Here is a 122,803-nt window from a genome sequence, read left to right as displayed (position 1 = left end):
CCACCTGCCGCCCTTAACACTACTCACTAGATGAACTGATAGGGGGCGCTGTGTGAAAGCCACCATGCCTCCATCTTGGCACCCCCCTACCATTGTAATAAATATAAAAATACAAAATGTAAATTAAAACAATTTACTTAAAGTATTATTTTTGGAGATTACTAATGTCACTGTCCCCACTACAACAACAATAAATACTTAAATACATGTAATTTGGTCGTTGAAATATTTAATTTAAATAATGTAGAATTTCATGCTCCTACTGGGGAGTGTCAATATGGCCAACTGGTGGCTTCAAAACCTCTCAATTGCAGATACATGGCATCAGCAATCCAGGGTTTATATACATCATTGGTCATTACAAAGATATTACCTACAGATAGACCCCCTAGTCTATTTTGTTCATACACACTGCCCCCTGGTGGTAATGATGATGATAAACAGTCATGCCCACTGACACAGATCACAGACACAAGTCTGCTTGGTTTAGTTTTAAGTTACACTATACATACAAAAGGATGTGGACACCCGTCCAAATGAGTGGATTTGGCTATTTCAGCCACACCCGTTGCTGACAGGTGTATAAAATCAAGCACACAGCCAAGCAATCTCTATAGACAAACATTGGCAGTGGAATGGCCTTACTGAAGAGCTCAGTGACTTTCATTGTGGCACTGCGAAGTTGTAAGCAACACAAGCTAAGCTCACAGAACAGGACCACAGAGTGCTGAAGTGTGCATCGCATAAAAATCATCTGTCCCCAGTTGCAACACTTACTACTGAGTTCCAAACTGCCTCTGGAACTGCCACAAGAACTGTTAGTCAGGAGCTTCATGTAATGGGTTTCCATGGCCGAGCAGGCTCACACAAGTCTAAGATCACCATGCGCAATGTCAAGTGTTGGCTGGAGTGGTGTAAAGCTCACCTCCATTGGACTCTGGAGCAGTGGAAAAGCGTTCTCTGGAGTGATGAATCTAGGTGCCAGGAGAACGCTACCTGCCCCAATGCACTGTGGAAACTGTAAAGTTTGGTGGAGGAGGAATAATGGTCTGGGGCTGTTATCCATGTTTTCGGGCTATGCCCCTTTGTTCCAGTGAAGGGAAATCTTAACGCTAGAGCATACAATGACATTCTAGACAATTCTGCGCTTCCAACTTTGTGGCAACAGTTTGGTGAGGCCCTTTCTTGTTTCAGCATGACAATGCCCCCGTGCAGAAAGTGAGGTCCATACAGAAATGGTTTGTCGAGATTGGTGTGGAAGAACTTGATTTGCCTGCACATAGCCCTGACCTCCACCACATCGTACACCTTTTGGATGAATTGGAACGCCAACTGTGAGATAGGCATAATCGCCCAACATCAGTGACTGACCTCACTAATGCTCTTGTGGCTGAATGGAAGCATGTCCCCACAGCAAGGCTGCCATTTAAGCAAAAGGGGGGAATGAGATGGTCAACAAGCAGATGTCCACATACTTTTGGTCATGTAGTGTATGTTATTAAAAACATCTGCTGCTTGGTCAGACAGACAACCGAAACACACACAGAGAGGTTGGGCAGAGATTCTCAATGATATGATACCCATTATCAAAGACTCTCAGAGTATGTGTGTCCTCATGGATTTGATATGGTGATACCCAATATCAAATATGTGGTTTTAGTTGGTTAAGAATGTGACCATAAGGAGGTGTTGGAGCTGGTTGCCCACCCACCTTCTAAAGAACTACTAGTCTTCCCTAATGGCGCACAACCCACACACATAAGTGCACAAACACACCCATACAGGTAACTGCCAGAACAAAATAAACACTTGAGTAAATGAGGGATACAAAGTATATTGAAAGCATATGCTTCCACACAGGTTTGGTTCCTGAGTTATTGAAGCTATTAACATCCCATCATGCTTAGGGTCTCATATAAAAATGCCCAGTTGCCCACTGTTTTGACTACCATGGCTAGAAGAAGAGATCTCAGTGACTTTGAAAGAGGGTTCTCAAAGGAGCATCGAGGTGTTAAAGGATGTGTCTCAGTCACCAGATGTCAACCCAACTGAACACTTATGGGAGATTCTGGCGCAGTGCCCGAGACAGCCTTTTTCATCACCATCAACAAAAAAACAAATGATGGAATTTCTCATGTAGGAAATGTGTTGCCTCCCTCCAATAGAGTTCAAAACACGTGTAGAATCTTTTCCAAGGTACATTGAAGCTTTTGGGGCTCATGGTGGCCTTAATAGGACACTTTACATTTGGGACACTGCTACTCCCTGTATTAATATTAAGCATATTAGATCCAAGGACACCTGCCTTCTAACTGGTCCTCAGCGTGTCAGACTAGCCATCCTCCCCTCCTCTCCTCCATGTATATCAGACTAGCCATCCTCCCCTCCTGTCCTCCATGTATGTAAGACTATCCATCCTCCCCTACCCTCCTCTCCTCCATGTATGTCAGACTAGCCATCCTCCCCTCCTGTCCTCCATGTATGTAAGACTATCCATCCTCCCCTACCCTCCTCTCCTCCATGTATATCAGACTAGCCATCCTCCCCTCCTGTCCTCCCTGTATGTCAGACTAGCCATCCTCCCCTCCTGTCCTCCCTGTATGTGAGACTAGCCATCCTCCCCTCCTGTCCTCCATGTATGTCAGACAAGCTATCCTCCCCTCCTGTCCTCCGTGTATGTCAGACTAGCCATCCTCCCCTCCTGTCCTCCATGTATGTCAGACAAGCCATCCTCCCTCCTGTCCTCCATGTATGTCAGACAAGCCATCCTTCCCTCCTGTTCTCCATGTATATCAGACTAGCTATCCTCCCTTCCTGTCCTCCATGTATGTCAGACAAGCCATCCTCCCATCCTGTCCTCCATGTATGTCAGACTAGCTATGCTCCCCTCCTGTACTCCATGTATGTCAGACTAGCCATCCTCCCCTGTCCTCCGTGTATGTCAGACTAGCCATCCTCCCCTCCTGTCCTCCATGTATGTCAGACTAGCCATCCTCCCCTCCTGTCCTCCGTGTATGTCACACTAGCCATCCTCCCCTCCTGTCCTCCATGTATGTCAGACTACCTATCCTCCCCTCCTGTCCTCCATGTATGTCAGACTAGCCATCCTCCCCTCCTGTCCTCCATGTATGTCAGACTAGCTATGCTCCCCTCCTGTCCTCCATGTATGTCAGACTAGCCATCCTCCCCTCCTGTCCTCCATGTATGTCAGACTAGCCATCCTCCCCTCCTGTCCTCCATGTATGTCAGACTAGCCGTCCTTCCCTCCTGTCCTCCCTCTATGTCAGACTAGCCATCCTCCCCTCCTCTCCTCCATGTACGTCAGACTAGCCATCCTCCCCTCCTCTCCTCCATGTATGTCAGACTAGCCAACCTCCTCTCCTGTCTTCCCTGTATGTCAGAGTAGACATCCTCCCCTCATGTCCTCCCTGTATGTCAGACTAGCGATCCTACCCTCCTCTCTTCCATGTATGTCAGACTAGCCATCCTCCCCTCCTTTCCTCATTGTATGTCATACTAGCCATCCTCCCCTTCTCTCTTCCCTGTATGTCAGACTAGCCTTCTGCCCCTCCTCTCCCCCTGTCTGTCAGACTAGCCATCGTCCCCTCCTCTCCTCCATGTATGTCAGACTAGCCATCCCCACCTCCTGTCCTCCCTGTTTGTCAGACTGGCCATCCTACCATCCTGTTCTCCCTGTATGTCAGACCAGCCATCCTCCCCTACCCTCCTCTCCTCCATGTATGTCAGACTAGCCATCCTCCCCTCCTGTCCTCCCTGTATGTCAGACTAGCCATCCTCCCCTCCTGTACTCCATGTACGTCACACTAGCCATCCTCCTCTCCTGTCCTCCCTCTATGTCAGACTAGCCATCCCCCCCGCCTCTCCTCCATTTAGGTGTTAGCTGGATGAACAGGAAGAATCAGCCCCCATCTCAGAGGGAGGTGAACGAGGAGTCACACTCTTTTCACACCTTCTCTCTTTCTCTCTCAGTCTGAGACACACACACACACACACACATGTACAGTCTCTCTAGCTGGTCTCTCAAACGTTTGCATTCTCCCTCTCAGCTCAACCGTAGCGCCCACCAGACGAGAAAGAGGGGAAGCTCCTTATCTCTTCTTCTTCTTCTCTTTCCCTCCCTCTCTTGATCATCTGTCTTTCTCCCTCTCTGGGAGACTCCATCGTATCACACTAATCAGTGGATCTAAGATATGAAGATATGAACTTAAATAGTTTTGCTCATTTGGTTTTCCTAGGGGGTTTCACAGACTCCTCTCTGAAAAGTAGAGATTAACCTCTGTCTAGACATATTTTATCTAAATAAAACATCATATTTTAACCCAGTGGCAAGGGCAAGGTCATGAGCACGGGTTCAACAGGATGCCAAGGTAAAAAAATAGATGAATGAATATGATCTGTATAAAGCCTCGGCCTTCCACACTCCAACTGTAAAAAGCCCATTAGTGATTTAGAAGGAAACAAACACTCCTCTCCTACTTTGTAGTCTTCCTTCCTTTCCAACCTGCACACTTATTCACTGGCACAGATAATTTCATAACAGGCTCGGGGAGGCGTTCGTTTGTGTGTATACATCAAAGCCCTGCACACGCACACAGAGGAACACGCCCAAAATAAAAGGAGCGCAAGAAAACAAACACAAGTCTTTGTTCTGGTGGTGGTGTCCCGTCTCGGCCCTGATTAGAGAAGAAGGAAAAGAGCGAGAGAGAGAGCGAGAGAGAGAGAGAGAGAGAGAGAGAGAGAGAGAGAGAGAGAGAGAGAGAGAGAGAGAGAGAGAGAGAGAGAGAGAGAGAGAGAGAGAGAGAGAGAGAGAGAGAGAGAGAGAGAGAGAGAGAGAGAGAGAGAGAGAGAGAGAGAGAGAGAGAGAGAGAGAGAGAGAGAGAGAGAGAGAGAGAGAGAGAGAGAGAGAGAGAGAGAGAGAGAGAGAGAGAGAGAGAGAGAGAGAGAGGGAGGGGAGGGGAGGAGGAAGGCTCAGATCTTCCGAACTCTTGCTATGATGTTCCGATCTCAGCTCCCCCGTCACAAACGCTCCGGAAGCAGAAATTATTTTAGAAGGGTTCAGAATACCGAAAGAACCGGAAAGTGTCCATTGTCGTACCCTCGGATCGCTGGGAAGTGGCCCTGTGGTGGGGTTATGGACGGTGGCACGACATGGCTAATAGCTGATTACAACCTGCAGCATGCTCTTGTTACGTGCCTTTGAAAAAGACAGTGCATCTTTCACTGAATGTGGGTTTGAAATTAAACATTGAAGATTTGCAATGAGCACCATGGAATAATGCATCTATCTAGTAGTGCATTCAAACTGGCTTTTTAACAGGTCTGTCTGAGTTCATCATTTGAAGTGAGATGCCTTTTTTGAGCTGTCAAAATGTCTCACTTCTAACCTTTAACCCAATCACCCCTTCCTGCTCCCCTACAGCCCAGAACTAGCTGCCAGGATACCAGACAGCATGCTCTGAGTAAACTTAACCCAGTGGCAAGGGCAGTGTCATGAGCACGGGTTCAACAGGATGCCAAGCTGCAAAAATAGATGCATGAAAATAATCAATATAAATCCTGTCAGTAGTGTCACTCTGATTCCACAGCAAGGGAAGGCAGGATTCAACAAATTGAGTGAGAGCTGCGTCTACTTTTTCTGATTCATGTGATTTTGGGCTGCACCTCCAATCCCAATGTTTGAAGAGCTGTCCAGTGTCCACTCCCCTCCTAAATCTCAACAGAAACATATCTTACATCATAACACTGCTACAAATGCTTTGCTTGTAACTGCTACCACCACTTCCATCACTATGCATTTCAATATGACATCACATTTAGCCTGGTTTGAATTGATGTATGGATGTGAAAAAATAGTTGTATGTTTGTGTGGTGTGTGAGATTGTATCTGACTGTTGTAAATCACACACAGGTGTGTTCCCTTCCTGCTTCCCATGACTGCCTCCCAGCTAACCTTCCGGCCACATACCCCCTCTCTTTCTCCCCCCCTCCCCTGTAACACTCTCTCTAACTCTCTTCCCCTCTAACTCTCTCTCCCTCCCCCGCTAATTCTCTCTCTCCCTGTTTCAATCCCTCTCTCTCTAACTCTCTCTCTCAATTCAATTCAATTCAATTCAAAGGGCTTTATTTGCATGGGAAGTATATGTTAACATTGCCAAAGCAAGTTAAATAGATAATAAACAAAAGTGAACTAAACAATATAAAATTAACAGTAAAAATTAAACTCAAGAAGGTTCCAAAGGAATAGAGACATTTCAACGGTCATATTATGTATATATACAGTGTTGTAACAATGTGCAAATAGTTAAAGTACAAAAGGGAAAAAATATACATAAATATGGGTTGCAGGTTGCCCTTTTCTTGTGGCAACAGGTCACAAATATTGCTGCTGTGAAGGCACAATGTAGTATTTCTCCCAATAGATATGGGAGTTGATCAAAATTGGATTTGTTTTCTAATTCTTTGTGGATCTGTATAATCTGAGAAAAATATGTGTCTCTAATATGGTCATACATTTGGCAGGAGGTTAGGAAGTGCAGCTCAGTTTCCACCTCATTTTGTGGGCAGTGTGCACATAGCCTCTCTTCTCTTGAGAGCCAGGTCTGCCTACGGCGGCCTTTCTCAATAGCAATTTTGGGTCAGTCACAGTGGTCAGGTATTCTGCCACTGTGTACTCTCTGTTTAAGACCAAATAGCAATCTAGTTTGCACTGTTTTTTTCTTAATTCTTTCCAATGTGTCAAGTAATTATCTTTTTGTTTTCTCATGATTTGGTTGGGTCTAATTGTGTTGCTGTCCTGGGGCTCTGTGGGGTCCAGCTTGCTTAGGGGACTCTTCTCCAGGTTCATCTCTCTGTGATGGCTTTGTTATGGAAGGTTTGGGAATCACTTCCTTTTAGGTGGATGTAGAATTTAATGGCTCTTTTCTGGATTTTGATAATTAGGTATCGGCCTAATTCTGCTCTGCGTGCATTATTTGGTATTTTACATTATAAACTACAGAGTCTCAATTTGGTGTTTGTCCCATTTTGTGAATTCTTGGTTGGTGAGTGGACCCCAGACCTCACAACCATAAAGGGCAATGGGTATGTATATATTTTTGTGTGCTCTAGGTCAACGGTGTCTAGATGGAATTTATATTTGTGGTCCTGGCAATTGGACCTTTTTTGAAACACCACTATTTTTGTCTTATGAGATTTAATGTCAGGGCCCAGGTCTGACAGATTCTCGAACTCTGTCTTTCTAATTCTCCCCCCCCCCCCCCCCCCCCTCTCATGTGGTACCTGTAGCTAGCATACGGTATTATGACAATAATACACAATATGTACAGTACCAGTCAAAAGTTTTGTGAAGACATCAAAACTATGAAATAACACTTTCGGAATTATGTAGTAACCAAACAATGTTAAACAAATCTAAATGTATTTTATATTTTAGATTCTTCATAAAGATAAACCCTGGAATAAATAGGTGAGTCCAATCTTTTGACTGGTACTGTATATGGTATAACAACAAGACAACATGTCAGCATAATATCACACTACTGTATGTTTTCATTCAGCACCTTGTGTCTGTCATATGTCATCTATCTCCCCATATGTTATTGTAAACGCCATTCATACAGAGCATACTCAGGGTTAAAGCATACTCAGGGTAATGCTACAGACACATTACAGATAGGGTTAAACTAGATTAATTACTCCCTGTGTTAATATAGGTTCATCATTCCCTGGGTTAATATAGGTTCCAAAGACAACTGCCTCCTTGCTCTTCAGCATTTCAAATGGTGTGTGTGAGTGGCGGTGGCTGCAGACATCTGGCCAGACAGAGGACCCTCTGTTCCCTATGTGTTTTCCTTGGGAGCTCAAGGCTGAAACCTTGGTCTACCACCTATCTCTCATCATGTTTGAGATGAGAGCCATTTAAATCATCAAGGTCTATGTCTGTTGGCTGTACAGCACTATAGGTTATATACTTTCACTTTCTCTATATACTGTAGTACCTTAAGACAGGGATATTATCAATATTATGACAGTGTTGTGTACACATTATGACTGGAAATGGGATATCAAAAGATAGTAGCAGTTTTTTCAGCTTGCATCCTCCTACATCTCCTACAGTCTCTAGTCTAGTGGAGGTAAATCTCTCTCACAATCCTGTCAACATGGTACTTTCCCGGTATTTACTACAACAATGTGTGTGGTACTTTTTGGAATTAAAATAGGTGAGTACCTAGCAAATGGTTGTGCTTGTTTACAGAAAGCATTTGTGTTTTTCTATAATAGCCTGAGAGAAACTAGAATATCAGTTGAGACTATATCAGCTGAGTCTACATCAGCGGAGACTGTATCAGCTGAGAGTATATCAGCAGAGACTACATCAGCGGAGACTACATCAGAGGAGACTAAATTAGCAGAGACTATATCAGTGTAGAGTATATCAGATGAGACTATTTTAGCGGATACTATTTTAGCGGAGACTATTTTTGCGTAGACTTTATCAGCAGATACTATATCAGCGGAGAAAATTTCAGCTGAGACCGTATCAGCTGAAACTATATCAGCAGAGACTATATCAGTGGAGACTTCATCAGCGGAGACAATATCAGTGGAGACTGTATCAGCTGAGACTATATCAGCAGAGACTATATCAGCGGAGACTACATCAGCAGAGACAATATCAGCTGAGACTATATCAACAGAGACCATATCAGCGGAAACTGTATCAGAGGAGTCAATATCAGCGGACACTATATCAACTGATACTATATCAGCTGAGACTATATCAGCTGAGACTATATCAACTGAGACTATATCAGTGGTGACTTTATCAGCTGAGTCTACATCAGCGGAGACTGTATCAGCTGAAAGTATATCAGCAGAGACTACATCAGCGGAGACTACATTAGCAGAGACTATATCAGTGTAGAGTATATCAGATGAGACTATTTTAGCGGATACTATTTTAGCGGAGACTATTTTTGCGTAGACTTTATCAGCAGATACTATATCAGCGGAGAAAATTTCAGCTGAGACCGTATCAGCTGAAACTATATCAGCAGAGACTATATCAGCGGAGACTACATCAGCGGAGACAATATCAGCTTAGACTATATCAACAGAGACTATATCAGCGGAGATTGTATCAGCAGAGACAATATCAGCGGAGACTATATCAGCAGAGACTATATCAGCAGAGACTATATCAGCGGAGACTTCATCAGCGGAGACAATATCAGCGGAGAAAATATCAGCGGAGACTGTATCAGCTGAGATTATATCAGCAGAGAATATATCAGCGGAGACTATATCTTCAGAGACAATATCAGCTGAGACTATATCAACTGAGACTATATCAGCGGAGACTACATCAGCGGAGACAATATCAGCGGACACTATATCAACTGAGACTATATCAGCGGAGACTACATCAGCGGAGACAATATCAGTGGAGACTGTATCAGCTGAGACTATATCAGCAGAGACTATGAAAGCTGAGACTATGAAAGCTGAGACTATATCAGCGGGAGCCTATATCAGCGGTGACTTTATCAGCTGAGTCTACATCAGTGGACACTATATTAGCTGAGACAATGTCAGCTGAGACTATATCAGCAGAGACTATATCAGTGGAGACTTCACCAGCGGAGACTTCATCAGCGGAGACAATATCAGTGGAGACTGTATCAGCTGAGACTATATCAGCAGAGACTATGAAAGCTGAGACTATGAAAGCTGAGACTATATCAGCGGGAGCCTATATCAGCGGTGACTTTATCAGCTGAGTCTACATCAGTGGACACTATATTAGCTGAGACAATGTCAGCTGAGACTATATCAGCAGAGACTATATCAGTGGAGACTTCATCAGCGGAGACTTCATCAGCGGAGACAATATCAGTGGAGACTGTATCAGCTGAGACTATATCAGCAGAGACTATATCAGCGGAGACTACATCAGCAGAGACAATATCAGCTGAGACTATATCAACAGAGACCATATCAGCGGAAACTGTATCAGAGGAGTCAATATCAGCGGACACTATATCAACTGAGACTATATCAGCTGAGACTATATCAGCTGAGACTATATCAGCGGAGACTATATCAGTGGTGACTTTATCAGCTGAGTCTACATCAGCGGAGACTGTATCAGCTGAGAGTATATCAGCAGAGACTACATCAGCGGAGACTACATTAGCAGAGACTATATCAGTGTAGAGTATATCAAATGAGACTATTTTAGCGGATACTATTTTAGCGGAGACTATTTTTGCGTAGACTTTATCAGCAGAGACTATATCAGCGGAGACTTCATCAGCGGAGACAATATCAGCGGAGAAAATATCAGCGGAGACTGTATAAGCTGAGACTATATCAGCAGAGACTATATCAGCGGAGACTACATCTTAAGAGACAATATCAGCTGAGACTATATCAACAGAGACTATATCAGCGGAGACTGTATCAGCGGAGACAATATCAGCAGAGACTATATCAGCGGAGACAATATCAGCTGAGACTATATCAACAGAGACTACATCAGCGGAGACTACATCAGTGGAGACAATATCAGCTGAGACTATATCAACAGAGACTATATCAGCGGAGACTGTATCAGCGGAGACAATATCAGCAGAGACTACATCAGCGGAGACTATATCAGCGGAGACCGTATCAGCTGAGACTATATCAGCAGAGACTATATCAGCGGAGACTACATCAGCGGAGACAATATCAGCTTAGACTATATCAACAGAGACTATATCAGCGGAGACTGTATCAGCGGAGACAATATCAGCGGACACTATATCAACTGAGACTATATCAGCGGAGACTACATCAGCGGAGACTTTATCAGCGGAGACAATATCAGCGGAGACTATATAAGCGGAGACTATATCAGCAGAAACTATGAAAGCTGAGACTAAATCAGCGGGAGCCTATATCAGCGGTGACTTTATCAGCTGAGTCTACATCAGTGGACACTATATTACCTGAGACAATGTCAGCTGAGACTATATCAGCAGAGACTATATCAGTGGAGACTTAATCAGCAGAGACTTCTTCAGCGGAGACAATATCAGTGGAGACTGTATCAGCTGAGACTATATTTAGCAGAGACTATATCAGCGGAGACTACATCAGCAGAGACAATATCAGCTGAGACTATATCAACAGAGACCATATCAGCGGAAACTGTATCAGAGGAGTCAATATCAGCGGACACTATATCAACTGAGACTATATCAGCGGAGACTATATCAGTGGTGACTTTATCAGCTGAGTCTACATCAGCGGAGACTGTATCAGCTGAGAGTATATCAGCAGAGACTACATCAGCGGAGACTACATTAGCAGAGACTATATCAGTGTAGAGTATATCAGATGAGACTATTTTAGCGGATACTATTTTAGCGGAGACTATTTTTGCGTAGACTTTATCAGCAGATACTATATCAGCGAAGAAAATTTCAGCTGAGACCGTATCAGCTGAGACTATATCAGCAGAGACTATATCAGCGGAGACTGTATCAGCGGAGACAATATCAGCGGACACTATATCAACTGAGACTATATCAGCGGAGACTACATCAGCGGAGACTTTATCAGCGGAGACAATATCAGCGGAGACTATATAAGCGGAGACTATATCAGCAGAAACTATGAAAGCTGAGACTAAATCAGCGGGAGCCTATATCAGCGGTGACTTTATCAGCTGAGTCTACATCAGTGGACACTATATTACCTGAGACAATGTCAGCTGAGACTATATCAGCAGAGACTATATCAGTGGAGACTTAATCAGCAGAGACTTCTTCAGCGGAGACAATATCAGTGGAGACTGTATCAGCTGAGACTATATTTAGCAGAGACTATATCAGCGGAGACTACATCAGCAGAGACAATATCAGCTGAGACTATATCAACAGAGACCATATCAGCGGAAACTGTATCAGAGGAGTCAATATCAGCGGACACTATATCAACTGAGACTATATCAGCTGAGACTATATCAACTGAGACTATATCAGCGGAGACTATATCAGTGGTGACTTTATCAGCTGAGTCTACATCAGCGGAGACTGTATCAGCTGAGAGTATATCAGCAGAGACTACATCAGCGGAGACTACATTAGCAGAGACTATATCAGTGTAGAGTATATCAGATGAGACTATTTTAGCGGATACTATTTTAGCGGAGACTATTTTTGCGTAGACTTTATCAGCAGATACTATATCAGCGAAGAAAATTTCAGCTGAGACCGTATCAGCTGAGACTATATCAGCAGAGACTATATCAGCAGAGACTATATCAGCGGAGACTACATCAGCGGAGACAATATCAGCTTAGACTATATCAACAGAGACTATATCAGCGGAGACTGTATCAGCAGAGACAATATCAGCAGAGACTATATCAGCGGAGACTACATCTTCAGAGACAATATCAGCTGCGACTATATCAACAGAGACTATATCAGCGGAGACTGTATCAGCGGAGACAATATCAGAGGACACTATATCAACAGAGACTATATCAGCGGAGACTATACAGTGCCTTGCGAAAGTATTCGGCCCCCTTGAACTTTGCGACCTTTTGCCACATTTCAGGCTTCAAACATAAAGATATAAAACTGTATTTTTTTGTGACGAATCAACAACAAGTGGGACACAATCATGAAGTGGAACGACATTTATTGGATATTTCTAACTTTTTTAACAAATCAAAAACTGAAAAATTGGCAGTGCAAAATTATTCAGCCCCCTTAAGTTAATACTTTGTAGCGCCACCTTTTGCTGCGATTACAGCTGTAAGTCGCTTGGGGTATGTCTCTATCAGTTTTGCACATCGAGAGACTGACATTTTTTCCCATTCCTCCTTGCAAAACAGCTCGAGCTCAGTGAGGTTGGATGGAGAGCATTTGTGAACAGCAGTTTTCAGTTCTTTCCACAGATTCTCGATTGGATTCAGGTCTGGACTTTGACTTGGCCATTCTAACACCTGGATATGTTTATTTTTGAACCATTCCATTGTAGATTTTGCTTTATGTTTTGGATCATTGTCTTGTTGGAAGACAAATCTCCGTCCCAGTCTCAGGTCTTTTGCAGACTCCATCAGGTTTTCTTCCAGAATGGTCCTGTATTTGGCTCCATCCATCTTCCCATCAATTTTAACCATCTTCCCTGTCCCTGCTGAAGAAAAGCAGGCCCAAACCATGATGCTGCCACCACCATGTTTGACAGTGGGCATGGTGTGTTCAGGGTGATGAGCTGTGTTGCTTTTACATCAAACATAACGTTTTGCATTGTTGCCAAAAAGTTCAATTTTGGTTTCATCTGACCAGAGCACCTTCTTCCACATGTTTGGTGTGTCTCCCAGGTGGCTTGTGGCAAACTTTAAACAACACTTTTTATGGATATCTTTAAGAAATGGCTTTCTTCTTGCCACTCTTCCATAAAGGCCAGATTTGTGCAATATACGACTGATTGTTGTCCTATGGACAGAGTCTCCCACCTCAGCTGTAGATCTCTGCAGTTCATCCAGAGTGATCATGGGCCTCTTGGCTGCATCTCTGATCAGTCTTCTCCTTGTATGAGCTGAAAGTTTAGAGGGACGGCCAGGTCTTGGTGGATTTGCAGTGGTCTGATACTCCTTCCATTTCAATATTATCGCTTGCACAGTGCTCCTTGGGATGTTTAAAGCTTGGGAAATCTTTTTGTATCCAAATCCGGCTTTAAACTTCTTCACAACAGTATCTCGGACCTGCCTGGTGTGTTCCTTGTTCTTCATGATGCTCTCTGCGCTTTTAACGGACCTCTGAGACTATCACAGTGCAGGTGCATTTATACGGAGACTTGATTACACACAGGTGGATTGTATTTATCATCATTAGTCATTTAGGTCAACATTGGATCATTCAGAGATCCTCACTGAACTTCTGGAGAGAGTTTGCTGCACTGAAAGTAAAGGGGCTGAATAATTTTGCACGCCCAATTCTTCAGTTTTTGATTTGTTAAAAAAGTTTGAAATATCCAATAAATGTCGTTCCACTTCATGATTGTGTCCCACTTGTTGTTGATTCTTCACAAAAAAATACAGTTTTATATCTTTATGTTTGAAGCCTGAAATGTGGCAAAAGGTCGCAAAGTTCAAGGGGGCCGAATACTTTCGCAAGGCACTGTATCAGTGGTGACTTTATCAGCTGAGTCTACATCAGCGGAGACTGTATCAGCTGAGAGTGTATCAGCAGAGACTACATCAGCGGAGACTACATCAGTGGAGACAATATCAGCTGAGACTATATCAACAGAGACTATATCAGCGGAGACTGTATCAGCGGAGACAATATCAGCAGAGACTATATCAGCGGAGACCATATCAGCGGAGACTATATCAGCTGAGACTATATCAGCAGAGACTATATCAGCGGAGACTATATCAGCTGAGACTATATCAGCGGAGACAATATCAACTGAGACAATTTCAGCGGAGACTATATCAACTGAGACTATATCAGCCGAGACTATGTCAGCCAAGACTATAAAAGAGGAGACTATATCAGCTGAGACTATATCAACTGAGACTATATCAGTCGAGACTATATCAACTGAGACTATATCAGCCGAGATTATATCAGCTGACTATGTCAAATGAGATATGCTTTGAGAATATAATTCCTATCCGAGATACACAGTGCTGGGGTGTTGTATGTCACTCATACAACACCCCAGCACTGTGTATCTCGGATAGTTATGGAAAAAAAAATACATGGGGCCCTTTGTGGATAGAGTACGGTACACACACACACACACACACACACACACACACACACACACACACACACACACACACACACACACACACACACACACACACACACACACACACACACACACACACACACACACAAACACACACACACACACACATTTCATGATGCTATAGGGAAATAGATGATGTCTAAGGGGAAGTTCACCTGTGTCTGCTTCCCTATCTCTCCTCGGTCACAGACTGCCCTCATCTATCTGTCAGACCAGAGGTGTTGACACACAACATGTTCCCTGTATCTGGGAACAACCTATACCTCCCTCCTCCTGTTCACCAACACCATCCTATCTACCACGTCCATCCCTCCTACCCCAACGTGAGGCCAGAGTCCTCCTGGGAACCAAGCACCCACCAGCTAATCAGATTGTTGACATATATAGAGATACACTCGCAATGAAAATATTTTCCTTCTCTGAACACTGACATTGGCCTACATGCTCTTTCTCCCCTTTGGAAGAGCTTCTGTGTGTGTGTGTGTGTGTGTGTGTGTGTGTGTGTGTGTGTGTGTGTGTGTGTGTGTGTGTGTGTGTGTGTGCTGACATGTCCACTAAATGTCTCCCACTGGCATTCCTTGCCTCTTTCTCACTGTGAGGGGGGTTGACAAGGAAAGGGGGGTCAGACTGAGGGTAGACGGTCATTTTAGGGTATTAGTTAGACTTGGGGGTTGGTAATGGGATAGGGGACATCTAAGCATGCAATGTGTGGTGTCAATAGAGGCTAGCATAAGGGCCTTGTTGGTCAATCCAGTGAGACAGAAGGTCAATACGTCGGAAATAGATAGATAGTAGGGAACCAATTTGTAAAAGAGTAGACGAGAACAGGACTCACTCACAAATTCCTGTCACAACGGCAGGAACATAGTGCAGCAACAAAGGCTCTCCGCTTCTGTTGGTCTCTGTCCCCACTGTTCTCCACAACACCATGTCTTGGAGCCTGCCCACTGGAGTCCAATGGATAGCTGTTCTTGGGATGGGGGATGGAGTAAAAGGAATGGTTCTGGGAGCAATACAAACCACAATGTGGTGTGCTGGGGTAAAGTGAGGGGACTGGAGGTGATGGTAGCTATGATTCTTGGCTGAAGACCTAAAAGGCTAGGTCACTTCCTCAAACCCCCTTATACTGCCCCGACGCTACCCCATCGGATCCCAGTGAAAACAATCACTCATCTGGGACCCCCGAGGACCCCAGTGGACATATACATATGTGGAACTGCCTGATTATTTTTACCCGACACAAGAAGGACCCCTCTGATAATAAACGGTGTGTGTGGGGTGATGACAGATCTCGTTAACCCTTTTATTAACGAGAGGATCACTGGAACGGAGAGACAGGGGTGGTGGGGTGTGATGTGAACGTGTACATAGACGGCTCCCCAAGGTTTTCCCCAGACCTTTAAAAACATAATGGAGATCGCACACACAGCATAGACCACCATCCTTTCACTTAAATCCAAGACGGATTGACTTCCAAGATACAGGTATAGTCCTCAATTAAAAGCTTTTAATTAATCAATTCTGTCACGCCTTGATCTGTTTCACCTGTCCTTGTGATTGTCTCCACCCCTCCAGGTGTTGCTTATTTTCCCCGGTGTATTTATCCCTGTGTTTCCTGTCTCTCTGTGCAAGTTCGTCTTGTGTGTTTCCAAGTCAACCAGTGGTTTTCCCGTTCTCCTGCTTTTTGCATTCTCCTTTTTCTTGTCCTCCTGGTTTTGACCCTTGCTTGTTTCTGGACTTTGTACACCTGCCTGACCATTCTGCCTGCCTTGACCACGAGCCTGTCTGCCACTCTGCAACTCCTGGACTCTGATCTGGTTTTGACCTTTTTGCCTGTCCACGACCATTCTCTTGCCTACCCCTTTGGATTAATAAACATTGCAAGACTCAAACCATCTGCCTCCTGTGTCTGCATTTGCTTCATCCCTGTGCCTTCCTGTACCATCGTCTCAATCCTGCTGAGAGGAACTACAATGTTGGCCACCGAGAACAACTGGCGGTGAAGATGGCATTGGAGGAGTGGAGGCACTGGCTGGAAGGAGCAGAACAGCCATTCCTGGTCTGGACCGACCATAAAAACTTGGAATATCTCCGTTCAGCCAAGCGCCTCAACTCAAGGCAGTCCCGGTGGGCCCTCCTGTTTACCAGATTGAACTTGACCATTTCCTACCATCCTGGGTCTAAAACTGTGAAGCCTGATGCTCTCTCCCGCCTATACAGTTCCTATGCCACACCCTCGACCTCTGAAACCATTCTCCCTACCTCATGCCTTGGTGTCACTGTGGATTGGGGTATTGAGAAACTGGTTCGTGAGGCGCAACGCTCCCAACCTAGACCTGATGGGGGTCCGCCTCACCGGCTGTTTGTCCCTAACCCAGTCCGGTCCCGGGTCCTGGAATGGGCTCATTCCTCCAGGCTGACCTGTCATCCAGGGTCCCGTCGTACACTAGCCTTCCTTCGACAACGTTTCTGGTGGCCCACAATGGTCCCTGACGTCTCTGGCTTCGTCACTGCATGCACTGTGTGCTCAAAACAAGACTCTGCGGCAAGATCCTTCTGGCCTCCTGCAGCCACTACCGGTTTCTCATCATCCCTTGTCTCATATCTCTGGACTTTGTCACTGGACTCCCTCCGTCTGATGGCAACACTGTCATTCTAACGGTAGTCGACCAGTTCTCCAAGTCCGCCCATTTCATCCCCCTCCCCAAGCTACCTTCTGCCAAGGAGACGGCCCAGCTTATGGTGCAGCATGTCTTCCGGATCCATGGACTCCAAGTTGACATGGTCTCCGATCGGGGTCCTCAGTTCTGGAAGGCATTCTGCAGCCTTATTGGGTCATCGGCCAGCCTGTCATCCGGATTCCATCCCCAAACTAATGGTCATTCGGAGCGAGCGAACCAAGACCTGGAGACCACCTTAAGGTGCCTTGTCTCAACCAACCCCACTCCCTAGAGCCGTCAACTGGTCTGGGTGGAGTATGCCTGAAACATTCTTCCCAGTTCTGCCACGGGACTCACCCCATGGAGCACTCGAAAGGGGAATCAGCCTCCACTCTTCCCTAAACAACAGCAGGAGGTCAAGGTACCCTCGGCCCAGATGTTTGTCCACCGCTGTCGCCGTACCTGGAGAAGAGCCAGGGCGGTTATTCTCAAGACCAACTCCAGGTATCGTCGACAAGCGGACCGTCGCCGGACCCCAGATCCCCGCTACCGCATTGAGCAGAGGGTATGGCTTTACATTCAGGATCTTCCCCTTCTGGTAGAGTCCTGCAAGCTGTCTCCCCGGTTCATTGGTCCTTTTCACATCTCCAGAGTCCTGAGTTTCACTGCTGTCCATCTTGTATTACCACGTACCCTCCGTATTCACCCTACCTTCCATGTGTCAAGGATTAAGCCTGTGTCTCACTGTCCTTTGACTTCTGTCTCCAGGCCCATCCCTCCCCCCGGGTTATCGGTGGCCAGCCAGCGTATACAGTGAGACGCCTCCTGAAGGTTCGACCACGGGGCAGGTGTTTCCAGTACCTGGTTGACCGGGAGGGTTATGGCCCGGAGGAGAGGTGCTGGGTTCCTGCTAAAGACCAGCTATCTTGGACCCAGCCCTCATTGCCGATTTCCACCGCCGACACCCCGGTCAGCCAGGTATGCGCCCAGGTAGGACGCCAGGTGGCATCCCTAGGGGAGGGGTGCTGTCACGCCTTGATCTGTTTCACCTGTCCTTGTGATTGTCTCCACCCCTCCAGGTGTCACTTATTTTCCCAAGTGTATTTATCCCTGTGTTTCCTGTCTCTCTGTGCCAGTTCATATTGTATGTTTCCAAGTCAACCAGCGGTTTTCCCGTTCTCCTGCTTTTTGCATTCTACTTTTTCTAGTCCTCCCGGTTTTGACTCTTGCCTGTTTCTGGACTCTGTACTGCCTGACCATTCTGCCTGCCTTGACCACGAGCCTGTCTGCCACTCCGTACCTCCTGGACTCTGATCTGGTTTTGACATTTTTGCCTGTCCATGACCGTTCTCTTGCCTACCCCTTTGGATTAATAAACATTGTAAGACTCCTGTGTCTGCATTTGGGTCTCTCCTTGTGCCTTGATGAATTCACAAGTCATTAGATATTTATATATTACGGTATATGACCATGGATTGTAGTATGTGTTGAATGCAATGTGGGGAATACTAAACCCCCTGAACAACACTGGACAGGGTCATAAGGGACCAAACCACAGCATCTAGGAACCAGAGCCTTACGGGCGGACTAAAGTCTACCTACTATTACCTTGCCAGCTACATCAACACTACGGCCTAGTCAGATGTTGACCACAGACAGATGTTTGGCTCCTGAAGATAGCCAATAATAATCGACTCAGAGAATGACAGACAGAAATGTACTGTGGACCATCTAACAGTCTTGACTGAGACACAGTGAGACAGGCCCATACCAACTCTGCCAGCTGCCACCCTGTTGACCACAAGAACAACCTAACTCAGAGCAGGTGAACAAGTGTACCCTCTATAGAAGAGCTGATAGGCCACAGCACTATGACATTCACTGAAAACCAGAAAGACAGATGGAAGAGAAACATAAGATGATGGACAGAAAGAAAGTGAGAAAGAAAGTGATGAATAAAATGAAAAGACAGTGGATAATACGAAAGGGTTTAGGAAAAGTAGAGGAAATCAAAGAAAATGAAGAAAAAGGGAATTAGAGAGCAAAGGGGAAAGAAATGTCCAGTGCAGTTGACATCCCAGGAATTCCATTGGTAGTTGGCCTGTGGCCAGCGTTCTAATGAGTGTCCAGTAGGAAATGGACTGATTCCCTCTCCCGAGCTTCAAACCAACTTCCTGTGGAGTCCCCACTCCTTTGAAGGGGGCACGTAGAGGGGTAGTGTGCCACTAGGTCGCCAAGGTGACGGGACGGCCCGGCAACAAAAACAGGAAGTAGGGGTAAGGCGGCGGCGCTCTGATTGGACTACTCCCCACCTCGCTTGTGTGAGTGCCCTCAGATAAGAGGCTGAGTGGTGATGCATTCCCCGCCCCTTACCTCTGTATAATTTGTCATATGTGTTAATGGGACTGGCACTTAAAACAAACATGAGGATTATCAAATTGTGATTTATATGTACTAAGCCAAGCAGACACAGACAGACAGACAGACACACACACACACACACACACACACACACACACACACACACACACACACACACACACACACACACACACACACACACACTGTACCATGTATGTAGGATCAATACACCCTTTAGGCTTATCCATCTCTCTCTCCCTCTCTCACACCCACACCAACACAAGGGCAGGGCATGGTAACTCCCTCCCCTATATCTCTCTCTTTATCTTTCTCTTTCTCTCCCTCAGGCTTGTCTGTCCTTGAGCTCCATATCAGACAAAACACTGACCCTCCTTCACTGAAAGCCAGTTGTCTGAAAAGCTTAAGGTTCTACCAACTTAACCAACCTGGGGAATACAATCTATGTGTACGTGGCGCACATACATGGTAAGGTACAATTGTGTGCTTGTGTGTGTGTGTGTGTGCTTGTGTGTGTGTGCGAGTGCCCTCATCTGAGCCCCCAACACCTGAGAGAGAGATGTGGGGTCTGAGAGTTTGTCACAACTCTAGGGGCTGCTCTCACATGTACCCAGACAAAGACCCCAACACCTGCAGGTGTAGAGGTCAGGGGTTAGGGAGGGAGAGAAGGGGGATCACTGCGGGCCTGTCTTTTAGTATGAGCAGAGAAGAACATGACTGGGTGTGTGTATGTGTGTCCATGTGTTCATGTACCTGTGAGTGTGTGTGTAGATATGTGTATGTGTAACATGCACAAGTAAAGAGGGATAGGAATAGGATGTGTGTGTAACATGCATGAGTAGAGAGGGATATGAATAGGATATGTTTGCGTGCAGGTTTGTGTGTGTGTCTCTCTCCACGTCAGTGCCTCTCCATACAGCACAGGTGTGCAGTGGGGCTATTGTGATCCGTCGGTATCGCCCCCCACTTCTACCTGTCAGCTACCTGGTCTTTGAAGTCTGCAAAGCCTTTCACACTCCCTGTGTGTGTGTGTGTGTGTGTGTGTGTGTGTGTGTGTGTGTGAAGCTTTGAGCCGTTGGAATGCTGACACACACACACACACAAAGGGATGGAGGGGGAGCGACAGTGGGAGAGAGGAAAGAAATAACAAGAGAACAGGAGGAGAGTGAAGTATATGAAAACACTTGTTCTATATCAAAGACATAAGCTCCCAACTCTACACCACCATATCCTACAATGTGATGTGAATTTCACTTAAGACAAACAAAAAACTCTATGTATCGCATCACTTAACTTGCATTGAAATTGTACTTGTAGGGAAAATTAATTTGATATGTATTTTATTTTTTATTTTTTACATGGCACAACTATACCCGTTCTCTCTACCCTCTATCAACCTCCCTAAACATCTCTGGTGATATGAAGTTTGGCTTACTTGGGTAATCTAGTCTCTCTTTCTTTCAGCTATTTTCTTAGGCACTGTAAATATGCAGTAAAAACAAATATATCTCCCCACTCTCTCTCCCTCTACTCTCCTCCTTCTCTCCACCCTCCCTTCCTCTCTACCTCTGTCCCTGTCAATATATACTAGTTAGTTCTGTCTGGATGTCTCTGGTATCATGTATTAGTTAGTTCTGTCTGGATGTCTCTGGTATCATGTATTAGTTAGTTCTGTCTGGATGTCTCTGGTATCATGTATTAGTTAGTTCTGTCTGGATGTCTCTGGTATCATGTATTAGTTAGTTCTGTCTGGATGTCTCTGGTATCATGTATTAGTTAGTTCTGTCTGGATGTCTCTGGTATCATGTATTAGTTAGTTCTGTCTGGATGTCTCTGGTATCATGTATTAGTTACTGCTGTTTGGATGGCTGTGGTGTTTTCTCAGGCAGGCTGGGTGATGGCTACTGTCAACTCAGATGAAGACAGATGACAGGCCTGTGATCACACAAACACACCCTTACCAAGTGTGTGTGTCTCTCTGTGTGTGTGTGTGTGTGTGTGTGTGTGTGTGTGTGTGTGTCTGTGTAACCATAATTTTACTGGTTATAATCTATGTGACCAGACATGCACATATTTTTAACATCTGTTTGCTTGGAACAATGAAAAAGATAGATAGAGGGAAGGGTGGTGTCTAGGTGCATTCAGGTTCCTTTTTGTATTTGACCGTTGCACTTTAAAGGTTGGTTTTACAGTTCACGTTAATTAATGCAGAGATGTGTGTGTGCTGGTGTGTGCATGTGTGTGTTGAGCCCATGTCTGTGTATCCCAGGTGTGTTATGGTGCTTATATCCCAGGCAGATCCTGGGGAATGGTAAGAATTTCTCCCAGCCGGTCCGGTCACAGTTCCCCGGCCCAAGCCCCACTCTCACTCTACACCCCTGCCCTTACACCACTGACAGACAACCCGCAAAGAGCAGACACCTGGCCTATCTCTCTGACACACACACACACACATTCGCATGCACTCGATCACATGCACAAAATCAAAGAAAACAATCTGACAAGCATGCACACACAGGCTTATAAACGCACTCACATACACACATTCATGAACACACATGCTAACAAATGCACTCACATACACACAATCATGTACACACAAAGACACACACACACAAAGACTCAAGGCACTCTCATACACAGATGCATACTATAACTTGCACATACACACACACTGACACAGAGACACACACCCAGTCACCCCTTGGGAGCTGCGAGGAAACCCAGGGATCAGCAGAAACACTCTAGAGAAATAAGAGAAGTGAAGAGAGACCAGATGGAAGATAGAACTCAACACCAGTCATCAGAGAGAGAGAGAGAGAGATGAGGAAGGAGGGAGAGAGAGAGAAATAAAGAGAGAGGGAGAAATATAGGGAGAGGGAGAAAGGGAGAGTGAAATAGAGAAGAGAGCGAGAGAGAGAAGTGAGAGAGAGAGGGAGAAGAGAGAGACACGGTGAGAGGGGGTGAGAATTGAGAAAAAGAGAGAGCAAGCGAAGAAAGGAATACGAAAGTGAAAAAAGAAAGATGTGTGAGTGAAGGAACCAGCCCATTATGTCTTGTTTATGGAGGCTAAAAGGTTAAGGTTGTCTTCTGTCTGTCTGAGTGTCAGCGAAGGTGAGGCCAACCTGTCAATCAGCCGTTAACACCACCTGAGTGCTCTTTCAACCCTCACTTCCTCTCCTCACCACTCCCTGTCAATCACACCAAGCCTCACAGACACCACACTCACTGTGTGTTTTTGGTTTGACTATCCTTGTCGGGACCAGAAAAAATAAAATAAGTGGCGACATTTAGCCGGTCCCCACATGGAAAAATGAAATTTTAAGGCAAGTGATTAGGTTTAGGGTTAGAATTAGGGGTTATCTTCAGGAGTTAGGGTTAGGTTTAGGGTTTGGCGTTAAGGATAGGGTTAGGTTAAGGGTTATGGAAAATAGGATTTTGAATGGGAATCAATTGTTTAGTCTCCATAGGATAGTAAAACAAATGTCACTGTCTCTCTGTGTGTGTGTGTGTGTGTGTGTGTGTGTGTGTGTGTGTGTGTGTGTGTGTGTGTGTGTGTGTGTGTGTGTGTGTGTGTGTGTGTGTGTGTGTGTGTGTGTGTGTGTGCGTGCGTGCGTGTGCGTGCATGTGTGTGTCAGTGTGAGACCCTTAAATAAGATGTGCATCTAAATTGTTTGTGGAATATTTATTTCATTCATATTTTTGAAGTTTAACAATCGTCTCCACTTGAGTGATAAAAAGCATTGTCTCCTCAATAGACCAACTTAAGGAGCGACAATAATTTAGCTAGAAGAGAATCCCCCACCTCTCTCCCTTCCCCCTTCCTCCATCCCAAACACCCCAGGGCATGACCCGCTCTGTCTCTTTTTCTACACCTCTCCAGCCAAGACAAACACAAGGTGTGATACATTCACATTCTCCTCCAACCCCTCACCTGGCCTAGTGTCAGCACATATAGGGCTGAGGGAGGGGGGGCTGCACCACCATGGCAAAGCTGACTGCAGCAACAACCAGGGGCGGACTAGGACAAGAATTCAGCCCTGGCATTTTATCCACACCAGCCCACATCACTGCGCAAACATTTATTTGGGGATTTACTGTAACTGTAGCAATTCTGATATTTTGCATCGCAATATGCAATGTTTGAGTGATCCATATTATGCTGTAAATGTGCTGTGATTGGTTGAAATTGCGAGGCCTTTTTTATGCACTGAGTTCATGGGTCCGTTTTAAGTGATAATATTGGAATGATTACACTTTTTATGTAGAAATTGGTGGAATTTTCAAGCCCTTGCATAATATGCAAGGAATTTATGTTTTTTCTTTAAAAAGTTTGTGATCATGTGTTCTCCCTGAATCAATGCCTACCCTAAGTGTTAATTACTAGCTCAGAGCTCCAGACTAACATGTCACTAGTGCCACTAACTTTTATACAACTTGAACTTTTATCCAAGAAATAAGTATATTTTAAATAACACGTCGAAGCAGGAATGCATGACTCAAGATATTTTGTGCATCCTAATCCAGTTACTGTCATGAATGTTGGTTTGACAATTAGACTATAGTTGCTATATATTTACAGTCAAAATCTGACAAAATAGCACTAAATAATATCATGGGCTAATTAATTTGGGGTTCAGCACCTGAGGAAGTGTAGACACAAAACACCTTAACTAGATCGCTAACTCTAAATATAATAACCTCGGCTAATAGCCATGTGTTCATCCAGCAGTAAATGTAAGGTCCTTAAAAAACTGCAGTTGTAGGCTACTACCCATTACCAGGGGTGGGCAATTCCAATCCTCAAGGGCCTGATTGGTGTCACAGTTTTGCCCCAGCTAACACACCAATAACTAATCATCTCCAATAATCAGCTAATCATAATTTTCAGTTTAGAATGCATTTTGATTAAATCAGCTGTGTTTGCTAGGGATGGGGAAAAAGTATGACACCAATCAGGCCCTGGAGGACTGGAGTTGCCCACCCCTGCATTTGACCTATAGGCCTATGTCCTCTCAATGGCCTGTGTGCACTTTAAAGCCATATCAAATATCTTGGTTGCAAAATAGTTGCTATTGAGCTGAATATTGAATGTAACTACAGAAAGCTGAGGCCCTTCTCTCTTCGTCAAGGACAAGGGAACGAAATTTCCAAAGCTGTGTTTTTCCCGCAATTACATTTTGAAATGTTATACGATCAGAACACATTTTTCTTTTGAGCGCATGGGGGGAGAGGAGAGGGGCTCGCTCATTACAGCAGCAGGCCCCAGAGAAACAGGCACAGGGTCATGGCACACACTTCCATTACAGGAATCATAAGAATACTTTATTACCAAATCATGGTTTTAGCCACCCAAATATGTTACGTTTTGGGTGAGGTGACAACGTAGAATGTGCTCTTTCTACATTTATAGGCACCCTTTCTGTTTTATACGATCTTGATCTTGGCTGTCTATATCTAACTGATGAAAGAGTTGGAGCAGGTCTCTTTGCTGATGCCGCATGACCTCAAATCAGCCTGTCAGAAAACCGGGCCGGACTATCTTGGCAGGTTGGCCGGCCGTTTCCCACTGATCAGCCAAAGGATCATTATATATCAGTATAACAGAAACATTTCACAAAAATATAAAATTATCTTTAAAAACTATTAACAGGCCCATGGGCCCCTGGCCATGTCACCTTTTTTATTTATTTGTAATTTTATAAATAAAAAATATTCTTCTGTATGTCAATTTTGACCAACCCACCCAACTAAAAAATGGACCAGGCCATCTGGCATTTGCCAGAATTGCCAGATGTCCAATCCGCCCGTGGCAACACCCATACCTTCATATGAAACCAGTTCAGTTTTGTTATATGTTACTTCTAAGCTGTTAGTGAGGGATACAGACAAATGACATTATTGCTATAAAAGTGCAAAGTAAGATAATACAAAGGATCACCATAGCATGGAGCAATAAAAGACAGCAGGATAAAATGAAAGAAACAACAGAGAGAGAAAGCCACCCTAAGTGCATGTATCCACACAGCTGTAGTGTCTCTGTCACTGTTGATCTCTGTTTCACTGAGAATTCCACTGTGGGCCTCTAATAGGCTGGAGAGGCCCCTGACTGCACACAGTGACATGCTATTGGTTCCCCAGGGGCCACGGACCTCCCCCACACACAGACAGACAGCACACACACACTGGCCCTGTCACAGTCAAAATCAAATCAAATCAAATTGTATTGGTCACATATACATGGTTAGCAGATGTTATTGCGAGTGTAGCGAAATACTTGTGCATCTAGTTCTGACAGTGCACCAATATCAACAAGTAATCTGACAATTCCACACCAACTACCTAATACACACAAATCTAAGTAAAGGGATGGGATAAGAATATGTACATAAATATATGGATGACCAATGACCGAGTGGAATAGGCAAGATGCAATAGATGATATATACAGTATATACATATGAGATGAGTAATGCAAAATATGTAAACATCATTATTAAAGTGACATTAATAAAGCGACTAGTGATCCATTTGTTAGAGTGGCCAATGATTTGGCCAAAAGTCTGTATGCATGCAGCAGCCTCTCTGTGCTACTAATGGCTGTTTAACAGTCCGATGGCCTTGAGATAGTTTCTATTTTTCAGTCTCTCGGACCCAGCATTGATGCACCTCTACTGACCTCGCCTTCTGGATGGTAAGCGGGGTGAACAGGCAGTGGCTCGCCTGGTTGCTGTCCTTGATGTTCTTTTTGGCCTTCCTGTGACATTGGGTGCTGTTAGTGTCCTGGAGGGCAGGTAGTTTGCTCCCGGTGATGCGTTGTGCAGACCGCACCACCCTCTGGAGAGCCCTGCGGTTGTGGGCGGTGCTGTTGCCGTACCAGGTGGTGATACAGCCCAACAGGATGCTCTCAATTGTGCATATGTAAATATTTGTGAGGGTTTTAGGTTATAAGCCAAATTTGCTCAGCCTCCTGAAGTTGAAGATGCACTGTTGCGCCTTCTTCACCACACTGTCTGTGTGGGTGGACCATTTCAGTTTGTCTGTGATGTGTATGCCGAGGAACTTAAAACTTTCCACCTTCTCCACTGCTGTCCCGTCGATGTGGATACGGGGGGGAGTGAAAGGCTGTTTTCCTGACACCACACTCTGAGTGGCCTCACCTCCTCCCTATAGGCTGTCTCGTCATTGTTGGTGATCAAGCATACTATTGTGTCGTCTGCAAACTTGATGATCGAGTTGGAGGCGTGCATGGCCACACAGTCATGGGTGAACAGGGAGTAAAGGAGGGGGCTGAGCACGTACCCTTGTGGGGCCCCAGAGTTGAGGATCATTGAGGAGGAGATGATGTTTCCTACCTTCACCACCTGAGGACGGCCCATTAGGAAGTCCAGGACCCAATCGCACAGGACGTGGTTGAGACCCTCAAGCTTAATGACTTCTCCCCATCCTAGCTACTGTTGTATCAATATGTTTTGACCCTGACAGTTTACAATCCAGGGTTATTCCAAGCAGTTTAGTCACCTCAACATGCTCAATTTCCACATTATTCATTAAAAGTTTTAGTTGAGGTTTAGGTTTTAGTGAATGATTTGTCCCAAATACAATGCTCTTAGTTTTTGAAATATTAGGGACTACCTTATTCCTTGCCACCCATTCTGAATCTAACTGCAGTACTGTGTTATTCAATGTTGCAGTCATTTCAGTAGTAGCTGATGTGTATAGTGTTGAGTCATCAACATACAGACACACTGGCTTTACTTAAAGCCAATGGCATGCCTTTAGTAAAGATTGAAAAAGGTAATGGTCCTAGACAACTGCCTTGGGGAATTCCTGATTCTACCTGGATTATGTTGGATAGGCTTCCATTAAAGAACACCCTCTGTGTTATGTTAGACAGGTAACTCTTTATCCACAATATAGCAGGGGGTGTAAAGCCATAACACAAGTTGCCAGCAGCAGACTATGATCGATAATGTCAAAAGCAGCACTGAAGTCTAACAAAACAACCCCCACAATATTTGTATCATCAATTTCTCTCAGCCAATCATTAGTCATTTGTGTAAGTGCTGTGTTTGTTGAATGTCCTTCTCTATAAGCATGCTGAAAGTTTGCTGTCAATTTGTTTACTGAAAAAAAGCATTGTATCTGGTCAAACACAATTTCTTCCAAAAGTCTACTAAGGGTTGGTAACAGGCTGATTGATCGGCTATTTGAGCCAGTAAAGGGGTCTTTACTATTCTTAGGTAGCGGAATTACTTTTGCTTCCCTCCAAGCCTGAGAGCACATACATTCTAGTAGGCTTAAATTGAAAATATGGCAAATAGGAGTGGCAATATCGTCCACTATTATCCTCAGTAATTTTCCATCCAGATTGTCAGACCCGGTGGATTGTCATTGTTGATAGACAACAATATTTTTTTCACCTCTTCCACATTAACTTTACAGAATTTAAAATTACAGTGCTTGTCTTTCATTATTTGATCAGTTATACTTGGATGTGCAGTGTCAGCATTTGTTGCTGGCATGTCAAGCCTAAATATGCTAATCTTGCCAATGAAAAAATCATTAAAGTAGTTGGAAATATCAGTTGGTTTTGTGATGAATGAGCCATCTGATTCAATGAATGAGGGTGTTAGAGCCAAATAGTTAATTTGTATTTCTATACAACAACCTGAGCATTATTAGTTTAATTATTTACTGCACACAATAGCCTTCATGTATTGCACTTATAAGGTACTAGAATTAGAGGAATTATGAGGAACATTTTAGTTTTCCCATTTTTTATATTAGAAAGTCTGTAAGTTTTATATGCTTGAACGAAGAAGCATCCTTTATCACGTTTCAGGTAAGACCCAAATGCAGACTGTGTTGAAGTAACAATGTGTATTACAGCAACAGGGGCAGGCAAACAACAGGTCAAGGCAGGCAGGAGTAGATAATCCAGAGTAGTGGTGCAAAGGTACAGGACGGCAGGCAGGCACAGGTTAGGCAGAGGTTGGTAATCCAGAGTTGCGGGGCAACAGTACAGGACGTCAGGTTCAGGGCGGGCAGAAAATGTCAAAACTGGGAAAAAGAGGAAGAATCAATAGACAGGAACAGAGGGAAAAATGATAGTAGGCTTGACGAAACAAAACAAACTGGCAACAGACAAACAGAGAAAACAGGTATAAGTACCCAGGGGATAATGGGGAAAATGGGTGACACCTGGAGGGGGGTGGAGACAAGCACAAGGACAGGTGAAACAGATCAGGGCGTGACATCCTTTTGTTTGTAAACTTGCAATCCGAAGTGCCAGACTGCCATCATCTCTATGGACGTGCAGTGAAGCCTGCAGCGAGTGTATGTCCCAAATAGCTCCTCTCACGCCAGGGCAGTGGTCATATTTATTGGATGGAATAGAGAAAATATGCCATTACAGAGGGAGCTGAGTTTGCCCTTTTCCCAGAAATTCATTTAAGATCCTCCAAAGCTTTGTACTATCATTCTTTATTTAATTTATCTTTGTTTCATAGACAACTTAGCGACACAATGGTAGGGATTAAATGAGCTGGGCTTGGGTCATTGATAAGACATTGTCTCAACGCAGCCTTATAATGTCGTGAAAGGATCCAGGAACCCAAATTATTTGGGTGGATCCCATCCTCCTTGTAATAAAGCCTGTCCCTTCAAGAACTCAGTGATTACATGACAGTTATCACAAACTGGCAGAGTGTTTTTGTTCCTTACAAAGTGCAGCTCGCCACCTACTGCTGTGAACTCAAATCTCAGTTTTGGACATGATTTCCTTTCTGACCAATTTATTTATCACTGTGCGTGAATACCAAAACTGTAAGTAAGGTATATGTTTTCCCCCTGTTTTACTAATGACGTTGTCAATAGGTTAAGAATATTTTATTCATTATTACAACTTTATGTGTCTCTTTTTATGCTAGCTATCTAACATTGTTAGCTACATGTTCACCTGTCATTGTTAGCTGGTTAGTCTGATGTTGCTAACTACTTGTATTTTTGTTTCAGTCATTGGACTAATATAATAGATGAGAGCTGTAACGTTATATCTTGTTTTGTTATTGCTAAATGAATGTACCTTATCTTAGTATTGATGCCATTGTGTTCATGTTTATTTATTACATTTCGAAGATAATCAAAGCTGAGTAACATGGCACAGACTTGCAAACATTGTTAATCTCCAATCAACATTAAAGAACCCTTGTCACGTTCTTGAAAATGATCAGACCAAGGCGCAGCGTGAATTGAGTTCCACATCTTTAATTACAAAGTAAAACTTACAAAGACCGTGACGACGTAGTGCTCAAACACACTAACACAAACAATATCTCACAAATGCAGGTGGGGATAAAAACCTAATAATATGATCCCCAATTAGAGGCAACGATTACCAGCTGCCTCTAATTGGGAACCACACAAACCACCAACCTAGAAATCTATAAACTAGATAACCCCCCCAGTCACGCACTGACCTAAACACCATAGAGAACCGAGGGCTCTCTATGGTCAGGGCGTGACAACCCTAAACTGAGGAACTGTCTCTCTCTCGCCATCTCTCCAATAGGAGTACAATCTCCATAACTTCACCAACTCAATCAGTGTATAAATTCCAGAGGCATCACCCTTTAATTCACTCCTTATAATACAAGCTTTTTTTTCCAGAATTTATCAAAATTGTAAATACATTTAACACCCACAGAGCTGCAATTGTCTCGTTGCCAGTTATAGGGCTAAAAGTCTGCTGAACCGTTCTATGCCTCGATTCAGGGAGTGCAGAGGGAGAGATATTATGGGGCGTTTGCTGGTGTCAAGTAGTGATCCAATCAGTTATTTAAAATTCATCTTCAGCTGTTCTGAGATGCCCTTCATAATGCCATTGAATCCCACATGAACTATGATAGACTCAATTTCCTGATGCTGATTTAAAATGCAACAGCTTATTGGTGTCCTGTACTCGTGCTCCTGGAGAGCACAACCGTCATTGTAAATAATAATTTGTTTTTAACTGACTTGCCTAGTTAAATAGAGGTTAAATAAAATATTAAATAATAAAAAAATTAAAAAGATCCAGAGAGAGGGAAAGGAGCGGGAATCCAGAGAGGGAAAGGAGCGGGAATCCAGAGAGAGGGAAAGGAGCGAGAATCCAGAGAGAGGGAAAGAAGACACTGCTAAAGTCAGCGTAGTTGGAGTCAGCTCCCGCCCGCTTAGCAGCATGCCGCTGCCTTCGGTTTCCACAACTTGTGACATGGGACCATCGCTGATCGCCGTCTACTTCACTACAGGATGGAGGATGAGAAGCAGATGGAGAATGACACAGGCCATTCGGATAGGGACAGATGACAAGGCGAGGAAACATCCATCAGGCCGAGCGGCATCCAGCCATAAACATTTGTGTTTTCCCCAGAAGTTTGAGCAGAATTGAGATTTGTTTGCTAAGCATAGCCACCTCATTCCCTGTAATCCTCCATTAGCAAACAATTCCCACATTGGAACTCACGGTATGTCAATATTGTCCCAGACAAGGGCAGACAAAACACAGCTTATGCAGCGCGGATAACGTTTGTTAGCTACTCCAGGTGAAGTGGGCTCCATTGCAACCTACCTAGCTAGCTAGCTGGTATCAGCTATCAGCTCTGTCCAGGTGAGTTGTGTCTTCTCTGGGCTGGGTCTTCTGTCCAGGTGAGTTGTGTCTTCTCTGTGTTGTCTTCTGTCCAGGTGAGTAGTCTATTTTCTGGGCTAGGTCTTCTGTCCAGATGAGTTGTCTGCTGTGGGCTTGGTCTTCTGTCCAGGTGAGTTGTGTCTTGTTTGGGGTGGGTCCTCTGTCCAGGTGAGTTGTGTCTTCTCTGGGCTAGGTCTTCTGTCCAGGTGAGTTATGTCTGCTGTGGGCTGGGTCTTCTGTCCAGGTGAGTTGTCTTCTCTTTGCTGTCTTCTGTCCAGATGAGTTGAGTCTTTTTTGGGCTGGGTCTTCTGTCCAGGTGAGTTGTGTCTTCTCTGGGCTGGGTCTTCTGTACAGGTGAGTTGTGTCTTCTCTGGGCTGGGTCTTCTGTCCAGGTGAGTTGTGTCTGCGACACATCTTCCTCAAAGAGCCAACTCTTTGGAAACTGGTACAAACTGGTGTGTGTGTGCCTAACACATGTCTACTGTTGTTGTGTATGTTGGAGAATGTGTGTGTCCAGAACAAAATTTTAGAATATTATGCAATAGCAAAATAAACTCAGAAAAAAGGAAGAGTCCTCTCACTGTCAACATAATTTATTTTCCTCCTCACGGCCTGTTCCAGATTTGCCAGTTCTTGCTGTGAGATGTTACCCCACTCTTCCACCAAGGCACCTGCAAGTTCCCAGACATTTCTGGGGGGAATGGCCCTAGCCCTCACCCTCCGATCCAACAGGTTCCAGACATGCTCAATGGGATTGAGATCCGGGCTCTTCACTGGCCATGGCAGAAAACTGACATTCCTGTCTTGCAGGAAATCACGCACAGAACGATCAGTATGGCTGGTGGCATTGTCATGCTGGAGGGTTATGTCAGGATGAGCCTGCAGGAAGGGTACCGCATGAGGGAGGAGGATGTCTTCACTGTAACGCACAGCGTTGAGATTGCCTGCAATGACAACAAGCTCAGTCCGATGATGCTGTGACACACCGCGCCAGACCATGACGGACCCTCCACCTCCAAATCCCGCTCCAGAGTACAGGCCTCGGTGTAATGCTCATTCCTTCGACGATAAATGCGAATCCGACCATCACCCCTGGTGAGACAAAACCGCGACTCGTCAGTGAAGAGCACTTTTTGCCAATCCTGTCTGGTCCAGCGACGGTGGGTTTGTGCCCATAGGCAACATTGTTGCTGGTGATGTCTGGTGAGGACCTGCCTTACAACAGGCCTACAAGCCCTTAGTCCAGCCTCTCTCAGCCTATTGCGGACAGTCTGAGCACACATGGAGGGAATGTGTGTTCCTGGTGTAAACTCGGGCAGTTGTTGCTGCCATCCTGTACCTGTCCCGCAGGTGTGATGTTCGGATGTACCGATCCTGTGCAGGTGTTGTTACACATGGTCTGCACATGCACATGGACGATCAGCTGTCCGTCCTGTCTCCCTGTAGCTCTATCTTAGGCTTCTCACATTACGGACATAGCAATGTATTGCCCTGGCCACATCTGCAGTCCTCATGCCTCTTTGCAGCATGCCTAAGGCACGTTCACGCAGATGAGCAGGGACGCTGGGCATCATTCTTATGGTGTTTTTCAGAGTCAGAAGAAAGGCCTCTTTATTGTCCTACGTTTTCATAACTGCGACCTTAATTGCCTACCTTCTGTAAGCTGTTAGTGTCTTAACAACCGTTCCATAGGTGCATGTTCATTAATTGTTTACGGTTCATTGAACAAGCATGTATTGTTTAGAGAGAGTGAAAGATAAATAAAGACAAAAAGAACGAGAGAGTTAGAGAGAGAGAATGAGAGAGAGAATGGTTAGGAGGTGGAGTTGGAGGGATGCAACAGGAAGTGGAGTGGCACTATACTCCTCTGGTCTACATGACTGGACCAGATGTTGGATATGGCTGCAGGGCTGAGACTGGGGGGTTCATGCTCATACAGCCCTCTAGCCTGGTGTGTGTGTTGGTGGGTGGCACAGATTACCACTGGCAGGGCTCTGACAAGCCTTCTCAAAGCAGACAAAGGGATGGGAGGAGGAAGAGGGAGAGCTGGAAAGATAGAAGACAGTAGAAAAACACAGAGAGAAAGAAGCGAGAAAGAAAGGAAAGACAATGATAAAGTAGGACTCTAAAAAAGGGGATGTAAACAGACAGTCTATAAAAGAACCAAATAGACACAGAGAGTCTATAGAAGAACCAGAGAGAGAGAGTCTATAGAAGAAAGAACCAAATAGAGAGAGTCTATAGAAGAACCAAATAGACAGAGAGTCTATAGAAGAACCAGAGAGAGAGAGAGTCAATAGAAGAACCAAATAGACAGACAGAGAGTCTATAGAAGAACCAAATAGAGAGAGAGGATTAGGCCAGGCATACGGATGGATGGAGGGAGTGTCAACACACTCTTGTCTGCTCTACAAGGAGCTGTTAGCTATCTCTCCATCATCGTCATGTCATCACTCAATTAAAAGGTTACGCCTTGTTTATTCTTTCTATTACTTTGGAAAACATCAACAAGCACTTATTACCAGGACACACAGCCTCCAGGCGGGCTACTAATTGTGTGTGCGTGTGTGCACGTGTTTGTGCATCTCAGTGAGAGTATGACTGAGATTGTGCAAGATATGTCTCAGAGAGTTTGACTTATGCCAATGAAGCTCATTCAATTGAGTTTGTCTATACATTTGAATTTGTACATGTGAGTAACACTGTGTCTGTTCTTTGTTCGTTTGCAACTACAGGGCCTTGGAAAAGCTCAGACCCCTTGACTTTTTTCACATTTTGTTAGATTACAGCCTTGTTCTAAAATGTATTAAATCGTTTTTTTTCTTCTTATCAATCTACACACAATACCCCATAACGACAAAGCAAAAACAGGTTATCAGAAATGTTTGGTAATTTATTAAAAATAATAACTAAAATATCACATTTACATAAGTATTGCGACCCTTCACTCAGTACTTTGATGAAGCACTTTGGCAGCGATTACAGCCTCGAGTCTTCTTGGGTATAACGGTACAAGCTTGGTACACCTGTATTTGGGGTGTTTCTCCCATTCTTCTCTGCAGATCCTCTCAAGCTCTGTCAGGTTGGATGGGGAGCGTTGCTGTACAGCTTCTTTCAGGTCTCTCCAGAGATGTTTGATTGGGTTCAAATCCAGGCTCTGGCAAGGCCACTCAAGGATATTCAGAGTGGTGATATTCAGGCCACTCCTGCATTGTCTTGGCTGTGTGCTTAGGGTTGTTGTCCTGTTGGAAGGTGAACCTTCACCTCAGTCTGAGATCCTGAGAGGAACTCTAGTGCAGAGGAACTCTGGAACTCCGTCAGAGTAACTATTGGGTTCTTGGTCACCTCCCTGACCAAGACCCTTCTCCCCAGATTGCTCAGTTTGGCCGGGCGGCCAGCTCTAAGAAGAGTATTGGTGGTTCCAAACTTCTTCCATTTGAGAATGATCGAGGCTACTGTGTTTTTGGGAAGCTTCAATGTCGCAGAAATGTTCTGGTACCCTTCCCCAGATCTGTGCCTCTATACAATCCTGTCTCGGAGCTCTATGGACAATTCCTTTCGACCTCATAGCTTGGTTTTTGCTCTGACATGCACTGTCAACTGTGGGACCTAATAGACAGTTATGTGCCTGCCCAAGTCATGTCCAATCAATACAATTTACCACAGGTGGACTCCAATCAAGTTGTAGAAACATGTCAAGGATGATCAGTGGAAACAGGATGCATCTGAGCTCAATTTTGAGTCTGATAGCAAAGAGTCTGAATACTTATGTAAATAAGGTATCTGTTTTTTATTTATAATACATTTGCAAAAATTTCTAAACACCTGTTTTCGATTTTAAAAAGAACATAATCAATTTTAGAATAAAGCTGTAACATAACAAAATGTGGAAAAAGTCAAGGGGTCTCAATACTTTCCGAATGTACTGTATGAGAATGAACGTATTGGTGTGTGTGTGTGCGTGTGTGTGCGCGCGTGTATGTACCAGGAGACAGAGATACGCAGGTAAATTGGGAAGCAGTAGATAAAACAGCTAGGCAGCTATGTTGAGTCATTACTCCTCTCTTCCTCCCTCCCTGCCTATCTTCCCATCTGTTATCTGTCTTCACAGTCATCCTGTAGGGTTTAGATAGGCATCTCCCCAAATCTCAGACAGAACACACACCAGCACATACATTCATACCAAAGAACATGTGTGTGTCTAGCTTCAACTGCACATGTGTGTTTGAAAGTCTGTCTGTGTGTGTGTGTGTGTGTGTGTGTGTGTGTGTGTGTGTGTGTGTGTGTGTGTGTAGAGTAGGAAGCATGCTTCTCTGTGATGCGATGCTGGCGATAAGGGCAGTGGGGGTATGAGTGTGTTTGTGGGGGGGTGACGTAGTTCAGTGGCAGGACACCATCGTGCATGCTGGTATTCGTGAGAGGTTCCCACATACCAGGGTGAGGTGGGAGGTAGAGGGGGAGAGGGCAAGGGACGGGGGTAAGGGCGTGGGCCCAAAGACTGTCTCCCAGCCACTGACTATAACCACTGTTACAGCACACCAAAACATTAGACTACTGCAGTGAATCCAACAAACACTCATCCCTCAATCAGACTGGCTTTACTGTATTTACACAGTAGACAAAACATTATTTCCCCCTATTGTCAAATGAGCTAGCAGAATGGTAATATTCCTAGGTAGAGCTGACATGCACCCTCTCTACTCTGTGGGGTCATTGGTCAGATATCAGTCAGAGCTACAGAGACTAGTTATCATTGAGTTATCATATGACATTCAGAGACTTCATAAGGGAGTCACTGGCTGTATTTGTCTGAAGCAGGGTGAGTAATGCCGTTTCTGGGATGGGGTAGTGGGGCAGTGTTGTGCTATGATGACTCTATTAGCCAACATATTCTTAAACCTGACATAGGGGTGTCATATGGCATTCATAGAGCCTTCATAAAGGCTGTAATTGTTGTCTGGAGCAGACTGAATATATTGTGTAGTCTGTAGTGTCTGGGGTTGGTAGTGGGGTTAGTGTGTAGTGTGTAGTGTCTGGGGTTGGTAGTGGGGGTAGTGTATAGTGTAGTGTCTGGGTTGGAAGTGGGGGTAGTGTATAGTGTAGTGTCTGGGTTGGAAGTGGGGGTAGTGTATAGTGTAGTGTCTGGGTTGGTAGTGGGCAGTGTTGGAAGAAGTTCCCAATTGTCATACTTGAGTAAAAGTAAAGATACCTTAATAGACATTGACTCAAGTAAAATTGAATGTCACCCTGTAAAATGCTACTTGAGTAAAAGTGCAAAGGTATTTGGTTCTAAATATATTTAAGTATCAAAAGTAAATGTAATTGCTAAAATATACTTAAGTATCACGTTGTATAAGGATCGGAGACATGCGCAAGAGTGCGTAATAGGGGATTTTATTACTCCACCCAAAATGTCATGAAAAAGGCACGGGGACGAAGCCCAAAACAAAGAGGTATATAAAATACACAGGGATGAACCCAAACAAAAGAACGAGGTTCAAACCTCTAAAGACTACATGGGACGAGACCCGTAATAACACTACACGGGACGAGACCTGAAATGACATGTGCACAATACACGAAAGTCGAAACAACAAAGCACAGGTACTCACAAGACCAACGGACATTGGAACAATAATCAACAAGGACAATGGGGAACAGAGGGCACATATATAACATACTAATCAGGGGTATGGGAACACGGTTTGCGTAATGAGACAAGACAGTCTGGGGTTGGTGGTAATGAATCCAGTTCAGTGTCTCCTCGTAAGCTGGTGACGTAAACCTCCGGAGCGGGTGAACAGAATGAGCAGCAGTACTGGGGGAATTCGTGACATCAAGTATCAAAAGTAAAAGTAAAAGTATAAATCTTTTCAAATTCACTATATAAAGCAAACCAGAAGGCACCATTTTCTTGTTTTTACAATTTACGGACAGCCAGGGGTACACTCCAACAACTTTACAAATGAAGCATATTAGTATATTGTGTAGTGTCTGGGGTTGGTAGTGGGGTTAGTGTATAGTGTAGTGTCTGGGGTTTGTAGTGGGGTTAGTGTATAGTGTAGTGTCTGGGGTTTGTAGTGGGGTTAGTGTATAGTGTAGTGTCTGTGGTTGTTAGTGGGGTTAGTGTACAGTGTAGTGTCTAGGGTTGGTAGTGGGGTTAGTGTATAGTGTAGTGTCTGGGGTTGGTAGTGGGGTTAGTGTATAGTGTAGTGTCTGGGGTTGGTAGTGGGGTTAGTGTATTGTGTAGTTTCTGGGGTTGGCAGTGGGGTTAGTGTACAGTGTAGTGTTTGGGTTGGTGGTGGGGTTAGTGTATAGTGTAGTGTCTAGGGTTGGTAGTGGGGTTAGTGTATAGTGTAGTGTCTGGGGTTGGTAGTGGGGTTAGTGTATAGTGTATTGTCTGGGGTTGGTAGTGGGGTTAGTGTATAGTGTAGTGTCTGGGTTGGTAGTGGGGTTAGTGTATAGCGTAGTGTCTGGGGTTGGTAGTGGGTTTAGTGTATAGTGTAGTGTCTGGGGTTGGTAGTGGGGTTAGAGTAGTGTGGAGTGTAGTGTCTGGGGTTGGTAGTGGGGTTAGTGTATAGTGTAGTGTCTGGGGTTTGTAGTGGGGTTAGTGTATAGTGTAGTGTCTGTGGTTGTTAGTGGGGTTAGTGTATAGCGTAGTGTCTGGGGTTGGTAGTGGGTTTAGTGTATAGTGTAGTGTCTGGGGTTGGTAGTGGGGTTAGAGTAGTGTGGAGTGTAGTGTCTGGGGTTGGTAGAGGGGTTTGTGTAGTGTGTAGTGTAGTGTCTGGGGTTGGTAGTGGGGTTAGTGTATAGTGTATTGTTTGGGTTGGTGGTGGGGTTAGTGTATAGTGTAGTGTCTAGGGTTGGTGGTGGGGTTAGTGTATAGTGTAGTGTCTGGGGTTGGTAGTGGGGTTAGTGTATAGTGTATTGTCTGGGGTTGGCAGTGGGGTTAGTGTACAGTGTAGTGTTTGGGTTGGTGGTGGGGTTAGTGTATAGTGTAGTGTCTAGGGTTGGTGGTGGGGTTAGTGTATAGTGTAGTGTCTGGGGTTGGTAGTGGGGTTAGTGTATAGTGTATTGTCTGGGGTTGGCAGTGGGGTTAGTGTAAAGTGTAGTGTCTGGGTTGGTAGTGGGGTTAGTGTATAGCGTAGTGTCTGGGGTTGGTAGTGGGTTTAGTGTATAGTGTAGTGTCTGGGGTTGGTAGTGGGGTTAGTGTAGTGTGTAGTGTAGTTTCTGGGGTTGGTAGTGGGGTTAGTGTTGTGTGTAGTGTGTAGTGTAGTGTCTGGGGTTGGTAGTGTGGTTTGTGTATAGTGTAGTGTCTGGGGTTGCTAGTGGGGTTAGTGTTGTGTGTAGTGTCTGGGGTTACTAGTGGGGTTAGTGTTGTGTGTAGTGTAGTGTCTGGGGTTGCTAGTGGGGTTAGTGTTGTGTTGTGTGTAGTGTCTGGCGTTGCTAGTGGGGTTAGTGTTGTGTTGTGTGTAGTGTCTGGGGTTGCTAGTGGGGTTAGTGTTGTGTGTAGTGTCTGGGGTTGCTAATGGGGTTAGTGTTGTCAAGTATCAAAAGTAAAAGTAAAAGTATAAATCTTTTCAAATTCACTATATAAAGCAAACCAGAAGGCACCATTTTCTTGTTTTTACAATTTACGGACAGCCAGGGGTACACTCCAACAACTTTACAAATGAAGCATATTAGTATATTGTGTAGTGTCTGGGGTTGGTAGTGGGGTTAGTGTATAGTGTAGTGTCTGGGGTTTGTAGTGGGGTTAGTGTATAGTGTAGTGTCTGGGGTTTGTAGTGGGGTTAGTGTATAGTGTAGTGTCTGTGGTTGTTAGTGGGGTTAGTGTACAGTGTAGTGTCTAGGGTTGGTAGTGGGGTTAGTGTATAGTGTAGTGTCTGGGGTTGGTAGTGGGGTTAGTGTATAGTGTAGTGTCTGGGGTTGGTAGTGGGGTTAGTGTATTGTGTAGTTTCTGGGGTTGGCAGTGGGGTTAGTGTACAGTGTAGTGTTTGGGTTGGTGGTGGGGTTAGTGTATAGTGTAGTGTCTAGGGTTGGTAGTGGGGTTAGTGTATAGTGTAGTGTCTGGGGTTGGTAGTGGGGTTAGTGTATAGTGTATTGTCTGGGGTTGGTAGTGGGGTTAGTGTATAGTGTAGTGTCTGGGTTGGTAGTGGGGTTAGTGTATAGCGTAGTGTCTGGGGTTGGTAGTGGGTTTAGTGTATAGTGTAGTGTCTGGGGTTGGTAGTGGGGTTAGAGTAGTGTGGAGTGTAGTGTCTGGGGTTGGTAGTGGGGTTAGTGTATAGTGTAGTGTCTGGGGTTTGTAGTGGGGTTAGTGTATAGTTTAGTGTCTGTGGTTGTTAGTGGGGTTAGTGTATAGCGTAGTGTCTGGGGTTGGTAGTGGGTTTAGTGTATAGTGTAGTGTCTGGGGTTGGTAGTGGGGTTAGAGTAGTGTGGAGTGTAGTGTCTGGGGTTGGTAGAGGGGTTTGTGTAGTGTGTAGTGTAGTGTCTGGGGTTGGTAGTGGGGTTAGTGTATAGTGTATTGTCTGGGGTTGGTAGTGGGGTTAGTGTATAGTGTAGTGTCTGGGGTTGGTAGTGGGGTTAGTGTATTGTGTAGTGTCTGGGGTTGGCAGTGGGGTTAGTGTACAGTGTAGTGTTTGGGTTGGTGGTGGGGTTAGTGTATAGTGTAGTGTCTAGGGTTGGTGGTGGGGTTAGTGTATAGTGTAGTGTCTGGGGTTGGTAGTGGGGTTAGTGTATAGTGTATTGTCTGGGGTTGGCAGTGGGGTTAGTGTATAGTGTAGTGTCTGGGTTGGTAGTGGGGTTAGTGTATAGCGTAGTGTCTGGGGTTGGTAGTGGGTTTAGTGTATAGTGTAGTGTCTGGGGTTGGTAGTGGGGTTAGTGTAGTGTGTAGTGTAGTTTCTGGGGTTGGTAGTGGGGTTAGTGTTGTGTGTAGTGTGTAGTGTAGTGTCTGGGGTTGGTAGTGTGGTTTGTGTATAGTGTAGTGTCTGGGGTTGCTAGTGGGGTTAGTGTTGTGTGTAGTGTCTGGGGTTACTAGTGGGGTTAGTGTGTAGTGTAGTGTAGTGTCTGGGGTTGCTAGTGGGGTTAGTGTTGTGTTGTGTGTAGTGTCTGGCGTTGCTAGTGGGGTTAGTGTTGTGTTGTGTGTAGTGTCTGGGGTTGCTAGTGGGGTTAGTGTTGTGTGTAGTGTCTGGGGTTGCTAATGGGGTTAGTGTTGTGTGTAGTGTCTGGGGTTGCTAGTGGGGTTAGTGTTGTGTGTAGAGTAGTGTCTGGGGGTGCTAGTGGGGTTAGTGTTGTGTGTTGGGTGTCAACTGATGCACAGATATAACACTGTCAGTGTTATAACACCCCCCCACACACACACACACACATACACACAGGAACAGTGTTTAAAAGTGGTTGTCGGGGCAACTGAGAGAACAAAACAAAAGCAGCGATGTGTAGACCGCTAAACAAACATATAAACACAATGGCTGTGGAGGGAGATGGAGAGATGCAGGGTGAGTGTATGTGTGTACATACATATATGTGGGACTTATGGTTAGTAGAGTGCATTTACGTGAATGAGCTTGTCCTGTGTGAGTGACGTTATCTGAGAGTTTGTGTGTGTTTGTGTCTTTGTCATTGTGTGTCATTTTAAACCCTAGCATTTCCTTCCTAAGGCGTTGCTCTACTGGAGGTGCAGTCATAGTGTGTGTGTGTGTGTGTGTGTGTGTGTGTGTGTGTGTGTGTGTGTGTGTGTGTGTGTGTGTGTGTGTGTGTGTGTGTGTGTGTGTGTGTGTGTGTGTGTGTGCTTGTGTGTTTTATTTTTATTATGGAAACTGTTATGAAAACATACTTATCCAACACACTTATCCCCACTCTCTCTCTCTATCTTCCTTCCTCCCTCTGTGCTTGTGAGTGTACCTCCACAGTTTACCTCTTCTGTCAACATGTCTCAAGAGTTTACACACACACACACACACACACACACACACACACACACACACACACACACACACACACACACACCTCATAACCCTCCTACCATTGCACCCCAAGGGCTAGAGGGCCCATATGTTGCATACCCCCGTCTACCCAAATGATTGATATACTGAGTGTGTGATAGCTATCTCAAAGCCAGCGCTAGGCGTGTGGCGCATCAACGTGAAAGACAGGACGGATAGAGGGATGAATAGAGCGAAAAGGTAAATATTTAGGCCAGTTAACACTAGTGTTTACTTTAAGAGTAGAGATTGTTTGTTTGAAGCCTCTTTCTGTCAGACAACGTGTAAACTTGGCTACCAGATAAAGCGTCACCCTCTTCGTTCTAAAAGAGAGGAGAGAGGGAGGAAAAGAAAACAAACAGAAAAACAAATTAAAGAATGCTTTTCTCATCGCTCCTATCCTCATCAGAAACATGTACTGTACCGTGGCACAACAAATACTTAGGCCCCAAAACAGAAATAGAGAAATAGAGCACTTACACTGGGGCCGAAGAGAGGAGAGAACTAATACATTTTCTCTTAACTCTTCCTGACGGGACCACGTAACCTGAGCAGGAATAACTCTGGGCCCTGGTTATTAAGCTACTGGCCGTACAGGTGAAATTCCTGGCCTTGGTTAAAGACCTTCTGGCCATACAGGTGAAACTCTTGGCCTTACTCACAAGTTAACACATCTGAAATTGAGGCAGGGTGAAAGAGGAAAGGTTTGGGGGAGAGAACCCCAGGATGGAGGGAATAAACAGGGACAAAGGTGAAAAATAAAGTTTTGAGGAGAAATTAGGACAGGACACGAGACGTGAGGAGAAATGAGGACAGGACACGAGACGTGAGGAGAAATGAGGACAGGACACGAGACGTGAGGAGAAATGAGGACAGGACACGAGATGTGAGGAGAAATGAGGACAGGACACGAGACGTGAGGAGAAATGAGGACAGGACACGAGACGTGAGGAGAAATGAGGACAGGACACGAGATGTGAGGAGAAATGAGGACAGGACAGGAGACGTGAGGTGAAATGAGGACAGGACACGAGACATGAGGAGAAATGAGGACAGGACACGAGACGTGAGGAGAAATGAGGACCAAACACGAGACATGAGGAAAAATGAGGACAGGACACGAGGCGTGAGGAGAAATGAGGACAGAACACGAGACATGAGGAGAAAGAGATGGAGTGATAGAGAGCAGGTAGAGATGGAGAGATGGTGATGAAGGTTCTGTGTTTGAATGTGAAATCGTATTTTTGTGCGTAGTGTTCTTGAGATCCAGGTCCATTTCTGTGCTCTCTGGCTGGCGGTCCAAAGTCGACTACTTCTCATTTCAATCAAGTGTTTACTCAAGAAATAGAATAGACAATAAGGGGGTGGCGGGAGGAATGAAGGGATGGAGTTAGAGGGGGGTGCACATTTAGTCACTTTAAATGACATACCTTGGGCCAGACAACTCGAGTGCCCAGAAATTGCTTTCCACGCCCTGCACTGATTCTGGGCTAACAGCATTACAGTAACATGATTATCCCCCTTATCCCCCTCCTCCTCTGCTCTCCAACCTCCCCAATCTCAACCACCCCTGACCCCTTAGACTGCCTCCCTCGGGACCCCTAAAACAACACACCCCTACGAGGCTCTGGCCAGCTCCGAATACACCCCACTCTAAAACTCTGGACCCCCTGCTTCCTCTAACCCCTCTCCCCTTCTCTACAACCAGCCAAAAAGTCTGCTATCCTTTCTGGTCCCCCTATAGCCTCTCACCCCTCTCCTCCCACCCCTCCATAACCTCCAGCCCACCTCTCCCCTCTTGTGCCTCCCATTCCTGGACTGCCCAGCCCTCTTGGTTTAGTCTGACTCTGATTATGATGATATGGAGAGGATCAATACGGACTACAGATGTAGGATGTTCATTTGAGCCAGTTTGCTACAGCAGGAAAATAATCATGCAGCAACGGGAAAGGTAAATTATTATGTAGATTATAATTAAAGGAAATGTTTTCTAGGGGCTGGTTAGGGCAAATTATGAAGAAAAAAATGTTTAGAAGCCTTTTTAAACCTTGAATACACAACACATTTGCATTTCCTGAAGTGCAGGAAAATTCTCAGCAACAAAAGAGTGATCAAATTAAGATCCTGCCCCTGTATACTACCAACAGGAGTAGAACTTCACATTTGTACATCATACCTTAGATTATAGTACAGCTGGAAATGAAACCTAACAGTGGACAACTTGGCTACATTATCTAACTCAGATCAACCTACATTCTAAATCAATCACATAATGTTATTAGGCCATTATAAACAGCTTTGGCAATAACATCTTTATAGCCATGGCAATAAGGAATATTTTATTTTAATTGGAAAATAATGAGTGTCTAGTTGCTGTTCTCAGACCAGTCTAATTGCGGACACAATGAACACACACCAGACAGACCCTATACACAAGTGGAGGTTGCTGAAGGGAGGGAGGCTCATAACATGGAAACCATGTGTTTGATACCATTCCATTGATTCCGCTCCAGCCATTACCAGAGACCATCCTCCCCAATTAAGGTGCCACCAACCTCCTGTGTCATACACTGATCTGAAATCAGCCCCAGCCATGGCAGTAATGCTCTCTTCTGGCCTTATGGGCACATTTGACCCTGATGTGTTTTGAATGGGAATTTGTTTTCCTCCCCCTGAATATATATATTTTTTTAACCTTTATTTAATTAGGCAAGTCAGTTAAGAAAAAAATATTATTGTCAATGACGGCCTACCGCGGCCAAACTCGGACGACGCTGGGCCAGTTGTGCGCTGCCTTATGGGTCTATCACGGCCGGATGTGACACAGCCTGGATTCGAATCAGGGGATTGTAGTGACGCCTCTTGCACAGAGATGCAGACTTAAGAGCCAACTGTACAAGGCTGTGAGTGCATCTAATCTCCTCACTGTTTTTCCCAAATACCCAATAACTGTCTTCTCTCAATCAGCAACTAGGGGATTAATGTATGCGTTGGCAAAGGCTGTACGTGGGCTATACGGAGTGCGCCTGCATGTGGCACAGGCATGTGTGTGTTTGGGGGGGGGGGGGGGGGGGGGGGGGTACATAGGCTACAATTGTGTGTCTGAACAGTAGGGAGGGAGAAAGAGCGTCTCTGAGAGAGTGGTCAGATATAAGAAAATGAAAAGACTGCGCGCACATTCTCGAGATATTTTGCGTTCATATGAAAGGCTCTCGCGTGGCGGGACAGCGAGCTATTTCAGCTGCAGGTTATTGTCGCTGAAAGATTCTCTCTTACAGTGAAAATATTGTGGTACATCTGCACACACTTAGCTCTTGTCCACACACCTCGTGTGGAGTATGTAAAAAGTAAAGAAGGGAGCCTGGGAGGGCTGTCAAATGTGTTGAAATGTTGGTTGGCTCACAAAGGAATAAAAACATTATCTAAACGTCATAAGCAGCCATAACGCCCTCAGCAGCGCTATTGATCAACAAAGCCGCTAATTGGAACCGGACAGACAACTCACCCCACCGCTCTTTACTTGAAAAGACAATCCTTCCCCCGGGCCCCCCATATTCTGATACCCGCGCGTTTCCGTGCGTTTGTTATTCAAAAACATGACAGGTATTCTCTACTAATATCTTCTAATACTTTCAACATTGTGATGGGTGAAATTGAGAAAATGAGAATGGACTCACTCAATGGAAGAGGAATCCTTTGATGTGAAGTGGATGGGAGGTCTTCTTGGTTTTCCCAACTGCGCACCCAACACAAAAAAATGGCTATTTGTAACGTTTTTACTAGACCTATTTGCGTTCATTCTGTATACTCGTGCACGTCACGTCGCCTTATTATACAGAAACAAGTCAAACTGGGTAAGGTCGTTAAAAATCCAACCGGCATCATAATAGAATGACACAGTTTATTTCATAGGGTGAAAATGTATATGGCGCGAGACCCCGGGAAACCCCACTCTCTCATCCAAGCCTTTGGAGTTGCATGCAGCACCATGGAAACGACGGCCCTGCCTGCCTCTCTCGTTATTTGTTCAGTATGTAGTACAAATTTCCCTGTGTAGCAGAGGTATAGGGATCACCGCCGCGAACTGTGCCCAACCTCTTTACCTTATGGAGTTCGTTACTGTGCCACCGAGTTCAGGCCTGACAGATCCAATAACCCTGCGCGATCGTTCAGGGGAGAAATTGCTCGGAGCTATCTGCGCCGAAAAACGCCCCTCGCCTCACCCCGCTTTAAAGCTATGATCCTTATCGTAATTAATTCAATAAAGTGGTAATGTGCTGCAAACCTCGGGCCCCTCCATCAGATGTGGACCGAGGGATATAGGCTTTCTGGCCGAAACGGTTTCAGTGAGTTCAGTGTCTCAGCGCCGCTATAGGTAACAAGGAGCAGACAGGAGTTTAGACAGCGATATGTAGCCTATGTCTGCACCGGTGCGAGTAAAGAGGCTTAATCGAATTTGCTTTATACTTTAAAAATATACTTTCAGGGGTTTGTGTTAATAACCTAATAAAAATAGAAAGCGAGAAAGTCGAGCCAAGGTCAACAGTCAATGGAGGCCATTTTAATTTGGAGAACTAGAGCCGGCTTTGTGTAATAGGCCTACCATCCTGCAGATGGACACGGTGGCTTCCATCGGCGGTAGAACATCAGAGGGGTTTTATGTCGACGTAATTACTGCAACAACTGTTATTAAGGGGACCCAATGAAGGCTAACTGCCTTAATGCAAATAAACGAATCACCCTTTTATATAGACTACCCCATGGAAAGGATGAGCATAGAAACATCGAATGAGAGACACTTAATTAGCTGAATATGCTGTAATATTAGGTTATATTTGCTGTATACACATCTTGCTTGTGCATAAACTTGTAACCTCGTGCGCAAAGTGGAATGCTTTTTTTGAGACATAGCCTAAGTGAAAACAAACAAAGAAACAAACATTTAAAATATGTGTTAGTTAATGACTTTCAAATCTGAGTTTAAGCATGCATCGAAGGCCTGGGTGAACTTTTGACCCGCAGCGCTACCTAACGTTGCAACGGAGCCCCTCAACTCTGGACCTCGAAGAAGCCAATTCCAATGCATATTTTCCTTGTTCCCCTCTAATCAGGGACTGATTTAGACATGGGACACCATGTGTGTGCAAATCATTATCAGGTAGAACAGAAAACCAGCAGGCTCTGGAAGTCGTAGGGTAACATTTGAATAGTCTAGTCCTTGATGTTGGAAATATGTTTTTTCGTTTTTCACAACCTATTCCACTCTGCTATTGACAAGTAATGGAATCGCAGTGACCACTACATTTACCCACCGTGCCAAGACGCATTACCTGAAATAATATCAATATTATCAGTGAAAACACTGACCATGTCAACACAACGATTTAGGGTAATTGGGAACGCGACCCGGTTTAAGATATAATAATAAGTACTACTGTGTATTGTTTTTCTTAAACACTAAGTAATTCTACAGGTTTCTTGATTCAAATACTGATTGTTTTAGGAAGGGTGAAGGGTTTCTCTGGCGACATATAAAGACCCCGAGTCATGGTGTGTGTGAGTGAGTTAGAGTGGGCGACGTATTAAGACAACCGATGTTGCATACTTGTAAATACGAAACAAATATAACTAAAAGGCTATCATGCAATGGATCTTGTTGGATAAAAAACAATGTAAGGTCCTAAATCCAGACTTGTGTGCTAATGGGGGCTCGTGCGCCACAGGCTCAGCCTCATCTCCCATTACAGTTCATCCATAGCGACAGAAAACGGATAGGAAGAGGGGCGGGTGGCTGCTTTCTGGCACGGATATAAAAACATTTTTTTCAGGGAGATAAAGACAGTTCTCTAGATCTCTAAAATTAAAGCATTGTTTTCTCAAGTGGACAAATTAAAATCCTCCCTATCACTTGTTTCACTTTCAGTATAGAGAATGTGGCCTTTCCTATTTTACCTATTGTAAAAATTGTTAAGAGTTTGAAAATGTTATGTTATGTGTGGAATTGCGCAAATCAAACCATTCTCTTACCAGTCACCAGTGGTCACAGCAGAAAGGGGAGGGGGTATTTGACCAACGTTTGCACCCCCCCCCCCCCCCACCCCCCCTCGAGTCCCCCCTCGGATTGATTAAATTGGATCAAGATGACACCAATAATTGGTTCAAGCTGCGGCCCGCGCGCAGACCCAATGATCCATATCTAACTCCTTTTGTTGCTAGTGTCCCTTTTCCCGCGCTGGGCTCCATTTGGAATTGTTTAGCTTGGCTCTGTCACAAGCGTTTTAGCGCAATCCCCGCAGAAAACAGCGGCGCACTGACATCATGAGAGCGACGGAAAGGTTACATTTTTCACAGATGTCTGGGAAATGATCGGCTCTCTTTTTATGGTCACTATTTAATCGTTCTCATGTTCTCAGGAGAATGGCTGAGGCATTCTGTGTGATGATTTCTCTTCACAGGTCAATATTGATGAAAAGTGTTGAGAAAAATATTTTACAGTTGGTTAGTGGAGGGAACTACAGATATATGTTAAAAATATTGCTGTCCTTTGGTCTCATAGGGAAATTAAATTGAATGAATTTAATTGAATCTCCAATAATGAAAAACGCCTATTTCACATTGAAATGCCTGATTATGCATGTTTGACAGTGTTTAAATATGTAATTCCTTCTAAATTAGTGATGTATTTTCTATGTACTTGGCCAAGCCAAATTTAAATTGAGAAGATTGTTTAAGATTGGGACTGAGACACGTGGATATAAAAACATAATCAGAAACAATATACACCTCGGTATTCCAGAGAGTGTCCTGCCATTGTCAACTAAATAGGTTTGACATGTTTGTTTTGGTTCTAGATTCCGGACTACTGGAATCTACTTTCACCCTTCAGGTCGTTGATTTGACCCAGCACGACGCGTCACCTTGACTTCACCTCGTTCCCCAGTCCACTCCAGAAATTCGCATAAAAGCATCAAGACAGTAGCCTATAAGCCTAAAAACTAGGCCTACTTATTATTAGTCCTATGTGATTTATTCTTTTACACACCACATGTTCCCTGCATTTCAGTTTTCCACTTCTGTAAATGAAAGGCATTACATTACAGGTGGCGCACGGGGCATTGGGAATAATTAAATCAAGTAAATGGTGCGGTTATCTTATCATAGGTCGCGATCAGAAGCGTCTCCGCTTTCCCCAGCTTTTGGCGATGCATTCAATTACGCGCGCATTATCTAATGCCCTATGTCCGAGCCCTTCTGATCCCGCTGCGCTGGGAAGATGAGGAAAAACACTCCCTGTCACATCCGCTCGAGAGAAAGCCGTGTGGATCTCATCTCTTCGTCACCAAGGCTACTAATCACATTTCCATCCAGTAAGGCGCATGCAGGATTTCCTGATCAAACGCTCCGACTTGGCCCCGCTTCCCGCCCCATTAGCTAACATGTTTTATATGTGCTGGGGTCAGGCCCAGCGCAACTCCCAGGAAGAAACACTATACCTGCCTTTTGAGCAGGCTGGAGGTAGATTCTGGGAGGAAACAACTGCTATCCCAGGAGGAGAAGGGCAGGGACTCTATTTCACCTCAGACTATAGTACAATAATAATGGAAAAATATTAATCCAATATCAAAAAGGTTCATTTCAGCAATGGACAGGACTTGATGTACCTCATCTACTATGTTATTCAACTAGTGTTTTGTGCTGTATAAAACAGTATAACCATTAAACACATACAGTATATTCCATGATAGTAGCCCTAAATATGCCTAAGTGCAGCTTTCTGATTATTTGTTATGAATAAAACTGCAGAAAAAACCTGTCACATCAATAACATGAAAGAAAGACTAACAATTCTTACCAAGGCTAGTCCAGTAGTCTAGCCAGAAATTAGTTGGTGGGTGGAATCATTTGATGTTTTACAGCTAATCTCAGGCTATTCTACACATTTTTCCATGAGGCTAAAATAGCATTTAGCATTTTTAAAGCTAATTAAAGATAAAATAAAGGTGTGTTGACTGTTATAAAGGCACTGGATTATGCGCTGTCTTGTTTGCTAAATGAACAAATGAATTAGGCAGTGTCATGGTCCATATAGCCATAGAAGCACAGTGTCATATATCTAAATGCAGTCATATCCGTGGCTTATTGGCTTTCAGGTATTCATTTTTGGCCACCCATGCTAGTGAATGTCATTCCAGTTAATCTGCTATGAATTATATCTGATAGTTTTTGCATGTTTAGGTCAAAAGACACAATCTGATTGGGTGGGCCACACTGCCCAGTGGGTGGGCCCCTAGGGACTAATAGAGACACAGTGAGAGCAGACACAGAAACTCCCTGTGTGTGTGCGTGTGTGCATGTGTGTGTTTGCGTTTGTGTGTGTGTTTGCGTGTGTGCATGTGTGTGTTTGCGTTTGTGTGTGTGTGCGTGCTGCATTTCTTTTATGTGTGAAGACTGATCAGAAACAGGGTTGAAAGGCAGGGGTGATAGATAACGTACCAGAAGGTTTGGAGAGGGGTATAGGTATACTTTAGTCCAAACAGATATAACGATATTATGAGAGGAGTTTAGGCCTACTTTAGTCCAAACAGATATAACGATATTGGAGAGGAGTTTAGGCCTACTTTAGTCCAAACAGATATAACGATATTATGAGAGGAGTTTAGGTCTACTTTAGTCCAAACAGATATAACGATATTATGAGAGGAGTTGAGGCCTACTTTAGTCCAAACAGATATAACGATATTGGAGAGGAGTTTAGGCCTACTTTAGTCCAAACAGATATAACGATATTATGAGAGGAGTTGAGGCCTACTTTAGTCCAAACAGATATAACGATATTGGAGAGGAGTTTAGGCCTACTTTAGTCCAAACAGATATAACGATATTATGAGAGGAGTTTAGGTCTACTTTAGTCCAAACAGATATAACGATATTATGAGAGGAGTTTAGGCCTACTTTAGTCCAAACAGATATAACGATATTATGAGAGGAGTTTAGGCCTACTTTAGTCCAAACAGATATAACGATATTATGAGAGGAGTTTAGGCCTACTTTAGTCCAAACAGATATAACGATATTGGAGAGGAGTTTAGGCCTACTTTAGTCCAAACAGATGTAATGATATTGGAGAGGGGGGTTTCTCCAGGCTGAGAGTAGGTGCTGATGGCCAAAGGGGCAGGGAGTTGTTCTTTACTATTGGCAGATGTGTTGGTGCGTACACTGTATTGAAACACTTCCTCTGTTTTGAAACCTCTCTCCGCATGTACGTATGAGCTCTGAGCAGTGCAGCCCCGACTGTTGAGGGTGATAACATTACTAACACCCGCTACACTACTCTCTGAAGAGAGGGAGGGAGGGGAGGGGGAGAAAAAATATAAGTAAGAAATAAAGAGAGAGCATGAGTGACTGAAAAATAGAGAGAGAGAGAGAGAGAGAGAGAGAGAGAGAGAGAGAGAGAGAGAGAGATCAAATGATCAAATACACAGACAACAAATTCCAATTAGCTATACTAAAATTCTTTAACATCATCCTTAGCTCTGGCATCTTCCCCAATATTTGGAACCAAGGACTAATCACCCCAATGACCCAATACCTACCGTGGGATATGCGTCAACAGCAACCTTGGGAAAATCCTCTGCAGACTCGTACATTTCCTCAGTGAAAACACTGTACAGAGCAAATGTGAAATTTTTACCAAATTATCGTACGACAGACCACGTATTCACCCTGCACACCCTAATTGACAAACAAACAAACCAAAACAAAGGCAAAGTCTTCTCATGCTTTATTGATTTCAAAAAAGCCTTCGACTCAATTTGGAATGAGGGTCTGATATACAAATTGATGGAAAGTAGTGTTGGGGGAATAACATACGACATTATAAAATCCATGTACACAAACAACAAGTGTGCAGTTAAAATAGGCAAAAAAACAGGGCCATGCGGTGAGACAGGGATGCAGTTTAAGCCCCACCCTCTTCAATATATATATATCAACGAATTGGTGAGGGCAATAGAAAAGTCTGCAGTACCTGGCCTCACCCTACTAGAATCTGAAGTCAAATGTCTACTGTTTGCTGATGATGTTGTGCTTCTGTCACCAACCAAGGAGGGCCTGTAGCAGCACCTAGATCTTCTGCACAGATTCTGCTAGACCTGGGCCCTGACAGTAAATCTCAGTAAGTCCAAAATAATGGTGTTCCAAAAAAGGTCCAGTCGCCAGGAGCACAAATACAAATTCCATTTAGACACCGTTGCCCTAGAGCACACAAAACACTATACATACCTGTACCTTGGCCTAAACATCAGCGCCACAGGTAACTTCCACAAAGCTGTGAATGATCTGAGACACAAGGCAAGAAGGGCATTCTATGCCATCAAAAGGAACATCAAATTCGACATACCTATTAGGATCTGTCTAAAAATACTTGAATCAGTTATAGAACCCATTGCCCTTTATGGTTGTGAGGTCTGGGGTCCGCTCACCAACCAAGAATCCACAAAATGGGACAAACTGTCACGTTCTGACCTTCATTTCCTTTGTTTTGTCTTTATTTAGTATGGTCAGGGCGTGAGTTGGGGTGGGCAGTCTGTGTGTTTTTCTATGTTGAGTTTTTGAGTTCAGCCTAGTATGGTTCTCAATCAGAGGCAGGTGTTGTTAGTTGTCTCTGATTGAGAATTATACTTAGGTAGCCTGGGTTTCACTTTTGGTTTGTGGGTGTTTGTTTCCGTGTGAGTGTTTGTCGCCACATGGTACTGTTTCGGTTTTCGTTTTCATCACTTTGTTTATTGTTTTGTATTTCAGTGTTCAGTTCGTTTTTAATAAATCGTCATGAACACTTACCACGCTGCATCTTGGTCCGATCCTTACTCCTCCTCAGACGAAGAGGAAGAACACCGTTACACAAACACCAAATTGTGACTCTGCATGCAGAATTCTGCAAAAATATCCTCCATGTACAACATAGAACACCAAATAATGCATGCAGAGCAGAATTAGGCCGATACCCGCTAATTATCATAATCCAGAAAGAGACGTTAAATTCTACAACCACCTAAAAGGAAGTGATTCCCAAACCTTCCATAACAGAAGCCATCACCTACAGAGAGATGAACCTGGAGAAGAGTCCCCAAAGCAAGCTGGTCCTGAGGCTTTGTTCACGAACACAAACAGACCCCACAGAGCCCCAGGACAGCAGCACAATTAGACCCAAACAAATCATGAGAAAACAAAAATATAATTATTTGACACATTGGGAAGAATTAACTAAAAAAACAGAGCAAACTAGAATGCTATTTAGCCCTAAACAGAGAGTACACAGTGGCAGAATACCTGACCACTGTGACTGACCCAAACTTAAGGAAAGCTTTGGCTATGTACAGACTCAGTGAGCATAGCCTTGCTATTGAGAAAGGCTGCCGTAGGCAGACCTGGCTCTCAAGAAAAGACAGGCTATGTGCATACTGCCCACAAAATGAGGTGGAAACTGAGCTGCACTTCCTAACCTCCTGCCAAATGTATGACAATATTAGAGACACAGATTACACAGATCCACAAAGAATTCGAAAATGGACCAGATAAATTCCCATATACCACAGTGTGCCATCATAGCAGCAAGATTTGTGACCTGTTGCCACAAGAAAAGGCCAACCAGTGAAGAACAAACACCATTGTAAATACAACCCATATTTATGCTTATTTATTTTCTATTTTGTATTTTAACCTTTTGTACATCGTTACAACAATGTATATATACATAATATGACATTTGTAATGTCTTTATTCTTTTGGAACTTTTGTGAGTGTAATGTTTACTGTAAATTTTTTATTGTTTATTCCACTTTTGTATATTATCTACTCCACTTGCTTTGGCAATGTTAACATATGTTTCCCATGCCAATAAAGCACCTTGAATTGAATTCAATTGAATTGAGAGAGAGAGAAAGAGAGTATCGTGAGAGAGAGTTATCCAGAGACAGAGCAGAGTTGAGCAGTGAGGGTTAGGCTGATTCTATTTCACTTAATGTAACCAGGGAGGGCGGCGGAGCCCCAGTGCCGGCCGCACACGGCCCTTTAGTGTAAATAGCCATCACAGCCCTGACGCTCCGGCACATGTGAACACGCCGTAGCGGTGTTATATGACCCTATCTAACTAAACAGCGCACAGACACAGAAATTCCTGCTGCGCCTTTTTTCCCATTGCCCCAGAGAGAGAGACAGAGCGAGAGAGAGAGAGACTGCCTCACTGAGGAAACATTTTCTTGGCAAGCAGAGAAATAAAATTACCAGAAAGAGACATGCTTTACAACGAGAAAGGAAGGGGAGACAGAGGGAGAAGGAGAGAGAGGAGAGAGAGAAGGAGAGAGAGGAGAGAGAGAAGGAGAGAGAGGAGAGAGAGAAGGAGAGAGAGGAGACAGAGAAGGAGAGATCTCCTGGAGTGAAGAGTTCATCATCTCTTCATAAATACATGTATGGAACTATGTGTTGAGTTCAATGGTCTCCTGGGGGACGGCAGCACCATGACCTGATCGGCTGCAAGCCTGAGGTTTAGGCGCCTGATTGGCTAAGACATTCCACATTCTGACCCACTTTGACATGCACTCTTATTGATGTTGCTGTATCACATTATGGTTTACGTTTTCTGTACACTAAAACAACAATGAAATGTGCAAAAACAACCATATTACATACAATACTATTTATCTCAAAACGGTCAACTTGAACAAGCAGTGGGGCGAGTGAACCATAGTCTGACTGTGGTGGAGTTGTGTTTGGTCTGGTTATGTTTTTAGTAGCAGTCTATATCTACATGACCACTCATACTGCACTTACTGCCGTCACTCATCGACCACGTCATATGTGTCAGCTCGGACCGGCAGCCCTGGCAGCGCACGGCTCATTCCACCACAGGGTAAAACAACACGCCACATCCTCCTATTGTGCCCACCTTGTACCCACCTCCCCACCTTCCGCCTATGTCCCGCCTCTAACCCAGGGCATATGTGTGGGTGCCATCCTGTCGCAGCCAGGCATGCGTAACGCTGTGTGCATGCTTATGCATGGTCACGCGTGTGTGTGCCGCCTGCCGAGGTGTAGAGGGGAACCGGATGCGCACGCACACCCACACACGCACACCCACACACACACACACACACACACACACACACACACACACACACACACACACACACACACACACACACACACACACACACACACACACACACACACACACACACACACACACACACACACAGGGTTCTCCTTTAGGCCCCATGTAAAACAAACTCTGTGTGCGTGCTGTTTCCTTCTCGTATAATGGAGACTTTTATCCATAGTGATCTAAGGGCTGAGGGTTGTAAGAGCAGGGTATAAGCTGAGAGTTGAAAGATGAGGCAAGAGCAGCTCTCCTAAGGTAAGATCCTCTAGGTCAGAGATAATGGAAGATGCAAATGTTAGCCATACAAAACGTACTTACGTATTGCTTATGAAGGCATTATGTATAGTTTATGAATGTGTTATGAAGTCCTTAAGTAGGAACAAATATAAATTGGTACTAAATCAAGTGTTACCAATGTTTCTGACATAGTGTAAAGTTAGAATACAGAAATGACCTTATCACAAGAGACTATTGGCCATTAGCTTTGACATGCAACATTATTTGCAACATGTAACCATTATGACACTCTTCTGGTCTGTTATTATTGACACAACTGTTCATGTCAAATTCCTGAGTGGACAAGTATGTTCTAAGACAATATAATAGCCTACAATACAACTGCATCACCTCTCATTTGGGTCGACCACCACCATAAGCATATTTCCAAGAAGTGAGCTGCAGAGTGACTAGTGACTGACCACAATTCATCTTTCAAACGATCTTTCAACATCATATTTCTGTATTCAGAATGTGTGTGGTTGCAGAGGCGCCAAAGGACCTGCTTCTTTTTGTTTATCAAACTCACCGATCAGGTGTAGTGGCGTTGGTCATGCAAAACTCCAACTGATCACACCCGGATCCACACCGAAGCCCTGGCACCTGGGCAACGGGGATTTCACTCCACTCCCAAACCTGTTGGGAATGAGAGAGGAATAAAAGAACACAGCAAACCCAGAGGTAAACGAGTGAATTAACTCATTTAACCAGGAAAATATATAAATGAATGATTGAATGAAAGATAGGAAGAGTGAGGGAAAGAGTAGAAAACTGAGAATAGGTCATTGGGAGATAACGCCCATTGAGTCAGCCATGAGGTCTGTATGGGTTGTGTTAAAAAGAGCCCTCATGGAGTGAATGAAAAATGTCTGTGACATAACTGAACCAAAATAATTCAACCCCAACCCACTTCCATCCCCCACGACACTCAGAGGGTGAATACAGTTTTATCAGTACTATATATCCATTTTTTTGCAACTTTCATAGACTGATTTGTGACACAACCAATAATGGACACTCTAAAATCCTTTCCCTAACTATTCTGGAAGACTATTTTTCCTACTCAGTCCTATGGCAAATATGGACGACAACACAATAAAGCGCTTGGATTATTCAATCATGGACATATATTCAAAACAGTTCGTAACTCTACTTAGTACTGACAACACATTTCCAAAACATAAATAAGAACACCATCTTATCTTTTCCATGTTTGGGATTGTTACTATTTGATATACCGCAACTATGTCAATTGGCCAATTTCCTAAACAGAGTCATTCCAAGAAAGAAAACATCCAAGGAAAATAAAATATTAATTAATTACAAATGCCCATGCATTTGAGAATGCACACACACACACACACACACACACACACACACACACACACACACACACACACACACACACACACACACACACACACACACACACACACACACACACACACACACACACACACACACACACACACACACACACACACACACACACACGTACCAGGGCTGTCTCTGTGGTAATCTGAGACCGGAGGGGACCTTTCAGAGAAAAGCAGCTCAAAGCTAAGTAAGAGCAGCTGATGTTGCATCATACTTCAAACATTCTTCAAATTAACATTATGTCAAAGGCTACAGAGTGCTCTCTCTCTCACACACACACACACACACACACACACACACACACACACACACACACACACACACACACACACACACACACACACACACACACACGCACACACACACACACACACACACTAACTCTCTGCCCAGTTACATTCAAGCTGGTAAGGAGGAGAGTGGAGCTCTGAATCTGAAACTCTGGACCTTACAATATTTTCCTTAAATCAAAAACACTGTTATTTGTAGGTTGTGTTTTAAAGCAGTGCGAGTGGAGATTCTCACCAAGCAAGCGAACAAACGTTGCAGATGTTTCTAGAACGTTCCAAGACAGCTGTTGGAATGTTTTCCCACCACATGACAGAGGACAAGAAAGCACAGCCAATGGCTTCCCTGACCCAGGTCACCTGACCAGGTCACTTGACCAGAACCCGACCGTTGGCGCTGTGGTCAGCTCAACCCAGCCCACGCGGCTGTGTGTGCACAGATCTAACGCCAAACGCAGAAAGAAGATGTCAGTCAGCGACTTCAAAAGCGATCCACTCCTACACAGAGGGAGATGTGTTCTGCAGCCAACGGAACGGACCCAGGTCCATGTATCCTGCTGGAGAGGGTGAGGTCAGACAGACAGGCAGACAGACAGACAGACAGACAGACAGACAGACAGACAGACAGACAGACAGGCAGGCAGGCAGGCTGGCCGGCAGGCAGACAGACAGACAGACAAGCAGACAGACAGAGACAGACAGGGAAGCAGAGAGACAGACAAATATTTTGCACATACACAGACACAAACACACATACACACATAAAATACGCTACACTCAGAAATACGCAAGAACACATATTTCCTGCAGGAATTTGTGACAACTCCATTTATGTAAATTGTATTTCATATTCTGCACAGTGGTCTCTATTTAGGTGAAGACCCATATAGATGTAGGATCTTAATTTGATCTCTTTTGTTTCTGAGCATTTTCCTGCATAGCAGGCTGTAGGTTGCCCAGGCCCCAGGTCTACAGAGACTGTGGAGGAGCTGGGAACCCAGTCAGAATGTAGGTGGCCCAGGCCTCACGTCTACAGAGACTGTGGAGGAGCTGGGAACCCAGTCAGAATGTAGGTTGCCCAGGCCTCAGGTCTACAGAGACTGTGGTGGAGCTGGGAACCCAGTCAGACTGTAGTGGGGCTGCATCAGCCAGGTGGAGGGTCAGGGAGAGGAGCTGTTCTCATCATCAGCGACAGAGAAAATATAACTTAATATCCCAATGAGCATGCCTAGCGCCCTCTAGTGTTCAATGTGAGGGACAGCACATTAAGAGTCCCAGAGCACTGACAGTAAATATAATGAAAGTAATAACAAATAAAAAATAGACTGGGATGGGAAGAAGAAGAGGAAGAGGTAGAATGGTCATCTGATGTGCCTCTTAGTCACACCAGCTGGTGGCTGCATGTATGGTGTTATTAGGTGTAATCAGTGTGTTACTCGACAGTGTTTGTATGGTGTTATTAGGTGTTATCAGTGTGTTACTAGACTGTGTTTATATGGTGTGATTAGGTGTTATTAGTGTGTTACTAGACAGTGTTTGTATGGTGTTATTAGGTGTTATCAGTGTGTTACTAGACAGTGTTTGTATGGTGTTATTAGGTGTAATCAGTGTGTTACTCGACAGTATTTGTATGGTGTTATTAGGTGTTATGAGTGTGTTACTAGACTGTGTTTGTATGGTGTTCTTAGGTGTTATCAGTGAGTTACTACACAGTGGTTGTATGGTGTATTCAGTGTGTTGTCAGTAGACAGTGTTTGTATGGTGTTATCAGTGTGTCAGTAGACAGTGTTTGTATGGTGTTATCAGTGTGTCAGAACACAGTGTTTGTATGGTGTTATCAGTGTGTCAGTAGACAGTGTTTGTATGGTGTTATCAGTGTGTCAGAACACAGTGTTTGTATGGTGTTATAAGTGTGTTAGTAGACAGTGTTTGTATGGTGTTATCAGTGTGTTAATAGACAGTGTTTGTACGGTGATATCAGAGTGTTGTCAGTAGACAGTGTTTGTATGGTGTTATCAGTTTGTTGTCAGTACACAGTGTTTGTATGGTGTTATCATTTTGTTGTCAGTAGACAGTGTTTGTATGGTGTTATCAGTGTGTTGTCAGTAGACTGTGTTTGTACTGTGTTATCAGTTTGTTGAAAGTAGAACGTTTTTTTATGGTGTTATCAGTGTGTTGAAAGTATACAGTGTTTTTATGGTGTTATCAGTGTGTTGTCAGTAGACAGTGTTTGTATGGTGTTATCAGTGTGTTGTCAGTAGACAGTGTTTGTATGGTGTTATCAGTTTGTTGTCAGTACACAGTGTTTGTATGGTGTTATCATTTTGTTGTCAGTAGACAGTGTTTGTATGGTGTTATCAGTTTGTTGTCAGTAGACAGTGTTTGTATGGTGTTATCATTTTGTTGTCAGTAGACAGTGTTTGTATGGTGTTATCAGTTTGTTGTCAGTACACAGTGTTTGTGTGGTGTTATCATTGTGTTGTCAGTAGACAGTGTTTGTATGGTGTTATCAGTTTGTTGTCAGTAGACAGTGTTTGTGTGGTGTTATCATTGTGTTGTCAGTAGACAGTGTTTGTATGGTGTTATCAGTTTGTTGTCAGTACACAGTGTTTGTATGGTGTTTTCAGTGTGTCAGTATACCGTTTTTGTATGGTGTTATCAGTGTATTGTTAGTACAAAGTGTTTGTATGGTGTAATCAGTGTGTTGTCAGCAGACAGTTTTTGTGTGGTGTTATTAGGTGTTGTCAATGTGTCACTGCACAGTGTCTGTATGGTGTTATCAGTGTGTTGTCAGTAGTCATTGTTTGTATGTTGTTATCAGTGCATCAGTACACATTGTTTGTATGGTGTTATCAGTGTGTCAGTACACATTGTTTGTATGGTGTTACCAGTGTGTTAGTACACAGTGTTTGTATGGTGTTATCAGGGTGTTGTTAGTACACAGTGTTTGTACGGTGTTATCAGTGTGTTGTTAGTACACAGTGTTTGTATAGTGTTATCAGTGTGTTGTCAGTAGACAGTGTTTGAAAGGTGTTATCAGTGTGTTGTCAGTAGACAGTGTTTGTATGGTGTTATCAGTGTGTTGTCAGTAGACAGTGTTTGTATGGTGTTATCAGTGTGTTGTCAGTAGACCGTGTTTGTAAGGTGTTATCAGTGTGTTGTCAGTAGACAGTGTTTGTATGGTGTTATCAGTGTGTCAGTACACAGTGTTTGTATGGTGTTATCAGTGTGTTGTCAGTAGACAGTGTTTGTATGGTGTTCTCAGTGTGTTGTCAGTAGACAGTGTTTGTATGGTGTTATCAGTTTTTTGTCAGTAGACAGTGGTTGTATGGTGTTATCAGTGTGTTGTCAGTACACAGTGTTTGTATGGTGTTATCAGTGTGTTGTCAGTAGACAGTGTTTGTGTGGTGTTATCATTGTGTTGTCAGTAGACAGTGTTTGTGTGGCGTTATCATTGTGTTGTCAGTAGACAGTATTTGTGTGGTGTTATCATTGTGTTGTCAGCAGACAGTGTTTGTATAGTGTTATCAGTGTGTTGTCAGTAGACAGTGTTTGTATGGTGTTATCAGTTTTTTGTCAGTACACAGTGTTTGTATGGTGTTATCATTTTGTTGTCAGTAGACAGTGTTTGTATGGTGTTATCAGTTTGTTGTCAGTAGACAGTGTTTGTATGGTGTTATCAGTGTGTTGTCAGTAGACAGTGTTTGTATGGTGTTATCAGTGTGTTGTCAGTAGACAGTGTTTGTATGGTGTTATCAGTGTGTCAGTAGACAGTGTTTGTATGGTGTTATCAGTGTGTCAGAACACAGTGTTTGTATGGTGTTATCAGTGTGTCAGTAGACAGTGTTTGTATGGTGTTATCAGTTTGTCAGAACACAGTGTTTGTATGGTGTTATAAGTGTGTTAGTAGACAGTGTTTGTATGGTGTTATCAGTGTGTTAATAGACAGTGTTTGTATGGTGTTATCAGTGTGTTGACAGTAGACAGTGTTTGTACGGTGATATCAGAGTGTTGTTAATACACAGTGTTTGTATGGTGTTATCACTGTGTTGTCAGTAGACTGTGTTTGTACTGTGTTATCAGTGTGTTGAAAGTAGACAGTGTTTTTATGGTGTTATCAGTGTGTTGAAAGTATACAGTGTTTTTATGGTGTTATCAGTGTGTTGTCAGTAGACAGTGTTTGTATGGTGTTATCAGTGTGTTGTCAGTAGACAGTGTTTGTATGGTGTTATCAGTTTGTTGTCAGTAGACAGTGTTTGTTTGGTGTTATCATTGTGTTGTCAGTAGACAGTGTTTGTGTGGCGTTATCATTGTGTTGTCAGTAGACAGTATTTGTGTGGTGTTATCATTGTGTTGTCAGCACACAGTGCTTGTATAGTGTTATCAGTGTGTTGTCAGTAGACAGTGTTTGTATGGTGTTATCATTTTGTTGTCAGTAGACAGTGTTTGCATGGTGTTATCAGTTTGTTGTCAGTAGACAGTGTTTGTATGGTGTTATCATTTTGTTGTCAGTAGACAGTGTTTGTATGGTGTTATCAGTTTGTTGTCAGTACACACTGTTTGTGTGGTGTTATCATTGAGTTGTCAGTAGACAGTGTTTGTATGGTGTTATCAGTTTGTTGTCAGTAGACAGTGTTTGTGTGGTGTTATCATTGTGTTGTCAGTAGACAGTGTTTGTATGGTTTTATCAGTTTGTTGTCAGTACACAGTGTTTGTATGGTGTTTTCAGTGTGTTGTTAGTACAAAGTGTTTGTATGGTGTAATCAGTGTGTTGTCAGCAGACAGTTTTTGTGTGGTGTTATTAGGTGTTGTCAATGTGTCACTGCACATTGTTTGTATGTTCTTATCATTGTGTTGTTAGTACACAGTGTTTGTATGGTGTTATCAGTGTGTTGTCAGTAGTCATTGTTTGTATGTTGTTATCAGTGCATCAGTACACATTGTTTGTATGGTGTTATCGGTGTGTCAGTACACATTGTTTGTATGGTGTTACCAGTGTGTTAGTACACAGTGTTTGTATGGTGTTATCAGGGTGTTGTTAGTACACAGTGTTTGTATGGTGTTATCAGTGTGTTGTTAGTGGACAGTGTTTGTATGGTGTTATCAGTGTGTTAGTACATAGTGTTTGTATGTTGTTATCAGTGTGTTGTTAGTAGACTGTATTTGTATGGTGTCATCACTGTGTTGTTAGTACACAGTGTTTGTACGGTGTTATCAGTGTGTTGTTAGTACACAGTGTTTGTATAGTGTTATCAGTGTGTTGTCAGTAGACAGTGTTTGAAAGGTGTTATCAGTGTGTTGTCAGTAGACAGTGCTTGTATGGTGTTATCAGTGTGTCAGTACACAGTGTTTATATGGTGTTATCAGTGTGTTGTCAGTAGACAGTGTTTGTATGGTGTTATCAGTGTGTTGTCAGTAGACCGTGTTTGTATGGTGTTATCAGTGTGTTGTTAGTACACAGTGTTTGTATGGTGTTATCAGTGTGTCAGTACACAGTGTTTGTATGGTGTTATCAGTGTGTTGTCAGTAGACAGTGTTTGTATGGTGTTCTCAGTGTGTTGTCAGTAGACAGTGTTTGTATGGTGTTATCAGTTTGTTGTCAGTAGACAGTGTTTGTATGGTGTTATCAGTGTGTTGTCAGTACACAGTGTTTGTATGGTGTTATCAGTGTGTTGTCAGTAGACAGTGTTTGTAAGGTGTTATCAGTGTGTTGTCAGTAGACAGTGTTTGTATGGTGTTATCAGTGTGTCAGTACACAGTGTTTGTATGGTGTTATCAGTTTGTTGTCAGTAGACAGTGTTTGTATGGTGTTATCAGTTTGTTGTCAGTAGACAGTGTTTGTATGGTGTTATCAGTGTGTTGTCAGTAGACAGTGTTTGTATGGTGTTATCAGTGTGTTGTCAGTAGACAGTGTTTGTACGGTGATATCAGAGTGTTGTTAATACACAGTGTTTGTATGGTGTTATCACTGTGTTGTCAGTAGACTGTGTTTGTACTGTGTTATCAGTGTGTTGAAAGTAGACAGTGTTTTTATGGTGTTATCAGTGTGTTGAAAGTATACAGTGTTTTTATGGTGTTATCAGTGTGTTGTCAGTAGACAGTGTTTGTATGGTGTTATCAGTGTGTTGTCAGTAGACAGTGTTTGTATGGTGTTATCAGTTTGTTGTCAGTAGACAGTGTTTGTTTGGTGTTATCATTGTGTTGTCAGTAGACAGTGTTTGTGTGGCGTTATCATTGTGTTGTCAGTAGACAGTATTTGTGTGGTGTTATCATTGTGTTGTCAGCACACAGTGTTTGTATAGTGTTATCAGTGTGTTGTCAGTAGACAGTGTTTGTATGGTGTTATCATTTTGTTGTCAGTAGACAGTGTTTGCATGGTGTTATCAGTTTGTTGTCAGTAGACAGTGTTTGTATGGTGTTATCATTTTGTTGTCAGTAGACAGTGTTTGTATGGTGTTATCAGTTTGTTGTCAGTACACAGTGTTTGTGTGGTGTTATCATTGAGTTGTCAGTAGACAGTGTTTGTATGGTGTTATCAGTTTGTTGTCAGTAGACAGTGTTTGTGTGGTGTTATCATTGTGTTGTCAGTAGACAGTGTTTGTATGGTTTTATCAGTTTGTTGTCAGTACACAGTGTTTGTATGGTGTTTTCAGTGTGTCAGTATACCGTTTTTGTATGGTGTTATCAGTGTGTTGTTAGTACAAAGTGTTTGTATGGTGTAATCAGTGTGTTGTCAGCAGACAGTTTTTGTGTGGTGTTATTAGGTGTTGTCAATGTGTCACTGCACATTGTTTGTATGTTGTTATCATTGTGTTGTTAGTACACAGTGTTTGTATGGTGTTATCAGTGTGTTGTCAGTAGTCATTGTTTGTATGTTGTTATCAGTGCATCAGTACACATTGTTTGTATGGTGTTACCAGTGTGTTAGTACACAGTGTTTGTATGGTGTTATCAGGGTGTTGTTAGTACACAGTGTTTGTATGGTGTTATCAGTGTGTTGTTAGTGGACAGTGTTTGTATGGTGTTATCAGTGTGTTAGTACATAGTGTTTGTATGTTGTTATCAGTGTGTTGTTAGTAGACTGTATTTGTATGGTGTCATCACTGTGTTGTTAGTACACAGTGTTTGTACGGTGTTATCAGTGTGTTGTTAGTACACAGTGTTTGTATAGTGTTATCAGTGTGTTGTCAGTAGACAGTGTTTGAAAGGTGTTATCAGTGTGTTGTCAGTAGACAGTGCTTGTATGGTGTTATCAGTGTGTCAGTACACAGTGTTTATATGGTGTTATCAGTGTGTTGTCAGTAGACAGTGTTTGTATGGTGTTATCAGTGTGTTGTCAGTAGACCGTGTTTGTATGGTGTTATCAGTGTGTTGTTAGTACACAGTGTTTGTATGGTGTTATCAGTGTGTCAGTACACAGTGTTTGTATGGTGTTATCAGTGTGTTGTCAGTAGACAGTGTTTGTATGGTGTTCTCAGTGTGTTGTCAGTAGACAGTGTTTGTATGGTGTTATCAGTTTGTTGTCAGTAGACAGTGTTTGTATGGTGTTATCAGTGTGTTGTCAGTACACAGTGTTTGTATGGTGTTATCAGTGTGTTGTCAGTAGACAGTGTTTGTAAGGTGTTATCAGTGTGTTGTCAGTAGACAGTGTTTGTATGGTGTTATCAGTGTGTCAGTACACAGTGTTTGTATGGTGTTATCAGTTTGTTGTCAGTAGACAGTGTTTGTATGGTGTTATCAGTTTGTTGTCAGTAGACAGTGTTTGTATGGTGTTATCAGTGTGTTGTCAGTAGACAGTGTTTGTATGGTGTTATCAGTGTGTTGTCAGTAGACAGTGTTTGTGTGGCGTTATCATTGTGTTGTCAGTAGACAGTATTTGTGTGGTGTTATCATTGTGTTGTCAGCACACAGTGTTTGTATAGTGTTATCAGTGTGTTGTCAGTAGACAGTGTTTGTATGGTGTTATCAGTTTTTTGTCAGTACACAGTGTTTGTATGGTGTTATCATTTTGTTGTCAGTAGACAGTGTTTGTATGGTGTTATCAGTTTGTTGTCAGTAGACAGTGTTTGTATGGTGTTATCATTTTGTTGTCAGTAGACAGTGTTTGTATGGTGTTATCAGTTTGTTGTCAGTAGACAGTGTTTGTGTGGTGTTATCATTGTGTTGTCAGTAGACAGTGTTTGTATGGTGTTATCAGTTTGTTGTCAGTAGACAGTGTTTGTGTGGTGTTATCATTGTGTTGTCAGTAGACAGTGTTTATATGGTGTTATCAGTTTGTTGTCAGTACACAGTGTTTGTATGGTGTTTTCAGTGTGTCAGTATACCGTTTTTGTATGGTGTTATCAGTGTGTTGTTAGTACAAAGTGTTTGTATGGTGTAATCAGTGTGTTGTCAGCAGACAGTTTTTGTGTGGTGTTATTAGGTGTTGTCAATGTGTCACTGCACATTGTTTGTATGTTGTTATCATTGTGTTGTTAGTACACAGTGTTTGTATGGTGTTATCAGTGTGTTGTCAGTAGTCATTGTTTGTATGTTGTTATCAGTGCATCAGTACACATTGTTTGTATGGTGTTACCAGTGTGTTAGTACACAGTGTTTGTATGGTGTTATCAGGGTGTTGTTAGTACACAGTGTTTGTATGGTGTTATCAGTGTGTTGTTAGTGGACAGTGTTTGTTTGGTGTTATCAGTGTGTTAGTACATAGTGTTTGTATGTTGTTATCAGTGTGTTGTTAGTAGACTGTATTTGTATGGTGTCATCACTGTGTTGTTAGTACACAGTGTTTGTACGGTGTTATCAGTGTGTTGTTAGTACACAGTGTTTGTATAGTGTTATCAGTGTGTTGTCAGTAGACAGTGTTTGAAAGGTGTTATCAGTGTGTTGTCAGTAGACAGTGCTTGTATGGTGTTATCAGTGTGTCAGTACACAGTGTTTGTATGGTGTTATCAGTGTGTTGTCAGTAGACAGTGTTTGTATGGTGTTATCAGTGTGTTGTCAGTAGACCGTGTTTGTATGGTGTTATCAGTGTGTCAGTACACAGTGTTTGTATGGTGTTATCAGTGTGCTGTCAGTAGACAGTGTTTGTATGGTGTTATCAGTGTGTTGTCAGTAGACAGTGTTTGTAAGGTGTTATCAGTGTGTTGTCAGTAGACAGTGTTTGTATGGTGTTATCAGTGTGTCAGTACACAGTGTTTGTATGGTGTTATCAGTTTGTTGTCAGTAGACAGTGTTTGTATGGTGTTATCAGTTTGTTGTCAGTAGACAGTGTTTGTATGGTGTTATCAGTGTGTTGTCAGTAGACAGTGTTTGTATGGTGTTATCAGTGTGTTGTCAGTAGACAGTGTTTGTATGGTGTTATCAGTGTGTCAGAACACAGTGTTTGTATGGTGTTATCAGTGTGTCAGTAGACAGTGTTTGTGTGGTGTTATCAGTTTGTCAGAACACAGTGTTTGTATGGTGTTATAAGTGTGTTAGTAGACAGTGTTTGTATGGTGTTATCAGTGTGTTAATAGACAGTGTTTGTATGGTGTTATCAGTGTGTTGACAGTAGACAGTGTTTGTACGGTGATATCAGAGTGTTGTTAATACACAGTGTTTGTATGGTGTTATCACTGTGTTGTCAGTAGACTGTGTTTGTACTGTGTTATCAGTGTGTTGAAAGTAGACAGTGTTTTTATGGTGTTATCAGTGTGTTGAAAGTATACAGTGTTTTTATGGTGTTATCAGTGTGTTGTCAGTAGACAGTGTTTGTATGGTGTTATCAGTGTGTTGTCAGTAGACAGTGTTTGTATGGTGTTATCAGTTTGTTGTCAGTAGACAGTGTTTGTGTGGTGTTATCATCGTGTTGTCAGTAGACAGTGTTTGTGTGGCGTTATCATTGTGTTGTCAGTAGACAGTATTTGTGTGGTGTTATCATTGTGTTGTCAGCAGACAGTGTTTGTATAGTGTTATCAGTGTGTTGTCAGTAGACAGTGTTTGTATGGTGTTATCAGTTTTTTGTCAGTACACAGTGTTTGTATGGTGTTATCATTTTGTTGTCAGTAGACAGTGTTTGTATGGTGTTATCAGTTTGTTGTCAGTAGACAGTGTTTGTATGGTGTTATCATTTTGTTGTCAGTAGACAGTGTTTGTATGGTGTTATCAGTTTGTTGTCAGTACACAGTGTTTGTGTGGTGTTATCATTGAGTTGTCAGTAGACAGTGTTTGTATGGTGTTATCAGTTTGTTGTCAGTAGACAGTGTTTGTGTGGTGTTATCATTGTGTTGTCAGTAGACAGTGTTTGTATGGTGTTATCAGTTTGTTGTCAGTACACAGTGTTTGTATGGTGTTTTCAGTGTGTCAGTATACGGTTTTTGTATGGTGTTATCAGTGTGTTGTTAGTACAAAGTGTTTGTATGGTGTAATCAGTGTGTTGTCAGCAGACAGTTTTTGTGTGGTGTTATTAGGTGTTGTCAATGTGTCACTGCACATTGTTTGTATGTTGTTATCATTGTGTTGTTAGTACACAGTGTTTGTATGGTGTTATCAGTGTGTTGTCAGTAGTCATTGTTTGTATGTTGTTATCAGTGCATCAGTACACATTGTTTGTATGGTGTTACCAGTGTGTTAGTACACAGTGTTTGTATGGTGTTATCAGGGTGTTGTTAGTACACAGTGTTTGTATGGTGTTATCAGTGTGTTGTTAGTGGACAGTGTTTGTATGGTGTTATCAGTGTGTTAGTACATAGTGTTTATATGTTGTTATCAGTGTGTTGTTAGTAGACTGTATTTGTATGGTGTCATCACTGTGTTGTTAGTACACAGTGTTTGTACGGTGTTATCAGTGTGTTGTTAGTACACAGTGTTTGTATAGTGTTATCAGTGTGTTGTCAGTAAACAGTGTTTGAAAGGTGTTATCAGTGTGTTGTCAGTAGACAGTGCTTGTATGGTGTTATCAGTGTGTCAGTACACAGTGTTTGTATGGTGTTATCAGTGTGTTGTCAGCAGACAGTGTTTGTATGGTGTTATCAGTGTGTTGTCAGTAGACCGTGTTTGTATGGTGTTATCAGTGTGTTGTTAGTACACAGCGTTTGTATGGTGTTATCAGTGTGCCAGTACACAGTGTTTGTAAGGTGTTATCAGTGTGTTGTCAGTAGACAGTGTTTGTATGGTGTTATCAGTGTGTTGTCAGCAGACAGTGTTTGTATGGTGTTATCAGTGTGTTGTCAGTAGACCGTGTTTGTATGGTGTTATCAGTGTGTTGTCAGTAGACAGTGTTTGTATGGTGTTATCAGTGTGTCAGTACACAGTGTTTGTATGGTGTTATCAGTGTGTTGTCAGTAGACAGTGTTTGTATGGTGTTCTCAGTGTGTTGTCAGTAGACAGTGTTTGTATGGTGTTATCAGTGTGTCAGTAGACAGTGTTTGTATGGTGTTATCAGTTTGTCAGAACACAGTGTTTGTATGGTGTTATAAGTGTGTTAGTAGACAGTGTTTGTATGGTGTTATCAGTGTGTTAATAGACAGTGTTTGTATGGTGTTATCAGTGTGTTGACAGTAGACAGTGTTTGTACGGTGATATCAGAGTGTTGTTAATACACAGTGTTTGTATGGTGTTATCACTGTGTTGTCAGTAGACTGTGTTTGTACTGTGTTATCAGTGTGTTGAAAGTAGACAGTGTTTTTATGGTGTTATCAGTGTGTTGAAAGTATACAGTGTTTTTATGGTGTTATCAGTGTGTTGTCAGTAGACAGTGTTTGTATGGTGTTATCAGTGTGTTGTCAGTAGACAGTGTTTGTATGGTGTTATCAGTTTGTTGTCAGTAGACAGTGTTTGTGTGGTGTTATCATTGTGTTGTCAGTAGACAGTGTTTGTGTGGCGTTATCATTGTGTTGTCAGTAGACAGTATTTGTGTGGTGTTATCATTGTGTTGTCAGCAGACAGTGTTTGTATAGTGTTATCAGTGTGTTGTCAGTAGACAGTGTTTGTATGGTGTTATCAGTTTTTTGTCAGTACACAGTGTTTGTATGGTGTTATCATTTTGTTGTCAGTAGACAGTGTTTGTATGGTGTTATCAGTTTGTTGTCAGTAGACAGTGTTTGTATGGTGTTATCATTTTGTTGTCAGTAGACAGTGTTTGTATGGTGTTATCAGTTTGTTGTCAGTACACAGTGTTTGTGTGGTGTTATCATTGAGTTGTCAGTAGACAGTGTTTGTATGGTGTTATCAGTTTGTTGTCAGTAGACAGTGTTTGTGTGGTGTTATCATTGTGTTGTCAGTAGACAGTGTTTGTATGGTGTTATCAGTTTGTTGTCAGTACACAGTGTTTGTATGGTGTTTTCAGTGTGTCAGTATACCGTTTTTGTATGGTGTTATCAGTGTGTTGTTAGTACAAAGTGTTTGTATGGTGTAATCAGTGTGTTGTCAGCAGACAGTTTTTGTGTGGTGTTATTAGGTGTTGTCAATGTGTCACTGCACATTGTTTGTATGTTGTTATCATTGTGTTGTTAGTACACAGTGTTTGTATGGTGTTATCAGTGTGTTGTCAGTAGTCATTGTTTGTATGTTGTTATCAGTGCATCAGTACACATGGTTTGTATGGTGTTATCAGTGTGTCAGTACACATTGTTTGTATGGTGTTACCAGTGTGTTAGTACACAGTGTTTGTATGGTGTTATCAGGGTGTTGTTAGTACACAGTGTTTGTATGGTGTTATCAGTGTGTTGTTAGTGGACAGTGTTTGTATGGTGTTATCAGTGTGTTAGTACATAGTGTTTGCATGTTGTTATCAGTGTGTTGTTAGTAGACTGTATTTGTATGGTGTCATCACTGTGTTGTTAGTACACAGTGTTTGTACGGTGTTATCAGTGTGTTGTTAGTACACAGTGTTTGTATAGTGTTATCAGTGTGTTGTCAGTAAACAGTGTTTGAAAGGTGTTATCAGTGTGTTGTCAGTAGACAGTGCTTCTATGGTGTTATCAGTGTGTCAGTACACAGTGTTTGTATGGTGTTATCAGTGTGTTGTCAGTAGACAGTGTTTGTATGGTGTTATCAGTGTGTTGTCAGTAGACCGTGTTTGTATGGTGTTATCAGTGTGTTGTTAGTACACAGCGTTTGTATGGTGTTATCAGTGTGCCAGTACACAGTGTTTGTAAGGTGTTATCAGTGTGTTGTCAGTAGACAGTGTTTGTATGGTGTTATCAGTGTGTCAGTACACAGTGTTTGTATGGTGTTATCAGTGTGTTGTCAGTAGACAGTGTTTGTATGGTGTTCTCAGTGTGTTGTCAGTAGACAGTGTTTGTATGGTGTTATCAGTTTGTTGTCAGTAGACAGTGTTTGTATGGTGTTATCAGTGTGTTGTCAGTACACAGTGTTTGTATGGTGTTATCAGTGTGTTGTCAGTAGACAGTGTTTGTAAGGTGTTATCAGTGTGTTGTCAGTAGACAGTGTTTGTATGGTGTTATCAGTGTGTCAGTACACAGTGTTTGTATGGTGTTATCAGTTTGTTGTCAGTAGACAGTGTTTGTATGGTGTTATCAGTTTGTTGTCAGTAGTCATTGTTTGTATGGTGTTATCAGTGTGTTGTCAGTAGACAGTGTTTGTATGGTGTTATCAGTGTGTTGTCAGTAGACAGTGTTTGTATGGTGTTATCAGTGTGTTGTCAGTAGACAGTGTTTGTATGGTGTTATCATTTTGTTGTCATTAGACAGTGTTTGTGTGGTGTTATCATTGTGTTGTCAGTACACAGTGTTTGTTTGGTGTTTTCAGTGTGTCAGTATACCGTTTTTGTATGGTGTTATCAGTGTGTTGTTAGTACAAAGTGTTTGTATGGTGTAATCAGTGTGTTGTCAGCAGACAGTTTTTGTGTGGTGTTATTAGGTGTTGTCAATGTGTCACTGCACATTGTTTGTATGGTGTTATCAGTGTGTTGTCAGTAGTCATTGTTTGTATGTTGTTATCAGTGTGTTAGTACACAGTGTTTGTATGGTGTTATGAGTGTGTTGCTAGTACACAGTGTTTGTATGGTGTTATCAGTGTGTTGTTAGTAGACAGTGTTTGTATGGTGTTATCAGTGTGTTAGTACATAGTGTTTGTATGTTGTTATCAGTGTGTTGTTAGTAGACTGTATTTGTATGGTGTCTTCACTGTGTTGTTAGTACACAGTGTTTGTATGGTGCTATCAGTGTGTTGTTAGTACACAGTGTTTGTATAGTGTTATCAGTGTGTTGTCAGTAGACAGTGTTTGAATGGTGTTATCAGTGTGTTGTCAGTAGACAGTGTTTGTATGGTGTTATCAGTGTGTTGTCAGTAGACAGTGTTTGTATGGTGTTATCAGTGTGTTGTCAGTAGACAGTGTTTGTATGGTGTTATCAGTGTGTTGTCAGTAGACAGTGTTTGTATGGTGTTATCAGTGTGTTGTCAGTAGACAGTGTTTGTATGGTGTTATCAGTGTGTTGTCAGTAGACAGTGTTTGTATGGTGTTATCAGAGTGTTGTCAGTAGACAGTGTTTGTATGGTGATATACATGTGTCAGTAGACTGTGTGTAACTCTGCTCTGCTCTTCATCGTCAGAGAGTCATCAGACTGGGGAATACACAGTACATCTCTCTTTCTATGTTTCTTACGTACACGCTCGCACGCAAATCTTAAATCTCTCCAACCGACAATAATTACAACAACAACAGATGTCAGGATTTTGCTTGTTACCCCCACTTCCATAACATTCCCCAGCGTTCCCCTCCGCTCCGCATTGCTCCTTTTTCAGTCGTGACAGGGCTGACAGCGATTGATTACCTCTTCTTCCGACAATTCTGATTCGGAGCTGGGGGCGTCTCTGGCTAAAATTAGTGGTTGGCTCAATCAACAGTCTAATTTGGAGCTGGAGTATGTGTGTTGGGGGGAGGAATAGGGGAGTAGGGGAACAGGTTGTGTGTGTTTGGTGGAGGAATAGGGGAGTAGGGGAACAGGTTGTGTGTGTTTGGGGGAGGAATACGGGATTAGGGGAACAGGTTGTGTGTGTGTGGTGAGGAGAGAAATAGGGGAGTAGGGGAACAGGTTGTGTGTGTTTGGGGGAGGAATAGGGGAGTAGGGGAACAGGTTGTGTGTGATGGGGGTAGGAATACGGGAGTAGGGGAACAGGTTGTGTGTGTGTGATGAGGGGAGGAATAGGGGAGTAGGGGAACAGGTTGTGTGTGTGGTGGGGGGAGGAATAGGGGAGTATGGGAACAGGTTGTGTGTGTGGGGGAATAGGGGAGTAGGTGAACAGGTGGTGTGTGTGGGGGAATAGGGGAGTAGGGGAACAGATTATGTGTAGGGGGAATAGGGGAGTAGGGGAACAGGTTGTGTGTTTGGGGGAATAGGGGAGTAGTGGAACAGTTAGTGTCTGTTGGAGAATCGGGGAGTAGGGGAACAGGTTGTGTGTGTGGTGGGGGGAGGAATAGGGGAGTAGGGGAACAGGTTGTGTGCGTGGGAGAATAGGGGAGTAGTGGAACAGGTTGTGTGTGTGGGAGAATAGGGGAGTAGGGGAACAGGTTATGTGTGTGGGGGAATAGGGGAGTAGGGGAACAGGTTGTGTGTGTGGGGGAATAGGGGAGTATGGGAACAGGTTGTGTGTGGGGGAATAGGGGAGTAGGGGAACAGATTGTGTGTGTTTGGGGGAGGAATAGGGGAGTAGGGAACAGGTTGTGTGTGTTTGGGGGAGGAATAGGGGAGTAGGGGAACAGGTTGTGTGTGTGTCGTGAGGGGAGGAATAGGGGAATAGGGGAACAGGTTGTGTGTGATGGAGGTAGGAATACGGGAGTAGGGGAACAGGTTGTGTGTGTGTGATGAGGGGAGGAATAGGGGAGTAGGGGAACAGGTTGTGTGTGTGGTGGGGGGAGGAATAGGGGAGTATGGGAACAGGTTGTGTGTGTGGGGGAATAGGGGAGTAGGTGAACAGGTGGTGTGTGTGGGGGAATAGGGGAGTAGGGGAACAGATTATGTGTAGGGGGAATAGGGGAGTAGGGGAACAGGTTGTGTGTTTGGGGGAATAGGGGAGTAGTGGAACAGTTAGTGTCTGTGGGAGAATCGGGGAGTAGGGGAACAGGTTGTGTGTGTGGTGGGGGGAGGAATAGGGGAGTAGGGGAACAGGTTGTGTGCGTGGGAGAATAGGGGAGTAGGGGAACAGGTTGTGTGTGTGGGAGAATAGGGGAGTAGGGGAACAGGTTATGTGTGTGGGGGAATAGGGGAGTAGGGGAACAGGTTGTGTGTGTGGGGGAATAGGGGAGTATGGGAACAGGTTGTGTGTGGGGGAATAGGGGAGTAGGGGAACAGATTGTGTGTGTTTCGGGGAGGAATAGGGGAGTAGGGAACAGGTTGTGTGTGTTTGGGGGAGGAATAGGGGAGTAGGGGAACAGGTTGTGTGTGTGTCGTGAGGGGAGGAATAGGGGAATAGGGGAACAGGTTGTGTGTATTTGGGGGAGGAATACGGGAGTAGGGGAACAGGTTGTGTGTGTGTGGTGAGGGGAGGAATAGGGGAGTAGGGGAACAGGTTGTGTGTGTTTGGGGGAGGAATAGGGGAGTAGGGGAACAGGTTGTGTGTGATGGGGGTAGGAATACGGGAGTAGGGGAACAGGTTGTGTGTGTGTGATGACGGGAGGAATAGGGGAGTAGGGGAACAGGTTGTGTGTGTGGTGGGGGGAGGAATAGGGGAGTATTGGAACAGGTTGTGTGTGTGGGGGCATAGGGGAGTAGTTGAACAGGTGGTGTGTGTGGGGGAATAGGGGAGTAGGGGAACAGGTTATGTGTGAGGGGAATGAGGTAGTAGGGGAACAGTTAGTGTGTGTGGGGGAATAGGGGAGTAGGGAAACAGGTTGTGTGTGTGTGGGGGGGAATAGGGGAGCAGGGGAACAGGTTGTGTGTGTGGGGGAATAGGGGAGTATGGGAACAGGTTGTGTGTGTGGGGGAATAGGGGAGTAGGGGAACAGGTTGTGTGTGTTTGGGGGAGGAATAGGGGAGTAGGGGAACAGGTTGTTTGTGTTTGGGGGAGGAATAGGGGAGTAGTGGAACAGGTTGTGTGTGATGGGGGGAGGAATAGAGGAGTAGGGGAACAGGTTGTGTGTGTGGTGGGTGGAGGAATAGGAGAGTATGGGAACAGGTTGTGTGTGTGGGGGAATAGGGGAGTAGGGGAACAGGTTGTGTGTGTTTGGGGGAGGAATAGAGGAGTAGGGGAACAGGTTTTGTGTGTTTGGGGGAGGAATAGGGGAGTAGGGGAACAGGTTATGTGTGATGGGGGGAGGAATAGGGGAGTAGGGGAACAGGTTGTGTGTGTGGTGGGGGGAGGAATAAGGGAGTATGGGAACAGGTTGTGTGTGTGGGGGAATAGGGGAGTAGGTGAACAGGTTGTGTGTGTGGGGGAATAGGGGAGTAGGGGAACAGGTTGTGTGTGTTTGGGGGAGGAATAGGGGAGCAGGGGAACAGGTTGTGTGTGTGAGGGAATAGGGGAGTAGGGGAACAGGTTGTGTGTGTGTGTGGGGGAATAGGGGAGCAGGGGAACAGGTTGTGTGTGTGGGGGAATAGGGGAGTATGGGAACATGTTGTGTGTGTGGGGGAATAGGGGAGTAGGGGAACAGGTTGTGTGTGTTTGGGGGAGGAATAGGGGAGTAGGGGAACAGGTTGTGTGTGATGGGGGTAGGAATACGGGAGTAGGGGAACAGGTTGTGTGTGTGTGATGAGGGGAGGAATAGGTGGAGTAGGGGAACAGGTTGTGTGTGTGTTTCGGGGAGGAATAGGGGAGTATGGGAACAGGTTGTGTGTGGGGGGGAATAGGGGAGTAGGGGAACAGGTTGTGTGTGTTTGGGGGAGGAATAGGGGAGTAGGGGAACAGGTTGTGTGTGATGGGGGGAGGAATAGGGGAGTATGGGAACAGGCTGTGTGTGTGGGGGAATAGGGGAGTAGGGGAATAGTTAGTGTGTGTGGGAGAATAGGGGAGTAGGGGAACAGGTTATGTGTGGGGGGAATAGGGTAGTAGGGGAACAGTTAGTGTGTGTGGGGGAATAGGGAGTAGGGAAACAGGTTGTGTGTGTGGGGGGGGGGGGGATAGGGGAGCAGGGGAACAGGTTGTGTGTGTGGGGGAATAGGGGAGTATGGGAACAGGTTGTGTGTGTGGGGGAATAGGGGAGTAGGGGAACAGGTTGTGTGTGTTTGGGGGAGGAATAGGGGAGTAGGGGAACAGGTTGTGTGTGTTTGGGGGAGGAATAGGGGAGTAGGGGAACAGGTTGTGTGTGATGGGGGAGGAATAGGGGAGTAGGGGAACAGGTTGTGTGTGTGGTAAGTGGAGGAATAGGAGAGTATGGGAACAGGTTGTGTGTGTGGGGGAATAGGGGAGTAGGGGAACAGGTTGTGTGTGTTTGGGGGAGGAATAGAGGAGTAGGGGAACAGGTTGTGTGTGTTTGGGGGAGGAATAGGGGAGTAGGGGAACAGGTTGTGTGTGATGGGGGGAGGAATAGGGGAGTAGGGGAACAGGTTGTGTGTGTGGTGGGGGGAGGAATAGGGGAGTATGGGAACAGGTTGTGTGTGTGGGGGAATAGGGGAGTAGGTGAACAGGTTGTGTGTGTGGGGGAATAGGGGAGTAGGGGAACAGGTTATGTGTGGGGGGAATAGGGTAGTAGGGGAACAGTTAGTGTGTGTATGGGAATAGGGGAGTAGGGGAACAGGTTGTGTGTGTGTGGGGGGGAATAGGGGAGCAGGGGAACAGGTTGTGTGTGTGTTGGAATAGGGGAGTATGGGAACATGTTGTGTGTGTGGGGGAATAGGGGAGTAGGGGAACAGGTTGTGTGTAATGGGGGTAGGAATACGGGAGTAGGGGAACAGGTTGTGTGTGTGTGATGAGGGGAGGAATAGGTGGAGTAGGGGAACAGGTTGTGTGTGTGGTGGGGGGAGGAATAGGGGAGTATGGGAACAGGTTGTGTGTGTTTGGGGGAGGAATAGGGGAGTAGGGGAACAGGTTGTGTGTGTTGGGGGGAGGAATAGGGGAGTATGGGAACAGGCTGTGTGTGTGGGGGAATAGGGGAGTAGGGGAACAGTTAGTGTGTGTGTGGGATAATAGGGGAGTATGGGAACAGGTTGTGTGTGTGGGGGAATAGGGGAGTAGGGGAACAGTTAATGTGTGTGGGAGAATAGGGGAGTAGGGGAACAGTTAGTGTGTGGGAGGAATAGGGGAGTATGGGAACAGTTAGTGTGTATGAGGGAATAGGGGAGTAGGGGAACAGGTTGTGTGTTTGGGGGAATATGGGAGTAGGGGAACAGGTTGTGTGTGTGGGGGAATAGGGGAGTAGGGGAACAGGTTGTGTGTGTGGGGGAATTGGGGAGTAGGGGAACAGGTTGTGTGTGTGGGGGAATAGGGGCGTAGGGGAACAGTTAGTGTGTGTGGGGGAATAGGGGAGTAGGGGAACAGGTTGTGTGTGTTTGGGGGAGGAATAGGGGAGTAGGGGAACAGGTTGTGTGTTTTTGGGGGAGGAATAGGGGAGTAGGGGAACAGGTTGTGTGTGTGGGGGAATAGGGGAGTAGGTGAACAGTTAGTGTGTGTGGTGGAATAGGGGAGTAGGGGAACAGGTTGTGTGTGTGGGGGAATAGGGGAACAGGTTGTGTGTGTGGTGAAGTAGGGGAACAGGTTGTGTGTGTGGTGAAGTAGGGGAACAGGTTGTGTGTGTGGTGAAGTAGAGGAGTAGGGGAACAGGTTGTGTGTGTGGTGAAGTAGGGGAACAGGTTGTGTGTGTGGTGAAGTAGGGGAACAGGTTGTGTGTGTGGGGGAATAGGGGAGTAGGGGAACAGGTTGTGTGTGTGGTGAAGTAGGGGAACAGGTTGTGTGTGTGGGGGAATAGGGGAGTAGGGGAACAGGTTGTGTGTGTGGCGAAGTAGGGGAACAGGTTGTGTGTGTGGTGAAGTAGGGGAACAGGTTGTGTGTGTGTGGGGGACAGGGTGTAGTGGAGGCTTCTGAGTGCTGGGGCAGATCAGTAGCTGAATCCCGTGGGACACTGGCTCTGATTACTGTCACTGATCAGAGAGTGTGTTCCCTCCCATCTTTTGTTCGCTTTCTTCCAGTCCCTCAAAAGTCGAGGTTGATGTGGCACGCAATGAGGCCCCGGCCCAGTCTAGCCCCCTACTCAGAAGCACCTTTCATACCTATTTTTACTCAATCCCTGCTGAGAAGCACTGAGAAGTTTTCCCGGCTTGACCTCTGACCTCCTCAGAGTCTGGTTATTAGCTTCTTTATCAGTGCCACGCTCCCCCCCCCCCCTTCCCCTTCTCGCAGGCCTTCTCGCATTGCATGTAAACCAAGACAGGCTTTAGTTGGAAACAAATGCAGTCTAAAGGCCTTTCGAACGGTGGAGGTGCAGCAGGGTGTGGTGGCTAGTTGGTTCCAGTTTCATTTGGAGGGGGAGGTTGGGGGTAGTCTGTGTGATTGGTGTGATGATGAGTGTGTACATGAGTGTGTGTGTGTGTGTGTGTGTGTGTGTGTGTGTGTGTGTGTGTGTGTGTGTGTGTGTGTGTGTGTGTGTGTGTGTGTGTGTGTGTGTGCGCATGTGTGTGTGTGAGAGAGAGAAGGGAGACAGTAAGGGGTGAAGTTGGGGTGAAAACCATAAGAAAAGTTGGGAGGCATATAGCTTAGTGCATGGCATGGGGCTAGTCTGGGCTTGACTAGAAACCAGTGAGCATGAACAGATGTAGGCAGGTCAAGGGAGGTCAGAGGGTGCAGGTGAACTCTCCCTCTAGGAATTCTCTCTCTCTCTCTCTCTGATTCCATGATGGTGGGAGCCACTAGCTTCACTCAGTAATAATCATAAAAATATACAGGTTGTAGTTGTGGAGCAACCCATCCCTATGTCACTGTGCCCTTCTCTCTTCCTCCCTCTCCTCAATCTCTCCCTAACTCCTATCTGTCTTCTCTGTCCTCCTATCTCCTTCTCTCCCATTCTCACTCCTCTTCGTTCAAAGACGAGGAGGAGAGGAGGAGCTGCTGTCCTTGAGACTGAAGCCACAGAGATGCCCCTGTTTCTCAGCTGACACATACACACACACACACAAACATTTGACATGTATCTAACCCTTCATTTTTGGCACTAAACAGTCTCCATATATACTTCCATAGATTTAAACTGGTCCCGGGGACCTTCAGACGTGTCTTTTGAGGCCTGTAGGCATCCTAGAGCAAATCAACTGACATGTACAGTACGTGTTCGTTAGTCTCACCTTTCCACAGAGGTGTGTAGCCCAAACGGTTCAGACACTACTGATAGAAGTTTACAGATTGGCTGTACCGACTTCAGACGAGTCACAAGACACATTGTTGGGGTTGGAGAGCAAATGAAAAACACTGTAGTGTTCGTGAGAGTCTCATCTTTCATAAGTTTTGTCGGCTAAACCAACTGGACCCTACAGACTATTTTGTGAGAAGACCATTTACCGCAGATGCAGAAGTGCGACATAGGGGCACGGACATGGACCTTAGGGGGTTTATAACACTTATTTCCGAAGCATTTGAGAAACATTTTAACTGGTGGAATTTGGGAAAATGTATCCTTTCAGAGTTTTCTTCTTTCTATGTCAGGGTCAATAAATGATTTTCTACTAAAAGGCATTGACCTTACAATTCCCTTTGAATTAAACATTATTTTAACTATACAGCATTGGTAGTATTTATTTTCTCACATTTTGGTCATACAGTTTTTCAAAAAGGGCCGTCCTCCTTCATAGTGAAACCTTTTGGTTTCACCTCTGAACCCGTTCTCCTCTGTAAAGCCTCCTCTGAATCCGTTCTCCTCTGTCCAACCTCCTCTGAATCCGTTCTCCTCTGTCCAACCTCCTCTGAATCCGTTCTCCTCTGTAAAGCCTCCTCTGAATCCGTTCTCCTCTGTCCAACCTCCTCTGAATCCGTTCTCCTCTGTAAAGCCTCCTCTGAATCCGTTCTCCTCTGTCCAACCTCCTCTGAATCCGTTCTCCTCTGTAAAGCCTCCTCTGAATCCGTTCTCCTCTGTAAAGCCTCCTCTGAATCCGTTCTCCTCTGTAAAGCCTCCTCTGAATCCGTTCTCCTCTGTAAAGCCTCCTTTGAATCCGTTCTCCTCTGTAAAGCCTCCTCTGAATCTGTTTTCCTCTGTAAAGCCTCCTCTGAATCCGTTCTCCTCTGTAAAGCCTCCTCTGAATCCGTTCTCCTCTGTAAAGCCTCCTCTGAATCTGTTCTCCTCTGTCCAACCTCCTCTGAATCCGTTCCCCTCTGTCCACCCTCCTCTGAACCCGTTCTCCTCTGTCCAGCCTCCTCTGAATCCGTTCTCCTCTGTCCAGCCTCCTCTGAACCCGTTCTCCTCTGAACCCGTTCTCCTCTGTCCACCCTCCTCTGAATCCGTTCTCCTCTGTAAAGCCTCCTCTGAACCTATTCTTCTCTGTCCAGCCTCCTCTGAACCCATTCTCCTCTGTCCAGCCTCCTCTGAACCCGTTCTCCTCTGTCCAGCCTCCTCTGAACCCATTCTCCTCTGTCCAGCCTCCTCTCTACCCGTTATCCTCTGTCCAGCCTCCTCTCTACCCGTTCTCCTCTGTCCAGCCTCCTCTGAACCCGTTCTCCTCTGTCCAGCCTCCTCTGAACCCATTCTCCTCTGTCCAGCCTCCTCTCTGAACCCGTTCTCCTCTGTCCAGCCTCCTCTGAACCTGTTCTCCTCTGTCCAGCCTCCTCTGAACCCGTTCTCCTCTATCCAGCCTCCTCTGAACCCATTCTCCTCTGTCCAGCCTCCTCTCAACCCGTTCTCCTCTGTCCAGCCTCCTCTGAACCTATTCTCCTCTGTCCAGCCTCCTCTGAACCCGTTCTCCTCTGTCCAGCCTCCTCTGAACCCGTCCTCCTCTGTCCAGCTTCCTCTGAACCTGTTCTCCTCTGAACCCGTTCTCCTCTGTCCAGCCTCCTCTGAACCCATTATCCTCTGTCCACCGTGCAGAAAGACAAATAAACATAGACTGACTCGCTCCCTGAGTGCCCCCCTCACCGCCCGCCATAGCAGCCCCTCTATCAGAGAGCCCCTACACTCAGGTTTCACTTCTCTGTGCTTCCTGCTGCGCCCAGTCACGCTGACACACACCCTTACACTCAACCAGTCCAATATTGAATGCGTGGGTGTGAGAAAATATGTAGGCCTACATGTGTGTCTGGGTATTTCAGGTTTGGGGTCAATCCCATGTCAATTTAGGTAGTGAATTGGAATTCAAGAGCTGAAAAAACACCCTAATTGCACTTTCCAGTTCTTGAATAGAAATGTTTATGAACCTCCTACTGGATTATCTGAATCTAAATGCAATTGACCCTAACCAAGACGTAAATATAAAACATAGACATAGACATTACGAAACGTAACGTAACAAAATTAAGAAAAAGTCAAGGGGTCTGATTACTTTTCGAATGCACTGTATATGTGTGTGTGTGTTGAGCTTGATCCTGACTCATCATGGTTGTCACCAAGCTTCCTGTTTGTATTAAACAATCTCTGTCCTGAGAGATAAAGGAGGAGGAGGGTCAACAGATATGTAGAAGGATAGACAGATTTCTTCTCCCTACTCTCCCTCTATCTTACAGAAAAATAAAGACAACACAGAGGACAATCAGAAATCCCTCTCAGAGCACTCCCCCCACAGAGCACTCAGTTGTGGGTAGCAGGATTAGGGCTGTCAGCAGCGCGACAGCTGCGTACATCTGGAGCTGTTGGCCCCTTACAGCTCAATCCTCACATCGTTACATACAGCTAGCTACAGCTACCCCACTGTCTGCCCTTCTTTACTCTGCTGTGCTACACATCACATTGTTACTGACAAACACACACCTTACCCTGCTCTATCTTACATCCCCCATCTCTTGTCTAGCCCTTCCCTGGGGGAAGGATTTATGTGTGACACATGCTGTTTTTCATGATGACGTACAGATAGGTATCTCTGGTTACGTGACTGTATAATATGCTGGTGGCTTGTGAGTGTGTGTGTGTGTGTGTGTGTGTGTGTGTGTGTGTGTGTGCCGTGGGCTCACTGTGAGCGATAGCCACCTGGTCTTTCATAATCCCTCTCTAGAAGATCTAAGCAGTGATCAAGGCTTCACTCCTACATGTTACCTGGGACGACCAGAGAATGTCTGCCAAAGCCAGCCTATTCTTTCTCAATGAATAGATATTCAACAGTCCAAAAACAGTCTCCTTGGTTTCGCTCTCCTTTTATTGTGGAATACACTATAGTGCACAATGAAAATTCAATTGCCTACCATTATAGAACTTTCCAATCAGTTGCTGACTTATGGGTCAGAATGAATAATTATCTAACTAAATGTTTGTGACTTCCTTAAAGTTTTCATACAAACATATTGTCCTAGAATCTATCCCACGACCCTTTATTATTAAGAATGTTTCAAAAATTCTTGGAGATGTTTTTTACAGACCAAATCATAAGGTGTTTGACAGTAAATCTGTGCTAAAGTGCAATGTTACGTGTCTCTGTTTTTGTAGATGTCTACATTTTGTTTTGTATGTCTGCATGAGAAAGTGTTTTGTATGTCTGCATGAGAAAGTGTGTGTGTTCCCTATCATCCAGACAGATTTCATAGCTATCTATCAGACAATACAGGAACACATTGTAACGAAGGTGTAGGAATGTCTAGTACTCTGACTCAAAGCTTTTCCTCAAGGATAGGCAGACATCACATAGCAGCACAGAAAAACAACTAAATTGCTGAATACAGGAATAGCTGAATTCTTATCAGACACAATTCTACCATGCAGAGAGAAGGAAAGATAATTGCTGTTTTTTTTATTTTATCATGGTTGCCCAAAGAGCATGGCACTCCAACATGTTGACACCCATGGCATCTAAATTGAATGTATTTATTTATTTTCGTAATGAGAAAAGACTGTCTGTATTGGTAAGACAAACATAATACATGTGTATGGTACTTACAATTTGAGGACAATACTAAATTCCTAATTCCAACCTAGGACTACATGTCACAGTTTCATGAGCATCACCACTGTAACCATGAACGATTTGCAAGTGGAAACAGAACAAATAATCAATTAGCGCCATCTTGCGAACATCCTTTATAAAACACTCACACAATCGAAAGACATCATCTCCCATGATTCCCCCATTCCTACGTCGAATGTAAAGGTCACGTCATTGTGCGTGTTGAGGTAACTACAAACATGGCAGCGCTTTTTGCAATACGTTGCTTATTTAGAAGCTATTCTCGGGTCAGAAAATGTAAAAAAGTACTTGTCAGATGTAGCAGAAGGATGCTGTCTGACAGCAGTAAGTCGTTTATTTTGTCAAATTGGAGTTCTACCTCTGACCTTGTAGCATGTGCAGCTATTGTTGTCTAACGTTAGCTGCCTATGCTAGCGTTAACTTTTTAGTATTTTAATGGTACTAGTAGCTAGTTGTTATCCTCGAAGCGATTTAAACGCATGTTGACAACAACGCAAATTTATGACGCGTTCAAAACTGGGAACTCAGAAATCTCCGATTTCAGTGCGTTCAAGACAACTTGGAACTCGGAAAAACGAGCCTATGGTCTCATGAATCTCCAAGTACCCCCTGTGGATAGACCACAAGTACCCTTTGTTGGGAACACTGTGTTAGAGGCTTGTTTTTCTTCTACATGACACCCCATATGTTATAAGTGTTTTGTAGACATTGGGACAAGTAACGATTTAATAACACCATAACTGTTACATTGTTAGCCCAGAGTAACACCGGTTCTATTGTTCTAGATGGCAGGATGCAGTGAGTCTGGTGGGTCTGTTCAACAAGGTCCATCCACACAGTGAGACAGCCCAGCAGGCCTCCAGCCAACAGGCCTCTGGACTGGACCTGCTCAAGGTGAAGCCTAATCAGCTGACACTAGTATATCTCAGAACCTGATTTATAGGTTGCACCAGTCACCATATTGGTAGCTGTGATACACAGTAAACCCTTTGTTTAACCTCTTGTGTCTGTTCCCCACCAGATCTACGCTAAGCGGGAGTCCCAGAGGGCAGGATACGTAGAGCTGGCCCTGCAGGCCTACGAGCAGACTTCCGCAGAGATCCGTCTGACCGTCATGCATCACCACACCTAACCACTGGAGAGCTCTGTCACATCACAGCATAGCTCCATCTAACCGTCCCATACATCTCACACCCACAACAATAAACCAACGGAGCAGTGACATTCTCCCCAATGGCCTGCCTATCCATGACCCCAATCTTTAATCAACTGGACAATTACAGTAAACAAAGAGAAAAACTTAGTCCTTGAACTATGGAGCTCATCTTGAACCACTTGCAAGCCAAGTGTCCATTGCCAATGAATGGCATCAAAATGTGCACATAATTGGGATGCACCAAGCTTGACTTCTGTCGACGCAGTGCAGATATTCACTTCTGCATTTCAACCTTGTAATTTGTCCATAACCTTAATCATACTGTATCTCAACATTGGAACTGACTGTAAGCTGTTTAATTATCATGTACATACAAAATAAAAATGTTTATATACATTCTCTCATTTATTGCATGCAGGGTAGCCTAGTGGTTAGAGCGTTGGACTAGTAACGAGAAGGTCATTTTTTACAATTATTCCTTTGGCCTGATTCAGACAAACACTTGTCATCTTTATTGAGTTGATAACATTTAATTCCAGACCAGTCATACATAAGGCACTTGGGTTCACATCTGTAACAATGAAGTAGGTTCCTTATTAAAAACAGCAGATGCATAAGATACTAGACCATGGCAGAGCAGCATGCTTGCCAAGACATGTAGAGGTATACTGAAGACAAGCTCATGACCTAACTAATGAATGAAAGATCAAAGCCTGTTTAGCTAGCGGTAAGAGGTACAGTAGTAAACTATTCCCATCTTCCTATGTGAGAGGATAAGGTAAACATGTCAAACCCATGACCACTCTGGTTCACACTATCATTCTATACTGTAGGTCAATGTGAGAGTTGGAGGATGAAGTACTGTACAAAGGATTTCAAAACCATGGTGTATTCACTAGTTGGATGCCATTGCTAAATGTTTGCAATGGAAAAAGTTTACTCTGAACCAACCTGAATTTGTGCAATAGAAACGTGTTTTGTATTTGGTGTAAACCGTTTCCATTGCAAAACATTTTGCAATGAAATACGACTAATGAATACAACCCGGGGTTGTGTTCAGCATGTGCGAAACCAGAAATCTATTTGACACAGTACATTTGACCTGTTCAATAAGAAGGCAAATTTGTATCCCGTTTCAAACATTTACTGTGTTTATTCCTAATGAATGAACCCAGTCCACCACATTATCACCCAAAGCATTCTACAAACAACCTCCCACTGTGTTTTCACAGTTAATGTGTAAAGCTGGAAAGACATGAACTCATCCGCCCCACCTTTCACCAGTTTCACTGTAAAGGTAAAAACACCCTGGTCCCCCACACACACACTCCCATTCACTAGGAGTATGAACAACACTTTGGTCACTTTAAGAGCATTTCTCCAAGAGTTTCAGTCGTCTAAGAAGTCATCGTCCAGATTGACGTCTGTGGTGTCGATGTCGTCGTCCAGATCAAACATGTCCAGGTCGTCAAGGCCCTGCAGGAATAAGTCATGTATATGAGTGAGGAGTCAGTGGAAAACTGTAGGCGAGGGTGAACTACCTTGCTGGTACTTTGTTGTCCGTAACAGTTATATAGAGTACATCATTGTTCAATATCAATAAAAATCTAAACGTGATTTCCAATATAGATTAGCATTCTAAATACTGTGTACGTCATGACAGGATGTATAGACTGGTTAGGTTTACCTCATCATTCAGGTCCAGCAGGTCCATGGATGCTGTTGCTACTGCTACAGGGGCTGCCTCCTCCATACCTGCTGCCTCCATAACTTTACCCTCTAAGAAGGCAGCTAGAGGGGCTGCCTCCATAACTTTACCCTCTAAGAGGGCAGCTACAGGGGCTGCCTCCTTCATACCTTTACCCTCTAAGAGGGCAGCTAGAGGGGCTGCCTCCATAACTTTACCCTCTAAGAGGGCAGCTAGAGGGGCTGCCTCCTCCACACCTTTACCCTCTAAAAGAGCTGCTAGAGAGGCTGCAGGGGCTGCCTCCTCCACACCTTTACCCTCTAAGAGGGCAGCTAGAGGTGCTGCAGGGGCTGCCTCCTCCACACCTTTACCCTCTAAGAGGGCAGCTAGAGGGGCTGCAGGGGCTAGCTCTGCGCCTGGTGGAACCACCTGGGTGAGTGCTGGTAGGGGCTCTACTGCTGGGGCTGCTGCAGCCTTGTCCTCTACAGTTGGTGTTGTAGCTGGATCTATGGCTGGGGCTAGGTCTATGAGTGGTGCTAGTTCTATGAGTGGAGCTGGGGCTAGGTCTATGGCTGGGGCTAGGTCTATGAGTGGTGCTGGGGCTAGGTCTATGGCTGAGGCTAGGTCTCTGGCTGGGGCTAGGTCTCTGGCTGGGGCTAGGTCTATGAGTGGTGCTGGGGCTAGGTCTCTGGCTAGGTCTATGGCTGAGGCTAGGTCTATGGCTGGGGCTAGGTCTATGAATGGTGCTGGGGCTAGGTCTCTGGCTGGGGCTAGGTCTCTGGCTGGAGCTAGGTCTCTGGCTGGGGCTAGGTCTATGAGTGGTGCTGGGGCTAGGTCTATGGCTGGGGCTAGGTCTATGGCTGAGGCTAGGTCTCTGGCTGGGGCTAGGTCTATGAGTGGTGCTGGGGATAGGTCTATGGCTGAGGCTAGGTCTCTGGCTGGGGCTAGGTCTCTGGCTGGGACTAGGTCTATGGCTGGGACTAGGTCTCTGGCTGGGACTAGGTCTATGGCTGGGGCTAGGTCTATGAGTGGTGCTGGGACAGGTTCATTCTCTTCTACAATGACTGGGGCTTTTTCAGATGCTGCTATGGCTTCTGCTACTGCCTCAGTAATGGGTGCTTCTGCTGCCACTGCCACTTCAATGGTAACAGGTGCTTGTTCTGTAACCATGGGTTCTGTTGCTATGGCTTCTAGTACTGCTGCGGCAATGGGTGCTTCAGCTTCCACCACTGCTTCTATGGTAACAGGTTCTGGTTCTGTTGCTATAGGCACTGGCGCTTCCTCGGCAACTGGTGCTTCTGTTACAATGGGTTCTGTGACCGACTCTGTAACAGGTGCATCTGTTGCTATGGGCTTCATTGTTGCAGGTCCTTCCTCAACGGCCTCCTCTGGTGTTGCTCTGAACTCTTCCTCTGGGGTGGACTGTGCTACCTCTGGCACCAAGAGGGGTGCTTCTGTGTCATTTTCTATGGTGACAAGAGCCTCTATCTTAGTGAGGATATCTTCCACTGATGTTGCCTGCTTTGGCTTGGGAGCTTCCACTTCAACAATAATGGGTTCCTCTTCTGCCAACTCAATGGATTCTTCCACTGCAGCCATAGTTGGTTCCACTACTGTCACTGGGATAGATTCTTCTACTGCTGGGATAAACTCCACTACTGCAGCTGCAACAGGTTCTACCTCTTCCATTACAATGGACTCTTCCACTACTGGAGCTTCTGGGGCTGCAGCCTCCACCACTGCTGCCATTACAGGGGCTTCTACCACTGCTTCCAATACAGGGGGTTCATCCATGCTCCCAGCAACCTAGAACAGTGACAGTAAAGTACTTTAATTAAGATTGACAAGTTGACAAATCACACTGAATGGTTGTGTCTAAAATAGGGGTTATGTAAGTAGTACAACATATAACAGCTGTGGCCATGTCAAGTATTCTAGTAGGTGTGAGATTTCAGAATTTACCTCTGGTTCAGCTGCTACTTTTGGCACATAGTCTGCAGATTCCCCCAGGACATTCCTATTCTCATTGGACTGAAAAGTAGAGAAGTAGAACAGTGAGTAGAGAGGTAGAACAGTGAGTAGAGAAGTAGAACAGTGAGTAGAGAAGTAGAACAGTGAGTAGAGGTAGAACAGTGAGTAGAGGTAGAACAGTGAGTAGAGAAGTAGAACAGTGAGTAGAGAGGTAGAACAGTGAGTAGAGGTAGAACAGTGAGTAGAGAGGTAGAACAGTGAGTAGAGGTAGAACAGTGAGTAGAGGTAGAACAGTGAGTAGAGAGGTAGAACAGTGAGTAGAGGTAGAACAGTGAGTAGAGGTAGAACAGTGAGTAGAGGTAGAACAGTGAGTAGAGGTAGAACAGTGAGTAGAGGTAGAACAGTGAGTAGAGAAGTAGAACAGTGAGTAGAGAGGTAGAACAGTGAGTAGAGAGGTAGAACAGTGAGTAGAGAAGTAGAACAGTGAGTAGAGGTAGAACAGTGAGTAGAGAGGTAGAACAGTGAGTAGAGAGGTAGAACAGTGAGTAGAGAAGTAGAACAGTGAGTGGAGAAGTAGAACAGTGAGTAGAGAAGTAGAACAGTGAGTGGAGAAGTAGAACAGTGAGTAGAGGTAGAACAGTGAGTAGAGAGGTAGAACAGTGAGTAGAGGTAGAACAGTGAGTAGAGAGGTAGAACAGTGAGTAGAGAAGTAGAACAGTGAGTAGAGAGGTAGAACAGTGAGTAGAGGTAGAACAGTGAGTAGAGAGGTAGAACAGTGAGTAGAGGTAGAACAGTGAGTAGAGAGGTAGAACAGTGAGTAGAGGTAGAACAGTGAGTAGAGAGGTAGAACAGTGAGTAGAGGTAGAACAGTGAGTAGAGAAGTAGAACAGTGAGTAGAGAAGTAGAACAGTGAGTAGAGGTAGAACAGTGAGTAGAGGTAGAACAGTGAGTAGAGAAGTAGAACAGTGAGTAGAGAAGTAGAACAGTGAGTAGAGACGTAGAACAGTGAGTAGAGGTAGAACAGTGAGTAGAGAGGTAGAACAGTGAGTAGAGGTAGAACAGTGAGTAGAGAAGTAGAACAGTGAGTAGAGAAGTAGAACAGTGAGTAGAGAAGTAGAACAGTGAGTAGAGAAGTAGAACAGTGAATGGAGAAGTAGAACAGTGAGTAGAGAAGTAGAACAGTGAGTAGAGAAGTAGAACAGTGAGTAGAGAGGTAGAACAGTGAGTAGAGGTAGAACAGTGAGTAGAGAGGTAGAACAGTGAGTAGAGGTAGAACAGTGAGTAGAGAGGTAGAACAGTGAGTAGAGAGGTAGAACAGTGAGTAGAGAAGTAGAACAGTGAGTAGAGAAGTAGAACAGTGAGTAGAGAGGTAGAACAGTGAGTAGAGAAGTAGAACAGTGAGTAGAGAGGTAGAACAGTGAGTAGAGAAGTAGAACAGTGAGTAGAGAAGTAGAACAGTGAGTAGAGAAGTAGAACAGTGAGTAGAGGTAGAACAGTGAGTAGAGAAGTAGAACAGTGAGTAGAGGTAGAACAGTGAGTAGAGAGGTAGAACAGTGAGTAGAGAGGTAGAACAGTGAGTAGAGAAGTAGAACAGTGAGTAGAGAAGTAGAACAGTGAGTAGAGAAGTAGAACAGTGAGTAGAGAAGTAGAACAGTGAGTAGAGAAGTAGAACAGTGAGTAGAGGTAGAACAGTGAGTAGAGAGGTAGAACAGTGAGTAGAGAAGTAGAACAGTGAGTAGAGAAGTAGAACAGTGAGTAGAGAAGTAGAACAGTGAGTAGAGAAGTAGAACAGTGAGTAGAGAAGTAGAACAGTGAGTAGAGAAGTAGAACAGTGAGTAGAGGTAGAACAGTGAGTAGAGGTAGAACAGTGAGTAGAGGTAGAACAGTGAGTAGAGAAGTAGAACAGTGAGTAGAGGTAGAACAGTGAGTAGAGAAGTAGAACAGTGAGTAGAGAAGTAGAACAGTGAGTAGAGAAGTAGAACAGTGAGTAGAGAAGTAGAACAGTGAGTAGAGAAGTAGAACAGTGAGTAGAGAAGTAGAACAGTGAGTAGAGAAGTAGAACAGTGAGTAGAGAGGTAGAACAGTGAGTAGAGAAGTAGAACAGTGAGTAGAGAGGTAGAACAGTGAGTAGAGGTAGAACAGTGAGTAGAGGTAGAGAACAGTGAGTAGAGAAGTAGAACAGTGAGTAGAGAAGTAGAACAGTGAGTAGAGAAGTAGAACAGTGAGTAGAGAAGTAGAACAGTGAGTAGAGAAGTAGAACAGTGAGTAGAGAGGTAGAACAGTGAGTAGAGGTAGAACAGTGAGTAGAGGTAGAACAGTGAGTAGAGAAGTAGAACAGTGAGTAGAGGTAGAACAGTGAGTAGAGGTAGAACAGTGAGTAGAGAAGTAGAACAGTGAGTAGAGGTAGAACAGTGAGTAGAGAAGTAGAACAGTGAGTAGAGAAGTAGAACAGTGAGTAGAGAAGTAGAACAGTGAGTAGAGAAGTAGAACAGTGAGTAGAGAAGTAGAACAGTGAGTAGAGAGGTAGAACAGTGAGTAGAGAAGTAGAACAGTGAGTAGAGAAGTAGAACAGTGAGTAGAGAAGTAGAACAGTGAGTAGAGAGGTAGAACAGTGAGTAGAGGTAGAACAGTGAGTAGAGAGGTAGAACAGTGAGTAGAGAGGTAGAACAGTGAGTAGAGAAGTAGAACAGTGAGTAGAGGTAGAACAGTGAGTAGAGGTAGAACAGTGAGTAGAGAAGTAGAACAGTGAGTAGAGGTAGAACAGTGAGTAGAGAAGTAGAACAGTGAGTAGAGAAGTAGAACAGTGAGTAGAGAAGTAGAACAGTGAGTAGAGAAGTAGAACAGTGAGTAGAGAAGTAGAACAGTGAGTAGAGAGGTAGAACAGTGAGTAGAGAAGTAGAACAGTGAGTAGAGAAGTAGAACAGTGAGTAGAGAAGTAGAACAGTGAGTAGAGAGGTAGAACAGTGAGTAGAGGTAGAACAGTGAGTAGAGAGGTAGAACAGTGAGTAGAGAGGTAGAACAGTGAGTAGAGAAGTAGAACAGTGAGTAGAGAAGTAGAACAGTGAGTAGAGAAGTAGAACAGTGAGTAGAGAAGTAGAACAGTGAGTAGAGAGGTAGAACAGTGAGTAGAGAGGTAGAACAGTGAGTAGAGAAGTAGAACAGTGAGTAGAGGTAGAACAGTGAGTAGAGAAGTAGAACAGTGAGTAGAGAAGTAGAACAGTGAGTAGAGAGGTAGAACAGTGAGTAGAGAAGTAGAACAGTGAGTAGAGAAGTAGAACAGTGAGTAGAGAAGTAGAACAGTGAGTAGAGAAGTAGAACAGTGAGTAGAGAAGTAGAACAGTGAGTAGAGAAGTAGAACAGTGAGTAGAGGTAGAACAGTGAGTAGAGGTAGAACAGTGAGTAGAGGTAGAACAGTGAGTAGAGAAGTAGAACAGTGAGTAGAGGTAGAACAGTGAGTAGAGAAGTAGAACAGTGAGTAGAGAAGTAGAACAGTGAGTAGAGAAGTAGAACAGTGAGTAGAGAAGTAGAACAGTGAGTAGAGAAGTAGAACAGTGAGTAGAGAAGTAGAACAGTGAGTAGAGAAGTAGAACAGTGAGTAGAGAGGTAGAACAGTGAGTAGAGAAGTAGAACAGTGAGTAGAGAGGTAGAACAGTGAGTAGAGGTAGAACAGTGAGTAGAGGTAGAACAGTGAGTAGAGAAGTAGAACAGTGAGTAGAGAAGTAGAACAGTGAGTAGAGAAGTAGAACAGTGAGTAGAGAAGTAGAACAGTGAGTAGAGAAGTAGAACAGTGAGTAGAGAGGTAGAACAGTGAGTAGAGGTAGAACAGTGAGTAGAGGTAGAACAGTGAGTAGAGAAGTAGAACAGTGAGTAGAGGTAGAACAGTGAGTAGAGGTAGAACAGTGAGTAGAGAAGTAGAACAGTGAGTAGAGGTAGAACAGTAGAACAGTGAGAGAAGTAGAACAGTGAGTAGAGAAGTAGAACAGTGAGTAGAGAAGTAGAACAGTGAGTAGAGAAGTAGAACAGTGAGTAGAGAAGTAGAACAGTGAGTAGAGAGGTAGAACAGTGAGTAGAGAAGTAGAACAGTGAGTAGAGAAGTAGAACAGTGAGTAGAGAAGTAGAACAGTGAGTAGAGAGGTAGAACAGTGAGTAGAGGTAGAACAGTGAGTAGAGAGGTAGAACAGTGAGTAGAGAGGTAGAACAGTGAGTAGAGAAGTAGAACAGTGAGTAGAGAAGTAGAACAGTGAGTAGAGAAGTAGAACAGTGAGTAGAGAAGTAGAACAGTGAGTAGAGAGGTAGAACAGTGAGTAGAGAGGTAGAACAGTGAGTAGAGAAGTAGAACAGTGAGTAGAGGTAGAACAGTGAGTAGAGAAGTAGAACAGTGAGTAGAGAAGTAGAACAGTGAGTAGAGAGGTAGAACAGTGAGTAGAGAGGTAGAACAGTGAGTAGAGAAGTAGAACAGTGAGTAGAGAGGTAGAACAGTGAGTAGAGAGGTAGAACAGTGAGTAGAGAGGTAGAACAGTGAGTAGAGAAGTAGAACAGTGAGTAGAGGTAGAACAGTGAGTAGAGAGGTAGAACAGTGAGTAGAGAAGTAGAACAGTGAGTAGAGAAGTAGAACAGTGAGTAGAGGTAGAACAGTGAGTAGAGAGGTAGAACAGTGAGTAGAGAAGTAGAACAGTGAGTAGAGGTAGAACAGTGAGTAGAGAGGTAGAACAGTGAGTAGAGAAGTAGAACAGTGAGTAGAGAGGTAGAACAGTGAGTAGAGGTAGAACAGTGAGTAGAGAGGTAGAACAGTGAGTAGAGAGGTAGAACAGTGAGTAGAGAAGTAGAACAGTGAGTAGAGAAGTAGAACAGTGAGTAGAGAGGTAGAACAGTGAGTAGAGGTAGAACAGTGAGTAGAGAGGTAGAACAGTGAGTAGAGAGGTAGAACAGTGAGTAGAGAAGTAGAACAGTGAGTAGAGAAGTAGAACAGTGAGTAGAGAGGTAGAACAGTGAGTAGAGAGGTAGAACAGTGAGTAGAGAGGTAGAACAGTGAGTAGAGAGGTAGAACAGTGAGTAGAGAGGTAGAACAGTGAGTAGAGGTAGAACAGTGAGTGGAGAAGTAGAACAGTGAGTAGAGAAGTAGAACAGTGAGTAGAGAAGTAGAACAGTGAGTAGAGAAGTAGAACAGTGAGTAGAGGTAGAACAGTGAGTAGAGAGGTAGAACAGTGAGTAGAGGTAGAACAGTGAGTAGAGAGGTAGAACAGTGAGTAGAGAAGTAGAACAGTGAGTAGAGAAGTAGAACAGTGAGTAGAGAAGTAGAACAGTGAGTAGAGAGGTAGAACAGTGAGTAGAGAGGTAGAACAGTGAGTAGAGAGGTAGAACAGTGAGTAGAGAGGTAGAACAGTGAGTAGAGAGGTAGAACAGTGAGTAGAGGTAGAACAGTGAGTGGAGAAGTAGAACAGTGAGTAGAGAAGTAGAACAGTGAGTAGAGAAGTAGAACAGTGAGTAGAGAGGTAGAACAGTGAGTAGAGAAGTAGAACAGTGAGTAGAGAAGTAGAACAGTGAGTAGATGTAGAACAGTGAGTAGAGAGGTAGAACAGTGAGTAGAGAAGAAGAACAGTGAGTAGAGGTAGAACAGTGAGTAGAGAGGTAGAACAGTGAGTAGAGAAGTAGAACAGTGAGTAGAGAGGTAGAACAGTGAGTAGAGGTAGAACAGTGAGTAGAGAGGTAGAACAGTGAGTAGAGAAGTAGAACAGTGAGTAGAGAGGTAGAACAGTGAGTAGAGGTAGAACAGTGAGTAGAGAGGTAGAACAGTGAGTAGAGAGGTAGAATAGTGAGTAGAGAGGTAGAACAGTGAGTAGAGAGGTAGAACAGTGAGTAGAGTGGTAGAACAGTGAGTAGAGAGGTAGAACAGTGAGTAGAGAAGTAGAACAGTGAGTAGAGGTAGAACAGTGAGTAGAGAGGTAGAACAGTGAGTAGAGAAGTAGAACAGTGAGTAGAGAAGTAGAACAGTGAGTAGAGAAGTAGAACAGTGAGTGGAGAAGTAGAACAGTGAGTAGAGAAGTAGAACAGTGAGTAGAGAGGTAGAACAGTGAGTAGAGAGGTAGAACAGTGAGTAGAGAGGTAGAACAGTGAGTAGAGAGGTAGAACAGTGAGTAGAGAAGTAGAACAGTGAGTAGAGAGGTAGAACAGTGAGTAGAGAGGTAGAACAGTGAGTAGAAAAGTAGAACAGTGAGTAGAGAAGTAGAACAGTGAGTAGAGAAGTAGAACAGTGAGTAGAGGTAGAACAGTGAGTAGAGAGGTAGAACAGTGAGTAGAGGTAGAACAGTGAGTAGAGAAGTAGAACAGTGAGTAGAGAAGTAGAACAGTGAGTAGAGAAGTAGAACAGTGAGTAGAGGTAGAACAGTGAGTAGAGAAGTAGAACAGTGAGTAGAGAAGTAGAACAGTGAGTAGAGAAGTAGAACAGTGAGTAGAGAGGTAGAACAGTGAGTAGAGAGGTAGAACAGTGAGTAGAGAGGTAGAACAGTGAGTAGAGAGGTAGAACAGTGAGTAGAGAGGTAGAACAGTGAGTAGAGGTAGAACAGTGAGTGGAGAAGTAGAACAGTGAGTAGAGAAGTAGAACAGTGAGTAGAGAAGTAGAACAGTGAGTAGAGAAGTAGAACAGTGAGTAGAGGTAGAACAGTGAGTAGAGAGGTAGAACAGTGAGTAGAGGTAGAACAGTGAGTAGAGAGGTAGAACAGTGAGTAGAGAAGTAGAACAGTGAGTAGAGAAGTAGAACAGTGAGTAGAGAAGTAGAACAGTGAGTGGAGAAGTAGAACAGTGAGTGGAGAGGCAGAACAGTGTGTGGAGAGGCATTATTACGACAGTATTACTACAAGTACAGGTGCAAGACTTATACTATAATAACAAGCATTATTATAATATTATTTATTTGACCAGAAAACAAGGGCAGAGGTACAAGGGGTTTATGTTACCTGTAAAGTATTGCCTTGACACAAATCATTGACCTGTATTTTACTGCTGGTCGCATACATTGAGTGTCTTCATCAGTGCATCACGTTTCTATAGTGCTCGGCTGGTATTGCACCACTAGGTGTTGCTAACACACTACAGTAACATAATTATACTGAACAAAAAATAAACACAAAATGCAACAATTTCAAAGATTTTACTGAGTTACAGTTCATATAAGGAAATCAGTCAATTGAAATGAATTCATTAGGCCCTAATCTATGGATTTCACATGACTGGGAATACAGTTGGTCATAGATACCTTAAAAAAAAAAGTAGGGACATGGATCAGAAAACCAGTGAGAATCTGGTGTGACCACCATTTGCCTTATGCTTTGCAACACATCTACTTCACATAGAGTTGATCAGGCTGTTGATTGTGGCCTGTGGAATGTTGTCCCACTCCTCTTCAATGGCTATGCGAAGTTACCGGATATTGGCGGGAACTGGAACACTCTGTCATACACGTCGATCCAGAGCATCCCACACATGCTCAATGGGTGACATGTCTCGTTAGTACTAGGACATTTTCAGCTTCCAGGAATTGTGTAGAGATCCTTACGACATGGTGCCGTGCATTATAATGCTGAAACATGAGGTGATGGTGGAAGATGAATGGCATGACAATGGGTCTCAGGATCTCGGCACAGTATCTCTGTGCATTCAAATTGCGATAAAATGCAATTGTGTTCGTTGTTCGTAGCTTATGTCCTGCCTATACCATAACCCCACCACCTCTGTTCACAATGTTGACATCAGCAAACTGCTCGCCCACACAACGCCATACATGTGGTCTGCAGTTGTTAGGCCGGTCAGACGTACTACCAAATTCTCTTTAATGGTGTTAAAGACGGCTTATGGTAGAGAAATGAGCAACAGCTCTGGTAGACATTCCTGCAGTCAGCATGCCAATTGCATGCTCCCTCAAAACTTGAGACATCTGTAGCATTGTGTTGTGTGACAAAACTGCACATTTTAGAGTGGCATTTTATTGTCCCCCAGCACAAGGTGCACCTGTGTAATGATCTTGCTGTTTAATGAGCTTCTTGATATGCCACACCTGTCAGGTGGATGGATTATCTTGGCAAAAGAGAAATGCTAACAGGGATGTAAACATATGTTTTTTTGTGCACATGTAACATTTCTGGGATCTTTTATTTCAGCTCATGAAACAGGGGACTTGTTGTGTTTATATTTTTGTTCAGTGTAAGATGGAAAGAACATGTTCAATCAGGGTTGTGTTAAATTGGTATGAAACAGAAGAAAATGATCCAAAATGTCTGCAAAAGTTTTACCACAATGTTCCCAAGATGTGTGTGTATCTACTCACGGTGATGAGAGGGTACTCTGCGGCGGGCCTCAGCCTGACGTGGGTCTCCTTGAGGTACTCTTCGGCCAGGAAGGCCTCCTGTAGGCCGGGGAACAGGTTGCTGTAGTCTGTAGGGTTGGCCAACGCATCAGCTGCCTTCTGGTTCACCTTCCCCAGGCTCTCCTTCCACAGATTCACCACTCTGGAGACAAAGAGAGGTCAGTACATGTGTATACACACACACACACACACACACAGCTGTGCAGGTTAGCGTTTTTCTGTCATGAATCATGTGCTGGAGGTAGCTCTGCAGAGTGGTCACTAGCTGGCACAGCCACAAAGTCATAAATTCCGATTTTTACAATACTGCTAACCCGAATGCTTAACACTAACCTTAAATTAAGACCAAAAAGCTAGATTTTGTTTTCATGCATTTTTTTAATATAGCCAATTTAGCTAAGTTGTGTCTCCAGGGCAAGATTGAGATAATCAAGGTCAACCTGCCAGTGCTGTACCTAGACACATGGCTGGGCAGGTATGTTCTGGCCAGGAATGCAGCCTCTGGCAGCCGGTTGGTTTTAATGAGGAGCTCCAGACATTTGTCCAGTCTAGAAGAAAAAAACAGAAATATGGAAATACAATGACTAATGATGAAACCAAGGACATTGCCATTTCCAGATCATAAACATAAAGCCCACCAAGATCCAATAATGAATTATAAATGATGAAACAATAAGAACAATTTATTGACAGATGATGTACATATAAAAGTTAAACCTAAACACTCTGCTCACTCCTCCTCACCTCCCTCTGTACCATCCACCCCCCGCACCCTTCTCTCCCTAAACACACTTACTTCCCCTGGAGGAAATAGGTGAGGAAAGCCACGTTGGTCTTGCCATCTCTCTCTGCCCCCTCTGCCAGCTTGCCCACCATGGTGGTGTTGCCCGAGGCTGTGGCCAACAGCAGTAGCCCCCCATAGTCCTGGGCATGGTGCAGACACTCCTGGGCCAGGACAAACTGGCACTTAGTGGTGGCCAGCTCTGCCAACTGCTTCCACTTCTGCTCCGACTGCAGGGCACCGTGCCAGGGAGAGAGGATGTGGAGAGGGAGAAAAAGGGACGGGGGGAAGAGAGAGAGGGAACAGGTATGCCATGTTAGAAAGTAATTAATCACAAACACAAAACAGAAGCCCTATTCACTCTGCTTTTGATTAGTTAAAAATATGATAAGATATAACCTTTACTACAGTATTTCACATGTCATCTTATACTGTAGGTCTCCAAATACTGTATGTCTGCAAATATCCAAATTTCTCAACACTTCCCTTGCATTCCAAGACTGCTATAATTCCCAGTTTGTCCAAACAAATCCCAGTCTTTCTCTTTACGTGTTGTCTCACCTCAGCCTCTACAGCCAGCTGGTAGGCGATCTTCAGTTCTCCTAGCTGCAGAGCCAACTCAAACCTGTGTTCTGAGTCTGTGGACACAGCCAGAGCCTGCTGCATGAAACCCTGCAGAGAGAGAGATAGAGAGAGGAGAAAGGGTTACACACACACACACACAAAATATTCACACAGACACTAGAGGACACACACAGAAATGGTGTGCGTTAAGACACACACCAATGTAAAAATACACCCACCCTCCCAGTCTCACCTGTTTCTCTAAAAAGTGGGCGACCCTGGTCCTCATCTCTTTAGGGATGGTGGGTAGGACCCTGTCGGCCATCCCAAAGTCCCTCCTCATTACAGCTGTCTGGTACTCCAGTACCGACACCAGCAGAGAGTAAGTGACGATGTTCAGCTCCTTATCACCCAGATACAGACGGTCATCCTTAGGGATGTAGCCCAACAGGTACATAGTTCTATAGCAGACAGACAAGGAGTCAATACAACACCAGTATTTTAGACAGACAGGTACATAGTTCTATAGCAGACAGACAGGGAGTCAATACAACACCAATATTTTAGACAGACAGGTACATAGTTCTATAGCAGACAGACAGGGAGTCAATACAACACCAATATTTTAGACAGACAGGTACATAGTTCTATAGCAGACAGACAGGGAGTCAATACAACACCAGTATTTTAGACAGACAGGTACATAGTTCTATAGCAGACAGACAGGGAGTCAATACAACACCAATATTTTAGACAGACAGGTACATAGTTCTATAGCAGACAGACAGGGAGTCAATACAACACCAATATTTTAGACAGACAGGTACATAGTTCTATAGCAGACAGACAGGGAGTCAATACAACACCAGTATTTTAGACAGACAGATACATAGTTCTATAGCAGACAGACAGGGAGTCAATGCAACACCAGTGTTTTAGACAGACAGGTACATAGTTCTATAGCAGACAGACAGGGAGTCAATACAACACCAGTGTTTTAGACAGACAGAACTATGTACCTATAGCAGACAGACAGGGAGTCAATACAACACCAGTGTTTTAGACAGACAGGTACATAGTTCTATAGCAGACAGACAGGGAGTCAATACAACACCAGTATTTTAGACAGACAGGTACATAGTTCTATAGCAGACAGACAGGGAGTCAATACAACACCAGTATTTTAGACAGACAGGTACATAGTTCTATAGCAGACAGACAGGGAGTCACTACAACACCAGTATTTTAGACAGACAGGTACATAGTTCTATAGCAGACAGACAGGGAGTCAATACAACACCAGTATTTTAGACAGACAGGTACATAGTTCTATAGCAGACAGACAGGGAGTCACTACAACACCAGTATTTTAGACAGACAGGTACATAGTTCTATAGCAGACAGACAGGGAGTCACTACAAACCAGTATTTTAGACAGACAGGTACATAGTTCTATAGCAGACATACAGGGAGTCAATACAACACCAGTATTTTAGACAGACAGGTACATAGTTCTATAGTAGACAGACAGGGAGTCAATACAACACCAGTATTTTAGACAGACAGAACTATGTACCTATAGCAGACAGACAGGGAGTCAATACAACACCAATATTGTAGACAGACAGGTACAGTACATACAGTTGAAGTCGGAAGTTTACATACACTTAGGTTGGAGTCATTTAAACTAGTTTTTCAACCACTCCACAAATGTCTTGTAAACAAACTATAGTTTTGGCAAGTCGGTTAGGATATCTACTTCGTGCATGACACAATAAATTTTTCCAACAATTGTTTACAGATTATTTCACTTATTCACTGTATCACAATTCCAGTGGGTCAGAAGTGTACATACACTAAGTTGACTGTGCCTTTAAACAGCTTGGAAAATTCCAGAAAATGATGTCATGGCTTTAGAAGCTTCTGATAGGCTAATTGACATAATTTGAGTCAATTGGAGGTGTACCTCTGGATGTATTTCAAGGCCTACCTTCAAACTCAGTGCCTCTGATTGACATCATGGGAAAATCAAAAGAAATCAGCCAAGACCTCAGAAATAAAATTGTAGACCTCCACAAGTCTGATTCATCCTTGGGAGCAATTTCCAAAGGCCTGAAGGTACCACGTTCATCTGTACAAACAATAATACGTAAGTATAAACACCATCGGACCACGCAGCCATCACACCGCTCAGGAAGGAGACTCGTTCTGTCTCTTAGAGATGAACGTACTTTGGTGCGAAAAGTGCAAATCAATCCCAGAACAACAGCAAAGGACCTTGTGAAGATGCTGGAGGAAACAGGTACTAAATATCTATATCCACAGTAAAACAAGTCCTATATCGACATAACCTGAAAGGCAGCTCAGTAAGGAAGAAGCCACTGCTCCAAAACCAACATAAAAAAGCCAGGCTACGGATTGCAACTGGTCATGGGGACAAACATCAAACTTTTTGGAGAAATGTCCTCTGGTCTGATGAAACTGTTTGGCCATAATGACCATCGTTATGTTTGGAGGAAAAAGGGGGAGGCTTGCAAGCCGAAGAATACCATCCCAACCGTGAAGCACAGGGGTGGCAGCATCATGTTGTGGGGGTGCTTTGCTGCAGGAGGAACTGGTGCACTTCACAAAATAGATGGCATCATGAGGGTGGAAAATGATGTGGATCTCAAGGCATCTCAACATCTCAAGACATCAGTCAGGAAGTTAAAGCTTGGTTGCAAATGGGCCTCCAAATGAACAGTGGCCCCAAGCAGACTTCCAAAGGTGTGGCAAAATGGCTTAAGGACAACAAAGTCAAGTTATTTGTAGCGGGGTGCGTAATAGGCGGCAGAGAAGTTAGGCGCAGGAGAGCAGAAACTGGGTAATAACCAGTAAGATTTATTAAGCAAAACCAATGGCATCCAGAGCAACAAGATAAATAGGCACAAAAATAACACGTAGTGCGCTCAAGGGGAACGTGCACAAGCACTACAATAAACAATCCCACACAAAGACATGGGGGGAACAGAGGGTTAAATACACAACAAGTAAATGAGGGAGTAGAAACCAGGTGTGTGGAAAAACAAGACAAATGGAAAATGAAAATTGGCTCGACAATGGCTAGAAGACCGGCGGAGCCGACCGCCGAGCGCCGCCTGAACAAGGAGAGGACCCGACTCCGGCGGAAGTCATGACAGTACCCCCCCCCCCCTCCCCTTGACGCACGGCTCCAGCAGCGCGCCGACGCCGGCCTCAGGGACGACTCCCCCAGCAAATCCTGGCAATACGACCGCAGAAACCTGCCTACATCCTGGTTCACTCTCTCCACCTGCCCATTACTTTCGTGATGAAACCCCGAGGTAAGGCTGATCGAGACCACCAGACGTTCCATGAACACCTTCCAGACCCTCGAAGTGAACTGGGGACCTCTATCAGACACTATATCCTCAGGCACCCCGTAGTGCCGGAAGACGTGTGTAAACAAGGCCTCCGCAGTCTGTAGGACCGTAGGGAGATCGGGCATGGGGGGAGACGGCAGGACTTAGAGAACCGATCCACAACGACCAGTATCGTGGTGTTTCCCTGTGAGGGGGCAGATCGGTAAGAAAATCCACCGACAGGTGCGACCAAAGCCGCTGTGGAACGGGTAAGGGGTGTAGCTTCCCTCTGGGCAGGTGCCTAGGAGCCTTACACTGAGCGCACACCGAGTAGGAGGAAACATAAACCCTCACGTCCTTGGCCAAGGTAGGCCACCAGTACTTCCCAACCAAACAGCGCACCATCCGACCGTTCCCAGGATGACCAGAGGAGGCTGACATGTGGCCCCAATAGATCAGCCGGTCACAGACAGCAGACAGAACGTACAGACACCCAGCGGTACACTGGAGTGGAGCGGGCTCTGCACGTAACACCTGCTCAATGTCCGCGTTCAGCTCCCACACTACCGGTGCCACCAGGCAGGAGGCTGGGAGTATGGGAGTGGGATCCATGGGCCGCTCCTCTGTGTCATACAGTCGGGACAGTGCGTCTGCCTTCATGTTTTGGAAACCTGGTCTGTAGGAAAGGGAAAAAACAAAACGGGTGAAAAACATGGCCCACCTTGCCTGGAGAGGGTTCAGTCTCCTCGCTGCCCGGATGTACTCCAGATTGCGGTGGTCAGTCCAGATGAGAAAAGGGTGTTTAGCCCCCTCAAGCCAATGTCTCCACGCCTACAGAGCCTTGACGACAGCAAACAGCTCCCAGTCCCCCACGTCGTAGTTTCGCTCGGTGGTGTACCCGAGCGCTGAGAGAGCACGGCTCCTATCCCAGCCTCGGACGTGTCCACCTCCACTATGAACGCCAAAGAGGGATCCGGATGGGCCAGCACGGGGCCAAGGTAAACAGAGCCCTCAGGTGACCAAAAGCCATGTCTGCCTCAGCCGACCACTGCAAACGTACCGGGGCCCCCTTCAGCAGTGAGGTAATGGGAGCCGCTGCCTGACCAAAACCCTGGATAAACCTCCGGTAGTAATTGGCAAACCCTAGGAATAGCTGCACTTCCTTTACCGTGGTGGGAGTCGGCCAATTACGCACGGCAGAAATGCGGTCACTCTCCATCTCCACCCCCGAGGTGGAAATGCGGTACCCTAGGAAGGTGATGGACTGCTGGAAGAACAGGCATTGATGTAAAGGTCATGCTCCAACAGTCGACCAAGCACCCTGCGCATCAGGGACACATGCTCGGCGAATGCAGCGGAGTATTTCAGAATGTAATCAATATACACCTACACCCTGCCCGTGCAGGTCCCTGAAAATCTTGTCTACAAAGGCCTGGAAGACTGACGGAGCGAGGTACTCATAATGCCCTGAGGTCATACTGAACGCCGTCTTCCACTCGTCTCCCTCCCGGATACGCACCAGGTTGTAAGCACTCCTGAGATCTAGTTTGGTAAAGAAGCGCACCCCGTGCATTGACTCAATTGCCGTGGCGATAAGAGGTAGCGGGGTAACTGTACCTCACCGTGATCTGGTTTAGGCCTCGGTAGTCAATACACGGGCGCAGACCTCTGTCGTGTCTTTACTATCATTAAACTGAAGACTTAGTTTTTATCAAAGATTCTCTGTAATTAGTATTACGCAATCAAACTGATTAATCATGTAACTGTAATTAACTAGGAAGTCGGGGCACCAAGGAAAATATTCAGATTACAAAGTTATAATTTCCTAATATAACCTTTCAGATATTTTCATATCTGATCAATAGTCTTCTGATTAATTAATTATTTACTTTACCTCACGTTAGTCTCATTCCAAACGTCGTAAATTGTTGGTTATCTGCACGAACCCAGTCTTCACTGTGAGTCATCCATACATCAATTGTCTAAAATGATTTATTTATTAACTAACTAAGTAATTCACAAAAATGCATATACAAACAAACAAAGTAAATATGGTTACAAGAAATGATAGGAGAATGTGCCCTAGTGGGCTAAACCGGCATGGCGGCTTGTTAGACAAAATGGGAGGTGGAGGTCACCTGAGAAGTCACTACAGAGTTGATAATTATAACAATTGAAATGCCTTTGCACATGAACGAACGCTCACTCATTTGGGAACAATTGCAATCAATATATACAGTGCCTTGCGAAAGTATTCGGCCCCCTTGAACTTTGCGACCTTTTGCCACATTTCAGGCTTCAAACATAAAGATATAAAACTGTATTTTTTTGTGAAGAATCAACAACAAGTGGGACACAATCATGAAGTGGAACGACATTTATTGGATATTTCAAACTTTTTTAACAAATCAAAAACTGAAAAATTGGGCGTGCAAAATTATTCAGCCCCTTTACTTTCAGTGCAGCAAACTCTCTCCAGAAGTTCAGTGAGGATCTCTGAATGATCCAATGTTGACCTAAATGACTAATGATGATAAATACAATCCACCTGTGTGTAATCAAGTCTCCGTAGAAATGCACCTGCACTGTGATAGTCTCAGAGGTCCGTTAAAAGCGCAGACAGCATCATGAAGAACAAGGAACACACCAGGCAGGTCCGAGATACTGTTGTGAAGAAGTTTAAAGCCGGATTTGGATACAAAAAGATTTCCCAAGCTTTAAACATCCCAAGGAGCACTGTGCAAGCGATAATATTGAAATGGAAGGAGTATCAGACCACTGCAAATCTACCAAGACCTGGCCGTCCCTCTAAACTTTCAGCTCATACAAGGAGAAGACTGATCAGAGATGCAGCCAAGAGGCCCATGATCACTCTGGATGAACTGCAGAGATCTACAGCTGAGGTGGGAGACTCTGTCCATAGGACAACAATCAGTCGTATATTGCACAAATCTGGCCTTTATGGAAGAGTGGCAAGAAGAAAGCCATTTCTTAAAGATATCCATAAAAAGTGTTGTTTAAAGTTTGCCACAAGCCACCTGGGAGACACACCAAACATGTGGAAGAAGGTGCTCTGGTCAGATGAAACCAAAATTGAACTTTTTGGCAACAATGCAAAACGTTATGTTTGGCGTAAAAGCAACACAGCTGAACACACCATCCCCACTGTCAAACATGGTGGTGGCAGCATCATGGTTTGGGCCTGCTTTTCTTCAGCAGGGACAGGGAAGATGGTTAAAATTGATGGAAAGATGGTTTGGAGCCAAATACAGGACCATTCTGGAAGAAACCCTGATGGAGTCTGCAAAAGACCTGAGACTGGGACGGAGATTTGACTTCCAACAAGACAATGATCCAAAACATAAAGCAAAATCTACAATGGAATGGTTCAAAAATAAACATATCCAGGTGTTAGAATGGCCAAGTCAAAGTCCAGACCTGAATCCAATCGAGAATCTGTGGAAAGAACTGAAAACTGCTGTTCACAAATGCTCTCCATCCAACCTCACCGAGCTCGAGCTGTTTTGCAAGGAGGAATGGGAAATAATGTCAGTCTCTCGATGTGCAAAACTGATAGAGACATACCCCAAGCGACTTATAGCTGTAATCGCAGCAAAAGGTGGCGCTACAAAGTATTAACTTAAGGGGGCTGAATAATTTTGCACGCCCAATTTTTCAGTTTTTGATTTGTTAAAAAAGTTTGAAATATCCAATAAATGTCGTTCCACTTCATGATTGTGTCCCACTTGTTGTTGATTCTTCACAAAAAAATACAGTTTTATTTATGTTTGAAGCCTGAAATGTGGCAAAAGGTCGCAAAGTTCAAGGGGGCCGAATACTTTCGCAAGGCACTGTATATTTACGCTCAGTGTGTCGTCTTGATCGCTGTTGAAAAGTTTGCTTCTTTTGTAGAATTGTCCATCTCTCTCTCTCTGTCTGTCCTGATTAGAGGGGATAGTTCAGAGCGACATTCATTCATGTTGTTTTAGAATGGATGTTTTGGCGATTGTCGTTCTTCGCGTTCAATGATACCGAATTCCTAGCTGCAGACTAGTAATTAATATCAAAGACTTGTTCTTATTCTGTCGGTATCGATAGTCTAAGGGTTTAACCATGTGGTATGGTTAAAAGATTCAGGTCTTTGGTCTGCAACCTTCGTCCTCTCGTAATAGAGAAAAACATGGTCTACTGAGAACTTCTCAAAGTTGGGGTTTTATTCGGAATTGCAGAAAAGGGGCTGTCCCAGGATGCCTGACCCTCATTGGGCTCATGGGCGGTCCTCTTATTTATTTAAACTCAAAAGGGAATTGGAGAATTGGAGTGCAAAATCACATTCCACAGTTTTACAAACAGTATCATACTCACTCATTCATCTTATACAACAATTAGATGTAAACCTCATATCTGAGGCTATTATATAAACAGCGTTATGGTAATGTAGCCGCACCGTCTCCCATGAGCCTTACCAAAATGTAACAAACGGACCAGTTCGTAGCTGGATTCTTCACCAATCTTTTATACCTTCTCCAGAACATAAATGTTGTTCGGACCTCAAGTTCTGTGAGGTGGAAGAAATTCCTTTGTTCTCTATGAAATTTCACTCTGTCGTTATACTGTGTGGCCATGAGGCAGGGTCTTCCCTAGGAATTTACGACCTCTCTGACCACAGCAGCCTAGTTGAAGGGGGAAGGGAGAGGCAGGGAGAGGGGGATGGGTCTTGCTGTACCCAAAGAGGGGAACGTCATGACACCTCCCTCCTTCTTCTTCACAAAAAATAAACTCGAGGAGGCGGGTGATGTGGAGGACCCAATGTACCCCTGACGCAGGGATTCGGAGACATATGTTTCCATAGCTGCCGTCTCCACCTGTGAGAGGGGATACACGTGACTCCTGGGAAGTGCAGCGTCTAGCAGGAGATTTATCGCACAATCCCCCCGTCGATGGGGTGGTAATATAGTCGCCTTCTTTTTTGAGAAGGCGGGAGCCAAATCGGCATATTCAGGGGGAATGGCAACGGTGGAAACCTGGTCTGGATTTTCCACCGTAGTAGCACCAACAGAAACCCCTAAACACCTCCCGAGCACTCTCGCGTCCACCCCGTGAGAGCCCTCCGTTGCCAAGAAACAGTGGGATCATGCTAACCTGTGGGATCATGCTAACAAGCTAACCTGGGTAGGCCTAGCACCACGGGAAACGCAGGAGAGTCAATAAGGAAGAGACTGATTCTCTCCTTGTGACACCCCTGCGTCACCATGCCCAGAGGAGCAGTGGCCTCCCTAATCAACCCAGACCCTAATGGTCGACTGTCTAAGGCATGACCGGGGAAGGGCACAGCCACGGGAACAATAGAGATCCCTAAACTAAGGGCGAATGATCTGTCTATAAAATTCCCAGCCACGCCTGAAATCGACGAGCGCCTTATGCTGGGAATGCGGGGGAAAACTCAGGAAAAGTAACATACAAAAACATGTGTGCAACAGAGGGCTCTGGGTGAGCCTGGTGCTGGCTCATCTGGGATGACGCTAGAGTGCCCTGCCTGCTGCCTCGATCCCCAGAGGAGCCAACCTGGCACCGACTGCAGTGTGACCTCTGTGGCCACAGATGGTGCACGAGCCGGAACCTCCTCCAGTCTCCCTACGCACCTCCCAGCTCCATGGGCACTGGTGCTGGGGGATGGAACCGACAGAACCCGATCTGGACGTCCGCGGGTAGCCAGCAGGTTATCCAGCCGAATGGACAGGTCCACCAGCTGGTCGAAGGTGAGGGTGGTGTCCCTGCAGGCCAACTCCCGACGGACGTCCTCGCGCAAACTGTGCCGAGCACCGCCTGAACAAGGAGAGGACCCGACTTCGGCGGAAGTCGTGACATTATTGGAGTGACCATCACAAAGCACTGACCTCAATCCTATAGAAAATGTGTGGGCAGAACTGAAAAAGCGTGTGCGAGCAAGGAGGCCTACAAACCTGACTCAGCTACACCATCTCTGTCAGGAGGAATGGGCCAAAATTCACCCAACTTATTGTGGGAAGCTTGTGGAAGGCTACCTGAAACGTTTGATCCAAGTTAAACAATTTATAGGCAATGCTACCAAATACTAATTCAGTGTAAAATTCTGACCCACTGGGAATGTGATGAAAGAAATAAAAGCTGAAATAAATCACTCTCTACTATTATTCTGACATTTCACATTCTTAAAATAAAGTAGTGATCCTAACTTACCTAAAACAGGCAATTTTTACTAGGATTAAATGTCAGGAATTGTGAAAATCTGAGTTTAAATGTATTTGGCTAAGGTGTATGTAAACTTCTGACTTCAACGGTAGTTCTATAGCAGACAGACAGGGGAGTCAAAACAACACCAGTATTAAGGTGAGCACATAGCTTGAATGAAAGGAAACATGACATGCAATGACTTAAAGAAACGACATTCTGACATAACATTTTGTAAGGCATGAATCCTTTATGTTTTAGGCCCTAGGGAACTGTAAGAGTTGAGCGAGTTGAGCGAGTTAAGGTCATTTGAGGTCAACAGGTCAATGGTTTGTAGCAGTCTCAGCAGGTAGGTATAGTCTTACCTGTCCAGGTGGGCGACGGTGACAATCTCTCCTCCTACGTAGTAATTGAGTCTGTTGACTGAGCTGGTGTAGATGAAACAGTCTCCCACCCACAGACCAGTCTTCACCACCTCCTGAATCTCACCCAACACCTAGAGAAATGGGGGTGAGGGGGGAGAGAGAGACCAAGAGTGGGAGAGATATAGGTATGGAAAAAAACGTTAGAGTAGAAATACAAAATAAATTGTCCTGTCCAGAATCTAATCTCTAGATGTCGCGTAGTCTCACCTCGAAGGCATCCTCTATCCCATCCTCAGTGACTCCCTCCTTGGTCTCCTGTGCTGTTGCCACTTTCTCAGCCAGGTAACGTAGCACAAAGAAAGACTCCTCCGTGGCAATACACACCAGCTCCCCAGACTCTGACCAGAAGACCTGAGGAAAGAAGAGGTGGTTACAGGAGGGTTGTGTCACTGTGGAGAGGAGGGTTGTGTCGCTGTGGAGAGGAGGTCAGAGGAGGGTTGGATCGCTGTGGAGAGGAGGTCAGAAGAGGGTTGGGTTGCTGTGGAGAGGATGTCAGAGGAGGGTTGTGTCGCTGTGAAGGGAAGGTCAGAGGAGGGTTGGTTCGCTGTGGAGAGGAGGTCAGAGGAGGGTTAGATAGCTGTGGAGAGGAGGTCAGAGGAGGGTTGGATCGCTGTGGAGAGGAGGTCAGAGGAGGGTTGTGTTGCTGTGGAGAGGAGGTCAGATGAGGGTTAGGTCGCCGTGGAGAGCAGGGTTGGGTCGCTGTGGAGAGGAGGTAAGAGGAGGGTTGAGTAGCAGTGGAGAGGGGGTAAGAGAATGGTTGGGTCGCTGTGGAGAGGGGGTTAGAGAAGGGTTGGGTCGCTGTGGAGAGGAGGGTTGGGTTGTTGTGGAGAGGAGGTTAGAGAAGGGTTGGGTCGCAGTGGAGAGGGGGGTAGAGAAGGGTTGGGTCGCTGTGGAGAGGAGGGTTGGGTCGTTGTGGAGAGGAGGTTAGAGAAGGGTTGGGTCGCTGTGTAGAGGAGGATAGAGGAGGGTTGGGTTGCTGTCGGCAGGAGGTTAGAAGAGGGTTTAGTAGCTGTGAAGAGGGGGTTGGTTCGCTGTGGGGAGGAGGTCAGAGGAGGGTTGGATCGCTGTGGAGAGGAGGTCAGAGGAGGGTTGGGTCGCTGTGGAGAGGATGTCAGAGGAGGGTTGTGCCGCTGTGGAGGGAAGGTCAGAGGAGGGTTGGTTCGCTGTGGAGAGGAGGTCAGAGGAGGGTTAGATCGCTGTGGAGAGGAGGTCAGAGGAGGGTTGGATCGCTGTGGAGAGGAGGTCAGAGGAGGGTTGGGTTGCTGTGGAGAGGAGGTCAGAGGAGGGTTGGGTCGCTGTGGAGAGGAGGTAAGAGGAGGATTGAGTAGCAGTGGAGAGGGGGTAAGAGAATGGTTGGGTCGCTGTGGAGAGGGGGTTAGAGAAGGGTTGGGTCGCTGTGGAGAGGAGGGTTGGGTTGTTGTGGAGAGGAGGTTAGAGAAGGGTTGGGTCGCAGTGGAGAGGGGGGTAGAGAAGGGTTGGGTCGTTGTGGAGAGGAGGTTAGAGAAGGGTTGGGTCGCTGTGTAGAGGAGGATAGAGGAGGGTTGGGTTGCTGTGGGGAGGAGGTTAGAAGAGGGTTTGGTAGCTGTGAAGAGGGGGTTGGATCGCTGTGGGGAGGAGATCAGAGGAGGGTTGGGTCGCTGTGGAGAGGATGTCAGAGGAGGGTTGTGTCGCTGTGGAGGGAAGGTCAGAGGAGGGTTGGTTCGCTGTGGAGAGGAGGTCAGAGGAGGGTTAGATCGCTGTGGAGAGGAGGTCAGAGGAGGGTTGGATCGCTGTGGAGAGGAGGTCAGAGGAGGGTTGGGTTGCTGTGGAGAGGAGGTCAGAGGAGGGTTGGGTCGCCGTGGAGAGGAGGGTTGGGTCGCTGTGGAGAGGAGGTAAGAGGAGGATTGGGTAGCAGTGGAGAGGGGGTAAGAGAATGGTTGGGTCGCTGTGGAGAGGGGGTTAGAGAAGGGTTGGGTCGCTGTGGAGAGGAGAGTTGGGTTGTTGTGGAGAGAAGGTTAGAGAAGGGTTGGGTCGCAGTGGAGAGGGGGTGAGAGAAGGGTTAGATCGCTGTGGAGAGGAGGTCAGAGGAGGGTTGGATCGCTGTGGAGAGGAGGTCAGAGGAGGGTTGGGTTGATGTGGAGAGGAGGTCAGAGGAGGGTTGGATCGCTGTAGAGAGGAGATCAGAGGAGGGTTGGGTCGCCGTGGAGAGGATGTCAGAGGAGGGTTGTGTCGCTGTGGAGGGAAGGTCAGAGGAGGGTTGGTTCGCTGTGGAGAGGAGGTCAGAGGAGGGTTAGATCGCTGTGGAGAGGTCAGAGGAGGGTTGGATCGCTGTGGAGAGGAGGTCAGAGGAGGGTTGGGTTTCTGTGGAGAGGAGGTCAGAGGAGGGTTGGGTCGCCGTGGAGAGGAGGGTTGGGTCGCTGTGGAGAGGAGGTAAGAGGAGGATTGGGTAGCAGTGGAGAGGGGGTAAGAGAATGGTTGGGTCGCTGTGGAGAGGGGGTTAGAGAAGGGTTGGGTCGCTGTGGAGAGGAGGGTTGGGTTGTTGTGGAGAGAAGGTTAGAGAAGGGTTGGGTCGCAGTGGAGAGGGGGTGAGAGAAGGGTTAGATCGCTGTGGAGAGGAGGTCAGAGGAGGGTTGGGTCGCTGTGGAGAGGATGTCAGAGGAGGGTTGTGTCGCTGTGGAGGGAAGGTCAGAGGAGGGTTGGTTCGCTGTGGAGAGGAGGTCAGAGGAGGGTTAGATCGCTGTGGAGAGGAGGTCAGAGGAGGGTTGGATCGCTGTGGAGAGGAGGTCAGAGGAGGGTTGGGTTGCTGTGGAGAGGAGGTCAGAGGAGGGTTGGGTCGCCGTGGAGAGGAGGGTTGGGTCGCTGTGGAGAGGAGGTAAGAGGAGGATTGGGTAGCAGTGGAGAGTGGGTAAGAGAATGGTTGGGTCGCTGTGGAGAGGGGGTTAGAGAAGGGTTGGGTCGCTGTGGAGAGGAGAGTTGGGTTGTTGTGGAGAGAAGGTTAGAGAAGGGTTGGGTCGCAGTGGAGAGGGGGTGAGAGAAGGGTTAGATCGCTGTGGAGAGGAGGTCAGAGGAGGGTTGGATCGCTGTGGAGAGGAGGTCAGAGGAGGGTTGGGTTGATGTGGAGAGGAGGTCAGAGGAGGGTTGGATCGCTGTGGAGAGGAGTTTAGAGGAGGGTTGGGTCGCTGTGGAGGGAAGGTCAGAGGAGGGTTGGTTCGCTGTGGAGAGGAGGTCAGAGGAGGGTTAGATCGCTGTGGAGAGGTCAGAGGAGGGTTGGATCGCTGTGGAGAGGAGGTCAGAGGAGGGTTGGGTTGCTGTGGAGAGGAGGTCAGAGGAGGGTTGGGTCGCCGTGGAGAGGAGGGTTGGGTCGCTGTGGAGAGGAGGTAAGAGGATTGGGTAGCAGTGGAGAGGGGGTAAGAGAATGGTTGGGTCGCTGTGGAGAGGGGGTTAGAGAAGGGTTGGGTCGCTGTGGAGAGGAGGGTTGGGTTGTTGTGGAGAGAAGGTTAGAGAAGGGTTGGGTCGCAGTGGAGAGGGGGTGAGAGAAGGGTTAGATCGCTGTGGAGAGGAGGTCAGAGGAGGGTTGGATCGCTGTGGAGAGGAGGTCAGAGGAGGGTTGGGTTGCTGTGGAGAGGAGGTCAGAGGAGGGTTTGGTCGCCGTGGAGAGGAGGGTTGGGTCGCTGTGGAGAGGAGGTAAGAGGAGGATTGGGTAACAGTGGAGAGGGGGTAAGAGAATGGTTGGGTCGCTGTGGAGAGGGGGTTAGAGAAGGGTTGGGTCGCTGTGGAGAGGAGGGTTGGGTTGTTGTGGAGAGGAGGTCAGAGGAGGGTTAGATCGCTGTGAAGAGGAGGTCAGAGGAGGGTTGGATCGCTGTGGAGAGGAGGGTTGGGTCGCTGTGGAGAGGAGGTAAGAGGAGGATTGGGTAGCAGTGGAGAGGGGGTAAGAGAATGGTTGGGTCGCTGTAGAGAGGGGGTTAGAGAAGGGTTGGGTCGCTGTGGAGAGGAGGGTTGGGTTGTTGTGGAGAGAAGGTTAGAGAAGGGTTGGGTCGCAGTGGAGAGGGGGGTAGACAAGGGTTAGATCGCTGTGGAGAGGAGGTCAGAGGAGGGTTGGGTTGCTGTGGAGAGGAGGTAAGAGGAGGATTGGGTAACAGTGGAGAGGGGGTAAGAGAATGGTTGGGTCGCTGTGGAGAGGGGGTTAGAGAAGGGTTGGGTCGCTGTGGAGAGGAGGGTTGGGTTGTTGTGGAGAGGAGGTTAGAGAAGGGTTGGGTCGCAGTGGAGAGGGGGTAGAGAAGGGTTGGGTCGCTGTGGAAAGGAGGGTTGGGTCGTTGTGGAGAGGAGGATAGAGGAGGGTTGGGTTGCTGTGGGGAGGAGGTTAGAAGAGGGTTGGATCGATGTGGAGAGGACGTTAGAGAAGGGTTGGGTCGCAGTGGAGAGGGGGGTAGAGAAGGGTTGGGTCGCTGTGGAGAGGAGGGTTGGGTCGTTGTGGAGAGGAGGATAGAGGAGGGTTGGATCACTGTGGGGAGGAATTTAGAGGAGGGTTGGATCGATGTGGGGAGGAAGTTAGAGGAGGGTTGGATCGCTGTGGGAAGGAATTTAGAAGAAGGTTGGATCACTGTGGGGAGGAGGTCAGAGGAGGGTTGAGTCGCTGTGGAGAGGAGGTCAGAGGAGGGTTGGGTTGCAGTGGGGATGGGGTTAGAGAAGGGTTGTGTAGCTGTAGAGAGGAGGTCAGAAGAGGGTTGGGTTGCTGTGGAGAGGAGGTCAGAGGAGGGTTGTGTCGCTGTGGAGAGGAGGTCAGAAGAGGGTTGGGTCGCTGTGGAGAGGAGGACAGAGGAGGGTTGGGTCGCTGTGGAGAGGAGGTCAGAGGTGGGTTGGGTCGCTGTGGAGAGGAGGGTTGGGTTGCTGTGGAGAGGAGGTTAGAGGAGGATTGGGTCGCTGTGGAGAGGAGGTTAGAGGAGGGTTTGGTCACTGTGGAGAGGAGGGTTAGAGAAGGGTTGGGTCGCAGTGGAGAGGGGGTTAGAGAAAGGTTGGGTCTCAGTGGAGAGGGGGGTAGAGAAGGGTTGAGTCGCTGTGGAGAGGAGGTTAGAGGAGGGTTTGGTCACTGTGGAGAGGGGGTTAGAGAAGGGTTGGGTTGCAGTGGAGAGGGGGGTAGAGAAGGGTTGGGTCGCTGTGGAGAGGAGGTTAGAGGAGGGTTGGGTTGCAGTGGAGAGGAGGTTAGAGGAGGGTTTGGTCACTGTGGCGAGGGGGTTAGAGAAGGGTTGGGTCGCTGTGGAGAGGAGGTTAGAGGAGGGTTTGGTCACTGTGGAGAGGGGGTTAGAGAAGGGTTGGGTTGCAGTGGAGAGGGGGGTAGAGAAGGGTTAGGTCGCTGTGGAGAGGAGGTTAGAGGAGGGTTGGGTTGCAGTGGAGAGGAGGTTAGAGGAGGGTTTGGTCACTGTGGAGAGGGGGTTAGAGAAGAGTTGGGTCGCTGTGGAGAGGAGGTTAGAGGAGGGTTTGGTCACTGTGGAGATGGGGTTAGAGAAGGGTTGGGTTGCAGTGGAGAGGAGGTTAGAGGAGGGTTTGTTCACTGTAGGTGGCTTCTCACCCTCTTGACCTGAGCTAGGCGCTGCCTGGACCTGCTATAATCTGTAAATGGTCACGTGTCTGAAAGTTGATATAGATCAACTGTGGATTAATAACAGTTTAAATACTGTGGCCGACTCACGTGTTTAGGCTGGATCTCAATGCGGCGGACCAGCTCTGTGTTCTCCCAATCGTAGAAGGCTAGACCACTCACTGATCTCACGCCCAGCAAGAACCCACCATGGATACCTGCAGGGGATGATACACACATATCGTTAGGTATAACACATCAGCATATCATCTGCATGCAGACACACACACAGGGAGTCAGCTCATACTGGATCAAATATGATATGTTTGTCTTACCTTCTGCCCCAAAGTCTGGTTTAAAAGACTTATTTTCCTTGAAGTTCTTGAAGATTTTGACCATGCTGGTGCTCTCCCGAGTAGCATACCTGCCATAGAAACAACACTGGTTAAGTCAGCCTGACCATACTAGACCGTGGATGGTCCATAGATGACTGTGTATGAGTGGTCAGTGTGCAGTTGACTTGATTTACTCTGAGGAGTCGTGGCCCCAGACAAACTCCTGTGCTGAACCGAAGCTCTTGTTCCTCAGGGCCATTGCAGTGTAGATGATGTACTCTCCATCCCCACACACCACCACAAACCTGTAACACACATACACACACAGACACACAACATTAGTTAGTGTGTGATCACACACCAGTGCTGAGGGGAGGACGACTCATAGTAACGGATGAAATGGAGTCAATGGAATGATATCAACCACATATAAACCACGTTTGATACCATTCCATTTACTCCCTTCAAGACATTATTATGAGCCATCCTCCCATCAGCAGCCTCCACTGACACACACACACACACACACACACACACATGTTTACTGTCCATTTATGGTCCTGTAAAGCTCAGTTGGTAGACCATGGTCCTTGCAAAACTAAGATTGTGGGTTCGATTCCCGGGGCGCAACAGTACATACAAATGCATGCTCGCATGACTGTAAGTCACTTTGGATAAAAGCATCTGCTAAATAGCATATATACAGTACCAGTCAAAAGGCTGGACACACCAACTCATTCCAGGGTTTTTCTTTATTTTTACTATTTTATACATTGTAGAACAATAGTGAAGACATCAAAACTATGAAATAACACATACGGAATCAAGTAGTAACCAAAAAAGTGTTAAACAAATCTAAATATATTTTATATTTGAGATTCTTCAAAGTAGCTACCCTTTGCCTTGATGACAGCTCTGCACACTCTTGGCATTCTCTCAACCAGCTTCATGAGGTAGTCACCTGGAATGCATTTCAATTAACAGGTGTGCCTTGTTAAAGGTTTGTGGAATTTGTGTTGTGAGAAGGTACAGTAGGGGTGGTATACAGAAGATAGCCCTATTTGGTAAAAGACCAAGTCCATCCAGCCGTGTATGACATTGGGAGTCCCATAGGGCGGCGCACAATTGGCCCAGTGTCGTCTGGGTTTGGCTGGGGTAGGCCGTCATTGTAAATAAGAATCGGTTCTTAACAGACTTGACTAATTAAATAAAGGTTACATATTATGGCAAGAACAGCTCAAATAAGCAAAGAGAAATTACAGTCCATCATTACTTTAAGACATGAAGGTCAGTCAATCCGGAAAATGTAAAGAACTTTGGAAGTTTCTTCAAGTGCAGCCGCAAAAACCATCAAGCACTATGATGAAACTGGCTCTCATGAGGACCGCCACCAGAAAGGAAGACCCAGAGTTACCTCTGCTGCAGAGGATAATTTCATTAGAGTTACCAGTCTCAGAAATTGCAGCCTAAATAAATGCACATCTCATCCTCAACTGTTCAGAGGAGACTGTGGCCTTCATGGTCGAATTGCTGCAAAGAAACCATTATTGCTGCAAAGAAACCATTACTAAAGGACACCAATAAGAAGAGACTTGCTTGGGCCAAGAAACACGAGCAATGGACATTAGACCGGTGGAAATATGTCAAAATTTGAGATTTTTGGTTCTAACCGCCGTGTCTTTGTGAGACGCAGAGTTGGTGAACGGATGATCTCTGCATGTGTGGTTCCCACTGTAAAGCATGGAGGAGGCGGTATGGTGGTGCTTTGCTTGTGACACTGTGTGATTTATTTTGAATTCAAGGCACACTTAACCAGCATGGCTACCACAGCATTCTGCAGCGATACGCCATCCCATCTGATTTGCGCTTAGTGGGACTATTATTTGTTTTCCACAGGACAATGACCCAACACACCTCCAGACTGTATAAGGGCTATTTGACCAAGAAGGAGAGTGATGGAGTGCTGTATCAGATGACCTGGCCTCTACCAACCGACCTCAACCCAATTGAGATGGTGCCAACAAGTGCTCAGCATATGTGGGAACTCCTTCGAGATTGTTGGAAAAGCATTCCAGGTAAAGCTGGGTGAGAGACTGCCAAGAGTGTGCAATGCTATCATTGGCTACTTTGAATAATCTCAAATATAAAATATATTTGGATTTGTTTAGCACTTTTTTGCTTACTACATGATTCCATGTATTATTTCATAGTTTTTATGTCTACAATGTAGAAAATAGTAAAAAAAATAAAGAAAAACCCTGGAATGAGTTGGTGTGTCCAAACCTTTGACTGGTACTGTACATATGTTTTTTTACATTTGATGAGCAACTAGTACACACATGCACACAAACACGGTAACACACGCACACCCTGACCTGCCGTTGGGGTTGTGCTGGATGGTCTGGGGATAGATTTCACAGCTGCCCATGTCTTTGACGGCCAGGGACAGCCTCTCTCCGTCCTGTATCTCAGCCTCTCCCATGGCCTTCAAGTTGGCCTGCTGCACCTCAGAGTGCTTGGCCCACATGATCTTACCGTTAGAGTCCATAGACATGGCTGGTTCCTCGCGACCCAACTGAGGGAGGGAGGGGGGGATGAGGAGAGAGAGGGAGAAGAGGTGGGAGAGAGTGAAGAAGATGAGACAGAGGAAGAGAAGGAGTGATGTTCAAATCATAATATTCAGCTGAACATACAACTTGGACAACTTGGACATACATGGGTGACATGGGTGATATGTCAGCCTACAGAATCAAACTGGCCCTGTATGAAAACAATACAAGCATTCTATATGATTACCAACGATACTAATAATCAGATCACTGACCCCACATCATTCTTGATGTGTAGTTTAGCGTTTCCTTAAGTTGGTACCTTGATGATGATGCTGCCTTCATCATATCCCAGCGCCACACTGTTGGCGCCTCGTTGGCCACACACACACCACACACGTTCCATCCCATAGTTCAGTGTGTTTTCCAGGCGGTACGTGCTGGAATGCCAGACTCTCACTGTGCCTGTATGTCCATAAGAAGATGGAAGAAGGGTGGAGAGAAAGAGATTTACATGTGAGAGTATGGTCAAACATAGATAACGGATCCAGGGAAGACTAGAACTAGTCAACATGACAAGAAAGCACCATGTTATTACCACGGTACAATGTTACAACTTTAAAATGTTATTACTATGTTATAACATAGGTAAACACCTTGAAATTCCATTCTAAAGGGATAAGGTAAACACTACACTACCCACCGTCCTCGGAGCCTGTGAGAATGATTGGCAGCTCAGGGTGAAAGCTGACACAGGACACATTCTGGGTATGGCCCTCTAGAGTCTGCACACATGTCTTATTCTGGAGGTAGAGGAGAGGACTAGAGTAGAATCAGTCAACTCAATATATATCATCACTAGGACAGACGCGTAACACTTCAAGTGTGTGTATTTTCTCATCTGAAAAGTGTGTATGCTGTGCATATTCATATGTGTTTCATTCTTCGTTTGAGAATGTGTGAAAAACTGTGTGTACGTGTGCATATAAACTGTGTGTATGTGTGTATATAAACTGTGTGTACATGTGTACAGTCGTGGCCAAAAGTTTTGAGAATGACACAAATATTCATTTCCACAAAGTTTGCTGCTTCAGTGTCTTTAGATATTTTTGTCAGATGTTACTATGGAATACTGAAGTATAATTACAATTTCATAAGTGTCAAAGGCTTTTATTGACAATTACATGAAGTTGATGCAAAGAGTCAATATTTGCAGTGTTGACCCTTCTTTTTCAAGACCTCTGTAATCCACCCTGGCATGCTGTCAATTAACTTCTGGGCCACATCCTGACTGATGGCAGCCCATTCTTGCATAATCAATGCTTGGAGTTTGTCAGGATTTGTGGGTTTTGTTTGTCCACCCGCCTCTTGACGATTGACCACAAGTTCTCAATGGGATTAAGGTCTGGGGGGTTTCCTGGCCATGGACCCAAAATATTGATGTTTTGTTCCCCGAGCCACTTAGTTATCACTTTTGCCTTATGACAAGGTCCTCCATCATGCTGGAAAAGGCATTGTTCATCACCAAACTGTTCCTGGATGGTTGGGAGAAGTTGCTCTCGGAGGATGTGTTGGTACCATTCTTTATTCATGGCTGTGTTCTTAGGGAAAATTGTGAGTGAGCCCACTCCCTTGGCTGAGAAGCAACCACACACATGAATGGTCTCAGGATGCTTTACTGTTGGCATGACACAGGACTGATGATAGCGCTCACCTTGTCTTCTGCGGACAAGCTTTTTTCCGCGTGCCCCAAACAATCGGCAGCAATATCCTTGCCTGTGAAGCCCTTTTTGTGCAAAGCAATGATGACAGCACGTGTTTCCTTGCAGGTAACCATGATTGACAGAGGAAGAACAATGATTCCAAGCACCACCCTCCTTTTGAGGCTTCCAGTCTGTTATTCGAGCTCAATCAGCATGACAGAGTGATCTCCAGCCTTGTCCTCGTCAACACTCACACCTGTGTTAATGAGAGAATCACTGACATGATTGATGTCAGCTGGTCCTTTTGTGGCAGGGCTGAAATGCAGTGGAAAAGTTTTTGGGGGGATTCAGTTCATTTGCATGGCAAAGAGGGACTTTGTGATTAATTGCAATTCATCTGATCACTCTTCATAACATTCTGGAGTATATGCAAATTGCCATCATACAAACAGAGGCAGCAGACTTTGGGAAAATTAATATTTCAAAACTTTACTTTTATTTTTAGATTTTACCCGCTTTTCTCCCCAATTTTGTGGTATCCAATTGTTTTGTAGTTACTATCTTGTCTCATCGCTACAACTCCCGTACGGGCTCGGGAGAGACGAAGGTCGAAAGCCATGCATGCGTCCTTAACACAGCGCGCATCCAATGTGTCGAAGGAAACACAGTGCACCTGGTGACCTGGTTAGCGTGTACCGTGCCCGGCCTGCCACAGGAGTCGCTAGTGCGCGATGAGACAAGGATATCCAAGCCAAGCCCTCCCTAACCCAGACGATGCTAGGCCAATTGTGCGTCGCCCCATGGACCTTTCGGTCACGGCTGGCTGCAACAGAGCCTGGGCTCAAACCCAGAGTCTCTGGTGGCACAGCTAGCACTGCGATGCAGTGCCCTAGACCACTGCGCCACCCAGAAGGCCCATTATCAAAACTTTGGCCACGACTGTACATAAACTGTGTTTCCATGTTTATTTCCATGTGTACCTGGTAGTCCCAGATCTTGACCAGGCGGTCGTCAGCTCCTGATATAAGATAGGGCTTGTCCCCTCCGCTGTAGTAGTCGATACAGTTGACTCCTTTCTCATGGCCCTCCAGAGTGAAGTTAGGGGAGGAAGATCCCAGCTGCCACACCTGCAACAGCCAAGGGCCAAAGAATACTCCAGTGTATTACTGAAATGTAGTGGTAATGATTTACAACAATTGTATAGAATTCATGAAACATTACACATCTATAAGCACTTCAACATGACAATAATCCAACCAACAACTGTAGTGGTACAAACACAAAGATTAGTGTGTGTACTGTATGTACCTTAATGGTCCTGTCCAGGGAGGCGCTGGCGAACTGGTTGTTGTCTTTAGGGTTGATGACGATCTGCATGACATAGTGGGTGTGGCCCTCAAACACCTGACCACACACCCACTTCTTGTCCCAGTCCCAAAGCTTGATCAGCATGTCATCTGGACACACAAACAAACATGCACACACACACACACACACACACACACACACACGATCATGTTCACAATATTCAATGGTTGATGTTTGTAATTTATGTATATATAAAGAGAGAAAGAGAGAAAGAGAGAGAGAGAGAGAGAGAGAGAGAGAGAGAGAGAGAAAAAAAGAAAGAGACAAACACAACATACCACTGCTGGTAAGGATGTAAGGTTGTGTTGGGTGGACTGCGATGCAGCGGATGTAGTCAGAGTGGGCCTCAAACATGTGAGCTCTCTCCAGAGTGTTGTAGTTAAACACACGGATCTGCATGTCATCCTGGGGAGGAACAGAGAAGAGCAAGAGAGAGGGGGGAGAAGGTGAAGGGAGAGAGGGTGGAGAAGTTTAAAATGGAGAGAGATATGGGAAAACTCTGAACTCTGAATAGGACAGATAGATGCATTATAAGCAGTTATAAGGGTGTTATAACACTTACTGCTCCAGCAATGATCCAGTGCTTCCTCGCCACAAACTTAGCCACTCTCACCGGCAGGTCACACACCTCGAATGTCTTCACCAGGGTCTACACAGATTCAAAAGAAGCACCAGCATCATGGTTATCATCATCATAGAGAAACAATCCATTCATATATCACTCAAGAACATAGTGTGCAGCAAGGTCTACAATGAATGAATGAATGAGAACTGAATCCTAAATGAGAATGAATGTTGTTTACCTGTGTCTCGTGGTTCCAGACACAGACACTGCCATTGTACAGGCTGGCAACCATCCATGGTTCAGTTGGGTGCAGGTCCACACTCTTCACACGGTCCGACCGAGCGGTCAGCTTCCGCTTGATGTCCAACCGGAGAGGCTGAGAGGGACAGAGGGAGAGAGAGAGAGAACCCAATATATTAAGTCATATTGTACCTCTGACTCCTAACTTATACTAGACCAATACTAGACACAGTATCTTATTTTGATACTAACCAGATTACTCTTCACTCCTATGTATATGCAGATCAGTTGAACGGAAATAATAAATAAAACATCTGCTTTGACAGAGATCAGATCTGAGTATGTTTTTATAGAGACAGGTCGGATACACTCCCCCCCCTTTTTTTTATAACATGTATTCAAATTAGTCTGATTACGCTTATCAATAAAACTATAAGTGTATCCAAACCATAACAGCTATACACTTGTCGGCCTACAGTAGATACAAAGTTTCACCAAGTCAACTGTACAGCTTGTGGGGAGGGTTAATATGGGGGCGTGTCTGTGGAATGTGTCTCATTCCACCACATTTGAGGTGCATGAATGATTCTCTCTGGTCTGGAAATTCCCAGGCATTAGCCATTTGCGATAAGGTAGTTTAGGAAAAAAAATCGTTATATAAAGTTGCATATTGAAGTACTAGCATATTTAGTAACTGACCAATCGATCAGAGACTTCATGTCTCTTTTGAATACCATATTGTAACATTATTGCCATTTCTAGAGTTTCTGCAATATCTTCATTCACAACTAGCCAGGCATAGGTTAATTCATTGGATGTGGTCTAAATTAGTTTTCAATCAGGTAGCAATCGTAAAAAAGCTATTCATATTTTAAAAAATGACTAAAACGACTGGCCTGAGCGGCAGCGGATCTTTATCAATACTTTCACTCTAAATCTATGTTCCACTTAATTCAAAATCGATGTTTTCATTTCCTTACCATGTTTCTACGTCTGCGGGTAGTGTTTGACCAAAGTGCCCGACCACCCTGAGCAATGAGTCGGGCTGGTAGACTAGTTTAGAGCGGAGAGTCTTCTTGGCGACGTGGAGTATATGACGCTTCCTGGCTGCACTTCGCAAGATCCGGTGGAGCACCAGTACAGTCTGTACTTAACATGATCAGACTATGCGGTGTGTATGTAGGTTACAGAGAAATGTATGGACTTTCGATTACAGGCAAAATCAGATAATTGTATGTAGCCTGCACACTCTCCCCTCCAAAAAAGATATACATAAATAAAAACGAATAAATGAATGAATTATAAAGATAATCATTAATTTGAACATCTTAAACATTGCCTAATTTCCTATTTGTTCAAATTATCTCCCTATTTCTAATGTGTATAAATATGCTAACTTGGTGAGTGAATAGTCTTTCAGATGTTTATCAGGCTAAAGCTACAGTATCTAGGCTTACCCAATATAGTCCATGCAGAGTTCAAATCAAATAAAACTGTATTTGTCACATGCGCTGAATACAACAAGTGTAGACTTGACTGTGAAATGCTTACTTACAAGCACTTAACCAACAGTGCAGTTCAATAAGAGTTAGGAAAATATTGACCAAGTAGACTATGATAAAAAGTAACACAATAAGAATAACATTAACGAGGCTGTATACAGGGGGCACCAGTACCGAGTCAGTGTGCAGGGGTACAGGCTAGTTGAGGTAATTTGTACATGTAGGTGGGGGTGAAGTGACTATGCATAGATAATAAACAGTGAGTAGCAGCAGTGTACATAAGGGGAGGGGGGTCAATGTACATTTTTCGGTGGCAATATTATTAATTGTTCAGCAGTCTCATGGCTTGGGGGTAGAAGCTGTTGAGGAGCCTTTTGGTCCTAGACTTGGCGCTCCCGTACGGCTTGCTGTGTGGTAGCAGAAAAAACAGTCTATAACTTGGGTGACTGGAGTCTGACAATTTATGGGCTTTCCTCTGACACCGCTTATTATATGCAGTTGAAGTCGGAAGTTTACATACACTTAGGTTGGAGTCATTAAAACTTGTTTTTCATCTATTGCACAAACTTCTTGTTAACAACCTATAGTTTTGGCAAGTCAGTTAGGACATCTACTTTGTGCATGACACAAGTAATTTTTCCAACAATTGTTTACAGACAGATTGTTTGACTTATAATTCACTATATCACAATTCCAGTGGGTCAGAAGTTTACATACACTAAGTTGACTGTGCCTTTAAACAGCTTGGAAAATTCCAGAAAATGATGTCATGGCTTTAGAAGCTTCTGATAGGCTAATTGACATAATTTGAGTCAATTGGAGGTGTACCTCTGGATGTATTTCAAGGCCTACCTTCAAACTCAGTGCCTCTTTGCTTGACATCATGGGAAAATCTAAAGAAATCAGCCAAGGCCTCAGAAATAAAATTGTAGACCTCCACAAGTCTGGTTCATTCTTGGGAGCAATTTCCAAACGCCTGAAGGTACCACGTTCATCTGTACAAACAATAGTATGCAAGTATAAACACCATGGGACCACACAGCCGTCATACCGCTCAGGATGGAGACGTATTCTGTTTCCTAGAGATGAAAGTGCTTTGGTGCGAAAAGTGCAAATCAATCCCAGAACAACAGCAAAGGACCTTGTGAAGAGGCTGGAGGAAACAGGTACAAAAGTATCTATATCCACAGTAAAACGAGTCCTATATCGACATAACCCGAAAGGCCGCTCAGCAAGGAAGAAGCCACTGAGCCAAAACCGCCATAAAAAAAAACAGACTACGGTTTGCAACTGCACATGGGGACAAAGATTATACTTTTGGAGAAATGTCCTCTGGTCTGATGAAACAGAAATAGAACTGTTTGGCCATAATGACCATTGTTATGTTTGGAGGAAAAAGGGGGACGCTTGCAAGCTGAAGAACACCATCCCAACCGTGAAGCACGGGGGTGGCAGCATCATGTTGTGGGGGTGGGTGCTTTGCTGCAGGAGGGACTGGTGCACTTCACAAAATAGATGGCCTCATGAGGCAGGAAAATTACGTGGATATATTGAAGCAACATCTCAAGACATCAGTCAGGAAGTTAAAGCTTGGTCACAAATGGGTCTTCCAATTGGAAGCATACTGGCTTAAATAGCTTAAGGACAACAAAGTCAAGGTATTGGAGTTGCCATCTCAAAGCCCTGACCTAAATCCTATAGAAAATTTGTGGGCAGAACTGAAAAGGCATGTGCGAGCAAGGAAGCCTACAAACCTGACTCAGTTACACCAGCTCTGTCAGGAGCAATGGGCCAACATTTAAATAGAGTGTATGTAAACTTCTGACCCATTGGGAATGTGACGAAAGAAATAAAAGCTGAAAAAAATCATTCTCTCTACTATTATTCTGACATTTCACATTCTTAAAATAAAGTGGTGATCCTAACTGACCTAAGACAGGGAATGTTTACTCTGATTAAATGTCAGGAATTGTGAAAAACTGAGTTTAAATGTATTTGGCTAAGGTATATGTAAACTTCAACTGTAGGTCCTGAATGGCAGGAAGTTTGGCCCCAGTGATGTTTGCACTACCCTCTGTAGCGCCTTACGGTCAGATGCCGAGCAGTTGCCATACCAGGTGGTGATGCAACCGGTCAGGATGCTCTCAATGGTGCAGCTGTATGGCATTTTTAGGATCTGGGGACCCATGCCAAATCTTTTCAGTCTCCCCAGGGGGAAAAGGTTTTGTCGTGCCCTCTTCACGACTGTCTTGGTATGTTTTGGACCATGATAGTTCGTTGGTGATGTGGACACCAAGGATCTTGAAACTCTCGACCCGCTCCACTACAGCCCCGTTGATGTTAATGGGGGCCTGTTTGGCCCGCCTTTTCCTGTAGTCCACAATCAGCTCCTTTGTCTTGCTCACATTGAGGGAGAGGTTGTTGTCCTGGCATCACATTGCCAGTTCTCTGACCTCCTCCCTATAGACTGTCTCATCGTTGTCGGTGATCAGGTCTACCACTGTTGTGTCTTCAGCATATTTAATGATGGTGTTGGAGTCGTGTTTGGCCACGCAGTCGTAGGTGAGCAGGGAATACAGGAGGAGACAAAGTACACACCCCTGAGGGCTAAGTATCAGCGTGGTAGACGTGTTGTTGCCTACTCTTCCCACCTGGGGGCGGCCCGTCAGAATGTCCAGGATCCAGTTGCAGAGGGAGGTGTTTAGTCCCAGGGTCCTTAGCTTAGTGATGAGCTTTGTGGGCACTATGGTGTTGAACGCTGAGCTGTAGTCAATGAAAAGCATTCTCACATAGGTGTTCCTTTTTCCAGGTGAGAAAGGGCAGTGTGGAGTGCGATGAGATTGCTTCATCTGTGGATCTGTTGGGGTGGTATGCGAATTGGAGTGGGTCTA

At 44.9% G+C, this 122,803-nt stretch overlaps 2 protein-coding genes across 3 annotated transcripts; one reads left to right on the top strand and one right to left on the bottom strand.

Annotated features, from left to right (window-relative positions):
* The first annotated feature begins 57,086 nt into the window (after positions 1–57,086).
* Positions 57,087–83,197, top strand: LOC139385614 (small ribosomal subunit protein mS22-like). 2 transcript variants are annotated; one of them, XM_071130827.1, is made up of 3 exons: positions 57,087–57,193; positions 82,370–82,478; positions 82,606–83,197. In XM_071130827.1, exons 1-3 carry the CDS (start codon positions 57,093–57,095, stop codon positions 82,714–82,716), a joined length of 321 nt encoding a protein of 106 aa, XP_070986928.1. In that variant the 5' UTR covers positions 57,087–57,092; the 3' UTR covers positions 82,717–83,197. The 2 variants fall into 2 exon arrangements, 1 of the variants encoding a protein (XP_070986928.1); XR_011628976.1 differs by lacking the exon at positions 57,087–57,193 and adding an exon at positions 81,773–81,908.
* A 53-nt stretch (positions 83,198–83,250) lies between these two features.
* On the bottom strand, positions 83,251–119,525 carry LOC139385612 (coatomer subunit beta'-like). The gene is made up of 22 exons (XM_071130824.1): positions 119,391–119,525; positions 118,409–118,546; positions 118,168–118,254; positions 117,884–118,010; positions 117,546–117,694; positions 117,218–117,364; positions 115,238–115,337; positions 114,857–114,999; positions 114,361–114,560; positions 112,180–112,290; positions 111,986–112,074; positions 111,762–111,868; positions 106,304–106,447; positions 106,037–106,167; positions 96,356–96,563; positions 96,100–96,210; positions 95,554–95,768; positions 95,213–95,305; positions 94,719–94,899; positions 86,390–86,458; positions 84,428–86,233; positions 83,251–84,216 (listed from the first exon to the last, which is right to left on the bottom strand). The coding sequence occupies exons 1-22, from the start codon at positions 119,391–119,393 to the stop codon at positions 84,130–84,132; spliced, it is 4,446 nt and encodes a 1,481-aa protein (XP_070986925.1). The 5' UTR covers positions 119,394–119,525; the 3' UTR covers positions 83,251–84,129.
* Between the last annotated feature and the right edge of the window lie 3,278 nt (positions 119,526–122,803).

Source organism: Oncorhynchus clarkii, chromosome 27 (assembly GCF_045791955.1).
Source record: "Oncorhynchus clarkii lewisi isolate Uvic-CL-2024 chromosome 27, UVic_Ocla_1.0, whole genome shotgun sequence".
In the NCBI taxonomy this organism is placed as follows: domain Eukaryota; kingdom Metazoa; phylum Chordata; class Actinopteri; order Salmoniformes; family Salmonidae; genus Oncorhynchus; species Oncorhynchus clarkii.
This window is presented reverse-complemented; position numbering and strand designations above follow the sequence as displayed.

Excerpts from the sequence above, each read along its gene's own strand:
- LOC139385614 (XM_071130827.1), top strand. The coding sequence starts at position 57,093 with ATGTCAGTCAGCGACTTCAAAAGCGATCCACTCCTACACAGAGGGAGA. Across the intron at positions 57,194-82,369 it reads CATGTATCCTGCTGGAGAGG|ATGGCAGGATGCAGTGAGTC; the intron begins GTGAGGTCAGAC and ends CTATTGTTCTAG. Across the intron at positions 82,479-82,605 it reads CTGGACTGGACCTGCTCAAG|ATCTACGCTAAGCGGGAGTC; the intron begins GTGAAGCCTAAT and ends GTTCCCCACCAG.
- LOC139385612 (XM_071130824.1), bottom strand. Across the intron at positions 118,255-118,408 it reads TCTGGAACCACGAGACACAG|ACCCTGGTGAAGACATTCGA; the intron begins GTAAACAACATT and ends GAATCTGTGTAG. Across the intron at positions 117,365-117,545 it reads CCCTGGACAGGACCATTAAG|GTGTGGCAGCTGGGATCTTC; the intron begins GTACATACAGTA and ends TGGCTGTTGCAG.